Genomic DNA, 116,228 nt, shown 5'->3' on the forward strand with positions numbered 1-116,228 from the left:
ATAAGTGAATAAAATAATCTATAAACATATAGAACATAAAAAGCTCAGTCTTGTCTGTGATTTAGCCATCATTCACTATAAACTTTGCTTTTTGCCGCCAGATTGAAGCTGACCTATGATTCGCGCGCACAGCTCCTGGTAGCGTTGCTGGGGAGAACTTTATAAAACAACCAATCACAGCTTACCAAGTGCTGTTTCCGGCCAATCCTATTTATTGACTTTTTAGCCAATCAGAACGCGCCATTTCTGAGGGGGACTTTTTCGCGCGTGCAGTAAAGTTGCTGAACGCTGACAGACTGTTAGCTTTATATGAAAGAGTAGTAGTGTACAGCCAGGAACGTCTCAAAAATTAAAGTGCCGGTAAGATAAATCACCATCATACGCTGTTAGCAACATTAACTAAGAACAAGAAACCAAAAGTTGTAGCATTACTTCACCAGAACCTCGATACCTAGCCGTTAGCTAGCTGGAATTATTATCAGCCGTCATTTTTCTTGACAGTGTCCGTTGGCGGTATTAATTTATGCGCTTTTAATAAATACAAAACTGTTCTTAAAATGTAAAAATAAATGTTTGAAATTTGACAAGCGTTAATTGAAAACGTTGGTTAACTTCTCCACAGGTAGCTTGGTAGCTAGTTGAGCAAACGCTAACAGTCCTGATTAGCATGTGCTAACGTTTGCCAGATTGTGCGAATTTTTCGTCAGAAATTGTCTATAGTAATATTAATATTAATTTAACACACTACAGGTGAATAGGTTATTTAAAAAAAAATAGAAATTACAAGCAATTTGTCAGTTATTTTTTTTTCCCTGTCAGAATATAAAATGTGTTTAACTGAAGGCGCTCTCCAGAGAAAGACTTGTACAAAAAAGTTTGTTGCAGTATAATTTCTTTATTGTTGAAAAATCCTATGTAGGGTTATTAAAAATATATATATTTCATTCCATTTTTAGTATAACATTCAACAATAATCAACATTTTTGGAAAATTCCTCTGTAACCTCCTGTTGGGAATAGGAATTAATACATTTTCATGAATGCAGGTCATCTAGAAACAAATGTTGGGTTCTTACTATAGAAAAAAAGATTTAAAAAATACAATGTGCTTTAATGTGGTTTCATTTTAGTTAGTGGGGTTTATATAGCTTACAAAGGAAATTGATGTACATATTGCAGTAACACAATTGACATACGCACTGGCCATTTTAATAGGAAAACTTATGTAAAACCATTTCTGGTTTGAGAAACTGCAGATCTCCAGGGATTTTCACACACAACAGTTTCTAATATTTACAAGAATGGTGCGGAAAACAGAAAAGCTCCTGCTGGTGGAAATGCCTTGTTGGTGAGAGAAGTGCCAGGTTCAAAATGGCAGGAAGAAAAACAGGAAGATTGCCTGGACTTTTTCTTATCTTCCACTGTCCAGTTCTGATGTTATGATATGAACATTAACTGAAGCTCTTGACCTGTATCTGCATGATTTTATGCATCGTGCTTCTGCCACATGATTGGCTGATCGGATAATTGCATGAATGAGCAGGTTTTCCTATTAAAGTGGCCGGTGAGTGTATATCAGGAAACAAGCCTATCAGGGATGTGATTGAGCTGACTGGACAGGGCTTAAAGTCTTCTTCAAAGTTGCTAAGTTCAGATAATCGATCGAGAGTGGACAAAAACAGTGAGATTTAAACTATTTTTGGTGCATTTTAATATTTTTAATACTGTGGTTTAAGAGAGGACATGATAAATTGCAGTTATAACCAGAAAGTGAAAAATGATTGATGTAATTTCCTGACCAATGATTTGTTGTTAAGACCGTTAAAAGCTTAATATTTGGCCTTTTTGGGCTTAGCCCATTTGTATACTTGTCATTTCTGCTGCAGTGTCTTATCTTAAATTGAATGGACTGGATTCCTAGATTTCATAGACTGCTTTAAGTTAGTTTGTTCTTAATTATGCAGGATTTTAAATTCTTTTTTCACTGGTTGGAACAAGTGACTCCAGTTACTTAGGCAGATAGCTGTGGAACATTTTTAAACAGTTTCACTGAAACAGTTAAGTTAAGGAAAATGATAATGGCTCAGATTGTTTTGTCATTTAGAGAAGGTGGTGCAAGCTATCTTTATTTGGATAAAGCGCCGCCATCGTCTCCTCAGCGGGACATGAAAAAACCGAACAACATGGTGCTGGCAGAATCTGACCTGGACAGGTGAGTGATGTATATTATTCAGACTTTGCTCATATAACCATGCCATACATGTTCTATTAAAGATTTTTTGAATGTGTAGAACTTGGGATATTTATACAGCTGTATTGCACATTAAAAATGAAAACCCTGGTGTCAGTATAACAGCTGATTTGTTTTTGTGCGTGTGTGTGTGTGTGGATAGTTTGAGTCCTGAGGAGCCAGATGATGTTTCAGGATCTGATGAAAATTTTGAACCTGTCATGAAAAATACAAAGAGGAAACAGGGACCGGCTCTGGAAGCAACAGTGAGTATAAGTGCTTCTTCACTAAACGATTGTGAACCCTGGGCTATTCGTATCCTGTGTGTGTGTGGGTGGGTGACTTTCCCATAATAAAACTCTACCTCCAAAAGTATGAGGAGTTTCACTGGTGGTTATGGTAGTGACTTGATAGGCATGAGTAGTAAAATACCTGAAATTCAAATAAACAATTTTGAAATGAAACAGGCATATCTCTTGTGATTTTAAAATGTGTGTGCTATTGCCATATTTTTCTCTCTTGGAGTGAGAGAAAACATGATACACATCAATTTTGTTTTAACAGCAGTGTGTGAATATAGCAGTTTAATCTTTAGGGAAAATAAAGAGGACCAAACTTTTACTTAATGGCTGTCCACACTCTCAAACAGAGCCAAGTGTGCCAGTTAACCTTCAGCTGAAAATGTAGAGGTGTTTTAGTCCAAACCTTACCATACAATGTAAAAACACACAAACAAAAGAAGTTGTGTGTTTCCTGGGGCTGAATCTCAAATGGTTTTCTAAACTAGAAAAGCACTAGAAGGCAACTGTGATTTTGAACTTGAAGATAGCAGATTTTGTTTCAATCACAGGGAAGAAATGTAAGATTAATCTACCTAGAGATAAGAAAACATTACTGTGGGCAAATAAATAAAAATGATCTGAAACATTAAAGTGCTTTTTAAAACTGTTTAAATTGCTGGCCTCTTAAATCTGCCAGAAACTGAGCTTTTGAGAAGAGCAAGAAACTTCACTGGCCACTACACTAGCCTACTACTGACGGTTTTTGTGCTGATAGAGAAGTAATTCCAGACAGAGATATTAATGAGGACGTCTGTGCAACTGATCAATCGATGGTCTGCACTATTTTTAGCTTCACCCATTTGTGCCAGCTCAGCACTCATGGTGTCTGGACAAAAACGGTTCAATTCAACATGTGTACTTGCTTTGAGGTGGAAGTAGTGAAAAACATGGACGATTATAGGTATTTTGCTGAGTGATGCCGTGCCGCACTATCCACTGGAAAAGCACCAAACCTTTCTTTGTATTGCAAAGAGGGACTGGTGTGACTAAGCAGTCTGGTCATCTCTTCCTCAGCCTTCTAAACGGAGTAGACGGAGAGCAGACAGCAGCACCTCCAGTTCCCCACTCACACACACACCTGGAGCTTCTCGCACACCAAAACACACACTCGCCCCACAGCCTGAGACGGATGGAACAGAAAGGAGAAAGAGGGGGAGCATGTTTGAGGCTGTGAGATCAGGACGCTCTGCACTGGTGGTGAGAGAAAGGAGAAAGTGATTTATAACAGTCTCATGTCATTTCCACACAGAATTACACAGATAAATTACATGTACAGGTGAGAGCATTCTCCGTGAGGTCAAGTGTTTTGGATGATTGACATTGAAATATGTTAAATGAAAGTGTTAAATGTGTGTAATAAAAAATATGATTCACATTCACATCATTTAAGGAAAGACAACATACTGTTTACCAAAGAACAGCCTAAATTCTCTAAGCTTTAACTTAGGGCTACAGCTCTCTTACTCACAATCATTAGGCCACATTTATCAAGCATGATATGGAAAAATTTATTTGAAAATTGTTTGTAGCAGCAGTTCCACATGAAATTTGGTATTTATGAAAATCCTCTTACTTGTTCAGTAAAATGTTTTTATCCTCAGAGCTCATGAGTTTGTTTACATGTAAGGAGACTGTGAACTTCTAATCATATAATTGGCGATGAGTTATTGTAAAAGTATATAGTACACAATAGTGTACATTTTCAATTAAATCTTTTCTCCAATTGCTTGTCTAATGTCCCTTGTGAAACCAGGAATATGTTTCTGACTGTTCCAGGAGAGCAAAGCAAACAAACAGCGTTTTAAGTGGCACTCCACGTATAATTACCATTAGAATTATTTGTACAGTGTTAGATTTGTTAGATTTGCCTTTGCTGTAGGCCTATTTAAATAAATAAATAAATAAATAAGTGAAAAATCTCTAGTCAAAATTATCAGCCTTTTTTCTTATTTGGCCGAAAACCAAAATTGCTGTTTTGACTGTTTTCGCCCGAAATATTTTAACTGATGTTAATTATATACTTATTTAATGATAGTTAAGTCAGACATACATTGATGGTTTTTTATTTCACATTAATGAACTAAAAATCACAGTGATTAACTATTTACAGTGACAAAGCGAGGGCACTGCGTCAGCACATCTATGAAGCTGTGAGCTCATAACACCTTCGCAACTGTCACTCATTCCGGATTCATATGTTGATTGGCTCTTCTGCCGTTTTTATTAGGGAACAAAGAAGACGTATTTTTGCATTCTGTTGATAATATACAGAGCTCCTACACAAAATATGTAAAGGTTGGCAGGTCATTTAAATAATAATAATTAATATTATTATTTTCGGTATTTTCTGTCTCACCTGTGCCCTACGTGAAATTCCTTTGTCCATCCCACTGCTTAGAGCCAGGGCTGAGTGACCAATAAGGGACTGATCTGGTATGTCTCAAACTGCAATGAGCCCCCTACTCCCTATTATGCTGCGTGCAGTCATTGGGCACCTCAAATACATCAGGTTTCCCTAATTCCTTTCTGCTTTCCAGCACAGCACTGTGTGCGTTGGTGCGAGAGAGACACCTACAGTCACTGAGACGCTTAAAAAAAAAATTTAAACGTACCCGTTTCATTGTGGGATGTGCTTGGTGTCTATGATTTTTATTGGTGTAGATATCAGAATAACTTCCACTTCTGCCTCTGAGAAATTCATGTTTTCGGTTCTTTGTGAGCTTTACCTTGTATGGAGTTTGTGTGCATCACTAAATGCAGATGAGCCATGTTGGTAATGTGCTTTGCACTTTATGGGTGATTGCATGCATACATTGATGAATGTCAAGTACAAAGAAAATCAGCATTACAGAAACTTTTGTAAGTCTGGCAGGAATTATTCGTTTGTTTTGGCTTACGCAAACTTTCTAACTGGTTGCTGCAGACGGTGGTTGATGATTGGCTGGATGACTATAAACAGAATCGGGAGGAGGGTTTTCTAGAGCTCATTAATTTTGTTGTTGAGTGCTGCGGCTGTAAAGGTAAGTCTTATTCTGTTATCTGACTAGACACCAGCATACAGAAAACAGGCAGTACAACACAGCAGCACTAGATTTAGTATTAGCATTATGCTTGCCATCATCATCAGATGTATGTTAAAGTGTAAGTTGATGGAGTCTCTGAAACCTCTAAAACTTGTACATGTGATTATACTGTTGGGCTTTAGGAATCGTAACAAGGGAGATGTTTGACGTCATGCAGAATGCTGATATCATCAGTCACCTGACCAAAGAGTTTAATGAGGTGAGCAGAGTGGGGAGCAGGGGTCAGTGTGAAGGTCATGGTAAACAAAGGAAAGGAAACACAGATTACACAGATTTTAATCAGAACTTACAGTGTTTCCACGTTTTTACTGTGCTCTCTGTGCTCCAGGACTCAGTAAGTTACCCCCTGGCAGCAGGGGGGTCTCAGGGCCGACGTTTTCGCGATGGACTGTGTGAGTTTGTGTATCAGCTGGTGCAGCGCTGCAGAAACAGTCTGCTCTATGATGAGTTTGTGTTCTCAGCACTGATTGCCTTCCTCACGGGGCTCGCTGATTCGCAGGTCCGAGCCTTCAGACACACCAGCACGCTCACTGGTGAGGTATTTCTGATTGTGGTCTGTGGTGAACCAATGATGTGTTGAGGTTAAATATGTTAACAGTTTAATCAGTGCATGCACAGAAAACTCCTCTGTGTCAAGTTTTGCTTATTCTTAGCTCTAGCGTGTGTGAATGTGTGCACGTGAATGTGGTGCACTTTGATAAACTGCCATTTTGTGCTTGACCTAAACAAATAGCTATAGGAGCTAACTCTATAGTGTGTGTGTGTGTGTAGCCATGCGTCTGATGTCTGCTATAGTGGCAGTGTCTGCTGTGGTGTCTGCTCAGGCTGACACAACACAAAGACGCTATCAGCTGGAGAAAAACAAGAGTGCTGCACACAGAGCAACTGAGAGACTGGAAGAGCTCCAGAACTCCTACAATGAGGTCTCTCTCTCTCTCTCTCTCTCTCTCACACTCACACACACACACACACACACACACACACACACACAGAGGTCTGTCTCAGATTGCACACTACTGTACTAGATATCTATGCAAATATGTAAAAAATGTACTATTTATTAATAATTTAGCAAGCAGCATTATCTACATCTGGTAACTATGGTAACCTGTCATTGTATATTTTGGCACGTTGTATAAAAGTTTATGTAAGGGTTTATTAGCCACTGTAAAGCTTATCTGGTTTAAAATGAGAGCCCCTTGTGACGCCATCCTCAAACCTTACAGTATGCCACATATGGTTACTACAGTATCATTTGAAGTGATAGTATTTTGGACATCCTGCTCAGGGCCAGTGAAGTGTGGTTTATGATGCATACCATGATGGTCTACTAAATAATGTGTGAAAGCAGTATGCTATCTGTAGTACAGTTTTTAAGTCAATACAACTGACTTTCTTTGCTAAAGAAAATGGATCTGAGTGGATATTTACTGCTGGCAGATCCATATGTGCCAGCTCAGAGGGTCCTCTGGAGCCCGAGCACCCATAATGTCACTTGATGGAGTGTAATATCAACTATATTACATGTTGTAGTGTCCATTTCAATCTTGTATACTGTCTGTTCAGTGTGAATGCAAGGTGTTCATTTTCAGCAGCAACTGCTTATTTAATTGCTAGATCCCATACTGCATGCTGCTGTACTAAATAATATGGTAAAGTATTAAGCCCTTTGTGGTAACGGGCAGCCTATGGCAGTGTACAATATGCATTTATCAGATTTTTAAAATTTTTTATCTTATTTGTTGTCAAAAGGAGCAAGGCATCTCATTTTTTTGCATCTAATTTTTTTTGTCAGATAACTGCGTTTTGTATATGCACTGTAACATAGCTATGTAGTTGTAAATTTTATGACATCACAAATTTGTTGCCCGTTATGAGTGCCCCGAGTCTTTTACTTGACCAATAACAAAAAGAAATTATAACGTGTTATAAATAAATAAAGTATGCTTATATGTCCCCATTTTGTGTCCCGGTGAGCTTTAATGTGAATTTGCGAAAATTGGATTAAATGTTATGTTTCTCAATTAGCAAAAAAAATTACAGATAAATTAATTCTAAAAATGATTGCTTCATCCTTTTTATAATTATAATTTGTTAATAAATTAATAAATCTCTGGTCTCCAATATTGTTTATATTGAGTAAATAATTGTTTTGACAACCCTGTGTGTGTGTGTGTGTGTGTGTGTGTGTGTGTGTGTGTGTTTAGCTGTTGGAGCAGCAGGAGGAGTTGCGCTCTCTGATGAACGGGATCTTTAAAGGAGTGTTTGTTCATCGGTATAGGGACAAAGTTTCGGAGATCCGTGCTGTGTGTATGGAGGAGTTGGGGGTGTGGCTTAGAGAAAACCCTGCCTCCTTCCTTAATGATGGACACCTCAAATACCTGGGCTGGATGCTGCATGACAAGGTACACACACGCAGGAATGGGAGTATTAGATCAGAACAGAGTGTAAGTGACTTCTAAGTGTTATTATCTGTGTGTGTGTCTCCACAGCAAGCTAGTGTTCGCTTGCGGTGTGTGTTGTCCCTTCAGAAACTGTATGAGGAGAAAAGTTTCATCGGCCGCCTGGAACTCTTTACCAGCCGCTTTAAGGTGTGGGTGTGTGTGTGTGTTAATGTTTTTTTTTTTGACTGTGTGTTAACCTTTGCTGTGTGTGTGTTTAAAGGAGAGGTTGTTGAACATGGTGCTGGACAAAGACCCTGATGTTGCTGTGGAGGCGGTCAGACTGCTGCTGATCATTAAGCAGTGAGTGTGTGTTTGTCTGAGTTTGCATGAACTACAATTCATCCGAGTCATAATCCATGAACAAGTCTTTAACAGCATTAAAAATTTCTAGAATGATAGCACTAAGCATGTGGCTCAGCCTGGCTTCAGTGTAATTCAACTGTAAAATTTCTTATGGTAAATAAATAAACCAGTGATGTATATTTACACGTAATTTTCTTGGGACACAGTGAACTTTAGAATAGTTTTTAAAAAAGAGACAGTTGATAGTTAATTCACCACAGATAGAAAGAGGCTCATCATGAGAGGCTTTGAAGTTTCTTTTTATCACAGTAACTGTCTAACCTTTTTATCATGGCTTCACAATATTATATTTTAACCGTTAGAACCTGATGAACATACTTTTTTTCTCATTATTTTCAGTTTCATGACTCAAGAGCCTCTCATCATTCAGAAATAAGCTGCACTTTGTTCAACAGATGGACATACAGATGGACATGTGTTTTTTTTTCTCTTCTCCCCCAAAGTTATGTGATAAAATGTCAATGAGTAATCGAGTTTAAGAAAATACTTAAATGTTTAGCATTGTGTTCAAAACACACTCACTGCATTTGATATTATGTCTAAGGTTTTATTCACAGTAGAGAGAAAATAATTGGTTGTTCACAGCTTTGGTTTTATCTATCAGTTAGCTAGTGTGTTGACAACATTGATCAGTGTCATAGATATACCAAAATATCCTGAAAAGGGTTTTGTTCGTTTACCTCTAAAAACCTTACCGCTTGCTGTTTCACACTAATCATATTTAATAATCATGTTTGTGTATGTGCAGGAAGACGGAGGATGGTCTGTCTGAGGAGGAGTGTATGCGTGTGTATCCACTAGTGTTTGCTGCACATAGAGGACTCGCTTCTGCAGCTGGAGAGTTTTTGTACTATGTGTGAGTTCATCACCATCCTCATCCTCATCATACCTATACACCACAGGTACAATCAGCTGTGTGTATGTGTGTGTGTGTATGTGTGTGTGTATGTGTGTGTGTATGTGTGTGTGTATGTGTGTGTGTGTGTGTGTGTGTGTGTGTGTGTGTGTGTGCAGGCTGTGTACTGAGGTGGATCGTCTACTAGAAGAAGGGGAGATAGAGAGGCGCAATGTCACGTTCCTCAACCTGCTCACATGCTTCTTTATTCAGAGCAAGGTATCATCAGTATTACATCACATAGCACATAGAGGTTAGAAATTTCATTGCAAATTCACCAGTCTTTTATTTTTATTTTTAATCCCTGAATGACAATTTAATCATCTAAAAGGTAAAATCTGAGGTTCTCAAACCCAGAGCAACCTTTACCAACATTGGCTTCTGTTTGCATGGGACTTAACAGTAACAGTTACTTGGATTGTTTTGCTTATTCTTTCTTTAGATTAAGTGTTCTTTGACAGGCAAACGAGCATTTTCACCATCTGTGCTGGCTTTTTTTTTTTTTGTTGAATAGCATAAAAGAGATGGAAGTTTTTCCTGATGGAGCATAGTATTTGCACTCATGACAGTGTGGCAGAACATTTCAGCCGTGAGCTGTGGTATTTTGTCTTGTCACATGCAAAGCTGTTATCTGAGTCAGATAAAGGTCTATATTTTCGCTCAGTGAAGTGTTTAAAATGTGAGGTGACTGCACATTTTTGACTGCAGTTACAGTCAGGTCTGTTATAATTTGGACAATGACAAAATTATTGTTATTTCACCTGTCTACCACAGTATATTGGAGTTGAACTAAAATAATGAATATGAGCTGAAAGTGCATTATTTATAGTATTAAGTGCATTATTAGTGCAGTATTTACATCTAAATTTTAGTCCGCAGCAGGCTCTGATGGCTTCTCTTCTTTCACTGTATAGTGCAGTTTTCAGCCACTAAATGCAGTTCTAGCACATCTGGCTATTAATAATTAATAATTATTAATAAAAGCAGCGATTTTAATCAACTTAAAAAGAACATCTTTATCTTCAGTGAAAACTAAAAATTTTAGTCTTTTATCACCCTCAGATTTCCCCTGTTGCTTTTTAAATGAACAAAATGAACACATTGCTTACACAGGTTTTAATTCCCTCGTAAATGGAACACCAGATACAAATGCACATTGCCATAACAGGCTTGCTAAAGTGTTTCTCTCTCTCTTTTTTTTTTTTTTTTTTTTTTTTTTTTCTTTTCATAAAATACTTTTATTATGCTGAGCCCTTTGTGCTCCTAAATTGCTTTATTAAATTAATTCAGTGGTGGGGTGTCTTTCTGCATCCTAGTTACTGCTTGCTAGTATTACTGTATATTAGCTTTTTTTGTTCTCAGGAATAAATAACTTTTAATCACGAAACAAGTTAAGAGTATCATAGGATCTTTCTGTAACCATGAAGCATCAAGGTTAACATAGCACAGATCAGCAAAGCCAGATCTGGAGTTTATTTAGTGGTATGTGTGACTGAGCTGTGTCCTGTACCTGAGCCACTTGCCCAGCACATAATTACTCAATTCCTTTGTCTAATCACTCTTGCAAAATGAGCATGCAAAGATGGGAGGGAAAAAGGGATTTCACCATTGTATGGTCTACTAGTTCTGACATGTATCATTTAGTTATCACTGAGGTTTTTTCATAGAAAATGTTTTTTTTTATTTTATTTTTTTTAACAAACATTTTTGTCTTTGTTTTTGTTAATGAAATTAACACGGTACCCTTCCAGATATAATTAAAAATTCGACCCTCACTCCTTGCCCGAGTTTTAATCTCTGGAGTATCAGAGAGCCAGAGCATCTAATGTGCCATGTTGTTAACTATTAGTATTGTTAATGTGTGCATCTGTGTGTGTCAGTATCATGAACATGCTTCGTACCTGGTGGACAGCCTCTGGGGTGTGGCGGTGTCGGAACTTAGAGATTGGGAGACAATGACATCACTGCTGCTTCAGGAGAATGGGGAGGAGAAAGGTGTGTCTTTGCAAATGTTTTACTTATATATGCGTCTGCTGTGGAGTCTACTTACTAAATAAGCGTGTGTGTTAGGGCTGAATGATGATGAAGAGGCCGCTCTGATTGAGCTGATGATGTGTGCAGTCAGACAGGCAACAGAGGGAACTCCACCTACAGCTCGGCTCCTCGGGAAGAAGGTAGAGGGAGGGAGGGAACATGAGACTGGCTGATACACTGACTGATGAATCAATGTGCATATGTCTGTGTTTTAGAATTTGAAAAGCAGAAAGCAACAAACTCTGGAGAGGAAACGCATCACCAATCACTTCATACCACTGCTGCCTCAGTTACTCACTAAGGTAAACACACGCCATGTAAGCAGATACTTGAAATCAGTTTCATTAAAATTCAGGAAATTCTTTATACAAATGCTTTAAAAGCTAATCAGATGGGTGCTAATGGTTAACATAATAACAGCTAGCTAAACCAACAGCTCATAGCTAAATAAATAAATAAATAACAGGAGCAAATTGGAAAACAATAACGTTAGATTGATTGCAAAAAAAAAAATGCAAATAATCTCATACTGCCCAATATTGTCCGTGCCAAAAGTAGAAGCCAGACTTTACTACTCTTAATGTTTCAACTTGATATGATAATACAGAAGAGATGCAGTTTACTGTTTAAGTATTTATGAAAATAGAGCAGGTTACACATAAGCTTCCTATTCTATGACATATCGTCTGTTTAGAGGCTGCACTCTGGCTGATATGATAGCTAATCCATCTTTAACTGTAGCTTACACCCAGAGCTAGACATACAGTATATAGGTGAACTGTAATGGAAATGCTACAATTAGCTGGTATCCAATCCTGGAGCCGTGTGTTCCTGGGATGCAGATTCACTATAACCCTGACCAAGATGAAGCAGTTACTGAAGATTAATGAAAAAGAAATGAAACATTTCTTTGTTAATATTCATTTACGAATGAAGATGCACCCAGAATTCTCTCACTGTCTCTCTTAGTTTTCTGCAGATGTGGATAAAGTGGTGTGTTTGCTCAAAGCTCCTCTGCATTTTGATCTTGAGGCTTATGGCAGCACAGGCCGTCTGGAGAAGGTGAGAACAAAATTACATAATTTACATTACAACAAGTTTTTAATGTACTGAAATAGGATGTGAAAAACACTGTTGCTGTTTGACTTTGGGTAACTCAAACACTTTAAGCCCATCTCTAAGCACAGTGAGTATCACCAATCCAATATGTGAAAACAAAAACATGAATGTTTTCCAATCAGGGTTTTAAAAAAAAAAAGAAAAGAAAAACAGTACTGGCCAATTTTCACGATTAATTCAGTTAATCAGGTTAATGATGTAACATGATTTTCAAAATGTTCTAATCGAGATTGATGTATGTTTGTGTGTGTGTGTGTGTGTGTGTGCATATATGCATATTTAAATTATTAATTAAAACATCCACAAATGTCTTCTTTACCTGATAAATGCCTCCTACAGCCGGCGCTACTCACAAACACTATGATCTTAAAAAAAACAAAAAAAAACACCAAGAGAAACAGGCAGCAGCAGCACTTCGCTGAGGACTGAGCTCATAGCAAAGAAATATATCACTTCAGAGATATGGAATTGGTACAGGTTTGAAAAATCAGATGAACAAGTTTATGTAAAATATAAAGCTTCATTACATCCACAGCGGTAATTTGCTGGTCGGAATTACGTGATTTTAAACAGATGAAGCGGGAAATTGACACCCCTATGTTCATATTTTGTTAGCAACAAGCTAGGCAAATAACTCGAATGAGCGATGTATATTTTTCTTCTCAAACAGCGAACTGTATAGTCAAACGAATATTGAATGATTAATCTTAAGCTAGTACTTGTATATACAGTGTAACTCATTTAAAGATAAGAAGTTTTACTTTGTTTATTTCTGATGCTGTGTGCAGCCATGTTGATTTGATGTCACTTCGTAGACGGGGAAGGAACTTGGATTTGAGAAGAATACCCTAAGTTTATGTCACAAAAGACATGGTCCCCATTTACTTTGTCGAGAAAGAAGGGTTCACCAAGTTGTGCAAAAATAGTAACAGCGCCATCTATAGCAAATAGTGCAATGTTTATTATTATTATTTTTTAAGTATCCTTTCTTTAAATATTCTTTATTTAAAAGAACCATTGTTTGCTGTTACCATTTTTGCACATCTACATTTTCCATGTAAGAACAACAACAAAAAAAATGAAAACATAATCGAGAATCATAAAGTTGAAAAAATCTTTTTGGCAATATCGCGCAGCCCTAATACCACCATCCTGCACTCTTACTGGTAGTTGCCAATCACTTTGCTTCTCATCTGCATAAAGTTAAACTTTGCTCAACATGGTTGTATCACTCATCCCACCTACTTCAGTGGAAATCACTAAAGCTCTCACTGAAAAAGAAAGAATTTCTCTTGCTTTGTTGTCCTATCTCTGCCAGTGGGAACATGGTAAAACAAAATGATCTCTCTTTCTCTTTTTCTCTTTGACTGGTTGTCTCAGTATTTGGAGCTGTTGTTATCTCAGGTGTGTGAGATTGTGGAGAAGCATCATGAAGAGTGTGTGCTGGAGGCGTGTGTGCGTGTGTTGTGTGTGTTGTGCTGTGATCAATACACGTTCTCTGTGCGTGCTGAAAGAGTTGTCAGTCAGCTACTTGACTCAATGCTGGAGAGATTTAACACACACCTCGCCGATGTACTGCAGGTAATGACGCACACCTCTTGCTTGCTGAAGTGTGCACACACCTCATCAGTATAAGAATTTGATTGTAAGAATTTACGATCATTCATGTAAAGAATACAAGCGTAGACCAAACATACATTTCAGAAACCAGTTTGGTGACAAAGGTTTCAAAATCAGCACTCTAAATTTATAATTTTGATGATGATGATGCCCTTTGTTTAAAGCTGTCAGGTACTAGAACATGCCTGTGCATCCTTGAAGCATAACTATCAGCTCTAGCTGTTAATCAACCCAACCCATACCTGTCAATCAGCTGATCAGCCATACCCTAAAAATAAATACCCTACATACCACTCATTATCCTGTTGTCTATCAGTTATTTTCAATAAGTTTGTACATTTATATTTCCATTGTTATATTTTGTATATTAATGCCTACCTTTCTTCTACTTACTTATTAAACTTGTGTGTGTTTTACTTGTGTGTTTCTCGCCTGTCACGAATGAGTTCTGCAAACTATCAATGAGTTCACTTAATCTGATCTAAAGCAATTATCCTTCAGATATCTGGAAAAAAAAAATTACTATTTCTTATTAAGATGAGCCAACCATCAAGTCCTATCTCATTCTGAGATTATTTTGTCCATTGCACTGGTACCACCATTCAGTAGAATAATTATTAATTTTTAAATAATTTCTAATACGTCAGTTAATAGTAAATTTTCCCACCTGGCATACCCTACACCTTCTATACGTCCCCAAGCTGTCAACACTAATAATTTTTTTTAACTAATAATTAATGATACCATACTTTATCTGTTTGTACATGTTTTGAAGTTTGTCAAAACAAAAATGCAGCTTGCTATATTACCACAATGCCCTCTTTTCTGAAGGTGTGTTTATAATTACAGACACACTCATCTAACATCATCTAACTGTGTGTGTGATTCAGGGCACAGCTGATGAGGACGATGTGTACAGTGCTGTGACTTCCCTGAAGAGATTGGCCGTTTTCAGCAGGTGTGTTCGTGTTTAGGGTTTTTTTTTTTTTTTTTTTTTTATGCACAATGTGTGTTAAAATAATTAGGATGGCCAACAAAGTTACAGCAAAACAGCAATGCCACATGTTAACTGTGTTATTTGGGACAATAACCACCGCATATTTACAGTATTGAAATATTTTCAGTATTGACTGATAGATATGGAGGTACTATTTTTCGGTACATTAGCGCACATTGGAATTTGTGTGTGTGTCTGTCAGTGCAAGAGATCTGACTGTGCTGAAGCTATTTGAGCCATGCTTCCTTCTGTTGAAGACTGGAGTGGAGTCCAGAGAGGTGGACAAGGAGGTAATGTGCCAAGTTTAGATTTATGACTGGGTGATTAAAATGGACAGTTCTTTATTTGAGTACACCAGATACTAGACACTAGAGTAGGACACCAGAGAGGTCCTGTGTAATGGTGTAATATATTTGCTGAGTTGTGTTGATTGTGTTTGAATGTGTTGAGCTGTGTATCTAATGTTGTGTAGTAAATAATTGCTTATGTAGGTTATGTAGTTGATGGTGTACAGTACCGTACGTGTTGTATATTAGATGATAGAGGTTGCATTATGTATGTTGGGTAGTTGAGTTGTGTACTAATTTTTGTTTTTATTATTGTTAATTGCAGTTGATGTTGTGTGCAATGAAGTGCGCTGCTTTCCACTTGCTGTGGGCGAGAGTGAAGATCTCACAGACACCTCAACCTGAGAAGGTACATTATCTTTAAATGTTTGTCTGCCCTCACACTGGTACAGGGGAGAACAAATCATAAATTAGTATTAGTATGGTGTTCTTAACAAAGTGGCCAGTGAATGTACATATCAATTTTTTTCTGAATCTGAAAGTCAGTAGAGAGCACAGTTTTTTTCCTTTTTCTGGTTCGATATGAGAAATGCTTTTTAACTGCAGCAGCTGTCAACAGACATCTGAACCAATATGTTCATCAGACAACTACCAATGAAAACCCAATAGCCTGGCCCACATAATCTGCTTGTTCAAGACTCTCAGACTAGTGATTTGTCCACTCCTGTGATATGACTTATCTTACACGTTTAGGAGAGTGTGTATTATGCCAAACATGTAAGAGCATAACTGCACATGCTGATCAAATTAATGCATTTGTGTTTATTGGTTTTCTCTCTCTCAGGCAGAGGTGAAAAATTTGTTGAAGCAGGTTCGTTCGTTTTATGTGGTGTGCCAGAGCTGTCTTTCTATGAGCAACAGTCTTATCAGGAACCAGGTTCTTCACAGCCCCACACACACACACACACACAATTTGCACATTAATTTCTTTCTGTTGGGATGAAAGTAGGAGTAGAATATCTCAATATTAGGGTGGTACATGTCCTTCGAGGCTCTCTTTTTAATAAGTCTGCATATTGAACAATACATTCAACAAACTATTTAATAAAGTAGGCTATTATTAGCCTACCACCTACATTACATAAGGTGTAATAAACATTAAACTTAATCAACCCACACTCCCTCCACTGAAAAAGTAGCTTCCTCTTTATCTTGAACTAGGAGAGGCTATAGGGGTTTTAAAAAACATACTTTAAGTAATCACACTGCTTTTCACAGGCCATTATGCTGATACATGCTAGCACTAATAACACACATGCGTACACATTCGAAAATGTCTCCCTTTTCCAATGCCTGTATTTTTTTTATTTTATTTTTTTTTGGGCTAGTTTCATGTGTTTTTGTGCAGTGCTTTAAGCTGTAGTTAAAATTTTGCTGAGACCCAGCAACCCTAAGGAAAACAAGCAAAATGAAATGCAGGTTGTGCTGGAATGATAGTGGACATAATGATTCTGCTATAAATGTGTGTTGTTAATATGATGTGTGTATATTATTCCATGGTCTATGCTGGGGCAGAATTTGATGCTTCTCTTTCTCTCTATCACACTCCCTGTTTTTCTGTTTGTTTGTCTCTCTTAGGCCTTTGAATGTGTGTGTGATGTGTTGGTGGTGTTAGGACAGGGCAAAAGCAGAAATGCTGATGCTCAGAGTGTGTTCGTTTCTCCTGATGACACACTCAGGGCTGAGATGGCCTCGTTCCTAATTGATTACGTATTCTCTGACGCTGAGGATGAGGACACAGGTACACAAATGTAGTTACTAAGCGTTGATTATTAAACTATAATTATGTGGCTACAATGTTTTAGTGGGCAGATGCAGAAATTATTAACCTACTTAGTATTAATTAATCAGGGACATCACATAGCATTTTATTTAGCTCTTTTCATGTTTCCCTGGTTTAAATAGTGACTTTAAATAGTTGATTTTAAATGAAGTGCATTAGCTACCTACATTTGTTAGCATGGTTTGAGTAGGGTTGCAGTGGAGAACAGGTTTAAGAGTTTTATTTGCACCAGTATCTCTTGCTGACATATAGCTTTTACCCAGTATGTTCTTATTGTCAGCTAGTGTTGTCTGTAGATATTTAATTGCCTGAATTTAATTTTCATATTTTCTCACTGATTTCTTGTAGACGTTATTCATAATGAATAGCCAAATTGTGATGTCTGTTTATATATTATACATATTACACACACACACACACATGCATACATACATAAATACATACATACATAGATCAGCCATAACATTTAAAACCACCTGCCTAATATTGTGTGGGTCTCCCATGTGCCACCAAAACAGCTCTGACGCATCGAGGCACAGACTCCACAAGACCTCTGAAGGTGTGCTGTGGTATCTGGCACCAAGACATAAGCAGCAGATCCTTTAAGTCCTGTAAGTTGTGAGGTGGGGCCTCCATGGATCGGACTTGTTTGTCCAGCACATCCCACAGATGCTCGATCGGATTGAGATCTGGGGAATTTGGAGGCCAAGTCAACACCTTCAACTCTTTGTCATGTTCCTCAAACCATTCCTGAATAATTTATGCAGTCTGGGAGTGCTCATTGTCCTGCTGATAAGGCCACTGCCATTAGGGAATACCGTTGCCATGAAGGGGTGTACTTGGTCTGCAACAATGTTTAGGTAGGTGGTATGTGCCAGTGTAACATCCACATGAATGCCAGGCTCCAAGGTTTCCCAGCAGAACATTGCATAGAGCATCACACTGCCTCCGCCGGCTTGCCTTCTTCCCATAGTTCATCCTGGTGCCATCTCTTCCCCAGGTAAGCGACGCACATGCACCTGGTTGTCCACATGATGTAAAAGAATATGTGATTCATCAGACCAGGCCATCTTCTTCCACTGCTCCATGGTCCAGTTCTGATGCTCACATGCCCATTGTAGTCGCTTTCGACAGGGGTCACCATGAGCATTCTGACCAGTCTGCAGCTACGCAGCCCCATATGCAGCAAACTAAGATGCCCTGTGTGCTCAGACACCTTTCTATTATAGCCAGCATTAACTGCAATTTGTGCTACAGTAGCTCTTCTGTGGGATCACACCAGACGGGCTAGCCTTCGCTCCCCACGTGCATCAGTGAGCCTTGGACGCCCATGAGACTTTCACCAGTTCACCGGTTGTCCTTTCTTGGATCACTTTTGGTAGGTACTAACCACTGCATACCGAGAACACCCCACAAGACCTGCCATTATGGAAATGCTCTGACCCAGTCGTTTAGCCATCACAATTTGGCCCTTGTTGCTCAGATCCTTACACTTGTCCATTTTTCCTGCTTCCAACACATCAACTTTGAGAACTGACTGTTCACTTGCTGCTTAATATATCCCACCCCTTGACAGCTGCCATTGTAACAAGATAATCAGTTCTATCAATTATTTACTTCACCTGTCAGTGGTTTTAATGTTATGGCTGATTGGTGTATATACACACACATAATATAATACAATACTTGTTCATAGGTGTGGATGAGGAAGAGGAGCTGAAAATCATTGCTCTCCAGCGCAGAAGGAATCAGCTGGCAGGTTACTGCAAACTTATCATTTATGGAGTGTTGGAGCTCAGAGCAGCAGCTGATGTCTTCAAACACTACAGCAAGGTGTGTGTGTGTGACATATGACACCTAGATTTTTTTTTTTTTTTTTAAACTATTAAAAAAAGTTACTTTTTTTTTTTTTGTTTTGAAAAATGCTATTATTTTGATAACTACAGCAACAGAAGTTTCCCTGAATGAAACAGAGATGCGTTGTAATAAAGTGGATAGATATCATTTATTTTCAGTGTGAGTTACAGCGTCAGTAGCTGAAGTGAAATGGGTGTGTTCAGGCATCATGACAAAATTAAGTTTAACTGGTGACCATCGGTGGGAGTGAGACATGGTAGGACGTATGATGCTTCATTTTCTCCACTATAAAATAGAGAGAGAGAGAGAGAGAGAGAGATAGATATATCAAGTGTCTTCAAATATCTTGTAATGTTATATATGAAGCTTGAAGACGTATCTCTAAAAGTAGGTATCCTGGGTGAGTGCAGTGTTTCAGGTTGTTAATGCACCACCAATCAAAGTTAAGCAAACTAGTAAGCCTGAAACACCAGCACACATATCAGGTAGCCTATTAATTACCATTTTCAAAATTTTATTTTTATTTATTTATTTATTTTTAACTGTTTTGACCATATTAGGATTAAAACTTGTTTAGTGACTGGTGATAAATACATGGACATGCCAATTAGCCATCAATAGAATGTGATTCAGTTGACTTAAGGTAAAACATTGATCATACTTAGAAAGTGACTAGAATAGCTAATGCTAACAGTGTAAATAACCTTGTCAGTTATAAGAACAGCAATCCGTCAAGTTTCAAGCTGTGACACATTATTTACCAGCGTGAGCAAGTGTGAGAACATCAATATTAGATTTTTGGATTATGATTATTGCTTAATAATAATATTGTTACAGTACTGTATTTTTAACCGTAATAAAAGGTAAATAATAACAATAAAAATAAAAAAAAAACATGACACTGATAACTCTGAATGATGCTGAACAACCATTTCATACATACATTTATACATATCTCTACAGTTCTATAATTTCTTTGTAAAATTGTATAGTAGTTTAATTTGTTTTAAAACAAAACCCTTCTGCTACATTGTCTATATTATCTCATCTCATCTCATTTTATGTCATATCATTCATTTGTAAAGGATGAGCCAATCCAGAGTGTCTCAGTTAGGGGTGTGTGTGTGTGTGTGTGTGTGTGTGTGTGTGTGTGTGTGTGTGTGTGTGTGTGTGTGTGTGTGTGTGTGTGTGTAGTTCTACAGAGATTTTGGTGATATAATTAAGGAGACTCTGAGTAAGTCTAAGATTATGAGCCCAGTGGAGAGTGCAAGGACAATCTGCCTCAGCCTGCAGCAGGTTTGTTCAGCAGGCTCAGACCTGGTTTATACTTCTGCATCCATGTATTTGTGAATTCATGAGAGCATCGTGAAAATGAAAAGCTAAAGGGGGAAGAAGTGAAGTAGTGGATGTGATAATGCTGAGGATCCCTACTTTCTAAATCACAGATACCGTGCTATTAGGTATTAAGGTCAAGGGGGATTTGGGGATTTTTTTGTGAAGTCAAAGACAAGTGTGGATATAGCATATTAAAAGAGAATATATAATAAGCCCTTACCTAATGCAATCTCTAAAATACACCCAGAATAAAAAAAAAATTAAAAATTAAATTTTTTTTGGTCAATTACATTTCAAAAAGCCAGTTCCCTGGTGGACTGGTGGCTAGCATGCGGCACTTTCATTGTCACAGCCAAGGTTCAATTCAGGGAGCCAGTCCCAGCCACTGGAGGGTTGCACGAGCCAGTGACTCTCAGTGCCGGTTTCAAGCTCGGAAAATGGGGAGAGTTTCGTCAGGAAGGGCATCCGGCGTAGAAACTTGTGTCAGAATCAAAAATAGGAGGATGGGTGATCCTCTGTGGTGACCCTGAATGGGAGCAGCTGAAAGAGGGGAGAAAACATTTCAAAAAAAGCCACAGACTATTTATTTATTTATACCTATATGCTTATTCATGTGCATTCACAACTCTCTCTAAAATAGCTTAGCTTGCTGATTCTGGAGTTCACAAACTTCAAGTTTAACACTGATGGCTAAAATGAATGTGTAGAAAATTTATAAAATGTGTATGTCACCATATAATGTAAAATGTTAATGTCACTACAAAAATATCACTGTTAATGTTTAAACAATGTGAATAGAAGGTAGTATATCAAATCTAATATTGAACTGAAAAATTATCAAGTCTGAAACTGATTTATGAAAATGTGTAGTGTGGACTACTTATATTATTATACATTATATACATTATGATTATACACTAATATATACATGGGGGGGGGGGGGGGGGGTTCAAGAGGATCAGTCAGAATATACTATGGTATGAATATACTATGGTATGGTATAGTTATTAGTTGTGCTTAGAACAAAGAAAAAAGATACTACTGTTAATATTACAGTGACTTTGGCTCTAGAGGTCACTAGAAGTCATTCCTAGTTAGTATAATAAAAAGCCTATTAGCTAGCCTATTAGCTAGCAGGCCTCAGTGTTTAAAATTTGTACTGTTCTCCCCTTTAGCAACTCTTATATGTAACGCATTATTTGTGTACACTGTCCAAAACCATGTTTCTTTACTGTGTGTTTGTGTGTGTAGCTGTATTCTTCATTAGGTGATGAGGCTCATGATGAAGAGATGAGGGACATCAGAGATGTGGCTAAGAAACTGGCTATGAGCTTTGGCATTAATCTACAGCACATCCGCAAACCACTCATCGCCCTGCACCAGTCAGTACGCACGCGCACACACACACACACACACACACACACACACACACACACACACACACACACACACGATTGTGTCTTGATCTGCACATGCATATCTGATTTTCATATAAACCACCACATACAAACAAATAAATAAAAATTAACATAATTTATGCAAATGTGTTCAAAAATATCCCATTTAAAATAAAAAAATAAAAAAATACCAGTATTAAGATTCATGCCAAAAATAATGCAATCAATATCTAAACAAGTGTTTACAAGAAAAAACCCTTAACAGTAGAAAACTAAAGCAAATGTTCCTTTACTACTTAAAATCTTATTGAATGTATGTGTGTTATTGTGTTCACTATTTGTGTGTGTGTGTGTAGGGATGGTATCCGGTTTGCGCTGAGAGAAGATGATGAAAGTGATCATCCCAATCTAAGCTTTCTGGAGATCCTCAGTGAATTCAGCCACAAACTCATTAAGCAGGACAGGACACAGCTGTGTGTCTCATGCATACACTCACTCAGTATTAAATGTGAAAAGTGATTACATTTTATTTAATTATTCTCTTTAATAAAATCTGTCCCATCTCTCCCTGTCTGTCTCTTGCTGCAGATTGGATTATCTGCACAGTGTGAGTGAGAGTGCGAGTGTGAGTGTAAACACTGCGTGTGTGAGCATGTATGAGCGCTCACTGCGTTCTGGATCCAGAGAGACTCCTGCTGTCTCTCCCCCACACACACCAGCCAAGAGACGCAGAACCACTGAGAGTCAGTATACACACACACACACAAACGGAGTGATGGGATTGGATTTTCATCTTGCTTGCACCTTAAGAGTGGTTGTGTGTGTTTGTATGTGTGTGTGAGCAGGGTCAGTCAGTAGCGGTTTGGACACTCCTGCTCTCACCTCCACGGTTATACAGAGCCGAGTAGCGCACGCACATCAACAACCTCGATCACCATCAACAGAATTCAGCTCAGATCAGCCATCAGAGGATGACTTTGTAGAGGGGTAACATCTGACTGTCTGTCGTATCTATCTACAGCATTTATCTGCCAGGCTGTCTATTTCTACCCATCTGTTGGTTTATCAGTCTTTTGGTCTGTCTGTTTAAAGCACACATGTTCAGACTTTATTTTTGGTAGCCAGTATGAGAGAAATAAGAAATAAAGAGATAAATAATAAGCCTGCCAGATGTGATATGCTGGAATAGTGCTGTGTAGATATTTTACTGACTGATTATATGTCTTCATTACAGCAGCTGAGCCCTGAGAAATTAAACAGACATTTGTCCTGAACTTATTAAAATATTTATTTTACCAACATGGCTGGATTTACTATTTATTTCATTTGTGGTGCTCTGTGACATTGTTGGCCTGTAGAATTAACTTCAGAAGCGCTCATTCTCACTCTGTGTGTGTGTGTGTGTGTGTGTGTGTGTGTGTGTGTGTGTGTGTGTAGGAGTATACAGAGGAAGCTGATGCCTAGCAGGAGGGAGCAGGAGAGTTCTGAACACAGTGATGTACAATCTCAGCTCCATATGTGAGCATGTGAACAATGCTACATTTGTAATAAAGTGTAGCAACATTGTACAATCACAGCATTAATGGCATGATCTGTATATTTGTCACAGCAGTCTGTGTGTAACATTTATTTGTGTTTAGCTGGATCCTGATTAGATTTTAGCCAAATGCAACTGTGGTAATCTGGATCGCAGTCCGATCCTCACCCTGTTCCAAAAAGGGGCCATCTGCGAGCCAGTTCCAAAGAGCATGTTCCCTACAAATGCCTTGCAAATGCCATGTTTTGCCCATTGTCTCTCATCCTCTTTGAGGGATCCAGAATGATCATTCAGATACAGTGTGTGAATGGTGGTACACATCAGGTTCAGTTCCATTTATCTGTTCCTACGATTTCATTATTCCTATAAGAACTGCTAGGCAAGGGTAAGGCCTCTACTATTAAAGTATGCTTGGCTGCTGTTTTGGCTTGCCATGCAGGTTTTGGGAACGCAACATAGGTGTAACACCCCCTTATTTTTTTGGTTTATCAAATGGCCAGAGGGATTTGGCTGTGGTGCTGGGTGCATTATCTCTCCTTTTATTTCACCCTCTGGATCTGGTAGACGTCAGGGTCTTTGGCTTGCATTGGCGTCAGCAATGCGTGTTAGTGACCTCCATGTTTTGACAGTAAATTCCCCACTGTATGTAGTATGTGCAGGGCGATGCTCAGGTTTTACAAGAATCTAACCTTGCATTTATCCTTAAAGTTATTCATACCTTACTGATGTCACACTATTGAATTATTCATGCTATATTCTCTTGTCTTCAACTCTGAAGAGCAAGGGTGACTGAACAGCTGTTTGTTTCATGGGCTGTACCTCACTTGCGTAAACCGGTCACAAAACAGTGCCATTCGCACTGGTTTTTGGAAATTATTGCTTTAACTTGGCTGTAGCATCTTGTGGGCTTGTGTGGTCAATCCCCAAATCCTGGGCCTTGTTTCAGGAAATATAAACTGAGAATGTTTGCACTGTAGCAAGCTGATCATTGCTGCACACATTTGTGAGGTTTTCTAAACTTGATGTGACTAATTCCACATTGGTGCACTTACTGTGAGCTCACAAACACATCATTTTGATTGACTACATTTGGAATCCGACTGGCATAAGATAAGCTTGCCAAGCTATTAGGGAGACACAGAAGTGAATGCTAAGAGTTCTTTAGGTTAAATGAATCAAGAATCTGGCTAAAATGTGTCTGAGAGCTCTAAGTGGTATGAGTTATAACAGAATTTATTATTGTGTCTTGAGTACATTTATACTTGCATCTTAATGATGTAAACCACCTGATGTGAGTGGTTTATCTAATATCTAACTGTCAGTTAGATGTTTGATAATTGTTATATTTGTGTAATTGTGTGTGTGTGTTCGTTCAGGCTCTCTCTGATTGAGGAGGATTTTGAGGAGGAGGAGGAACCTGACATAGAGGACTATGATGAAGACTCAGACGGGGTTGGTGCTGTATCTCTGGTGAGAAGAAAACAAATCTATGATTGTGTTTGCGTGTCTGTGTTCGTTTTTTTTTTTTTTTTTTTTGTCTGTTTGTTCAGGTGAGTACTACATGGATTTGTACTGTGTAGTAACAACAGTTTTAATTCCCTGATACTTTCCTCCTGACACACAGATCAAGCAATGTCTGAAGCAGCCTGCTAAGAAATCAAACTAAATTACAAATGATAAGCAGTCTATTTCTCTCTCTCTCTCTCTGCCCCCCACCCTCTGTGTCCTGCAGCCATCAACACGCCACTCCACCAGTTTCCTAGAAGACCTGTTTGAGTGAGAAATGCACACACACACTGCTTAACTTTGTGACCACAGGTGTTTGTTGATGTTAATTCTGTTTGAGTGTTAATGTTTATGAAAGTTGTTCAAAGCAGATATGTACAGATGTACAAGTTTATTCATTGTACACTATAATAACTGTATGGTCATTTGGTTAATAAATTGCATTACAACTAAAATAAAGACTGAAAAATAAAGTCTAATCAGTGGCACAGATCCTGAAGTCCAGTCTTCACAATGGACACAAAGCACCACCTCTTCTTGCATGTCGAAAAACCACTTCAGAAACATGTCCGGTGTGGACTGGCCTTGAGAAGAACAGTACATTGGCTCTGTGTCAGTATGGAGTTCTTCTGGGTTCAGGTCCAGGATAAACCTGTTGAAAAGGTGACCGTAGTAATTAAATACTGAAGCATCCTGATCGGGTGCTCAACAGTGTCTATGTCAGTGCTGGAATTTGTTTTGATTTCTTGCTGGTATTAAAAAGATAATGTCATCACTTCTACTTTTCATCACTTGTACCCTTCGTTATTTGTGAAAATGAAGTGATGAGAAATGAGGAGACACCCTAAACTCTTCTCCTTGAAGGTAGGGGACAGTCAGTGTTTTTAGTGCAACTGCAGCTCAGCTCACAAGCAGCAATGTTTTACTGTGGCTTCAGCTGGTGAAATGAAATTCTGTACACATGTACAGGGCAACATATAGAAGTGTATGTGTATATTTACATTTAAGGCATTTGGCAGACGCCCTTATCCAGAGTGACTGAAATTTCTCATTTATACAACTCTGATTATATATAAAATACACACACACACACACACACCAATCAGCCATAACATTAAAACCACTGACAAGTGATGTGAATAACATTGATTATTTTGTTACAATGGCAGCTGTCAAGGGGTGGGATATATTAAGCAGCAAGTGAACAGTCAGTTCTCAAAGTCGATGTGTTGGAAGCAGGAAAAATGGTCAAGTGTAAGGATTTGAGAGAATTTGACAAGGGCCAAACTGTGATGGCTAAACAATTGGGTCAGAGTACCTCCAGGCCTTGTGTGGTGTTCTCAGTATGCAGTGGTTTGTACCTACCAAAAGTGATCCAAGAAAGGACAACCGGTGAACTGGTGACAGGGCCATGGGTGTCCAAGGCTCACTGATGCACGTGGGGAGCGAAGGCTAGCCCGTCTGGTGTGATCCCACAGAAGAGCTACTGTAGCACAGATTGCAGAAAAAGTTTATGCTGGCTATAATAGAAAGGTGTCTGAACACACAGGGCATCTTAGCTTGCTGCATATGGGGCTGCGTAGCCGCAGACTGGTCAGAATGCTCATGGTGACCCCTGTCGAAAGCGCCTGCAATGGGCATGTGAGCATCAGAACTGGACCATGGAGCAGTGGAAGATGATGGCCTGGTCTGATGAATCACATATTCTTTTACATCATGTGGACAACCAGGTGCACGTGCGTCGCTTACGTGAGGAAGAGATGGCACCAGGATGAACTATGGGAAAAAGGCAAGCTGACCGAGGCAGTGTGATGCTCTATGCAATGTTCTGCTGGGAAACCTTGGAGCCTGGCATTCATTTGGATGTTACATTGGCACATACCACCTACCTAAACATTGTTGCAGACCAAGTACACCCCTTCATGGCAACGGTATTCCCTAATGGCAGTGGCCTTTTCAGCAGGACAATGAGCACTCCCAGACTGCATAAATTATTCAGGAATGGTTTGAGGAACATGACAAAGAGTTGAAGGTGTTGACTTGGCCTCCAAATTCCCCAGATCTCAATCCGATCGAGCATCTGTGGAATTTGCTGGACAAACAAGTCCAATCCATGGAGGCCCCACCTCACAACTTACAGGACTTAAAGGATCTGCTGCTAACGTCTTGGTGCTAGATACCACAGCACACCTTCAGAGGTCTTGTGGAGTCTGTGCCTCGATGGGCCTCCATGTTTGACAGATGATGATGTATGCGTTGGATCATTAGCCCTTCCTTTCCTTCTTCATACTGTTCTCTTTCTATAATTCTGGTACAAGTTAATCTTGGTTTCATATGTCCAAAGAATCTTGATCCAGAACTGGGCAGGCTTTTTTAGATGTTTTCTAACAGTTTAATCTGGCCTTTTTGTTTGTGGAGTTTTTATTCACCAAGGAAAGAATTCTGTTACCATCCACTTAAGTTATCTTCCATGGTCTTCCAGGCCTTTTGGTGTTGCTGAGCTTGCCAGTGCCAGTGCTAGTGCTGTCCATTAAAGTACTTATCAGTCAAGTGTCCAATTACTTTTGAGTAATGATTAAAAAAAAGAGAGAAAAAAATGGCAGTAATTCCTAAACTGCTAAGGCAATAGTTTTGTTAAACCCCGTGAATTAAAGCTGAAAGTCTACACTTCAATCACATCTTCACTGCTTCATTTCAAATCCAGTGTGGTGGCAAAATTATGAAAATTGTGTTACTGTTAAAATACTTATGGACCTGACCAGATATGGAAGGCCTGTAACCCTATATGTACACTAACAAATGTTCATAAAGAAAAATTGTCAGTTAGCATTAATAATTACATACCAATAGTTAAAGTGTATAACATTGGATTTGTTTTTTTAGGGACTTTTTTTAAGGCATTTTTTAAATAAACGACATTTAAATACTCTGGTAAGTTGTTAAGCTTATTGTATTATATTTAATATGTACAAGCTATTTAAACTGTTTTCCGTTTTTTTTAATGTCATCCAGAGCACTGATAACTGAGAATGAGCGCCGCCATTTTATTGTCAGCTTTACAGCTCCAGACTCGCGCGCTCCGACCCTTTTGTTCCGGCAGCCATTTTGGCGCGCTTCTGTCACGCAATGCAATTGGGCCCTGATGTCACGTGACGCATTGCGTTTCTCTCGGTTTTCGCGCCACGAAGAAATCCCGCCCTCTGTAACAGAGACTGGCGCAGCTTGATTGGTTTAGATCGCGGCTAACCGGGCGTTTTCATTGGTCTAGGGCTCAGAGCGTCCTGTGTTCTCATTGGCGGAGAGTGAGAGAAGACTCGCGCCAGTTTTCGCAGTAGTTCTTGATTGTGGGCAGCGTGTATATCTAACGCAAGGAATAAGATATATATAGTTTTAAAGAAGTTAAAACATCTCGCGGTAATTTGTGCCACATTCTGTGTGGATTTTAAAGGCTTGGGTGTCGGAATCTTTTTTTGGCTGAAAAATGGCACCGAAGGACTACGCGGCGGAGAAAGGTGAGCGAGTGCACGAGCTCTGAAGTTCATTCTCCATCCTTGACCAAGAATGAACTAATGCACACTTTGTACTCTGCGAGTTCGGCTAAACATTTGCTTAAATGCGATTAGATGTAACGTTATTTGCGGGTTGGAGTAGATCTGCTAACGCAAGCAGCCGGTGATGAACATTTCACCCTTTAGTGCTCTCACTGCACCGGGCAGCTGTGAAGCAGCGCACTCACTGAATGGCCTTTGTTAGCCTTCCTGCTAATAACCACTGTGGGTTACACGACTTTAACTAGCAGGCTGTCGATTTTGTGGCCTTGGATTTTTGGTTTTAAGTTTTTGGTTTTAGAATTACACGTCGTAAATCAGACTTTGAAAATGCACATACAGCATAACTTTAAAACCGAACGTCCAAAGTTTAGTATCTCCTGTCCCGTGCGCTGTGAGTCCCCTGAAAGAACCCGGATGGAGGGGCTGGACTAAAGTTACCCGGATGGACCTCCTAAAACAAAGAGCGCGGAGAGCGCGTGCTCAGCCATGTAAACACTGAGCACTAGCAACGCGTTTACATCCACCTTCATGCATAATACATATTTAACTATCAGTCTGACTTTAAATAAAATATTTTATCAAACACTATTCTATAAACTCGTCCCCGTGGCGAGATAAATCTCCGTGTTGAAGTGAGTGTGGGTTTCGCTTTAATCGCGCACCGCATTGTGGAGGAAACGGTAACGCTATGGCTCCGTCCCGAACGCCTTTATTATTAGTACACTTAGTAGGGAGCGTGTAGCAGTGTCTCTTCTTACTATTTTAACACACTGTGTTGCGATAGTGCGCTGTTTTTAGGATGAAGTAGTTTTTCTCTGGAAGTAAACGGCAGTTAGCTCCGTTGGGGGATGAGCTGTGACGCAGCTGGAGCTTCATCCGCGCGCGCGGAACACAGCCCCCCCTCCCCTCTCTCCCCCCTCCCCTCTCTGAGTGTTCAGAGTCCCCGCGTGCTGCTTTTATTACATTTTATTACACTCCTGTCCTTCACATGAAGCAGTAAATTCTGACGTTTTTGTGTGGGATGGCGTGTTTTTTTGTTTGTTTGTATATTTTTTAAATGATTTATTTATTTTTGCGGCTGTGACGATAAGGAGGCACTATTTGAAGCAGCGCTCAGAGCGCGTGCGCGCGGCGGAAGTGGACGCCTCCGTTACGGGGCTCGCCAGCCATGTGCTCCTTTGTTTACAAAAACAGCGAAGTTGTGTGTATGTTGACAATGCGTCGAGTAACGGGCTACGGACCTAAAGCTAACCGAGACGCCGACATTGTCTGCTCTTTCTTCATCATCGTGTCGCGCGCTGGAGGCTGGTTCGTATATAACAAAGCCAGAAATCTGGGCTGTGTATTTTTTTAGCTTTTAAAAGATGGCTGAGAGTAAGAGGGAGCTCAGGAGCCATCCAGCAGCTCCTCGGGATAAGTGTGTGTGTGTGAGAGAGAATAACTGAAAAGATAAAAAAGATTTGCCCTTTTTTTAAAAAAAATATATATATATGTCCGTCTGATATTTATATCTTATCAAATTCTATTGGTTTAATCTTCTTGTTAATTAACTATTATTTGTTTATCTCGTGTGTGAGTGTGATATTTTATTGGAAACGGCTGAAGGATCGGTGTGTACTACACTTTGTTGTTACTTCCTCTGCGGGGGGAGGGAGGGGGGGGAATGTGTGGTGCGGGGTCACGTGACTTGATGTTTGTCAACGGACGTGCTCGCGCAGTGCAGGTTTCTGTCGCGCGCCTATGCAAGGCCCCGCCCACTCCTGCAGGTTTACCTCAGAGGTTAATTGTGTGTGTGTGTGTGTGTGTGTGTGTGTGTGTAGAGAAATGTAAGCGCTTCCTGCAGGAGTTCTACACTGAAGATGACTCTGGGAAGAAGGTCTTCAAATATGGCGCTCAGCTGGTGAGAACTTTGCTGATTCCTTGCTTATAGTTCATTTTATTTTCATCAGTTGTGTTATATGAAACATCACTACAGTGTTTAAAGACAAAATATTGTGCCTTGTATCCAATAAAATAATTTAAAAAGTATCAAAATAAGAAATTAGACAGTGTCTAAAAAAAGAATAAACTAAGTAAGGTAAATAATGAGTGGAAGGTATTCCATCACACTACACTTTCTTGTAGTCTTTGTAACTCCAAACTTTTATTATATCGTCTTAATTCAAATATAGGCGTCTTAGGTTTCAGGTTACTCGTGTCAAACACACAGGATATACAGCTGCTTGTACAAATCGTGGGTGTGAGACTAACACTAGCTACCTGGTATTAGGCATGAGATATGATAAATATGAACAAAAGTGGCTAGATAACACAATGATGTCTGGAATGGTCATTTGTCCAAACACATTAAATCAACTTTTGATGAAGTGATTTCTGCAGCTCTTCATAATTTTTTTTTCCCCCCAAGAAAATGATAGATTTAAAAAAAAAGAGAGAGCGTGGCGAGGAAACGAGTGTCTAAAGCTGTTTTTAGTGTAAGAAATAACAGGAATAAGTATGTTTCACAGCATTAAGCATAACTATATGAAGTGGATAGTGGATAATAATATAAGTGTGTTCTTTAATTAAAAAAAAAACACACACACACACATTGAAATTGCTGTGGGAGAGGAAAAATAAAAAGCTTTGGAATGCCGTTATTGGAAAGTACAAGAAAGTATCAACTTTCAGGTGGAAGTGACAACACAGCACCCCATTGTTGATTATTTTCCTGTAATTTTATTAATGTATGATATCAAGAATTAGCGCATGCCTCTATAGTGCACGCTGCTGAGAGCTGAAACGTATTAGCGGTTCTGGTTTTCCTCAGTGTCCCGTTCTCCTGTTTGTTTGTAGGTGTCTTTGGCTCACAGAGAGCAGGTGGCGTTGGTGGTGGATCTGGACGACGTAGCAGAGGAGGACCCGGAGCTGGTGGAGAGCATTTGTGAGAACACCAAGCGATACATCGCACTGTTCTCTGATTCTGTGCACGAGCTACTGCCCGAGTACCGAGAGCGCGAGGTACACACACACACACACACACACTACTGCCGAAGTGCCTGAAATCACCTGAGTGGCTGTGTCTGCGGTTGTACATTTTGTTTTTGTGTTTCATTTCAGGTGGTGGCTAAAGATGCTCTTGATGTTTACATCGAGCACCGTCTGATGATGGAGGGAAGAGGTCGCGACCCTAACGACACGCGTGATCCCAGGAACCAGTACCCCGCTGAGCTCATGAGAAGATTGTGAGTGTGTGAAAGTGGTCTAGGGTTACAGTGCAGTGCTGAAGAACACCAGCCTGGGGCTTTGTAAATTTAACCCTGCGATGGTTAATTTCAGTGTCTTTGGTTGTATTCGGATTCACGTCACAGATATGATTGGGGCAAAGCATGATGTCTGTTAACAAAGTAATAAGTTATGAATTAGCTGGGTTTATCATTTTAGAGCGATTGTCGTAATATTTAATTAGATTTTATTAACTAGGTTATGTTAGTAAGCCAGCTAGCTAAGCATTGAAATGTGCAGGAAAGGGGGTACTCTGAGATCAGGGTTGGGAACCTGTGTGCTAGGATAAGACTGGTGAGACTAATGAAGCCATCATCCTTTTTGATATTTCTTACAATTCTACCATCAGTGACGGATACGTGTTCCGGTATGACTTTTTCATACTGTGATAATTGCCGGACATTTTAGTGCTTTTTTAAAAAAATATTACTGATATGTTTTTGAAAATTACTCCATTGTTTGGACAGCTTTTTAAATCTTTATTCTGATCAAATTTCAAAGTGCATGTTATTGTAGACAAGTGTTGCTGTTGCTCCAGCTCTGAGTGCTCCAGACTTTTTTGTTATAAATATTATCAATTAAAGTAACTATCCACATCCCATTATCACATTCTCGTTTCTCATGCACCTCGTATCTGTCTGTCTTTCTCTCAGCGAGCTGTATTTCCGTCCTCCTTCCTCCGCTAAGCTAAAGGTCATCAGGGATGTTAAAGCAGACTCCATCGGAAAGCTGGTGACAGTCCGAGGCATCGTTACCAGGGCATCTGAGGTCAAACCCATGATGGCAGTCGCCACCTATACATGTGACCAGTGTGGTGCAGAGACTTACCAACCGGTATGATGACCGAAAGAGAGCATCGTATTCACCAGCTATTTCATAAATATATTGTGAAAAATATGGTGACATAATTGGCCTGCTAGCTAATTGGCTAATTAGTAATTTGAAATGTTTTGTCTGTGACAGATTGCATCGCCGAGCTTCACGCCGCTGATCATGTGTCCGAGTCAGGAGTGTGTGACCAACAGGTCGGGAGGCCGTCTGTACTTACAGACACGCGGTTCGAAGTTCGTAAAGTTCCAGGAGCTGCGCATCCAGGAGCATGTTAGTGTGTAACGTGTTACAAAAACGCATATGCTTAATTTTAATCTGTTTAACAGTGCTTAAGTGACAATGCATGTTCTCTCTTCCTACGATGTGTATGTGCAGAGTGAGCAGGTGCCGGTCGGTAATATCCCACGCAGTATGACCGTGTCAGTGCGTGGAGAGAACACGCGTGCAGCTCAGCCTGGAGACCATGTGACCATTTCTGGCGTTTTCCTTCCTCTACTACGAACTGGATTCAGACAGGCTGTACAGGTATGCACACACTCCTCTTTTATTCAGACAAACACACGCCATATACATCATAAGACTACATCACACTGTTCATTCCCTGAGTTTAAGCACTATATTTTTTTAAGTGGAATATTTGTTATAAGTGTGCCTCTTGGTCTATGTCCACCTGCCTGTGCAGACCGTTTCAGCATGCCTCTGTCTCTCTGTGTCTCAGGGTCTGTTATCAGAGACGTATCTGGAGGCGCACTGTATCACACTGATGAATAAGACTGAGGATGATGAACTTGGGTTGGAGGAGCTTACTGATGATGAGCTCAGACAGATCACAGGTGTGTTGAATGGGGCTTTGTGAATCTCTTCAGTCGGTCTGTATCGATGCATTAAATAAGTCAGAAGGAATAAACACATCTAATGTTTCTGATTGAAAAATATACAAAAAATCCACGCAAACTGACAGGTTGTTTAAAAATTAGTTAAACATGTAATTATACATCGGTTAAACTGCTATTCAACTGTAATTAAACATACAGTATACATAGATGTCTCTGATAGACAAAATGCCTTTAACTGTTAACTGTGTATGTACATTTCATAGTGTATAATGTAGTGGCTAAAGTGAAATATATATATATATATATATCTCAGAATACTTTAAGTATTGACTCATTTAAATAGCAGATCTCAACAGTTGTGCTAATGTGTTTCTTGTTTGAAATTTTGTGTGTTTTGTGTAGAGGAAGATTTCTATGAGAAACTGGCAGGTTCAATTGCGCCGGAGATCTACGGTCATGAGGACGTGAAGAAGGCTCTACTGTTGCTGCTGGTGGGTGGGGTTGAGCAGAATCCACGCGGCATGAAGATCAGGGGTGTGTACTCTCTTCGCTCTCCAGATAAGCTGTGTTTAGTGACTCTGAATTACATGGGTTTGAGTGTTTAATTTCGTGTCTGTTTGGGTGTAGGTAACATTAATATCTGTCTGATGGGAGATCCCGGTGTGGCCAAATCTCAGCTGCTGTCTTACATCGATCGCCTGGCGCCACGCAGTAAGTTTGACACGCTCATATTCCAGCGCTAGGTTTGAGATGTATTGCAAAGGGATTCGAACAAAATGGCGCTTATGCTCACTCACTTTCTCTGTAGGTCAGTACACGACTGGGCGTGGCTCGTCAGGTGTGGGCTTGACAGCAGCAGTGATGCGTGATCCTGTCACTGGGGAGATGACGTTAGAGGGTGGGGCTCTGGTTCTGGCTGATCTGGGCGTGTGCTGCATCGATGAGTTTGATAAGATGGCTGATGCGGATCGAACCGCTATCCACGAGGTCATGGAGCAGCAGACCATCTCCATTGCCAAGGTAACGTTGGGTTTACGTTTAACTTACAGAAGCTGTTGTCAGTGAGGGGTCAGTAGTTGATGATGCTAAGTAACCACAGGTTTGTCTGTCAGATTTTAACACACAATGACACCATGAGTTCTTTCTCATTGGTGAGTTACCAATCAATGGTAGTATGGTGATTTGAGAGGCAGTCAAATGCTGGACTAGTTGTCACGGAAACAATGGTTTCATTGTCACTGCTGAACTTTGCCCTGAGATGATAAATATTTGTATACTATTTTTGACACAGCCTTCCGCGTGGTACCGTAGTATGCAGTTTAATACAGTGTGTAACGGTCATTGCGTGGATAAAGAGGATGTCGTGAAGGCGGATGGAAACATTGCTTTTGATTTAATGACGTTTTCCCTGGCACAGTGTATAGTGTTGTGTGTGGTCTGTGATGTAGCCATTTGAATGGAAATTAATCAAAAGAATTTACAAAAACATGCCAGTGTGTTTCTCTTGTTCTGTTTCCATAACTACTAACAATTGTGTGTGTGTGTCACAGGCAGGGATAATGACGTCTCTGAACGCACGCTGCTCTATTTTGGCGGCTGCAAACCCTGCATTTGGCCGCTACAACCCAAGGAAGAGCATCGAGCAAAACATCCAGCTTCCGGCAGCGCTGCTGTCACGTTTTGACCTGCTTTGGCTCATCCAGGACAAACCGGACACCCAGAAAGACCTGCAACTCGCACAGCACATCACACACGTCCACCAGCACTGCAAACAGCCGCCCACACACTACACACCTATCGACATGAAACTCATGAGGTACACACACACACTCTTTACAGAACGTCCCAAAGTGTTTTACTTCTTAAATATCACAGCAAAATGTCATACTTGCATCTATTTGTCGTTAGATTTAATGTTATGAAATGTCCCTGAAATGAGTGTCCCTTGCATTTTAACAGCTATAAACTGTTGTCCCCCCCCTTTTTTTTTTAATGCAGTTTGTCACTTTTTTCAAGTTTGAAACTGTATGTCCACTATACTATTTCCTGTGCAAGTTATTATTATAGAAATAATAGAATATGAGAATGAGCATATTAATATAAACCTTGCCAGCTCTGTTGTCTGACCTTCTGTTATAGTATGCTTATAGCATCTCAGTTCTGATTAATTCTTAATTACTTTTCTATTAGTGTACTTAACACACAGGCTATAACATAATAACATTATAGAACGTACAGTATGTACAGCAGTACGTGCCGTGCTCGGTAACTAAGCCTGTGAGGTACACAAAAACTGGCATGCATGAAAATGTTATCTTGGAGGATTTTTTTTTGTATTGTAGTAGTATCTTGATCAATTTATATACCACTGTAATGAAGAGGATAGAGTCAAAAAGGGTGTATGTGATCAGTCCACACTAATATAGGAAATTAAATTCACACTACTGAAGCAATGCATTGACCAATTTTTAATGTCTCTGTCTGTATTTTGTCTCTGGTTTAGGCGATATATCAGTAAGTGTAAGAAGAAGCAGCCTGTCATCCCCGAGGGCCTGACTGATTACATCACAGCTGCGTATGTGGAGATGAGGAAGGAGGCACGAGTCAGCAAGGATACCACCTTTACCTCCGCTCGTACCCTACTGTCCATCCTGCGCCTGTCCACAGCTTTGGTATGTACGCATGCACACGCACACACACACACGTCCCCTACTATATATATTGTCTGTTTGCTGTCCTGTTACACACACCCTTGCCATCACTGGTATGAGATAACGGTTTGTGTGTGATAAAGTGCTTACAGTGCAGGTAGTGTGCCTGTGTTCTACTGCATTGTGGGCACTTCTGTCTTACGCCCGCCACGTCACTGTAACACTTCCACCAATCGGAGATGAAACGTCATTGTGCGACATGGCTGCCAGCTGTGATCAGCCCTCCTCCTTGTAGCCAAACACACTGGAAAAGTATGAGTGTTTGGAACGAGGTTGACGGTACGATTTGTAAAGTAATGCTTGCACATGTCAAATTATTGCTCTGTCTTAAATGTCTACCTATTCCCTACACTCTGTAGTATGTTAATGCCAAACACTTTAGATTACCAATTGTGTGCCAGTTCCAACCTATAAGTGTAATACTTAGTGAATTGTACAGAACACTATGTAGGGAACAAAATAATGTGCACCATGTAGTACAGTAATAAAAGCACAGACTGATGGTCAGTAATGGATTTGGTGCAGTACCTTATTTGTCCATCAAGCCACCTTGGACGTGTCCTAAACCACACCTACTGATTTATAGACTGCACTTCACCCTCTGACACAGCAGTGCCTGATGGGTACATTATTGGGTATTAACCAATTGGAGTGCATTGTTGAATTTCATGTGTGCTCAGAAGTGTCCATTGTGCTTTATAAAATAGCATCATTTGATGCAGGATTAGGGGTCATGACGTCTCGATCTGAGCGGCTGAGTGTTAAAAGTGCTGTTTGTGCAGGTAGCTGACCACAAGACCTACTGCAGAGCCAGCACTTCACACACACAGCTGCACAGCACACACTTGTCAAAGCAATAATGTTTGCCTGCTTGTCATCCAGTGTTGTGAGTGAGCTGCAGTTAGCGCCTCTGACCAGCAGAAGGAGCCATTTGTGTTCACACGGGTGTCTTCTCCACGCTCTGGTTGTCGTGGCAGCGGTCAGCTTTGCGGGGTCGGCATTCAGCCTTCATCACTCACCGCTGTGCAAACCCATGCAAAACTGACTACACCTCGAACTGTCACAAGCTCGTGTGCTCAGAGCTTGGGGGTGGAGCTTCGAAGCAGCACAAGACCAGTAGAGAGAGTAGCTGGTGTTGAGAGGCGGAGACTTGGGCAATTGCTGGATTTTCCATAAGGCATTGCACTTGTCTCGGTCTGACAGTGCCGGCACAACTCGCTGTGGAGCATCTGAGCATATAATCTCTGTGTAATGGATGTCGTATGAATGTTACTGATGCTTATTGTTTGCATGTGTGTGGGTTGCAGGCGCGTCTCCGTATGGTGGACATGGTAGAGAAGGAGGATGTAAATGAAGCGATGAGGCTGATGGAGATGAGCAAAGACTCACTGCAGCCTGACAAGACAACTACCACCAGGTAAACACACACATGCAAGATGATAATGCACATTAGGGTTGTGAAGAGACACACTGTATCTTAACCCTTCACAGTCTCTCTCTCTTTTTTTTTTTTTTTTTTTTTTTTTTTTTAAAGGGGTAAATGTTTTGTCAGATTTATTTATTTATTTATTTATTTTCTCTTCTCTGTATTAAACCACCTTTGTTTCTAACTCAAGTGTTTGGTATAATTTTTTTCAGCACTTCAGCTTTAAGCATATTTTATTGTTTTTAATACAAGAGACTGTATTGATGTGTTTCCGCAGCCCACAAATAAGAGAAAATGCTTTAAAAAATTCACATTTTATTGAATAAATAAAAAAAACAGCTAAAAGAAATATAATATTTAAATATTTTGCATGTAAATGCAAAATATAAACTTTAGACGTGAAAAACAAAAGACCTAATGAACTATTTACAAGTAAAATAGATCAGTCGCAGGCAATTTTTTCAGTCTGGTCAGGTCTCTAATGTGAGTGTCTTTTTAGCTGTGCCATTTTTCAAAGTAGTTCTGTCCACAGTGAGGCACAGTGCAACATCACAGACCTTGCACTTCCATGGTGTCCACATTTTCTACCATTCGGCAGCTTTCACAGGTCCCGCGTCCTTGTGTGGCTTTCATAATTGTGTCTGTGGGGTTGGCGATGGCCACGGGTAGGTCCTGCACTGTTTGCCTGACCGTTCTGCTGGGACGCCCATTAATCTCTGTCCCGCACAGCTGGGCAGTGAGCTGTTCCGTAAACACATTGTTTGTATATACAAAGAAATTGTGTAGCCATTAGAGGAGTCAGCTAACACAAAAAACTTGAACCCCGGTTTTGTAGGCTTGTCCTTCATACAGTGGGTCATGCCAGTTTTAGCTTTTGCTGCCATCATTTTCTAATCTACTGCAAGCTAATGGCATGATCCACTATATGAAGAACAAGCCTACAAAATGGGGATTCAAGCTTTTTGTATTAGCTGACTCCTCTAATGGCCAAACAAATCATTTCTTTGTATATACTGGGAAAACAAGGGAAGCAAGTGGGAATCTTATGACAGCATTATGGCTCTCATAAGTCCAACTTACCAGGGAACTGGATACCACATCTCTGTGGACAACTTTTATACAAGTCCCAAGCTTTTCAAAGACTTGGCACAGGTACACTTTGGAGTTTGTGGGACATATAGAGACAACCACAACTTCCCCCAAAACAGAGTGCTCTGGACAAAAAATCCCCCAGAGGATCCATCAGATGGATCAGAGAGGACCCTCTTCTGTTTTGTGAAGTGGATGGACACACGGGAGGTGTCTGAATGCTCTACAATTCACCAGGTCTTCTTAGGGAATTCTGTCCAAAGGACAGTCAAAACCAGAGGCGAGAACTGAACTGTGGAAAATGTTCCATGCCCTGATCCGATTCTAGCATATAACAGAGAAATGGGTGGAGTTGACTTGTATGACCAACTGTTGCAGTATTATACTATGTGATAAGACATTTCATTGGTACCAGACACTGTGCCTCATTGTAGACAGAGCTGCTTTGAAAAATGGCACAGCTAAAAGGACACTGACGTTGGAGACCTGACAAGACTGAAAAAATGCCTGTGACTGATCTGTTGTACTCGCAAATAGTTTTTTCGTTTTCACTTTATATTTTACATTTATGGTATTAAAAAATACGAAAACATTTCCTTGAACTTGTTTTTCTTCATTTATTCAATAAAAATGTGAAGTTTTTTTTTTTTTTGGGTCCCCCTCCCCCTTTTTTCCCTATATTTGTGGGCTGTGGAAGCACTTATCAGTACAATAATACAGTATCTTTTATTGAATAAATGAAGAAAACAGGCTGAACGGGTCCCCCTCCAGTGATTTTTTTTTTTCTTCCTCCCCCCAACACCATAAATGCAAAATATATACTTTAGAATAGAAAAACAAAGAACTCTAGTGAACTATTTATAAGTAAAAGAGATCAGTTGAAGGCATTTTTTTTTCAGTCTGGTCAGGTCTCCAGTGTCACTGTTCTTTTAGTTGTGCCATTTTTCAAAGCAGTTCCTGTCCACAATGAGGCACAGTGCCACATCACAGGCCTTGCAATAGCTGAGAGAATGGTGGCAACAAAAGCTAAATCTGGCATGACCCACTATATGAAAAACAAGCCTACAAAATGGGAGTTCAAGCTTTCACTTTCACTTTTTATTTTGCATTTATGGTGTTAAATACTGAAGGAAAAAAAAGACCCACATTTCATTTAGTTTGTTTTCTTAAACCTCACATTTTTATTGAATACATTTTTATAGGTTTTTTTTTTTTCTTATTTGTGGGCTGTGGAAGTTCCTATCAATACAGCATCTTATGTTTAAAAAAAAAAATAAAATAAAATATTCATTGGTTAAAGTTGTGCTGAAAAAAATTATACCAAACAGCAAATCAAAATCTTTGGCAAAATATTTCCTGGGGTTGTGTGTTTAAAACCAGTTACTGTAAGTCTGACTTTTTACACTTCCATACAAGAGCCACCTAGTGTCCTTCACCTCCATCATTAACCACTTACATAATGCAGGAACATGCTACACAAGACTTGTGAAGTGCAAATACAGCAGTGTGAGATGAGTGCAAAATGTACAATACCTGACATTACAGTCTACAAGTAGTAGACTCTACATTTATTGTGCAGTTTGAATAGAAAACCAGATGGAGAAGTGTAGCAGCAAGAACGGTAATAAGTCTCATAGCAGCACAATAGCAGTAATGGTCTTCTAGTTTAGGTTTTTGGGAGGTTCTTGATTAGTCTTACCTGTATGTCTGTCTTTGTGTGTGTGTGTAGGTCCCAGCGCCCTGCCGACGTGATCTTTTCTCTGGTGCGCGAGTTGGTGTCTGAAGGCGGGAAGGTGCGGGCGGTGCGCATGGCTGATGCAGAACACCGGTGTGTGTCGCGCGGTTTCACTCCGGCTCAGTTTAATTCTGCGCTTCAGGAGTATGAAGAGCTCAATGTGTGGCAGATCAACAACACGCGCACACGCATCACCTTCGTCTGATACACACACACACATGCACACGCTTCTGCAAAGCCTTCTTTTAACACACCTCTGTCTGTGTGTTTGCTGGTTAATCGGCTGTGGCTTATTAGCATATTGCTATCGGACTTTTGTTATGGCCTTCCTGTTCAAGATGAATAATATTGAGAGTTTGTTTTATTCTGTACATATTACTCCCTTAATAAAGCTCTGCACGTACATATCTAGTTTGATGCCAGCCCACGTGTTCGTTTGTCTCCTTTACTGCCAGTCGTCATTTTCAGTCCATCAGGCTTTTTATCTGTTAATCAAAAATACAAAATTCTATTAATTATTTTATTGAAGAAAATATTTAGAAAGTTTCTGTGTAGGGGAATGCACATCTGTGTCAACCTTGCCAGTTTTACAGAAATAATGCACTTATGTATTGCCCTTTTTTGGTAGTAGGACTGGCATGCAAATATCTACTGGCAAATATTATTATGCACATCTATGAATGACCAGCGCTCTCTCCCACCCTCAATACCACGACTGAGGTGAGACCCTTGAGCAAGGCACCGAACCCCCAACTGCTCCCCAGGCGCCATAGCAAAAAAGGCTGCCCACTGCTCCAGGTGTGTGTTCACGGTGTGTGTGTGTGTGTGTTCACTACTGTGTGTGTGCACTTGGATGGGTTAAATGCAGAGCACAAATTCCGAGTAAGGGTCACCATACTTGGCTACACGTCACTTCACTTGTTATCACTGTATATGATCAAATTATTATTATTTTTTAATTCAGTGAGACTAGTAAACAGATTACTGCTATTATTATAAGTAGTACCTTCACAGTGGTGCTACTGCTGGATCTGTTTCTATGCAGCTCTTTGTGCTATAGTACCAATAGCTCCCCCTTGTGGAAAATCTTCAACTTGGTAAATGTAAGAATACAGCGTGTTACAAGCCTGTTCAGTGAGGTACTTCACATCTAATATGCTGATGCCTCTGACATTGAGGTCTAGGCTTTCTTGTTATAATTTTATCTCATATATCCCTAAAATATACATAAAACAGGAAGGAAGCTATTGAAGAAAAACTATTTCAGACATTTTACCTTGCTGTGATTTTGACCGTGTTTGGATCAATTCCAAAATCTAATCAGTTCATCTGCTGGTTACAATGATAATGTTCAACCACTTGTTCTGGAGATATTGCACTAAGGAGAGTCTTGGCCAGATGGATGGATGGCTCGACGGACGGACAGACGGACAAACATTAAAAATCCTACTCACTTATAATAGGAATTATCCAGCCAAAAAATGTAGTGAAAGCAAGACAGTTGCTATATTTAAATGTAAATAAATTTTAAAAAATCAAATAAAAAGTAAATGTTTTGAACTGATGAAATTGTAAGTGTCATGTTTTCATATGAAAACTAACTTTTCTTACTTATCTAAAACCGTTAGAAGCAACTATGCTGATTTTCAACAATCCTGAAAACATCATTCAGTCTCTGGAAATCTGCTTGTCATAAGCATAATTAACACTGTGTAGTTTGTTAATGAATTAATCTGAAGTAAAATCTCTTATCTTAATCTTATATGTAGATGTGTTACGCAACATACAACTTAGCACATTTTGTATCAGACCACCCAATTTGTAGGTGAGCAAAAATATTGGAACATGTGACTGGCAAGTGTTTCTTGTTAGCCAGGTATATCATGTTAGATTGTTTAAAACAATATATAATTCTGAATATCTACTACTGGTTTTATTTGTTGCATTTGTATTTTAAAAAAGCATAAGCCAACAATGAAGATCAGAGAGCTGTTTATAGGAGAAAATTAAGCCATTTTAAGCTGAGAAAAGAGAAAAATCAACCAGAGCCACTGCACAAACATTGGGCATTGCCAATACAACAATTTGGAGTTTCCTGAAAAAGAAAGAAACCACTTGTTTACTGAGCAGCAGACACCGAATGGGTCGGCCAAGGAAAACAACAACAGCTGATGACAGAAACGTTGTGAGAGCTGTGAAGGAAAACCAAAAACAACAGTCAGTGACATCAACAACCTCCACAGGGCAGGGGTGAAGGTATCACAATCCACCGTTCGAAGAAGAGAGCAGAAATATAGAAGCCGCAAGATGCAAACCACTCATCAGCAGTAAGAATTGGAAAGCCAGATTGCAATTTGCAAAAAAGTACAGAGATGAGCTACAAAACTTCTGGAACCAAGATTAACCTCTACCAGTGTGATGGAAAGGTCAAAGTCTGGGGAAAGAAAGTATCTGCTCATGATCCAAAACATAAAAGCTCATTGGTCAAGCATGGTGGAGGTAGTGTCATGGCTTGGACTTGCATGGCTGGTTCTGGAACAGGCTCACTAAACTTTATTGATGATGAAACTCATAAGTGGTAGAAGCAGAATGAATTCAGAAGTTTACAGGAACATTTTGTCTGCCAATTTACAGAGAAATGCATCCAAATTAATCGGGAGGAACTTTGTCATGCAGCAAGACAATGATCCAAAACACATTGTGGAAGGTTTTAGACTGGCCAAGTCAATCACCAAACCCTAACCCAGTTGAGCATGCATTTCACCTCCTGAAGAGGAGACTGAAGGGACAAACCCCCTGAAAAAAAAAAAAAAAACAACCACTGAAAGAGGCTGTGGTAAAATCCTGGAAAAGCATCACAAACAAAGAAACCAACAATTTGGTGATGTCAGAGAGTTGCAGGCTTGATGTAGTTATTGCACACAAGGGATATGCAACCAAATATTAAGTGTTATTTACTTTAATTTTCTTCAAGACTTATCTGTTCCTATATTTTTGCTCCCCTAAAAAATTGGGTGATCTGATAGGTTCACTGGTAATACTTAAGAACAGAAAGACCAGATAAGACTTTGCTAGAAAACATCTAAAAAAAAGCCTGCCCGGCTCTGGATCAAGATTCTCTGGACAGATGAAACCAAGGATAACTTGTACCAGAATGATGGGAAGAGAAGAGTATGGAGAAGGAAAGCAACGGCTCATGATCCAAAGCATACCACATCATCCGTCAAACATGGTGGAGGCAGTGTTATGGCATGGGCATGTATGGGCATGTATGGCTGCCAGTGGAACTGGGTCACTGGTGTTTATTGATGATGTGACTGCTGATAGAAGGAGCAGGATGAATTCTGAAGTGTATAGAACTATACTTTCTGCTCAGATTCAGTCAAATGCTGCAAAACTGATACGATGGCGTTGGTGCTTCACAGTGCAGATGGATAAGGACCCAAAACATACCGCAAAAGCGAAAGAAAAGGAATGTTCTTAAATGGCCAAGTCGGTCACCATTACCTCAACCCAACTGAGCATACGTTTTAGTTAATGAAGACAAAACTGAAGGCAGAAAAACCCACAAACTAGCAGCTACAGAAGGTGGCTGCAGTAAAGGCCTGGCAAAGCATCTCAAGGGAGGAAACTCAGAATTTGGTGATGTCCATGGATTCCAGACTTCAGGCAGTCAATGACTGCAATCTCATTGATTTGCATCCAAGTATTAAAAATAATCCTAATATTTATAATTGTTAGTTTGCCCAATTACTTTCGAGCCTGTGAAAATGGACTCTATAAAAATGGCTATAATTCCTAATGCAATATTTTTGTTATACCCTTGAAGCTGAAAGTCTACACCTTAATCATATCTTTTTTTTTTTTTCATTTCAAACCCATTGTGGTGCTGTACAGAGTCAGAATTACGAAAATTGTCACTGTCTAAATACCCGACTGTATAATTGCACTATCCGGTGTCACTGAGAAGAGGATGGGTTCCTTTTTGAGCTTGGTTCCTCTCAAGGTTTCTTCCTTGCCACTGTCTCCTCCGGATTTATAGGGATCAAAATATAATGTATATCCACGTTTCTGTAAAGCTAGAATGTCTACTGTTAAAAGCACTACACACATAAATTAGGGTGTGAATAGTGTAAATGTGATGAACAGATATTGTTTTAAATGTGCTTTAGAAATAACATTTTCTTTCTTACCTTTCATATTAGTCGTGATTTGATAAAAATCTTAAATCTCTCTAAGTTATCTCAGCTCTTATAAATTTGGAGGATAAAATGTAAGCCTCTGTCTCTGTACATGTGTTGCCTAAAGTACACACCTTAAATCTTAACATCACTGGTAAGTGCTGCCTGCTTTGTCGTGATTTAAGGTGAAACAATCTTGTTTTACACACACACACACACACACACACACACACACACACACCTGCATATGGTTTCTGTGTGTTGCACGTGGCAGGGCATGGGTTGTATCCCAAACTGCACCATACTGTACTGCAGAATGTGCACCATAGGGGAAGATTTGGGTCTGAAATTATAATAATACATCATCAGTGTAAACAAACACTGTAGGTACTGTAGTGAATATAGTGCAATTTGGGACACAGCCACCAACTCCTCCTTTGTGCAAGATTGTGTTTCTTCTCACATTCATGAACATTAGGCACTTCTTGTCATCAACTATTTTATTACACCTGATTAAAGGCAAATTACCTAGGCGTGCACACACACACACACACACACACACACATCTGTATATGGTATTTCTGTGCTAGTCAGACTTTTTAGGTGCCGCCTTTTCTATCATGTACATTTAAACATTGTGGCTTTAGTTCTTAAAGTCCAACATTTGAAGTTACTGACCACTGACCTGACCTCATCACACTCTCCCATCTGCAGTTCATTTGTGTGTGTGTGTGTGTGTGTGTGTGTGTGTGTGTGTGTGTGTAGTATATGTGTGGACATGTTTTTATATCTTGGTGAGGACCAAAATGTCCCCACATGGAGCTTGTAAGGACATTTGGCTGGTCCCCACTAGGAAAACTGCTTTTTTACAAAAAAGGCCAAAATCTTTCCTTCTGGTCACCCTGTGTGTGTGTGTGTGTGTGTGTGTGTGTGTGTGTGTTTGTTTGATCTCACTACACCCTGCTCTGCGGAGCATAAATCATCAGTACTGATAGTTACGATCCTGTTAAAGTTTGTTCGGCACTTTTTAACACATCCGGAATGTGGAGCGGTTTTATAACGTCGCCTTCAAACATCTGGAATCGGCACAACGCTTCATTTTGTGTGTGTATGTCAGGGCTGTGTTCAAAACACTCTGTCAGTTTTACAGGGCTGGACAGACACACTAATCACTACACACAAGTTGAAATTATGGCACTGGCCATCATTTTTCATTTTTTGGGGTGTATGCAGTAGCCGGGTGCTCTAATGAGTGTGTGTGTGTGTGTGTGTGTGTGCGCGTGTACATGTACCCTGCAGCTAGCCTGTTTTACTGCCTCTGTGCCGAAAGTGCTGAGTGCAGGTTTTCCTTCACACTTTTATTAGAGTGCCGCAGGGGAGGAAAGAGGCGGAGCAGTGGTTGGGGTGGGGCAGTGGTGGGCGGGGTTCTGTAGAACAAACTAACCAATCATTCATCTGTCCTGCATGAGTGACAGGCAGGGCTGTATTTAACACACCTGAGCATGATGTTGGGCAGGAAAAGTGGACTCGTGTGCAAGGTGAGTTTATACTACATGTACACATGTAAATAATATACGAATAAGAATGTATATGATTATATATAGTGGTATGCACAGGGGCAGAGGTTCAATTGTTATACATTATTAATGTTTTAAAATCACAGAAACAATTGTTCAGATGCGATATTAGTGATTTTTAAGTGTAACTTTTTTGTTGCAAGCATCAACGACCTATTTTTAATAACTACAGGCCGTCTGTGACTCCTTAAAAGAAAGATCTTACAAATGGAAATATCTTAACCACGAATGTGTCTTAAATTATTGTTATGATGTTGCTCACTATGCTGGAACTTTTGTTTTTTAAACACTTTAATGGTGTCTTCTATGAAATATTTAGCTATTCTGAAATTTTTCTTGCTGCAATAAACACAAAGTGGTTTTCTACTGGTATGCCATCATTGCAAATGAAATCTTAAATTACATTGAAACTTAGCTAACTTTAATTTGAGGACACCTCACCTCACATCTCACATTTCTCCATCCTCTGTAATCTGTTTCTCCTCTCTCACCCGTGCCCTCTCTTTCTCACCTCGTTCCTTCTTCACCATTTCACCCTCTTTACCTCAGCTCTCTTCCTGAATTCCACATTTAAATAAAGAAAAGTTCTTTTCAATAGAGATTTACTTCTTCATAATGGAGTTTTTTTTTTTCAATTTCTTTTTCACTATTTCTTTTTTTTTCAGCGCCCTTATAGGGTGTGCTTTGGAAACTTCTAACATAATACTTATTATTATTATTATTATTATTATTATTATTATTATTAGTTTAAGAATAGCAATTTTTTTTTTTTGTTTACAAAAGAAATTTTCTTCCTTTCTGCTTTTCAGGAAAATACTGTGTAATAATGCCAAAATAGGAAATCTACATCTAAAAATGAATTACTCCCAAATCAGAAATTAAACGCTGTGTATGGAAACAGCAGTTAGCTAGCCAGAAATATTAAACATCTGGCCAAAACCTTGGCATAAAATTCTTAGATTTTAACACGCCTAGGCATTTACATTGTCTTGATATTTGTCCAAAAACTACTGTTCTTGATTAAGTTTCATAACAAATGATAACAGCGTACCAAGCTCTGCCACGTTCCAAAATATATACAGGTTCATATTTTGTTGTATGCTGTAGATTGGAAACATCAGGCCAAAATAAAAGTTTGTTCTTGACAGAGAAAAAAAAAAAAAAAACAGCACTGGAAGTCTGTATCGTTTCATTTTTTATAGCCCTTTTGTAAATTTACAGAACCGTTCCTGCCCTCCAGCGATAGCTGTAGGTTTTACGCACAGTCTAAATAGGTTCCTCTTCCTCTTCCCAGAACCTTTAAGGGTTCTTAAAGCTTCTGTGGTGAGACGAATCAAAGAACCAGTTAAAAGTACGCTTTTTGCTTTCGGTTTGTGTGCCGCTTCTGCACAGCAGCTTTTTACATTTATGTTTATACAATTTGGTAGATGCCCTTATAGAGCATGACTAAGCTCCATCAAAAAGCATATCCTCATGCTAATGATGAATGAGCATGCTAATAATGCTTTAATGCTTTAATATTTATCCTATTAAAAGAAAGGAGTACTATTATTTTTGGTATATTATTTAAGGCCCAGGGGCTCAGACGCGCATGCACGTCCATTTGCATGCATACCAATGAATAACGCAATAATTATAGCATTATATGACCAAGTTGGTGGGGACCAAATATCCTCACAAGGAAACGAATATGTGACAGTTTTGGCCTTGTAGATGGGTTTTTAAATTAAAAAAATAAAGGGCAAAAGGTTTTTTTTTGTTTAAGGAAGTTAAGGTTGTGGTTAGTTTTAGGAATAGACATAGCATCAATTAGCTGCATTAATAATTATATCAATAGAAGGTCCTTACAATGACAATCATGTGTGTATGTGTCCACACAGCCAACATGGTCCTGAGGCTCCTGTGTGTGTTGTGTTGCATCGTGCTGCTGCCACGTGAGTATCAATTACACTTTTCTAATAACTAATAACTGTAAGGATGCAAAAATAAAATATTCAATTTGTTAATAGTTGGTTGTGATTCACCCAATTTAACAAAATAAAAGGTTTACAGATGTTCTAGCTTTACTTCATGGAGCACTGGAGGTCCCTGGACCCTATTTTGTGAACCACTGGTGTAAAGAGATTGTATTTTGGGAAAATAAATAAATAAAAAATTGTGTAGTGTAGTGTTTTTACATTATTTGCAGTCAGAGTACGCAATTTGCGACTCAGCCGTAATTCACGGCCGAATATGGTCAACATGTTTGCACATTTTTACTTGATGTATTACTGTAATATGTTTTGTTTGTTACTGTAGGTAATAATGCATATTATTGTTATGTAATTTGTGTGTTACTGTAATCTAATTGCTGTGCTATGCAGGATGGTCAGAGGCAAAGTCGCTGCTCAATGCCATCAAACCGGAAGGTAAACATCTTTCATATCAAAGATTCGCATGCAAACACTACAGTGTTTTTATCCACTCTTCTCTCACTGAAGTGGCATTCATTCATGTTTCCTTCTCCATGATTATCTCTCTTTCAGAATTGGTTGCACTGAGTATAGATGCGAATCAGGCTAATGGTTTTCTTTCACGCTCTCGGCGGAACGTGGACTCGCGCTGGCACCGGCACTATCCTGACTTCCAGTCCTACTATCGCTACTACAGCAGCATCGGCCACACCGAGGGGGTAAGCATTGAACACATCCAACGTGCACAACCCTGCAGAAAACTACACAAAACTACATGTCCTATAAACACATTGCATACCAATTCCAGTTCTACAGCTAGCTAGCATATAGCATGGCCAAGCGGTATGTTGGAATCCCATGTTGTTGCAACAGATGGGAAGATCACAAAAACAGACTACAGTGAGAACTTCAACTCAGAAACATTAAAACGTTTCATGCAAGTATCCCATCAGCTCCACTCACAAAATGAATCCACACACAAACAGTGGTAGTTTACCTCAACTGTGGTGGTGGCTCAATGGTAAGACTCTAGGATACTGATCAGAAGGTTGGGGTTCAAGCTGCCACTGTTGGCCCTTGAGCAAGGCCTTAACCCTCTCTGCTCCAGGGGTGCTGTATCATGGCTAACCCCGTGCTCTAACCCCCACCTTCCTAACAAGCTGGGATATATGAAGAAAAGAATTCACTGTGCTGTAATGTATATATGACAAATAAAGGCTTCTTCTTCTGTGGAGACCAAGTGGCTACCCCAGTGTTATAATTACTGTATCATTGGCAGAAATCCTCATCACGTAAACAAACTGTTTAATATGCTTAAGTTACGGGGCGCTAAAACTAGCTTGTTCTAGCTACTAAATATACTTTAAAAAGTTACAAGGAAGGGCTGTTATTGGAGCAGCTAAGCACAAACATATAGCTAGGTAATAGAGCCATAAAATAACACAGCTAGCTGCCTAGCCTTACACCAAGAGGTTCCACTGAAGCAGCCAAATAGCTAGCTAGTTTTATCTAGCTAGAGAGGCTACCAATGAATTAGCCAAACATTACCTAGTTTGTTTTAGAGCAACTCTGTAACTTAGATGGGATCACAGCATTCTGAATTTGTTAATGGACCAATCAATCAGAGGTATTAGGATATTAGGACATTAGGACCCAGGATATGAGGATATATAAGATATTAGGACCCATAATGATCTTTGTTTCCTGTATTTTCCCTGCATAGCTGTATGAGATCGACCGGATCCGAATGCTGTATCAGCAGATGAGACAACTGGAACAGGTGTATGGTCCTGACGCTGCCAACTTCCAGAACAAGCTCGGTGTTCCGGTGCTGCCCAGATGTGACCCGTCCAAAGACAAAAACTGCAAACTGCCCCCTCCTCCCGCCTCTGTAAAAGGCCCTGCTCCTCCTCCTGTCCCTAAGCAAACCCCTGCCCCACCCCCTGCTCTTGTAAAAGGCCCCTCCCCCTTGGTTCCCTCCCAGGCTGATGTTATTTACCTGTGTAATGCCAAAGATCCTCTGTGTAAGCCTCATATTGTATACCTGCCCTCTGGGGCAGTGCCTGTGCTCTGTGACCCCCGATACCATCCCAGCTGTAAGCTACAAGGCCCACCTCCTCCTCCACCTGCCTCGGTCAAAGGCCCTGCCCCTGCACCACCTCCCGCACCTGTAGTCCATAAAGGAATGGAGTATGATTGTGACCCCTACTGGGACCCCGACTGTCTCATCGACAAACCTCCCCGCCCCATGAAGGGTAAAGCCCTGCCCCCTGCACCTGAGTCTGAGCTGGAAGAGGAAGAAGAGGAGGAGGAGGAGGCACCAGCGCCACCTGCTCCCATTGCTAAGAAACCCGTCTACCCATACTACGCTTCTCCGTATCCATATGACCACCACTCAGAGCTGTACAATCCCGCTCGCTTTTCTTACCCTCCCTCCAACTCCAAATAAATAAACATGTAATCAGGAAGTAGTTATGCCAGGGTTGTACTTGCTTTTAACTATGTGTACACAAGAAGGATGCTGCATGTATCCCGTGGTCATTCAGTGCATCGATAGTGCACATCCAAAAAAAAAAAAAAAAAAAAAAAATCACATAAACGACAAGGGCAGTATGTGAAGCAACATCATGAACATTGAGAAATATACTCTCCAGTGTCTCGCCAACTTTTAATAAACTGATATTCCGTCTACGCTGGAGACGGTGCCGCTGTTTCAGCCATTTTCTCAAGATAGACTTTAATAGACGGGGTCTCCTCAACTCCTGCCATCTTCACTGTTTACATTGTGCAAAATCTGGTCGAAGAAGGTGTTGGTGTCGTACATATGTTTCGGCTTTGACCTGCCCCCTAGTGGACAGACCATTTAATCCTCCAGTCTGCGTAGCTGCCACATAGTCACATGTCAAGTATAACCCCGGCCTTCGACCTTCACAATGCAAACACAGTACTAAGAGCTCCTAAATCGACACACATACATCATTTGCCATCATTTTTCATTTCCACTAATTCTGACTCAACATGTTTGTTTAGTGTGTATGTCACACATCCACGTGAAAATAAACCTAATTAAAATACACTCCTTGTTTCTTGTGTTGTGTTCTTTAACAGCGTGTGTATACTCTCTGTGTGAGAGACGTGGCGGTGTCCTGCAGTGTGTGTGTGTATCGCTGCAGTTTGTCCTGCTCGTTAGTGTGTGTATGTAAAGGTTGGGTTAATAGAGGTAGTGTCCTGCAGGGTGTGTTTATTGTGTGTGTTAAAGCAGCTGCTTCTTGTTAACAAACTTTTTCCACTTGATCCCTCATTCCATTACACACGCACTGCAGGACACTCGGGGTATAAAGGTAGAAGTCACTGCCACGTCTCTGCTGCGCTCTCACAAAAAAGCGCTCACACTCAGACACTAATGAGCACCATACCTGCTGTGATAGACACACAACTTTTTTTTCCACAGAGTCAGTGCTCTTTAGGGAACCAGCGACCATAGAGAATGGTAGAAGTTGAACTTCATGGCTTTGAGACCATTTCACAGCATCTGTACTTGTCAGAGATATCGCCATGTACAGTCGCTGCCATTAAATGCCATTAACAAATAAGCATGTAAATTAAGGATAAATGACATTTTAAAGATAGCTAAATTTTCCTTCACAACAACCTATTTGCACAGGTTTCAGAAAAATAACCAAAACCGTTAATAAAACTACAGCAGTACAGCATTTTGTAATGAAATGATAATGAAAGTGTAACTTTTAAGAGTGAAAAGAGCTAAAAAGCACCGTAACTGTGGAATAATCTGTTTATTCTGAATGTGGTAAGTCTTGTTAGCATTAGCATCATGACAATAAGTGGAGTTGTTCGAGCGTGTTTTATTTTAGTACTTAAAAATACATATTGCCAGCTCATACCACAGAACAATTCAGAATTAAGGAGTTACAAAAAAATCTGAGAAAATCTGGTTGCAATGTGTTAGTTCAGTGTCTCCAGCTCAGACCAGAAGGGCATGAATCTTTGAATATATTCTGCATGTGTGTGTTTGGATCATAATGCTTGCTAGGTGCAGGTTCTTAAGACTGTATGAATGGATGGGAGTTAACGAGCATCCACCTCATCTAACACAATGACAGAGTTTAGGTAGAATTCTTCATCTCTCGTATCATGTCCATCCATCCATCCATTTTCTGTACCACTTATCCTACACAGGGTCATGGGGTAACCTGGAGCCTGCCCCAGGGGACTCAGGGCACAAGTCAGGGGACACCCTGGACGGGGTGCCAACCCATCGCATGGCACAATTGCACACTACGGACAATTTGGAGATGCCAGTCAGCCTACAACGCATGTCTTTGGACTGAGGAAGGAAACCCGAGTACCCGGAGGAAACCCCCCGAGGCACAGCCAGAACACCCAAACTCCATGCGCACAGGGCAGATGCAGGAATCGAACCCCCAACCCCAGAGGTGCGAGGCAAACCACTAAGCCACCGTGCTATTGCTATTATATATACTTTATATTATATTTGGAGATATATTTTTTTGCCAAGACTGATAGTTAACACTCTTATTAATAAAAATATTAATGTAATTAATCTGTGTGTGCATTATCTACTTGTTGCACTCACAAGACACTAACATTGACACTAATACCTGTGTAAACAGATATTCTACACAGTGTGGAATGTAAATAGTTCAATCACAATCTACAAACAGAATGTTTTAACTTTGCTGAAAATCTTTAACTGTGCTTTAAATGTGATAAATCGTGTGCACTCAGCATCAAGAAAACACAATATTTCTCAAAAATCAGAATCACATTTATTAACAGAACACACACTATAGAGCAGAATACATCAGTGTGTGAGTTGATGGTGGTGGCGTTCAGGTTGTATTAATATATAACAGAACAGAAATAACTTTACACAATCCCCTATATGAAACCTGTGTGTATGTGTGTGTGTGTGTGTGTGTGTGTTAGAAGAAGAGCCCCCTCATGCGCCGGCCGATCCCCTGTCTGTCGTACAGCACGTTGAACTTGTTGATGAACTGATTCATGCTGTTGCAGGTTTTAGTGATGGTGCCGAGATACGCCATCAGACCCACGTCGTTACATTGCTGCACACACACACACACATTGTGTGAACAGTTGTGTCATTCCATCTACTAGTTTACTGTTGGGGAGCAATTTGATTATTAAAGAGAACCACAGAATCTAAGACAAATTAAAAACCTGTTATTTAACAAAGAAAAACATCTAAGTATGGTAAAGGGTCTCCAGTGTAGGACAACAATCAACTTCTGGATGGTAACAGCAACTTCACTTTGTGTTGTTGATTACTTTCCTATAACAGCACGCCCCCAAGTGTTTTCCTCCTCACATCACAACAGTATTGTGTGGACTGGGGCGGTCCCATAACAGTGAATAAGAACACACACCCACTACATCAACACCAATATACACTCTTATGTCAGTAGGTGTGGCTCTGGATGGCAGATGCATGTGTGTGTGTGTGTGTGTGAGACTCACGTCGTAGAAGTCGGTCTTGAACTTAAGTGTGCTCAGTACAGGTAGCCGGTGACACAGAGCGTTCGCCTCCCGCAGGATCTCGTGGTTAAACGGAACTTCACCTACACACCCACACCCACAGAATGCAAGTTCAGTCTGAGAAATGCAGTAATGAGACTGTACAGCAGTGTGTTATGTGTTGGTGTCTCACCAGCCTCCACTGCTTTCACATACTCCAGTATCAGTTTCACTCGACTGTGCAGCATCTTAATGGCACTGTGCTGAGCTATGAGGTGTTCAGCAACTGAGAGAAAGAGAAAAAGAGAGAGAGAGAGGTTTAGTACTAATAATAAACAATTATATTTTACATGTATTTATAGAACACCATTTACAGTCTAAGCTTGAAGAAAAGTATCTGAACCCTTGTATTTAATAACTGGTAGAACCTCCTTTAGCAGCAATCAGTGTTTCCTGTAAGTACTGGTCAGACTTGCACAAAGTTTTCCAACATTTCTAAGTCTTGCCACAGCATCTTCACATCATCACATCAGGTTAAGGTCTGGACTCTGAGTCTGTTATTGAAAGACACAAATTCTCTGAAACCATTCTTTTGTTCATCTACGTGTATGTTTTGGATCATTAGCTTCCCCAACGTCTATTACACTTCAGACGGCATCACATTCTCCTGTAAAAATTCCCCAGATACAATGTAAGTCATTGATCCCTCAATGATTGAAGCTATACAGGCTCTGAGGCAGCAAAGCAGCCCCATACCTTGATGCACCCACCACCATGCTTCACTGTTAGAATGAGATACTGATGTTTGTGTGCAGTACTTTTCTTCCTATAAACATAGCATTGTGCACTTAGGTCTCATTTGTCCTCTGAACATCGTCTTGCAAGCACTATGAACCGTCCATTTGGTCTTTTATAAATTTCAGATACGCAACAATATATGATCTTTTTTTTTCTTTGGAAGATACTGATCTCTTTGGTAGTGTCCTTTCATTACCAACACCAAACCTCATCCCAAATGGTTTGCCGTTTATCATCTATGGGCAGCCTAACGCTTTCTGGCTATGAGAGAATCATAGTCATTTTCAAAAGTCTTTTTTGAACATAGAATATTTTCCCCTTACTTTAGAGCACTATCAGAATAGAAATGCTAGCCTATAAAAAGAACACAGAAAATTGAACGAACTCTCACAGACCTGTATGACATAGCAATCTGGCCAAGACTCACGCACCTATCTGACATCCCAGATGTCAGAAATTAACAGCTATAAACAGCTTGAAGTATGCTAGCGTATTAGCTCATGAAATGCAGTGTGCTTAGAAGAAGCATGTTTTTTTTTTTTTTTAAAACACCGGCAGCCTCTCCTGATTGTATATAAAGAGGTTACTTTTTCAGTGGTGGAAGTTTGAGCTTGATTAACTTCAAAATGTTTATTAAACCCCATGTAACATAAGCGTGATTTTGTGGAAAAAAAGAAGAAGCCTACTTTATTATTCACTCTGTTGAATGTATTATTTGATACGCAAATGTATCAAGAGGCTCGTGTTGATCTATACGATACGGTACACTATATCGTTGCACCCCTAAGTGTTACCTGTGGAATTCTCTCCCGTTCCTGTCGACGTCATGCGTGCTACGTGATCCACTCCGATTCGCTCAGCCTCCTCTGTCGCCAAAGTGTATGGTAGCTCTGCAAACAACATGGTCGCCTAGCAACAACACAACACCACAATTAGAGTCAGCACAAAACAACAACAACAACACAGCCATCATCAACAACACGTCCACCATCCTCACCTCTCCGTTAATGATATCGATCACGGACTCGTACACACTCACGGGCAACTGGACAGAAGGACAGAGTGAATTTGTGTGTGTGCGTGTGTGTGCGCACATTAGGTAGTGTACAGTAACACACTGTCTTTAGCGAGTGTGTGTTTATGTGTATGTGATTGCGTGTCTTACGTCTGTGTGTTTAGTCATTGGGTTGAGCTTCAGGAAGAGCGGACTCTCAATGATCTCACACACCTGCAACACACACACACACGGACACACATTAAGCTTTCTTCATTGGAACATAGCAGCTATTATAATGATTTACATATTCATAAAGGCACACTCCTCGGCTCCGCCCACCTGCTTATGAATGTGGATATCTGATTGATCAGGAAGGCCACCGGTCGTGTACCAGCCAAGGAACTCCATGTCCTTAAACACCTGCTTGACTAACACACACACACACACACACACACACACGATAAGAACACCTTACTAAATCTTACTTTTTGTTAGAGTTGTGTAGCAGCGTAATGTCGATTTCACCTGCTAGGTTCTCTTACGCACACTGGGCCAGCTCTTTCTAATTTAGCTTATAATAGATGTTAGCCTTCACTCACTATATGTAGCCTCACCAGCTTTAGACTGAAATTGGAGAAATTCTATTGAAATAATTGGAAATTGGTATTGGTTTCATCTTTATCTTAGGTTATTGTCTGTGTAGAGCCCCCCATGTCTTCAGTGTCCATGTGGGATTCCTTCAGGTTCTCCGATTTCCTCCATCCTCCCAAAAACATGCCAGTAGGTGTACTGGTGACTCAGTGTCAATGAGTGTGTGAATGTGTGTGCCTATGTATGTGCATGGCGTCCCAAGATGGACTAGCATCTTGTTCAGAGTCTATCCGGCCCCCATGCCCAGTTCCCAGGATAAGTGGCTTACTGAAGATGAATGAATGAATGAATAATTTTAAAGTCACGATTATTCAAAAAAAAAAATTTTTTTTTACATACTTAGGCATATTTCACAAAGCAATCAGGAATTTTTGTTCTCTGCTGCTTAGAAATGATATCAGAAATATTGCATCATTATGATATTTTTTCAGGGCCAATCAATTACCGAATGAGCACTGCTAGGAATAAGTGCTCTCTCGCTCTCACTCTTGGACTCATCCTCTTCATTTCGTACTGCCAAATCCACACTAAAGTGTGTGTGTGTGTGTGTGTGTGTGTGTGTGTATACTTACACTGCTCCTCCTTTGTGTAGTAATACTCCTTGTCAATGTGAATTCGGTCCTCCACTGTGTGGAACAGCAACTCAAACGAGTTCATCACCTCGATGTTGCGGCCCTCCTGCTTCCCAATCAAAGCGCCGATCACTGACACACACAAACACACACACACACACACATACACATACACACATTATACAACTTCCAACGCATTATTACATCTCTGAACATCAAATCTCTGTCTCTCCGTCTAACCTTGTATTACTCGTCCCTCTTGTGATCGTAGTCTGATCCAGTGGTCTGAGATGTTCAGGATCACGAGAGGATGAAGTGCCACGGACACACTGCCGGTGACACCAGACGCCATCACGCTGGGGCTCGCTGTGCACCCCACACACACACACACACATATTACATACACAAGAACACACAACTGTTCTTAGCTGCATCCACAGCTCATATTAGATTATATGACATAATATACAACTACAGAACATCAGATGTATAAAATATATAAACAATATATATAAACAATATATTAATAAATGTTGGTTTGATCTCTGGCACGTGAAGGTGATAAGCTGTGCTGCACGGAAGTGTCTGACATTCTGATGTTTTGTTTATTAAAGGATATGACGTTAAAGCTTCTACACTCAAAAGGAAGTGGGACGTTAATAAGAGCCATGTTTAGCTCATAAACCCAGCCTTTATTACTTTTCTATGCAGACAGCAACATTATATCTAGAAATGTCTCTGGTAAATTCTTCTCATTCTGCTTCGAAATACATCAGCTCAATTAGAAATATAAACTCCTAAATAAAACTAAAACGACTTTATTTTTCATTTGAGTAAATTTCATACATTTAAAGCCTTTCAAACGATTACTCCTGTTATTATTATTATTAACATTTCCTCTTAGCTGTTGTCAAAAACACAAAATTCATCTTACACGCTACGAACCAATCACCACATAGCTTTTCACACACAGGCGGGACAACAACGACAACCATCCAATCAAAAACAAGCAGATGTCTATTCTAGCCAATCACCACTAAGCACAGCGTTTCTCCAGAGGCTATGGCTCCTCAGTCAGCTATTTTATTGTGCAGACAGCTCCGATTTTAACACTTCACTGTGTTTCTTACTTACACACGTGATTACAGAGTTAAAACAGTACGAACTGTGATGCAGTATTGTTATGAAACGCGCGTCTGAACGCAACTTTGGGACAGAAACACTCACCGGCCGCGTCCACTTCCATCCCTCCACCATTACTCGCCGCCATCTTCGCTGGGTAGCTACTACGCATGCGCAGTATTTAGCGGGCGATTACAGTGCGTTGGGATAATGCGCATGCGCAGAGGTTGCGTTGCACCTTCACTTTCGCGTCGCAAGATGGCGGTGTAGCTTATGGTTTCTGGAGATGAACGAATTTTCTGGAACCCTTAAAATGTGTGCGTGAAGGCGACTAATAAACATAAACACAAGTAAGTCGAATAAAATACCCTGTCTAATACAAAATAGATTTTATTAGCCTAAAAATTGTATTATAAATTGCATTACAGTCTAGAAAAATCTCAAACCAGTGACCAGTGCAGGTGCAATAACACCACTGTGAGCTAGTTAATATAGAGCAAATGGAAGAGTTATTATTAGGGGGCCAAGCACCGAAGGTACGTAGGCACCCTGTTGTTATTCTACCTTTTCGTTTTCTTCTTCCCCTTCTTCTGGCTAGGGTGTCCATGGCAGCCCATAGAACCGTTTGGTACAAAGTTGTGAAATTTGTCACATTGATTGGGGAGGGTCTAAAGAACATTCTCACCAAATTTGAGCCAAGTGCTGCCAATGCTCTAGGGCCACCATTGGGTCAAGTTTGGGCCTAATTTGGAAGTATGTTTATAGTCATAGCTTTTGAACTGTGTATCCAAAATTTAAAAGCCAGGTATCCCTGGATTCCCTGGGTCAAGATGCACCCCATGACATCAATTTCCACATAATTAGATTTTCTGTCATCTTGGATTTTGTCAAAAACTGTTTTTTTCGCTATTCCTCCAAAAAATCTTCTGATCATCACCACACATCATCTTCAGAGTAAGCCTCACAAAAGTTATCAGAAGAATTTTGCATACTCCAAAAACAACAGTTTGTCCTTAATGAGCCAAGAAACAGCGAAGTCACCAAACAGGAAATGAGGCTGTATTTCAGCAATGACTTTGCTCAATGACACAAAACTTGGACCATGACCTGAGGCTATGCAACAAATTTCGTGCCAGCACCATGCTTACATCTAACTGCCATTTTTGCTCCTCCTCCAAATTTTATCCAATCTTCACCATCTTCAGATGGCTGACATCATCTTGAGACATGTCTAAACAAATGTCTAATGCCATTCTAGCCGTTCAATGTGCTATTATACCGACAACACATGACTGACGGGGTTTAATATCAAATAGCATTTTTATTGAGCAATTTTCAATAATAATTAAAAAAAAACACTATAAGATAGATATAAGTTTGGTGCAGATAGTTGCACAAAGTGGGAAAAAAGGCCCAGACTGATGAGAAAAAAACAGACAACAGCAAAGGTCACAGCAGTAGCAGCAGTAGCAATGCCACCCTGCTGCCCATTTGTTCATCTAGACCTTTCCTCCTACAGGCAGAGAATTCCACCACTGCCTGTGGTCAAAATATACACATCAGGAGTGAAACTACTAATCACTCTTGAATCCCTGCTTTCCTGCTTAAGCAGGATTGCTTAGGCAACAATTGTAGCACATCTGTGAATGTGCAGCTCACCAAGTCTGGGTGCTTGGCCCCCGAAAATGCTGCTTGCAGCTTTTTAATTAATTTTTAATATCAGAATCACATCAGTTTAAACATTTTTAAAAATATCAAAAGGACTTTGCATTTAAATTTAAATTTGGCAGCTGTCGTACATTGCTGTGGACAAAAATGCAAATGCAAATACATATTTTGCAAATGAATTTGAATTACATACACTCAAATTATGCATGCTCATAAGGCAAATGCAACTGCAAATACACATTTGAATGAGCTTTTTCTAATTAGCATTTGAATTTGAATGAAGTCCAAAAAATAATAATAATAATGCCACATACAATCCATAAAAATGGTGGAATTTATGTGCATGTTCTATCTGTGTCTGTATGGGTTTCCTCTGGGTTCTCTGGTTTCCTCCCACCTCCCAAACTCATGCTGCTAGGAGAGTTGGCTAAAATAAATTGCCCTTAGGTGTGAATGAGTGTGTGAAAGTGTGTGTAGGTGATCTGTAATGGAATGTCCTGCCATTCATGATGTATTTCCACCTCACTCCCTCTGTTCCCATGGTAGGCTCTGGATCCACTGTGACCCTGATCAGTATTAAGTGGTTACTGAAGATGAATGAAGGAATTATTCAAGATATCAGTCACACAGTAGAACATGAAAATAGCGACTGTCTCTTAAAAGTAAGCTTATTTCAACTTCTGCAAAACAAATTAGTTCCTGTTTTCATTTACATGATAACAGCTATAAACTGTGGTTCCCTCAGTAGCTTCTTTTTTCCTTTGTCTTGAATAAGACAGACAAATACAGCTTGTTACTGAGAAGACTGTGCTGGAAAACAAGTTATCAACTCTCTCTGCATTGTTTATGATAACCACTAGCGGCACTGTTGTGCATTCTTCATGTTGCGAGAGAAGAGACAAGCGAAGACTTTCCTCTTTTGGGAAACACAGTTACACAGTGCTGACACTGGAGACTCTTTACAAGAATGCTAATTAAACATCTCATAGAAACCTCACCATATCAACATTTACACTCATTTTAATCATTTGACTGGTGCCCATTAAAAGCATCATAGTTTTTTGTTAATGTCTATGGAACATACAGCTAGTTTAGTGTCTGTGTGTGTATGTGTATGATATAAGAGACAAAAGGTGTTTTTCAAAAAAACTTTATTAAAAAAAAAAACACAGGTCAAGACTGCAGTCTCTCGTCAGGCCGTACTGCTTATCAGTCTGCTGAGAGATAGAGAGAGAATGATAGGGAGAAAGTGTTAGAAAGTGAGACAGACTGCTGTAGCAAAAATGAATGACAGAGAGAGACAAATGTAGGCGAGCATGAACGTGTGTGTGTGTGTGTGTGTGTGTGTGGTAGGGGAAAGGGTGGATCACCTGCAGTGGGCAGTGTGGAATACAGATGGTTCTCTCTGCACTTCAGTGGCACTACACTCTGCTCTGCACCTATACACATACACACAAAGTAATATAACACCCTTCATGAACAAACACCACACAGCTTGGCGCATGTGTGTGTGTGTGTGTGTGTGTGTGTGTGTGTCTGACCTGCATGTCTATTTGTTTGTGTGTTTGTCGTAGGAACTCTTGTTAGAGCTGCCAGTCGAGACAGGAAACTCTCCTCTTCTTTCTAAACACACAGCATCCTTTTTACATTAGCATGGTGTATCAGTTCTCTGCATTGTTTTTGCGGATGTTGAACATTCTGCTGATCTGATAAAGAATCTTTTTTAAGTCAGTATGCTGTGTGTGTGGCTGTAACACATAGCATACTGTGGGTGTGAGCTCACCTGAAGCTCCTGACTGATGGTTTGTGTCTGGTGCTGCAGGTCTACCCTGTCACACACACACTCCTCCTCACAGTGAGAGAGAAAACGTTGCTTCTGCTGCTCGACTCTGAACACACACACACACAAACACACACACACACACACACACGCAAACACACACACACTGACTCTCCCTTTCCTCCATTTCAATCGTAGCCAACTAAAAGCAATCAAAACACTTATATCAAGTGAAAACACTCAGTTGTGTGGAGTAGATCTGATTTAGGAAGACAATCTCCAGATATGCCCCCCTCCCTGTACCCCCTTCAAATCTGTGTGTGTGTGTGTGTGTGTGTGTGTGTGTGTGTGTGTGTGTGTGTGTGTATACCTCCTGTAGAACTCGGCTGAGTGCGGTTTTCTAGCCCAGTGGTTGAGCTCCCTCTGTAGAGATCTCACACACTCCGCTGTCTTCTGCCATCTCTCTCTCAACTCTGTGAATGCGCACACACACACACACACACACACACACACACACACACACACACGTGCACGCACACACACACACACACACTACATAAATCCTTCTGAAACACAGTTAGGGTTTGTAGAGATTGTGTATAATGCATATGAATGATGCATACGTGAGTGTTGTTGTGGTGGGCGGAGCTGCGTTGCCGTGACGACCGTTTGAAGGTGAGAGCAGTAGTTCTTTATGAGAGTGTTAAGAGAGTCATGCGAAACGCACATACTGTCACACAGCGCCTTCATCAGCTGCACCTGTAATGACAGAAAGAAAAGAGATAGAGACCGGAATATATACAGAGAGACAGAAAGAGAAACAGATTCAGAGCGAGGCAGATTGTTTAGTAAGGAATAAAAAAACAATGAGATGTGCTGTTATAGGAAAACAATTAACAGGGTGGTGGAGTTACTGGTGCCACCCGAAGTTGATCATTTTCCAACAACACTTCCTGAAATGATTTATTCCTTTTATACCCTAGCAATTTGCCAATGATTGCAATAGGTCATACCTTTATACAACATTTAATGTAACTATACACTGTTAATGTCCACGAGATAAGTTAGTTCCTGTTATCACTTACATTATAACAGCTATAAACAGTCATTCCCTCATCCCTCGGCCTCTTTTGAAGTTAATAAGGAAAAAATTGCAGCTTGTTACCAAGAAACCAGAAAGCATAAACACCTGCCCTGAACACTTGCGGAAAAGAGTGTTACTAAATAAATCTCTCCTTACAGAAAACTTAACGATATCAATGATTATACGATTATACGTTTTACATCAATAAATAACATGTTTTTTTGAATATTCATTATTAGCCTTAGATTATAGTGGCGATTTGAATTACAGCCTGTCAGAGTTGTTGTTAGAGAAAATACATCAACACTTTCTGACCAATCCGATTAGAGAATTCAGCAGCACTGTGGAATAAAGTTGTTTATGATACAGCAGGTTGAACCAAATCCATCCATCCATCCATCCATCCATCCATTCTCTGTACCTCTTATCCTACACAGGGTCATGGGGTAACCTGGAGCCTATCTCAGGGGACTCGGGGCACAAGGTGGGGGACACTCTGGACGGGGTGCACAATTGCGCACACACACACTTACACACAAATGCATGTCTTTGGACTGGGGAAGGAAACCGGAGTACCCCGAGGAAACCCCCGAAGCACGGGGAGAACATGCAAACTCCATGCACACAGGGATACAAACCCCCAACTCCCAATATTCATTATTATTATAATGATGCTTTCATTTATCTTATTGTTGCCTCACCTTCTGTCCATCATCAGCTGGTGTCTTGTCAGAGGGTACTGAAGCGACCAATCGCAGTCGAACATTGTGGGCGAGGGCGTGGCCAATCAGAAACTGGGCGTGGCTTCGGAGGAGCTCAGAGGCTGTTTCGAGGTCTGAGAGGAGCTCCTGCTGGAGGCTCTGACCGATCACAGAGCAGCGCAAATAAGTATGTATATTAAGTGTGTATGTGAATGTTCCTGTCTATCCGTGTTAGTGTGTGTATGTACCTGTGTGTCTGTGTCTGAGAGCTGTGTAGCCGTCATCTCTCTCAGTGTTGTGTTATAGAAGTGTTGAGTTGTTAAGTGGTGCTGGAGGTCTGACAGCAGGAGGCGCTGTTTTCCCTCAATCACTGCAACACTGATGGAAACAAACAGCAGCTCAGTCTTTTGATGTTTTAATCAAAAGCATAACTAAAAAGCAAAAAAAATGAAAAAAACGTTCACAAGGACTTTTTGGTTTTGGTCAAAAACATGCCGGCACCGTTCATTTATGTGAGAACCGGACAGCTCTCCCAGTGCTTGCCGAGTCTGATTTTTGGTGCATCAACCAATAGAAGCTGTGAGGTTTCAGTCGTTCACGTTGGTTTTAAGAAAATTGACATGGACACTAATCGCAGGTGTCAGATCCCGCATTCAAAAGTTCATGTGAACACGTCATATCAATAGAAGGCAGATTGTGGAGTGATGGCTATATAGAGGAAAGGTGAGGCAGGAAAATTGACAGGGTAATGATGGAATGGTGGCGCTAGGGATGAAAGGTGTGGCTAAAGGTCACAGTTTTTTTTTTTTTACCCCCCATATTCTTCCCAATTTGGTCTTGCCACTTCCTTTTCCACCTGCTGCTCATACTAAGTCACAGGGCAGTGTAACACACTCGAAGGAAAGTGCTGTCCATCCTGAGAGCCTGGCCAATTTTGCTCCCTTGGCTCTCAACCACAGACTTTGGCATTGTCAAGAGATCATGAGTTCAAATCCGGATGATGCTACAGCCATCTTTGGCCAGGAGTAAAAGGAGCAGGAACTGGCTCAACTTCAAAACTTGCAACTGCCCCACTCAGGAGCCAATGATGACAGAGTATTCAACATGTAAGGAAAGATGGACAGAGCGTGGACAGATGAGGTGAGGTTTAAAGACTATGAAAGAAGGTGCCTAACTAAATGATAATGTAGAAAAAGAGTTAGGGCTAAAGGATAACATATGGAAAGAGGGGTGGAGCTAAATGTCAGATTATTAAACAAGAGGAGGAGCTGAAGGACAGATGCATGTATGGGTGTGGTTAAAGGAATATGTCTCCTCTCACCTGTCCCTTAGGTCTTTCTGCCTGGTAATCACTGCTACAGTAACCTTCATGTTCTGGTTGCCTAGATGATTAACTGCAGCAGTAGCTAATGCTTCCTGTTCAGCCCAAATCTGCAAAGATAAAGAGATATATCCATTAACATTGAGATATACGCCACACACACACACACACACACACACACACACACACACACACAAACCTCAACACACCTGTTTGCTTTGCGCCAGCTGCTCTCTGAGCATCTGCAGCTGTTGGTGGGCGTGGCTCTCCTTCTGCTGCATTTGATTGGTCAAATTAAGCTCCATGTTGTTAAGAAGTGTGCAGCTGTGTTCCTCAGAAAGGGCGGAGCTTGTAGTAAGCATGCTCACAACACATTCTCGCCACAACATCCTGATTCTTTCCGAAAAATTACAGAACAATTTCTGAAAGACACACACACACACACTTTAAATTTTATTTAGCTCTTTTAAGACTAGCGGATTAAGTCAGACATTTTCATACCCACCTTCCACAGGTCACACACAGCATCGGACACGCTCCTGTCTTGCTGTAGCTCAAACTCTTGTCTCTGCGTCCAGTGTTTTAACCTCAGCTCTGCCATCAGCTGAGAGACAGATAGCACTATCATCAGTAAGAGGGGTTTGTCATCTTCAGATATATCTTCAGTGGGAGGGGCTTGTCATGTCCAATGGCGACCTCACACATGTTTAATTACATCATATGCAGAAAGTCATACTTGACTACATAGTGAGTAGGAGGAGCTAGTCATGTCCAGTTACAGATATACAATTACAGTTGCAGATGAATATGCAAATTAGGCACCAATGGTACACAAGTGTGTTACCTTGGCAACCTGCTGAGCATCTTGATGATCATGTGATTGGATCATGTGACTCTCTCTGCTCTGAGCCTTTATCATCTTCCTCATCCTCACATCGGTCTTCCTACAGTGATCACTGACCAGCTGCAGAGTGTGATCTGTGACTTCTACACACACACACACACACACACACACACACACACACACACAGAGCACTGATGTAGAGTTCACGACATAGATGTGTTACAGCATTGTATTACAGTTTGACTATAAGTGTGTTGAATGCAGTGTGTGTGTGCGTTGCAGTTTGATGAGTGTGTAATGCATACTTTCAGTGTAGCGCTGCAGCTCATTGCTTGTCACACTCTGCAGCTCACTGATCAGCTTCTCCATGTTATCAAACTCCAGCTGTCCATCAGCCGTCAGCTCCTCCACTGATTGGCTGGTGAGCTGTATTATAAGCTCCGCCTCCTGCCTCATTATAGCAGTCCTAATTCTTAGCCAACCAGATAACTCCTCCCACCACTGCTGCCTGTCCCACAGCGTCTGGAGGGAGAGAGCGAGAGAGACAGTTAAAGGGAAGTCTACTCTCGATGTTGTCTGTCTGTCTATGTGTCTGTCTGTTTAGAATATCTGTGTCTCTATCTGTCTATCTGTCTGTCTTTTAGGTGCTGTAATTAACACAGTCTATTTAGAATATCTGCATATCTATCTTTTAGTTGCTTTAACTAACACCATCTATTTTTTTAAATTGCTATCTATCTATTTCTCTGTCTGTCTGTCTCTGTCTGTCTATCATTTACATGCTTTAATTAACACCATTTATTTAAAATATGGGCCTCACTGTACATCTCTCTGTCTCTTTATGTATTAGGTGCTTAAATTAACACAATGTATTTAAAATATCTGCCTCGCTGTTTATGCGTCTATCTGTCTGTCTGTCTGTCTATCTATCTATTTCCCTGTCTGTCTGTCTATTTGTGTGTCTGTCTGTCTCTCTGTCTGTAAGTATGCCTGCCTATGTATTAGCTACATTAATTAACACCACCTATTTAAAACATGTGCATTTCTGTTCATCTGTTAGGGTTATATGGTGTTAATTAAAGCATATTTGCTCTGTGTGTGTGTGTGTGTGTGTGTGTGTGTGTCTCATCCTCCAAACCTGAATGATATTGGAATGAATGTCTTTCAGCTGCTTTTCCACCAGCAGCAGGCAGTTGACTAGTGTATGTGTCACTTCCTGTGTGACATCATTTGGCTTGCTGCTATGGAAATGTTGACAAAGCCGCTCCAACTGTTTAGCAAAACTCAGAGCCTACACACACACACACACACACACACACACACACACACACACAGTATAACGCATTGTTATCTGTAAACAATAAAAGTGATTGCTTTAGCAGTCAAATTTGAATTGTACAGTTAGCATGATGTTAATCTGCGGTGCCTTAACTGGATAGCGATGCTAGTCGAGTAGCTCCAGCCTAAAGATTAAATATGATAGTGTGGACATAAGTGTGTGTGTGTGTGTCCAGTTACCATATGCAGTGTGTGTTCCAGTTTCTCTCTTCCTGCCGTTTCCACTTCTTCTATGGAACAGATTGGCTCCGCCCCCATCTTGGATCTGTCCAGTCCAGAAGATGATTCCTTTTTCAACTTCTCTAATTCCTGCCCAGAATGATCATGGGTAAACAAGTCTTTCTCTTATTCTTTCACACACACACACACACACACACACACACAAAACAACAACAGCAACACACTATGCTTTGTGTGTGTACATTTTGAATGGAAAGACAAATCTTGAATGGTTACAGTTTTCACACATGAACACACACACACAGGGCTCACTGTGTTCGTAACTTTGTATGGAATTTTGCTGAGGACAAGAACGATAATGGAACAAATTGCATGAACAATTAGAATCCAAACCATTTCGCACTGAAAACTGAGTCTGACGTGTTTTTACTCATCTGTATAAAGCAGTTCATGCATTAAAGCAGTTCATGCATTGAAGCACTTCACTTAAAAGCACCAGCATTTTAAACTCTGCAGCAATCACAATATTGTAGATGCTTTAGCACTGTTTTAAAACTGAGCTGCTACAATGTAGTGTATTCACAGGGAATCTGTTAGAAGAGAAAACGAATTAAAACAGAATGATCCCACAGGCTGATAAATTAGCCATTATAATGATAGCTACAGCCAGTATAAAGCCTCACACTTTGTAAAGACATATGCCGCAATATCACGATTGTAGTTTTCTGTAATAAATTTAAGAAACATAATCTGATCGTATTGCCGTGTGTGATGCAAACATGAGATCGATTAAAAACTTGCTCGTGTTGTTCATTTAACTGTCTGTATGAAAAGTTTTTTCAATCATAGAGCAGGTAAATTATTACCAATGCCACTACTCAAGAAACTAAGAGTGTAGACTGTTATTTTTAGAAAATTATATTTTTACAAAGTGTTTTTTTTCAGTTTCTGCTGTAAACAAGTACACATACTATATGACCAAATGTCTGTGGACACCTGACCATCACACTCGTATGTAGTTCTTCCCTAAACTGTTGCCACAAAATTGGAAGCACACAATTGTATAGGACGTCTTTGTATGCTGTACAATTACAATTTTCCTTCACTGGAACTAAGAGGCTCAAACCTGTTCCAGCATGACAATGCCCCTGTGCACAAAGTGAGGACTATGAAGACATGGTTTTGCAAAGGTATTCGAGTGGTCTGCACAGAGCCCTGACCTCAACCCCACTGAACACTTTTGGGATGAACTGGAACGCAGACAGCACCCCCGGCCTCCTCACCTGACATCAGTGCCTGACCTCACTAAAGTAGCTGAATGAGCACAAATCCCCACAGCCACTCTCCAAAATCTAATAGAAAGCCTTCCCAGAAGGTTATTATAACAGTGAAGAGGGACTAAATCTGGAATGGGATGTTCAAAAAGCACATATGGGAGTGATGGTCCGGTGTCCACACACTTTTGGCCATACAGTGTATACAAGTTAACGGACTACAAAATGTGATGGGGGACATGTCCTCAGTGTCCCTGGCGTAAGATACACAAACAGATACACACCTTCTCTTGCTGCTGTATGAGTCGATCCTCTGTGCTGAGCAGAGCTTGTACAATCTGGAGGAAAATCTGAAATAATAATAATAATAATAATAATAATAATATAATAGTAATAACAGCAGTAATGATACTACTACTACTACTACTAAGAGATTAGTTTATAATGAATGTTTGCAGAGACTTAATCTATATACTCTGCAGGTGTGTGTGTGTGTGTGTGTGTGTTTGTGTAAAACCTACCCCCCACTGTTCCTTCTGTAACTGAGCCATATGTTGATGAAGGTTCTGTAGCGTCACACACAGCAGACTGAGTCTCCTCTCATCACTAATACACACACATACATAATTAGACACCTTCAGAAACAGCTCCATCCACACTATGTGGTATATTTTGTTATTGTGTGTATTAGGGTTGGGCGATGAGGCATTTCTACGATACACAATGTGTATCACGATGTATAGGTTTGTGAAGAAACTTCCATGAAAACAGTAGTGGTCCATTTTTTTTAAATCTATTTGATGACTGTTTATTTAATATCTAAAAAATTTATTTCTTTTTATTTCTTATATTTAAAGTATAACATTTTATTTATAAAAAAATTAATAAAAAAGTAATGTTGAAAATAATCTTTAAAAAGCACGATATCTCGGAAAAAGTGCAGTGTAACATAATTTATCACAGTATCGACATTATATCGTTATATTGTCCACCCTTAGCGTGTACTCACTCAGGGAAGGAAAGTGTGTGTGCATAGTGTTGCGCTCTCCTGAACGTGAGGTTCGCATGTGTATTGTGGGCGGGACCAGACGAAACGCTCTCATCCTCATCTCCGCTCTCATCCGGCCAATCAGAAGATGAGGAGGTGGAGTCATGGGGTGAGGGATCCGAGGCTCCATCTGCTAATGGCTAACAATCAGATAATGCAAATGAGACACTCACAGGATCTCTCTCTCTCTCACTCTCTCTCTCTCTCACACACACACACACACACACACACAAAGCAGGTTTACACTAACACACTAACACGAGTAAAATCGTGCTTTTGGAGATGTATCCATAGCAACAGCATTACTTATCGTGTTGATGTGCGGATTCTCTACGAGGGCCCTGTTCTTCGTATGTTATTAATAAATCAAATGACCGGATTTACTAAATGTGATCATTCCAGACAGGGTGTTTTGGTTCTTCACAAGCACCTGAGATCGAGTTGTTTGAGATAACTGTGCATATTCACATTTTGTCTGAAAACATTTGATCATTGGGTCAACAATTGAGTAACACAAGTGGTACGGAAGCTTGCAGATGCCATTTCAATTTTTAAAATTTTTTTATGAAATCATTATGCTCAGTTTTCTGTTTTCACTTCGCAAATGTATAAATTTCTGCCCACGTTTAGCTTTCTCTTGGGTCATTTAGATCACTAAATCATGTATATGATTTAATTAATGCAGGAGGAATCCTGTTTTTGGCTCATTTTTATGAAGGGTGAGAATAATTCTGGAGGGCATATATAAGTAACAAGCCCAACTACAGCTTCTGGACAAATCCATCATCATATCAAATTGAAAACATAATACTGCCAACCCAGCTAACTCAGTAATCCTCTTCACTGCTTCTTAATGAGCCAGTGAGTAAAAGCCTCAGAGGATTAACACATAAACCTAAAAATATTTCAGTGATCTTACTCTGTATCTCTGATTGATGGGATAGACCACCCTCGCCTTCAGCGCAAACGCACTGACGTCATTGATCACAGGGCTGTCTGTGTGGCTCACCTGAGAGACAGGCAGAAAGAGAAATGATTAATGAAATGATTAAATGTAGTAATTGTCTATTCATCCAGAAGCTTGTGTGTGAGTGTGTGAATGTGTGTGTACAAACTGTTTCAGCAGGCTCTATGTTCCTTCCCACGCCATCCTGCTCCTTTTCATCGTCTCTCTCATCCACATCCATAAGGCTCCACGGGTCACCTTTAGACTACACAGCACACTAACTTCAACTCACAGGAACATTTAAACACACTTTTTTTTTTTTTTAAACACAACTCTAATGTGGGAGAATTATAGGTGTGTTAGTGTGATGGTTTAAATCTGAGGTAAATCTTCTATTGCTAACGTTACACTATTAAGATGCAGATTTTCACCGTGCAAATTTCTTCAGCATGGTGGAGCTAAATCGGGCGATTATGGGACGGCCTAGTGTGATGCGTTTCTGCCATTACACTGACTGATGATCACAAAAATCTCGTCATAGTGAAAAAGTAACAATAAGCCCGTTCTTCCAGAAATACATCACCCCCAGCACCACCCTCTTGTTCCCTATGAGCCACACTTCCAAGATTATTGGATTTCCTGGGTTAAAGTTAATCTACATGAACTCTGTGTGATGCAAAATCGGAAGAGGCCGATGCGAAATTAATCACTACCAGAAGTAGTTCCATTTTTGTGTGCCGCATCCTCTTCGATTTGTAATATGCCTCCCTGTCTTGAGCAAGTGGTTTACTGTCATTGATGCTTCTTAATCTAGCAACACTTGAACAGAAATGCCACACACAGAGTAGTCAGCATGCCACCCATTTATAATAATAGCCTGATATTAATAATAAACGGTATTTTTACACTCATAGAACAGAAAACAGAAATTATAAGACGACACAAAAACACAAAGTATAAGCTTCATGTCAAAATAGTGATGGATATTATTCAGTGATCATCAACATTCCTATTAACGTTAACTTTTGTAAAACATTTGATTTAATAAACGAGGTTTCATAAAATCATAAACTTAAATTGACTCCTTTAGTGTGTGTAAGCCAGTTAATATTAGCTTAATTTCAACATTTTGTTTCTACACAGAGTACAGGATTGCAGAGCTAATATCTGTGGTGCCTCGTTCGCAAAGCATTCTGAAACACATCACGACAACGCCATGATATCCTTCCGCCATGAATTAGTCCTAGCTCAGTAATGATGGTAAATTACAGCTTAAGCGCTTGAATTGACAAGAAATGCTATCAAATTAATGTGTGTATGTGTGTGTGTTTGTGTGCGTGTGAGACCTTTGCAAACAGACAGTAGGGTTTAAAGAGGAGTGTGTGTATAAGTACGGCAGCGATCATTCCCAGCAGCAGTCCTGAACACACACCTCCCAACAACACACCCGAGTGGAGAGACACACACTCTGCTTGCTGCAGAAGCACATCGCCCGAGCACTCCATCCTACACACACACACACACACAAACACATTTCACTCCAACACTGATTTCAAGTTTCTGTAGAAGAGGATTCAAATGATACCATTAAACAGTAAAGGTACTTTTGAATCATTTTATTAACTGCAAACTGAAATGAACAGACAATGAGATCCATGATCTACAGCAACACCAGATTTCTAAAAGTGAACCAGCACGGCTTCTGTAGCACCTTATCCAATCACATGCGTTCATGTAAATTATTTAGCTAAAGGCAGCTCGTCAGACCAGAGATGAGCTACAGGGCTAGAGAGATTAAGTCAGAAAGGGAAGAATTTTCCCAGCTTTCACAGCTGGTCTGATTAATGAAGTGACAACATGAAAAAAACTGACAACAAAAACAATTTTTACAGACAAATGGACAGAGAATTAAGTGTGTGTTCTCTCCACTTGAAGTCAAAACTGATGTGAAACCTCGTCTGTTCAGAGTCTGTGGTGCTAGTCGAAAGTAACATGAAGCACCAGTACAAAACAAAACGTACAAAACACTTTAAATTATCATATTTATAGCCATTAATTAATCAGAGATAATTAAGTATCAGAAGCTTACTGATGTCACTATTCAGTCATATTAGTTGCTTATTCAGACCATTATAAGGAAGGAGTTTTATTAAACTGGACCTTCACAAATTTTAGTTGAATGGTCCAAGATTTACAGCAAGGGGATCTGGGATTTCCTGTATTCCTGCCTCATACTCAAACTGTTATCACTTATGTCTGAGACGGTTTACATTTTTTTCTCCTATTTAAATACCATTGTAACCAATGCTGCCAACTTAGAGACCTTTGTTGCTGGATTTGGCAAATTTTTAGACCCCTTAAGTGACTTTAATTCAAAAAAGAGCCTTGACCTACTATTTCCTAATGACCAATCACTGATCACCGTTGTTCCAAATGACCTACTATATGACCTACTAACGACATACTATATACCTACATCCCAATGACCAATCATTACTCGCCATTGCTCCAAATCACCTACTATTTCCCAATGACCAATCACTGATCACCGTTGCTCCCAATGACCAGTCACTGATCACCGTTGTTCCAAATGTGTACCCTAATTTGTAACTTGATGATGCATGAATAAATATGCAAATAAGTCAGTGACGTCAACTGGCGACTTGTTGCGTGTGCTTCAGCTACTTTCCTCTGAAAAGAGTTAGCAACACTCATTGTAACTGCGCTCACAAGGCCCCACTGTGACGTCACAACCTCAAACTTTTCACAGGAAAGTTTTCTTTAACACCACCAACCAAAATATTACAATATGAACACATTTGATGTGTTTCTGGGTGGACTTTTCCTTTACCAAATTCTTCACCATGCGCGTGCAAAGCAAATGTTAAAAACAAAAGTGACTCTTTTCGTTGCTATGGTAACTTTGCAACGGGTTCACTACAAGAGTGTAATCGCTGTGAGGGTTAAAATGGCGCTCTGCACATGCGCAGAAAGTTCGGTCTGGAGCCTACACTTTAACCGGATGTTTTTAGAAATAAAAATCCATATAAACACTACACCTGAACATGTAACCATGTGTTATCTTTGCATCATACCTAATGCGTGTGTATTTAATCCAGCCTCATTAAACCAACAGCATCGCGCGCACAGAGATTTTAGGATGTCTCCTCTTCTTCGCCGCACAAAAACAGAATCCACTTTTGACCAATAGCATTTGCGTTCCTTCTCACAGAACAGCCAATTGGATTCAGGGGGCGGAGCCTCAATTCAGAATTCCTAAAGTTTGGAGTTTTGGGAAAGCTGAAAGTGTCAGGCTCCACCTCTTTTTTTTCCAAAACTAAACAACATGGAGCAGAAAAAGCGGAAATGCGTTTCAACTCTGCTGGATTCCTATGTTTAGAGTGTTTTATTATTATTATTTTTTTTTTTTTAATGTCCATATAGCGAAATATGAGAGAATTCAGTGTGATATAGGAGTTTATGGCGCTTTATGATTTGTCCTGGATGCTAAATGCGTTGGTCTCGTGCGACCTTCTCTTTCTACTTCGCGTGCATCCTATTGTGTTCGGCGCGAGCCGTTCACCGCCGCCACAATGCGCGCGTGCTTACTCTGAAACCGGAGGATAACGGCACAGTACCTCTACCGGAGGAGTGCAGCACCATGGCTCAGGTAGCGCATGCACTTAGGGACGTTATTACAAATGCATGCATCTTCATTTGATGTGACAGTGTTGTGGTGTTTACATGATAATTACTCATATTAATGAAAGTGTTGTTATTATCATCACTGAGGTAAACTATCTTTCTCTCTGTGTGTATGCTGTTTTGTGAGAATGTCTGTGGTTAAAGGAAAAGTCCACCCTGAAACACATCATACACATCACATCAATTGATAGAACTGATTATCTTGTTACAGTGGCAGCTGTCAAGGGGTGGGATATATTAGGCAGCAAGTGAGCAGTCAGTTATTGAAGTTGATGTGTTAGAAGCAGGAAAAATGGGCAAGTGTAAGGATCTGAGCGACTTTGACAAGGGCCAAATTGTGATGGCTAGATGATTGGGTCAGAGCATTTCCATAATGGCAGGTCTTGTGTGGTGTTCCCGGTATGCAGTGGTTAAAAGTGGTCCAAGGAAGGACAACTGGTGAACCGGAGACAGGGTCATGGGCGCCCAAGGCTCACTGATGTGTGTGGGGAGCAAAGGCTAGCCCGCCTGGTCCGATCCCACAGAAGAGCTACTGTACAAATGACTGAAAAAGTTAATGCTGGACTATGACAGAAAGGTGTCTGAACACATAGCTTGCTGCATATGGGGCTGCGTAGACGTAGACTGGTCAGAGTGCCCATGCTGACCTCTGTCCAGCGCTGAAAGCACCTACAATGGGCACGTGAGCATCAGAACTGGACCATGGAGCAATGGAAGAAGGTGGTCTGGTCTGTCATGTGGACAGCTGGGTGCGTGTGCATCGCTTACCTGGGGAAGAGATGGCACCAGGATGCACTATGGGAAGAAGGCAAGCCGACGGAGGCAGTGTGATGCTCTGGACAATGTTCTCCTGGGAAACCTTGGGTCCTGGCATTCATGTAGATGTTACTTTGACATGCACCACCTACCTAAATATTGTTGCAGACCAAGTACATCCCTTCATGGCACTGGTATTCCCTAATGGCAGTGGCCTTTTCAGCAGGATAATGCGCCCTGCCACACAGCAAAAATTGTTCAGGAATGGTTTGAGGAACATGACAAAGAGTTGAAGGTGTTGACTTGGCCTCCAGATTCCCCAGATCTCAATCCAATCGAGCATCTGTGGGATGTGCTGGACAAACAAGTCCAATCCATGGAGGCCCCACCTCGCAACTTACAGGACTTAAAGGATCTGCTGGTAACGTCTTGGTGTCAGACACCACAGCACACCTACAGAGGTCTTGTGGAGTCCATGCCTCAACGGGTCAGAGCTGCTTTGGCGGCGCAAGGGGGACCTACGCAATATTAGGCAGGTGGTTTTAATGTCATGGCTGGCAGGTGTATATGTTTATAGAGAAATATGTATGATGTGCTTAGTGATAATGGTGCTAATATGTTGGTTGGTGCTGTATTTTCGTTATTCCTCTCAGAAGTTAGTGGCTGTGTCGTGCTGACATCACAGGGGCAATGCTAGCACAGTTACAATGGCATTCAATAGGAGAAAAAGGTGCAATGTTTGGGATGATTTGTATGATTTCACTTAGACAGCCTAATGATTGCACTTGCGAAAAACTATGCTCAAGTCTCATTCATTATACAGTGGATAACTTAATCTGGATATTAAAGCTCAAACTGTGCTAAAATCAACAATGACACTGATGCTTATACTGAGGATCTTTCCAACACACAGCACTGTTTTACACTATAGTATATAATTAGAAGAGTAATGATTTATAGTCTCACTATTCGGTGTCACCCCAAAGTGGGGTGTCACTATTCGGTGTCACTCCTTTTTGAGTCTGGTTCCTATCAAGGTTTCGTCCTCATGATGTCTCAGGGAGTTTTCCCTTGCCTGTGTTGCCTCTGGCTTGCTCATTAGGGATCAGTCTTAATCTATATCTATATAAGGATATCTATAAAGCTGCTTTGCGACAATGTCTTTTGTTAAAAACACTATATATATAAACTTGAATGGAATTGAATTGATAACGGTCACGTTTAACGGTCACGACCTTCTTTTCTCACTCACCATTTTCCAGAGATATTTAATGTCGTATTTTTGCTGCATTTGACTAGATGCTCTAACTTCCTGACCTCTGACCAGGAAAAATAAAAGAAAACACTCCCTCAATTTGGATTTCCTATTCAGGAACTCGGGGATAGTCTTTTCAACTCGGAGTTTAACAAGTGATGTCACATCAACATGACTATACACAGCATCATTAGTAAACAAACTAGCATTTTTTTTATCTTTAAATGAGCTGTGCTGTATATACAAGTATTTGCTTTAGTATTTGCATCACTCATTACAGTTAGCTGGCTAGGTTGTTGCTAGCAAAAGGCAAACATGGAGGCGTCCATGTGTTTTTTGCACTTTGTAGTTCGAACTAGGTTGAAAATGACATCTGAGCGCCGATGTCCCACTTCAGAGGTAGGACGATTGCAGCCTAATGCTGAAACCAACACAGAATCAGTGGAGACAGCAAACATTGGAGTCAAAGTCCAGAATACAACGCAGCTATACAACGCCGTTGCTCTGGATTAAGGCAGAGACCTGGGTTGGCTGATTAGCAGTCTCTGAGAAGCACATTAGTGCTGACAGCGGTATTTGGAAGCCTTTGTGTGTGAGGCAGAGTGTATAGACGAGGACGTAAGAGAGCTGGACAGACTAAAGGACTAAAGCGCTGCTGCATCACTCTCTTTAGGTAGAGATGAATTATCACTGGCACCACTATAAGCAGGTAGTCAAATGATACTGTAGATAATGTAGGAAACTGTTAGCCAAAGTGAAAATGACCAACAGGTTGATTAAACCAAATTTCAGAATTTAATCATAAAATAAACCTCTTGCATAATTGAGGACTACATGTTAATTATAAAGATGAATCTACATGTCATTCAGGGTGTTTTTTTTCTTTATAAGCACTATACAAATAAAATTGAATTGTATTTATGCACTCTGTGTATTACTGTTTTGTGCAGTGCTCAAGTTCGATTGGATTCGATCAGAGGAATCAGTGTGAGCATTTGGACCTTAATGCAGGTAAAACACCCTGTTAAACTTCAACGCTGAAAAGAGTACATTTCCGTTAACGCTGAGACAGAGCCAGCGTTTGGTAGCTGACATGCTGCAATGGCTGAGCTGCGTTATTGGAAGGTGTATTTCACATTGTTTTCAGCTCTCTGTGACCTGTCAGCATTACCAAAATGTTTTTAAATTAAGCTAGAAGCTTTACTATAGTTTGGCCTATGAAAAGGTTTACACACAACTTTATTAAATGATTAGTAAATGAGACCCCATTGACTCTAGTGGTGGTGTCTGCTTGAGTTAGGTTTGATATTTGATGAAATTTAAACATCTTACTATACTTTATAGTGTACTTGAGACTTTAAGTAAGAGAGAAATTCTATTTGTCCTGAAAAACAGGAAGCACTTTCCTCTTAAGTCAGTGGAACGAGGAAGTCACTGTCTGCTCAGCGGCCCCTGAGGGACCCTGGGGACACAGCCTGTACGCTCTGATTGACCAGCTGAGAGAGACAGTGCTTTGGCGAAACCATCAGAGAGGGCCACGACACACACTGCCTCAGGTGAGACCTGTCTACCTGTCTCCTGTCTCACAGCAGCACAACAGAGTGCTGATTTGAAATATATCTGTCTCTATATGATTTATATCTACTTCCTGTTGCAGATAGGGTCTGCTGTAAAGTCATCAGAATTTGGTGTCCAGTTCCAGAAATGTGCTCAGGTACTACCATATCTCTCTCTCTTTCCCTCTCTCTCTCTCTCTCTCTCTCTCTCTCTTCCTTTCTTTCCTTGTGGTTCATAGTGTTCTCTTTTGTATCTCTTTCTCTCTCTCTCTCTCTCTGGTCTTTGTTGTTGTGTTCTCCCATGTCTCTCATAATATTCTGTCATTTGCTGTGTTCTTTCTTGGTGTTTTTTTTTTCTCTCTTGGTTCTCCGTCTCTTTCCGTCTCACCATCACCTCTCTACCTTGGTATTCTCTTTCACTGTGTTCTCTCTCTTAGCAGTCTCACTGCTGTTCTTTGTGAGATCCTGTTAAAAAGCTGCACTATTTAAGTCCATTATGTTTAACTGACTGACTACATCACCTGTTGAGTGCTTCCATGTTCCATGAGACATCAATGGATATAAAGCTTCTCAGCATGTGCTTTCATTGGATATTATTTATTTTCTGTGTGTGTGTGTGTGTGTGTGTGTGTCAGGTGGAAACAGGAAGTGAGTTTCCCCAGGTAAGTGTCTACCTGGTGGTTAAAAACCTTGAGGGCGGAACAGACCTATCACAACTCAGTATACGTGACACCATCTCTGACATCGTCAGCCTGCAGACCAATGGGAAAGTGCAGGACAGAGAGTACCAAACCTTCAGCATGGACACACTGCCCGGTATACACACACATAGACACGCACACACACACACCCCAAACCTTCAGCATTGGACACACTGCCCGGTACATGTGCACACAGTCAGCATGGACCCACTAGCTACACAACCCAGGCCATATTATTCCTATAAAATTTTTAAACATTTTATTTTATGTTTTGTGTGTATGTGTGTGTGTTTAGCTGGCTCCAGTTATGCTGTATCATACACAGCAAGTGTGAAAGGTAGCACAAATGAAGATCTGTTTCTACCAGCGTTCCTCACCTTCTCCAGCACATCTCAGGTATACACACACATGCACACACACACACTCACGCGTACACACACACGCAGGGATCCCTGCTGAAGTCATGTTCATATTAAACCCACTAACAATTTGTCTATATATTGTTTCATAAACTCACTGAGTGACTGACTCATTGACTCACTGATCCACTCACTTGCTGACTGACTCACTCACTGTCTCTCTCTCACTCACTGACTGACTCACTGATCCACTCACTCACTCACTCACTCACTCACTCACTCACTGACTGACTCACTCACTCACTCACTCACTCACTCACTCACTCACTGTCTCTCTCTCACTCACTGACTGACTCACTCACTCACTCACTGTCTCTCTCTCTCTCTCACTCACTGACTGACTCACTGATCCACTCACTCACTCACTCACTCACTCACTGACTGACTCACTCACTCACTCACTCACTCACTCAGTCACTTACTCACTGACTGACTCACTGTCTCTCTCTCTCACTCACTGACTGACTCACTGACTGACTCACTCACTCGCTCACTGACTGACTCACTGTCTCTCTCTCACTCACTGACTGACTCACTCACTCACTCACTTACTCACTCACTGTCTCTCTCTCTCTCTCTCACTCACTGACTGACTCACTGATCCACTCACTCACTGTCTCTCTCTCACTCACTGACTGACTCACTGACTGACTCACTCACTCGCTCACTGACTGACTCACTGTCTCTCTCTCACTCACTGACTGACTCACTGATCCACTCACTCACTGTCTCTCTCTCACTCACTGACTGACTCACTGATCCACTCACTCACTTGCTCACTGACTGACTCACTGTCTCTCTCTCTCTCTCACTGACTGACTGACTCACTCACTCACTCACTCACTCACTGTCTCTCTCTCTCTCTCTCACTCACTGACTGACTCACTGATCCACTCACTCACTCGCTCACTGACTGACTCACTGTCTCTCTCTCTCTCTCACTCACTGACTGACTCACTTACTCACTCACTCACTTACTCACTCACTGTCTCTCTCTCACTCACTGACTGACTCACTGATCCACTCACTCACTCACTCACTGTCTCTCTCTCTCTCGCTCACCAATTGACTCACTGATCCACTCACTTACTCACTCACTGTCTCTCTCTCTCACTCACTGACTCACTGATCCACTGATCCACTCACTCACTGTCTCTCTCTCTCTCTCTCTCTCGCTCACCAATTGACTCACTGATCCACTCACTTACTCATTCACTGTCTCTCTCTCTCTCGCTCACTGACTGACTCACTGATCCACTCACTTACTCATTCACTGTCTCTCTCTCTCTCGCTCACTGACTGACTCACTGATCCACTCACTTACTCATTCACTGTCTCTCTCTCTCTCGCTCACTGACTGACTCACTGATCCACTCACTTACTCACTCACTGTCTGTCTCTCTCTCTCGCTCACTGACTGACTCACTGATCCACTCACTTACTCATTCACTGTCTCTCTCTCTCTCGCTCACTGACTGACTCACTGATCCACTCACTTACTCACTCACTGTCTGTCTCTCTCTCTCGCTCACTGACTGACTCACTGATCCACTCACTTACTCACTCACTGTCTCTCTCACTCTCTCACTCACTGACTGACTCACTGATCCACTCACTTACTCACTCACTGTCTCTCTCTCTCACTCACTCACTGAATCACTGATCCACTCACTTACTCACTCACTGTCTCTCTCTCTCTCTCTCTCTCTCTCTCTCTCTCTCTCTCACCAATTGACTCACTGATCCACTCACTTACTCATTCACTGTCTCTCTCTCTCGCTCACTGACTGACTCACTGATCCACTCACTCACTTACTCACTCACTGTCTCTCTCTCTCGCTCACTGACTGCCTCACTGATCCGCTCACTCACTCACTCACTCACTGTCTCGCTCTCTTGCTCACTGACTGACTCACTGATCCACTCACTTACTCACTCATTGTCTCTCTCTCTCACTGACTGACTCACTGATCCACTCACTTACTCACTGTCTCTCTCTCTCACTCACTAACTGACTCACTGATCCACTCACTTGCTGACTGACTCACCATTTCTCTCACTGACTGACTCACTGACTCACTAACCCACACAACTGATTGACTCAGTGACTCACTGATCCACTCACTTGCTGACTCACTCTCTCTCTATTTCTCTTTTTCTCTCTTGCCTGCTCACTGACTGACTCACTGATCCACTCACTAATGACACTCACTCACAGTCTCTCTCAATGACTCACTGACTCACTGCCTGATTCACAGATTGTTTAAGTGATGGATTGTGTTTTTGTTTATACAGAATGATATAAATTTAATTGGGCCTGTGGTGGTGAATTTCACTCTGAGGATAAATACTACTGAAAAGGTGAAAATACACATACAAGAAAATGTGATTCTGCTGTTTAACATGGATGCTAAATAAAAATGATTCATTTCTGATTGATTGTGTGTGTGTGTTTGTGTTTTCCGCAGGTGTGTGTGAATCATGCCTTACACTTTGCAGGATTCTGCGTAGCTTTTCTGATCTCCACACTTCTGCTGTCTTTCACACTACTCACCGCCAGCTGCTTCTACAAGAAGTGCTTAATGCGCACACCTCAGCATAGGGTAAATCACACACACGCACACACACACACACACACACACACACACACGTACACACAGAGCACAGAGCACAGTGCTGCGCTTAACTAATGATGGTGCTGATTTGCACTTATGCTTTTTAGAAGAGGTGGAGCTTTAGTGTAGAGGCGGAGCCAGAGGAGGCTGTTTCTAACACCAGTGACACAGCCAATGAGGACGCTGCGTTTGAGGATAGAATTGTTGACATCATGGCACTGGAGGATCCACAGGACATGTCACATGCTCTGGACAAGTAAGAATGAGACCTTAATAACCTCTAACCCCTGACCCTTACTCCATTACGTCTAACACTAACTCCTGAACTCGAAATCTCTAATGTTACAGCTTAACACTAAAGATTAAGTATCTAACCCCATAGCGTCTAAATCCTAACCTCTAACACTAATCCATAAAACTAATTCTTAGGCCAGAGTTATACTTACCCTTGTTCATATACCCTTGTTCATGTACTTACCTGCGTACCTTTTGCACTGAGGGATTAATATTTCTGTCCACTAGAGGGCAGAGCAGAGCGGAAACATACATTGGCAATCTCAGAATACCTTCTTTGACCACTTTATCTGCTCTTTCAGCAATTTCTTTTCAGCGATACGCTAAGAATTAAGCTATTTATGTAAATATAGATCAAATTAATGACACTCTTTATTAGCTCACACTATTATTTTCCACCTTTCCCATTTATCATATCTCCCTGTCTTTCAGTTTCGAGATGTCCTCTCTGTTGCGGGGTGCCGTGATGGTGGAGTGTGTGCGTGTACAGATGCTGAAAGGTGTGTTTAGGGTATTAACAGCCAGATTAACCGGGTCCAGTAATGAAGTCAGCATGGTGGACCTGCTCAGTCATGTGACCGACATGCAGGAGGATCAAAAGTCACAACTTAACACACACTCTACCACTGAAGCACACACAGAGCGACAGGTGACACAGACACACATTATAAGGAATCATTAGACCAGCGTTAGTCTGTTTAAACCAGCTTTGGTCACATGATGTGTCTGGGTATGTGTGTATGCGTGCACATAGCACGTGGAGCAGCGGCGTTTGGAGGCGTTACGCAGGAGAGAAGAGCTCCACATCATCATCAGTGAGGAAATAGAGGAGGCGGCAATGACGGGGGGAACACACATGGCCAATCAGCTGCTGCACAGATACTATACCTGTCAGGTATCCCAGAAGGTCTACATCAACGTAGCAGTGACACTCAACATATAAACCAGGAAGTCTAAAATAAATGAACACTATGCCTAAAAGTCCACCCTGAACTATTTGCTTATTAACCAACAAATTAGCAGACAGAAGAATCTCTAAACACATCACAAATATTTCAGTATAAACAATTTGAATGTGTTTCAGGGTGGAGTATTAGTAATAAGTAATTCACTTATACCCGTGTGAGTGATTGAGATGCTCCGCCCACAGGATCAGCTGGAGTCAGTGCTTGATCTGTTCATAGCCAATCAGAGAGCAGCGCTCAGTGAGCAACAGGCACAGCGGCGCTTTCTGTTGCAGGGTTTGCAAGATCTACAGCGTTCCATGTGTGACATGTTCAGTGCTTTCTCTCGCCACATCGACAGCTGGTTCACCCACATCCGCAGGTACACAGCTCTCTCTCTCCATGTCTCTGTCTGTCTCTTTCTTTGAGAGATAGACACTCTCTCTATCTGTCTTCTATTTTAATTGAATTGGATGGATCACGTGCACTGACAGAGCATGAACAGTCAGGTCCAGAATAATTGGCAATCTTCATGGAAGAAAATGAGAATGGATAATATGAACATAAAATATTTGTTTTGTAATTATTATTTCATGAACAGCACTGAGCCTCCTCCTGTAACGTCTAACAAGTTGGAGAAAAATGAAGGATAAAGGGATCCCACATGGACCACATTGCAAAACACTCATTTTGTATTGATTTGTATGTATGTTTGGAGTCATTATCTAAGGTTAAGTCACTCATCTAAGGTTAAGTCATAACCTTCTGGCAGAAGCATCCATGTTGGTGGGGACTAAATTTCCCTCAGAATTCAGCAAATCACAGTGAAAGCTGTATTAATAATTAGAAGGTTCTCAGAAGTGTGTGTGTTTGTGTGTAGGGAGGGTGTTCTCTCTGATCAACACTGTGTGCAGCAGTTGGAGCGTGCTCAGTCGGAGCTCCAGCGTGTCCAAAAAGGTTTTGAGGAAACGCTGGGCCGAGAGCGTAGGTCAGCCCATTGTGACATCATCAAATCGAGACGAGCACGCATCGCTGAGACGGTACACATTACAGCACATGCACATTAGCTTTCATAGAGTCATGACTTTACATTAGTTTAACCTCATGCTGTGTGTGTGTGTGTGTGTGTGTAGCTATTTGAGCAGAAGCATGAGCAGCAGGATTTGGTGTGTGGGAGTGTGTGTGACGGACCGCTGGAGGACTACTTGATGCGCTGGCAGACGCTCCTCTGTGCTCATAACACACACCTCTCAGAACTTATTACACACCTGGACCAGGAGGCAGCAGCGCACATACGGCGGGTACACACATACACACACACACAGACACACACATTATACACTTATGCTCTCAGTCATTTTACACATATACTCTTATTCCCTGTCCTCCCTTTCACTGTGTGTGTGTGTGTGTGTGTGTGTGTGTGCAGGTGCTGGTGTGTGTGCTGCGAGATGCTGTAGCCGACCTGAAGCAGGTGGAGTGTGAGACAAGTGAGTCGCTGCAGGAGGCAGGCGTCCCACGTTGGCTCCTCCTCCAGATGAGGGCGGGGTCAGTGGTAGGCGGATGCCTGGCCGACACAGAGGCGGAGCTTGGTGTTCGGAAGAGGGAGGCGGCTAAAACGCTACGACTGACACGCAGCAGAATTCAGCAAATCAGAGAAGAGGAGCTGCAGCAGCAGAGAGAAAGGAGAGAGAGAATGCACACATACTGCAGGTGTGTGTGTGTGTGTGTGTGTGTGTGTGTGTGTGTGTGTGTAGCCCTGTGTAACACTGTCAGGGACATGACACAACACGGCCAGAGCTCTTTCGTTTTCAATATGAGTTGGAGATTTTGCAGAGATAGAAAGCGAGCTGGAAAAAAGAATGAAGACTTGAAAGTTGAATTAAGTTTAACTTTATGCAAATGATAAGAGAAGCGATGTGGTGAACAATTGTTGCTTGTGGGCGTGGCTTGTCGCTTGCTAGTGTGAACATATGGTAATGTGTGTGTGTGTGTTATGTATGCACCTCTCTCTATCAGGAGTGTGTGGGAGAGTCAGTGTTCTCTGTCGGAGAGTGATCTGCTGCGTATGCAGTTGGAGTATGTGAAGAGTGTGTGTCATCTGGATCGCTGCCTGGTGCTGCCACACTTGCTACAACGAGAGAAGGGATGCAACATTCCGACCAATCAGAGCACAAAACACACTCTTGATCATGCCTCTGGTGATCCCTGCCCGATCCTCACACATGCGCAGGTGAGATTTCAGAATTGTGTTTGTGTGTGTATATATTTTTTAAAAATTCACTCTCTCCTTTCCTCTTTCTTGCAGGTTTGCGTGTGCAAGGATGAGGTGTGTGTGTGCGAGGACGAGATGACTTCGTGCGAGGAGAGAGTGACGATGCAGGTTGCGGCTGTGCAGTGGGACAAAGTGGAGAGGAAGAACCGAGTTCTGGAAACACACTCCGCTCTTCTGATGCTACAAAAACTGCTGATGCAGACAGTGTCACATGCACTTGTGGGGGAAGAGCTCTCACACGCCATACACACACACAGTCTGGTGAGATGCTTTTCTACTCACTGTAGATGTAAAGAGTGGTTATTTGAGTTACCACAGCCTTCCTGTCACCACAGCTCAAACCAGTCTGGCCCTTCTCCTCTGACTTCTGTCATGAACAAGGTGTTTGTGCTCACAGACCTGCCATTCACTGGATGTTTTTTGTTTTTCGCACCATTCTCTTTAAACTTTAGAGACTGCTGTGTGTGAAAATCCTAGTAGATCAGCAGTTTCTGAAATACTCAGACCAGCTTGTCTGGCTCCAACAACAAGCAGGGGGGTTGGGTTGGAACCGTGGCACACACACACATAAAACTCTCAATTCTTAGCAGTTTCTCTGTGTTCAGGCATTAGAGGAGGCGGAGCTACTATTGCAGAAGGAGGAGTCTGAGTGGGAGCGGTCCATGGATGGGCTTGGTCTCAATAAACTCTTGACTCCTGATGAGGAAGAATTGTTCCGAGTAAACGCAGAGTGCACGATCACTGAGTGCCTGCAGGAGGCACTGTACAAGAGACAGCAGCTCACACACACCCTCGCTGAGAGGTAAGACCACACATGGGAGGAGTTCATGTAAGGAGTTAAGGTGTGTGTGGAAAATACTTTCTAGAAAAAGAAGTCCCCAAGAGTGTGTGTGTGTGTGTGTGTGTGTAGGTTGAGGATGGAGATCAGGAGGCAACAGGTGATGGAGGATCTGAGGGAACAGCAGGAGCTAAAGAGGCTTTACACACATTTTGACCAGGTAATGGTGTGTATGTATTTGTGTGTTTGTGTGTGGAGGATTTCCATTCCTCGGTGTTAAATTCATTAGTGTGTGTGTGTGTGTAGGATCTCCTCCTTGTTGCCTTGCTCGTCAAACTCAGTGGTGTTTCAGAACCAGTTCTCCAGCAGCTCCTGTGCCTCCTGCTGCCTACACAGCCTGAAAGAGAACTACAATCACTCATACACACACTTGCACCTAAAGAAGGGTAACAAACACACACACACACACACACACAAATAAATTCCCTGTCTGTTACACTCACAGTTATGCGTGTTGTGTATTTGTGTATTGCGTGCAGACGGATATTAGGACCCTGCTGCCATCTGGTGGAAAAACTGAGGAATGATGTAATCAGCAAACACGTGTCACCTGGCTCTCACACACACACTCACAGGTGAGTAAAGAGGCTACTGCACTATACGTTCCCTAGTCTTGTAGTGTTCCTGTGTAGTCTTGTTGATGCATCATTATAAGTGAAAAATATTAAGCACTGTAACCTTTCTAATCATCCATCATAATGCATTCTGAGTATGTTCTGCTCGACAAGGAGAGGACAAGGCCTTTAAAAGCCTGTTTAGGGATGTAGTGTGTGTCGAACATACACTACATTCTAACTTTGAGCCGTAGTCAGTGAGTATTTAATACTGAAATTGGACATACAATAGCTATTCAGACCTAAGATGTAACTCCAGACTATTTAGAAGTTATATGAGAGTTATGCACACACATTATAATTTCAGGACCTCGAATTAGTATCTTGTGTAGACAGTTGCTGTCTTTGCACAATATAAAAAAATAAAATGCAAACTTCGAAGATGTGCTGGATCATGTGCTATTTTATCAGCTGCTGTATAATGAGTGTAGAATCCATATTGTTAAATTAAACTAGATTTGTTTACATATATATATATATATATATATCTCGGCAAAATACTAGAGTTGTATTAGATTTTATTTCAATGCTGCTATCTTCTCAATTATGCTAAATCATTGCATTTGTTTTTTGTTTTTTTTTCTCATTTTTAAATTGTCTGCTTTTGCATTACATATATTACATTTGACCGAAAAGAAAAAAATCTATTTCCTTCTCAACCTCGGAGGCATGAACTGCACTCAGGTAATTTGCATAATGTGAGTGAGGCATCCAGAAGATCGACTTGAGTATCTGCGTAACCCGACTCTGAATACGCATAACTTTCCCTGCTTAAATATCGATAAATCTCCAACTCTGAAGACAGCTCTTCGTTGTTAATTAGTGGCAGTCTATTCTTTAGAATTGAGTGTGTGTGAGAGTGAGAGGCTGTGAACCTTTAGCGAGTTAAACTCCCCGGATTCCCATGATGCACTGTACTCCTCAGAATGCTGAAGAAGAAGAAGCAGAAGCTTGTAGAAAAGCTCTTCTCCAGATCTCATGCAGACAATTTAGGGCAAAACCCACTGCCAGCAAGCAGCCAGCCAATCACTGCGCCCGCTACACAAAAGGAAGACGCTTCTACTGTGGTGGGAGAGACCACGCTGGAGGGGGTGGAGTGTACAAGCCATGCTGGTGAAGTGGAAAAGGCTGCAGGCAGTGAAATGGCAGAAGAAAGACTGTTTACTGTCCGCTGTGCACCAGGAGGAAACCTGGAAAACACACACGTGGGACATACTACACACACTACACATACACCACACACTGCAGACGCATCACACGTGTCACACAGTCACAGGAAGAGGAGGAAGTTTAAGTTTAAAAAGGGAGCAGTGGCTCCTCAAGAGCAGACATGATGAAAGGAGAAACCTAGATAAATGTGAGACAACAGAGAGAAAGAAATGGCGATTATGGAGACATAGAAGGTGAGGTAGGGAGACAAAGGTGGAGAGGGGAAGGGAGAGAGACGGAGAGTTTGGTCCATTGAGCATTTACAAGGAATGTTATTTCCGAATCCTCCCGCAGATGTCTCCTGTCTCTCATATCATTCCACAGACATTCACTTTCACTCAGCAACTTAATAACGCTGCACAAGCAGTTCTATTCATCTAATCTCACGTTACAATTAAATAAAATGTAAGTGTTTAGTTGGAAATGGCTATAATCACAGACAAGCGACACTAAGCACAATTAAAGGCTTGAGAGCTGTGATTTGATTCCGCACGTTAACGTATTTCCTTTTGAAACAAGAGGACGGAGTGTTCCTTGACTCAAAGGCTTGACACATTTCCCACACAGAGAACGTTATTCGAGATAAGCCACGCCTCCTGCTGAATCTAACCAGACTCGAGAGTGGCTTAGCAAACTGGCTAAATAGGAGACCTACACATTTTTAGCTGCGTAGGATTTCTCACTGCCAACTTGCCCATTGTGACTGTCATGTTCCATGTACACATACCGGCTCTAATCACAAGGTATTGCTTGAAAGGAGAATAACATACAGGAAGCTGCACAACCACAACTGCATGAATGACCCATGTTTGCAATTTGTTGTGCCTAGTTTATTTACAGGAGCATGACAAATGTGTTCTAGAGAGCATTTGATTAGAAACCAATTGAACAAGTGCACGATAAAGCACCAAAAAAAAAAACAAACTTGCTGACAAAACATTTTTATATACTGTCTTATTTACCGTATGCACCAAGAGACTCGTACAAAAAGCTCTAAAACATCCAGTTTTGAGTTGATGGCGCTTTTAAGCAGACAGGTGTTACTATGCTGCTGTGTGATTTCTTAAAGGACTACCTTTTGTAGCTGTAATAAAATCATTTCCTATCTGTATTGTGTGTAAGTAATTATAGATTTAGTGAGTAATAAGCATGTAACAAGCATGTAATTACGTGGGTTACAGTAGCTCAAGCTCCAGCTGGTCGTTTTCACTGATCACATAGACCTGATCATCTGTTAGGGTTTATTTTAGTGATGATCTGTTTACTGTCAGTAGAGATCCCCATTATGAGTGCATTATGGCCAAATTTTGACTCAGCCTGTTTATCTCATTAAAAAAAAAAAACTTATTCGCTGCATTTATAGCCTACAATGAGTATCAACATTCTGTTACGACTTTCACTAGTCCACTCTGTAGGTCACGTTCTGCACTACAATAATTTTACACTGGCATCTCCACTATGCTATTGAATAAAACTGATTTGTAATAAATACATTTACTCTGTTTCTAAATATATTGGGACCTCATTTATCAGTCTTTCAGTAAAGCTGTGTGTAAATGTTTGCGTAATGTGAACTGAACTAAAAATTTCCACTGGATTTACAAATGTTTTGATTTTCTTAGTACTCGTGTGACTATGTTAATGAATACCAATCGCCTAAAAATGACCAGGACAGCTGATTTGTATGTGCTGATGCCCACAAAACTCTGTAAAAGGCAATGCTCACAAAGCTGAATGGCAAAAAAGACTTCCTCAGAGGTAGAAGTGAAAGTTATTTTGAAACACGTCTAAGCCAATAGAAATAGATATTAAAATTAGCAGTGTGACACCTGAAAATGCCAAAATCTAGATGCAAATTACAGAAAAAATGAATTAGATATGAATTAAATGAGGAGATACAAGAATGGTTTGACATGAAAATGGAGGAAAAAAAATTATATATACGTCTATGTACCCAGGTGATCGTGGACACCAAGCACATCACACGGAAACTTTTTTCATTCGTAGCAAAGGGTCTTGGTAACAGTCGGCCAGAAATCTCTTGTAAACCAAAGCACCCTCTCTGATGCTGCGTTGGAAAAGCAAGTGAGGAGAATACAGCACATTTTCAGCTTGAGTCGTACCAGATCGGTCACTTATCGGTCACGTAGTGCTGGCTCTAATAATGTGTTGTAGTATTAAAAGAAGATGCAGTGGCCAATGGAACCAAACTTGTACACCATCTGAGCCATTGCAGCATGTCCTTCTTTTATAGGGCGGCATTTCCTCTTAATTGAATGTCTTAATTTATGGATTTTTTTATTGGCCCGCATTCTTTAATTAATGGCGTTAATGAATCGACTGGGTTTCACAAAATTTTCATCAATTTTTTTTTTTTATGTATACTTGAAATAAATAAGCCATTTAATTTCCACAGCATAATCTGTATACAAAAGCGCAGTAATTCATCACAGCTTGTATGATTTGAAGCTGATCAGTCAAGGATTAAATTGGTTAGTCTTCTTATGTGTAAATTTACACACTCAGACGCACAAGTAGGACATGAACGTTTTTCTGAACTTACGGGATTTTCATGAATACCAAATTTATTGTGTAAATGCTTCTAGGAATGATTTACGAGTTAATCCGCTCATATCAGTTTGATAAATGAGTCCCTTTGTGTGCAGTTTGTGCCGTACGTGACATACAGTGGATATACAACCTTGTTAAAATTGCAGGTTTTTGTGACCAAGATTAAATCTTGTCAGATCTTTTTTCTAACTTTTATATATGTTTGGTCCCTACTGTTTGCTTTTTAGTTTTTCACTGGACCTCTGAGACTACTGTAGCTAAAAATAAAACAAAACAAACAAACAAAAAAGAAGATTTAGAAATAACAATAAGATTGCAGAGATTAACTATATCATTTGAAGTGTGTATATGAAGATCTGGGCATGAAGTGACAGAAAAGATTTAGCTACTGTACCAAACTATAAACAAAACAAAAAAATTAGTGAAAATATTTGGGGTACCAAGAAAACGGTGTAGATTTTATTTATTCTTTCTTTTACTGGCACAACTGGCTGCAGCAACTGAACCACTTGAAAACGTCTTTTCTGTGAAAGCAGATTTATTATAAAAGACTGTAATATGAGGTGTAGAAAAAAAAAAACCCTCTAAAGCAGGTGAGAAATGTTTTGTCGACTCACACACACACACACACACACACTGCATTCATTACTCAGTAATTAACATTAGGGGTTGACGATAAATAAAACATAAAAAGCTGGAGATCCTTTTACTTCGGGCCAAATCGCAATCTGAGAGCTGCAACAAGAGCCATAAAAGAAACAAAACCACTACAAGCATTGTTTCTGTCCTAGCAGGGCCTGGATAAAGCGTCTGTATATGGAGATGTTCGATTACAACGAAAGAAGAAAATGTTCTGATATGCATCAGATTACCATTAACTCTCTTTAAGTCTTAAACTAAATCCCATTATAAACTGAATCTAATCCCCTAAAAAAAAATCCTGTCTAATCCTGTCTCAAAGCGAATCTATCTAACAGATATAAGTTTTATATTTTGCTAGATAATGGCAAAAGTAATAAATCACGTTTAAAAAAACATCTTCAAGGGGCATTCTGGGATTTTACCTGCAGAGAAAGAAGAACCACAATCCTAGCTATGAGAATCCATTTTAAACACAAAGGCAAATATCATTTCAGTTAATGTTTTATTTATTATTGCTCAGTATAGTAATTATTTTGATACTTAGAAAATTATGCACGAGACAGAACAAGGAGAGTCAACAACAACGTTTCCAAAATGAATCATTCTGAATCATTGTCTGAACTGAAACTCATCCTAAATTGAATTTTGTCCCAAATCAAATCTTACCGCAAACTGAAACTTGGTCCAAATGAAGTCCCAGACCGCCACAAGTTAAAACCGTGCACAGCTGAATATTGTCCCAAACAGAAACCCAGGCCAAACTAAATCTTGTCTAATAAAATTGGAATATTAAATACAAAGAAATGTAAAACCAAATCTTAAGGACTATGTAACTTTCGCTAACTGTAAAGCAAAACCTAAATGATTATAAACAAAGCACTGGTGCTTTTTTTTTTGTGTACTGTTGAAACATGCTCTGACAAGTTTGCAGAAACACTCATGGAAATCAAATAACACCTTAAAGCTTCATACATTAAACAAAAAAAAATTCAATATAGTGCTGCGTGCATGGCTGTGGTCTCTCAGAGAAATTCAAGTCTTCAGCATCACTGGCACCGAGACGCACAAGAGAACATGATCCAACACACTGCGTACGATTCACGAAGAAGTCATAACAGTGTTTTTTCTTTTTCTATTACAGAAAGACATTACCTGGGCTCTGAAATAGAAAATCTAACGAGAGAGTCTCTGTTTTTCACATCAGATATGAACTTGTTTTTGTTCTTCAGGACAAAAAAAAAAATTCCAACTTGGAGTGCAGTTATGACAGAGCACCCTCTACTGGAAAGAGAGAGAGAAAGAGAGAGAGAGAGAGCACAGCTAATAAAGGATAGCTGTGATCTGGTGAGAAACGCAGCCAATAAATTGTACAGTTGGCATCGTAACTTTTTGCTTGGTGTCAATAAAATACAAGTAAAGTTTCTTCCAGGTACAAGTAATGAGAACAATTGCAGAAATCATTCAAGTGATTCAAGTGATTTCTAAAAGGCCCCCCAAAAAAACAACCAAAAAACCCCAAAATAAAAAAAAAAGAAACTCCAGAATGGAGTGCTGAGAAATTAAACAGCACCAGAAATTGGGAAGAAATTAACCCATTACGCTCCCTGAAAGGCCCAGACTAATCCTACTACATTTCCTTCCTAATAGTTTCTCTACAGTGACTGAATAATTAATTGTATTTAATGAATAATATGCTTTAATATGAATAACTCACTGATGAGCCGGGAGTTTAAAGGGTTAACCAATATCTATATATTAATCATACAATCAGATCAGTTCATCCCAGGTAAGATTATCGTTAGACCTGATGTGTCATCATTCAAAATATCGAAACACAGTAGATACTCCTTCAGCTCTGCTCTGCTCACTCTGGCGCTCATTAATAAACTCATTCTTTTATATCTTTTTTTTTTTTTGTGCACAGTCATGTCTGCTGTCCTTCGCTGGTCGTTGCTAACCTGAAGCCGGCGTTTTGCGTGTTAGAGTTAGCACCAACAAACACGCTCTGAGAGAAAATAAGAGCACCTGTGGAGCTGAGAAGTGTTTGAGGAGTGTGTTACGGAGTGTGTCCGAGTCTCTGAAAGTGCTGAATATGTGAAACATCAGCTCACGGAGAGTGTGACTGTCCCTGTAGCCAGCTCATCCATCTGAGAAATTCAGAATTCTTCTCACTGTCCATTCAGAGCGAGGAGGAAAACCACATGCTCTTCATTCTGTCTAAACACAGTGGGATAAAAGCAGAAAGCCTTTCTTTCCATCCAGTCAAAGTAGGGAAAGCGATTAAAAAAGAAGGTTTGTCATCCATCTGATTACATTAGGGAGAAGGTCAAAGGCTTGTCTTCTGTCCAATAGACGTAAAGGTCAAGATCTCATCTTTCAGTTCAATCACAATGGGCAGAAGATGGAACAAATGGCTTTCTGACCAATCACAATGCAGTGAAGAGAAATAATAATAAAAAAAAAATCTTCTTTTGGTATAACTACTATAGAGAGAAAGCAAGCGTTTGCTTTTATCTAATCATAATGAAAAGAAATCCAATAGCAGTTCTTTTTTTTGTCCATTCACGAGGGGAAGGTGAAAATGACATTCTGTTTAATCACAGTAAAGTGAAATCATATTACAGTGGCGAGAAAGCCAATAGTTATGCTTTTCTTCCAGTCATGGATAGAATATTAAACAATTTCAGCCAATCATAGGAGAGAGAAGCCAAGAGCTGTGCTTCCCATCCAAACACAGAAGACAGTTGGGGTTGCATAGTTGACTAGTTGACTTATCCTTTCGCACATTGTGGAAGACTATTTTTTTAAAAAAAAAAATCTTTTCTTTGAATTTATTGGGACGTTATTACTTTCAATTCACTTTTATGGTTAAACGCAGAGCAGTGTGCAGGACTGTTTTTTAAATCCCGCCCACTCCCGAAGGAATTCTGACCACTCCCTCCCGATCCTGCAGTTATTTTTATTTGTACGTACCCACATTAGATATTTTCTAACGAACTTCATATTTCCAAAAATATAATGTAAAAGGTAAACGAATAAATGAATGAGTAAAACCCAGTTTAGAGGTGTATGTGGGACTTGTTTTTTTTAAAAATTCCATTCCTGCCTGTTCTCGAAGGAATGCTGACCAATTCCGCCCACTTCTGCAAATATTATTGTCAAACTAAACAAAAGTTGGTTCTATTAGGCTACTTGTCAAAATATAAATATTTTATTTTATAGGATAAAGCAGTTACTGAAGATGAAGGATGAAGCCCTTTCTTTGTCTCACAAGGTTCATATCTGTCCGCCCACTTCCCACTTGCAAGAAAGTAGAAACCGCCCACTCCTGCGACTTTTTTTTAGCTGGGTCTGGTAGGATCCCAGTCCCGATGCACAACTCTGCTCCAGTTTACACCAGCCATGGTTAACACATAGCTCAGCACTGCACAAGCACCGCGCCACGACTACACACCTCAATCAACGTGTCTTTTCTATATTCCACGAACTTCTTTTCTGACCCCTGCTCGCGTGTCACGAATTCACGATGCACACCTCTAGTTCTATGTGTTCTATGTTGAAGTCTCTAACGGTTGTAAAATATTGTAATATGATACACAGATTTATTATTTGGCACATTTATTGCACTGATTTGTTTACTTTTTTAGTTAACAGCATAGCCTAAATAAACATTGAAGCTATAAATGTAATATTTAGCCTGTACATGGCTGTTAAATGAAGTGCAGTTTAATGGTGCTTGGCTATTTTTTTTTAATCAGCATTTAAGTTCACTAATGAAGTAGCGATGATCTGAATCAGTTGCTGCTTTAACTAGGGAAAAGACGACTAGTCGACTAGTTTTTTTTGAATTCCTGGTTGATTAGTAAAAATGAAGAGTTGTGCAACCTCTAGTGGAGAGAAATCTCTTGCAACCCCTAGTGGCTGAAATCTCTTGCTTTTGTCTAATCACAGAGGAGGAAAGGCAAAAGACCACTTATTTCTGTCTTGTAGCAATAAACTCCAATCGCTCTTTCTTTTGTGCAATCAAAATGAAAGAGATAAAGGCATTTTTTCTCCTTTTTGAGGAAACAAAAAATGTTAAAAAGAAGGTAACCCTGGTTCAGAGAACTCAATGGAGGGAATCATCATTACTGCGTGCAAAAGAAACACCACACAGGTACGGAAGTGGGGCCTAAATTTTCCGGAAAACTTCGAAGAGAACGGCAACAGAGTGCATGCGGTAGAAGAGGCTCATGGGAAGGGCGAAATTCAGCACCGTGCTCCAGATGGGGAATCCGAATGATGCTTCCTCCAAACCGTTATCAAACTGTGGCCGGCATCCAAATGCAGGCAGGATCCAGAGCTATATACCACACACACACACAAACAGAAACACAGCACAGAAAATTAAGATCTTATTTCAAAGGCTAAACAATTCCGGGTAGTGAACTGGCATTAATGAAGAGCCTTACCGAAATGTTGCACATGAACAGGAAGATGGCGATATTTTTCAGGACCTGTCGCTTTCTGTTGGGAGTCTCTGAAATTCCTTGTCCACGAGAATGCGAAACATTCCCGTTGTTCCTGCCGTAAGTTTGCTTTTCGTTCTCACAGTGTTTATCTGGTGACTCGTACGCATGGTTAATGATACCATCATACACGGCAAAGATTTTCTCATTTCCTTGACTTGGGCTTAGGATGGAGTTATGGTTGGCGCAAAGGGCGGGCCGCTCTTCAGGCTCACGTCGTCTCCTGTAAAGCGACTCGACAACGAACAGATTTTGCACGCACTTCTCCAAAACTAAAAGTATGGCGTATCCTAAATTGGCCCATCGGTAGATGGGTGAATTTGTGGCCCCACCCACTGCGATGACACTGCACCAGCAGACAAGCCAGGAGCCAATGGAAGAGCCGAGCAGCAGCTTAGAATCGAGTGTCCTGGCTGGATTTGGCGCAGTGTCCATGGGCCAATCCTCGAGGCGATAGATGACCAATCCGACAGCACCGGCGACACTCATGCATGCCAAAATGACGATTCCAAACCAGTAGAACATGGAGATGGCTGCATGGCGTGCCTCCAGTGACTCCTCCACGTGGATGATGTAGATAACGAGCACCGTGATGGCACTGGCAAGTGCCAAGAGCCCGAGGGCCGGGCCGAGCAGCAGGAAAGGTCCGTCTCCTGAGCTTTTTAGCAATGGTGAAGATGATGCAGGCTTCTGATTGGTGCGTTGGTCGAGAGTGCGGCCAACATTTTTCCACATGACGAAGAGCAGCACAGAGACTAAGATGTGGTACTCGATGTTGAAAGGACAGAGATAGTACAGACTGCTGCTGAACATCGAACACGCACTGGTTGTACAGTTACAGTCAGGCTGAGTGGCCTCTGGGAGAGAGAGAGAGAGAGAGAGAGAGAAAGAGAAAGAAAGAGAGACAGAAAGATAAAACACTTTACTGAACCATTACTCGGCATGAAATTACAGATAGACAGAATCAGGGAAAGATAGACAAAGAGACAGAGACAGAGGAAAAGATAGAACTACAAAGATACAAGTAGGTATGTGTAGTACCAGCTACTGTAACAGCAGGATAAAATGGGGAGGAGGGGTTGGCGTTCGGTCTGTGTGCGTGTGTGTTAACTTTACCCCCGACAGTAAAGTTGAAGTATCCGACTGCTGATAATCGTCTCTTGTGGTCATTGAGAGCATGTTCGGCTTCAGTCATCACTCCATTACTCCAAACCAGCAGGTTAGTGAATACAGCATGAATCACGCCAAACCTAACACACATTTACATTTACCTCATTTGGCTGACGCTTGTATCCAAAAGCGACTTACAGTTGAGACAGGATACAACTGAGCAGTTGAGGTTTAAGAGTCCCAACAGGACCCAAAAGTGGTAGCTTGGTGATGCTGGGATTTGAACTCATAGCTATTGTACTAGTAACTATAGCATGAATTGCATCAATTATACTGTGAAAATACATGCACGCACATAAATTTACCTCTCAAACGTTTCATAACGCTTGATGACATCTTTAACGTGAAACCAGAGAAAATGAACCTGCAAAATGAGAAGGAAAAACATCACAATCATCAGATCACCCACATCATACATACACAAAGCTATCTTTTCAACATCATCATCATCATCATCATCATCTGGAGCTGATTTGCTACCATGAACACATTTATTATTTATTATTATTTTTCAATTTTGTGAAGTGCCGTGTTACCTCAAAGGATCTGCATTTCCTAAGGTTAAAGGAGCACTAGTTGATTTAAAAAAATGTACAAATAACTTAGAAAATATGTAGAATCTGATTTTTAAAAAAGTGTACAAGCAATGGCATCAGCACAAATGTATCATGTGGCTGAGAAAAACAGGATAGAGAGGCAGCAAATCAAAAAGAGCTCTTATCAGCATTATTGATGTTATCTAGTTAGCGTTGTTAGTTGCCTGGGAGTTAGCTAACATCATTAATGACGGTCAGCTGAAAAACTCATGAGAGCTCATTACAAAGAAAAACTAGACATTAAACACACTTGGCTCATAAACTTGAAAACTATGAGCCAAGTGTGTTTGATGTCTAGCTTTTCTTTGTAATGAGCTCTCATGAGTTTTTCAGCTGACTGTCATTAATGATGTATGAGCCAAATTTCATGCGTTTTATAGTGTTATATAACTTGAATCAAGCAGTTGAATGGCTGATCAGGCAGCACCACAGGTCATGCTAAAATACTAAAACCAGAAGACATGGAAGTTTGATGCCTGTTCTGGCAAAAACACTGCTGTACCAAGAGCACTCGGGTAACGTTATTAGACGATAATTCACTCTGTACATGTCAAATATAATTTCATGTTATTAATTGCTTTGCAGGAATGGGAGGCAGGTTCAAGGAGTGGAAAAACATTCCACTGTTGCTTTACGTACGTAACCGCTAGAGACCTCATTTTGACTATTGGTCCTTTTAATGCGCTGTTTTTAGACTTCTCTTCTTAAACATTTTATAGTTTTAAATTTGAACTGATTCAAATGTGGCATTTGGGTTATAAAGTTTCTCCACAGGATGAATGGGTATGAGGTGAAATACAGATAGGAGACTAGACGTGTGCATCGAGACTGGGATTCTGTGGGACGCAACAAAAAGAGGTTTTTACTTCCATGCAGATGATCACGTAAATATGAAACTCATGTTCATTAACGTGAACTTCAATGATGGATTTACAGCATTTATCCTTATTATCTGCCTGGTCATGGTGGTGATGGTTTAAATTAGGCTTTTAGTTTGTTTATATTTTGGGAAATATTTGAGGAAATTTCTTAGAAAATGTCACAAGCAGGTACAAACAAAAATAATACCTGCGTGGGTAAAATAAATTAAACAGTCCCATGAACACCTCTATTAAAAAAAAAGTTCTGATTTTGGCTACGCCCACTTCAGGTTTAAATCCGAATACAGACACAGTTATAGATAGTGGCATTGTGTTAGACTCCTAACACACTCATTCACTCCTAGAGGCAATTTTTTTTGTTCTTGGGAGGTAGGAGGAAACCGGAGAACCAGGAGCACCCCACACAAACTCAGGCTCAACCCAGGGACTCCAGTGCTATTAGGTGGCAGTGCTACCCGCTGCACCACCACACCACGCTAGACAAGAACGTAATTCTTATCATTTTCCTACATGCATTACATGACAACTCAACATTTATCAAAACTTGCATAGTTTCAAATCCAATCAAAACTCCAGGATTTTTTTGATTCCCTCAAACAGGGCTTTGCAAGAATCAATTTTAGTAGAATGAGTCATAATGAAGTTTAACAGGATCAGCAGTGACAGAGAGCCTTTTATTTAAGCACAAAGCACTCATTTATTCCCGGCAGACCCCTCGCGATATAAGACCCTCTGATTCAGAGATCAATTACAGCACTGAGCACCGAGTCAATTCCAACTCCATATTTCAGCTCAAACTTTAGACATGTGATCCTGCAGAGAGCTTTGAGGCTAAATGCACACAGAGATAAGAAAAGATACACACTCACTGTCAAATTCATTTCCATAGCCTACATGTAACTTACAAACATTAATGCATGTGTTCAGGATGGTAAAGCTTCGGTTTACCTGAATAATTCGCTGTAGCATCAGTAATAACCAATGATAGCCACTTTAGTGCTTAGTAAGATTTTTTAAGTCTATGATGCAGATGTTTTCATTTTCATATTCAGTCTAACATTTGTGTGCCAATAACTAATCACGCCAATATTTGCAGTGAAATAAAACCTGCATTAATCACTTTGCAGGAATGTAGAAAGAAAGAAAGAAAGAAAGAAAGAATAACTATACATTAAAGTCGATTGTTTCAAATGCACCTCAGGTTTAGCCTTAATATTACTAGAACATTCCACAGAAACAGTGTGCTCTTGTAGTACTCATGACATTGAAAGCTTTTCTTTTTTTTTTTTTTTAGCTTTGAGTCGTGATGTGAAAATGACATTTCTCAGTATGCCAAAGCCAATAGAAATTGGGTTAGCAGTTGATGGAATCCTTTCCTTGTAGTTTATCAGTGCAGCAGTGCAATATTGTGTGCCTGAAAATTCTGTTTCGTTTCCAGTCACAGTGGATTTGAATTTAATGGCTATGTTCTAGCTACTTCAATCATTACCCTCCTTTCTAGTCATATATGAGCCATCTGAATGCACCATGAGACCCTGCCCCCTGGCCTCTCACCACACACTCTCACCTGCGACACTGTGTGAAGTGCGTGTACAACCGGGTAGACGCCAAGCACCGGAGACACACACTCCTGATAACCGACAAAGTTCCCGACACGGAAGGCATCTGTGATGAGTGAGAGCAGAGCGAGCAGAGTCAGACCACCTGTAGTCCAAAAAAAAAAATCATAAATATCAACTTAAACGTATGCATATTTACATGATTGCACAACATAAACCATAAACATAAACCAAATGAGCACTTTCTACAAAGTCTTACAGTGCTGAATTAACACTTGGGCAGCTGAATTAACACTTTAGCGCTTAATTAGCTAATTCATTTTTACATTCTTATTTATTTAAATAATGTATTAATGCTATAAGTTTGTAACTGTGTCCTAAAGTCACATGTTATTGCTATCATTTTCATCCTCATCAAACCATTCAGTGAGACCTCGTACCCTGTAGATGGGGCGGAGTCATCCTAGAAGAGACCACTCCCATCAGGATAAAGCTGATCAGTCAGAAGAACTTTGTATTGATTTGCACTGATCATTCCCTTGAACGCTTTTCCACCATAAGGTGTGTCACGGCTTGGCTTGGCTCGGCAAATTACCCACAATCCACACTATTTCCACTGCCAAGCAAACCATGCCATGACTAATGTACCTGTGCTGAATTTGGTTACCCTTCTTACCCTGGTATCATGCCTGCCAAGCTGGGAGCCAAGCACAGGCCACATGTGTATTTACATGTTTTAAACAGCAATTTCATGTTTCAGATTCATTTTCATATATCCACAGTAACGATTTCTCATCACCATGTAGCTTAATCAAGCACAATGTACACACTCTCAGAAATAAAGGTAGCAAACTATACTATTCCTTGGTGGTACTATCAAGGGTACTATCAAATCTTTTGTACATCTTTAGTATGTAATATGTTTCACCTGGAACTATGAATATATACCTTTAAAAATAATTTAAGATATGTAATTGGACTTTAAGGACCACTGATACACACTAAAATCTAAAAGGTACAACACGTGCACAGGTACATACCACAGGTAGACCCCTGAGAGGACCATCCAAGAGACAAGGAAAAATTCAGTTTGGTGTGTTTATTTTTGAGAGTGCATAGTCCTGGGTAATGGGTTAGACTTCACATAGTCATATCTATCTGTCTGTCTGTCTGTCTGTCTGTCTTTGGCTTTTATTCATTTCTATTCATAATTATTTCTGTCACGAATGCGCATAAAGCGCAGCTGGGTACCTCTGATCCAGCTGGTGGCGGCGTTCGCGTCTCTCTCCGGCGGCGCATCGCGCTTGCGCTCCAGTCGCGCCACGTAGCAGATCATCCACAGCAGCTGCATGAGCATGAGCGTGGAGAGGAAAGCCAGCACCGTCTCCTCGGTCACGGTCGGTCCCTGGTACGCGAGCGCCAGCATGAGCGCGAGGCCCACGAGCAACAGGTTGATGCCGTACTGCGCGCTCAGCACCTCGCCGTTCTTCTGCGGGTACTTCCGGCTCAGGCTGCCGCGCAGCGTGGCCAAAACCTTCATCTCGCGCGCAGAGGAAGAGGAGGAAGAAGTGGAGGAGGAGGTGGAAGACGAAGAGGACGAACTGGGACAGTACTTGTTCACAAACTTCACATCGGGCCCGCTGTGCTCCACCATTTTGCTCTGCAATCCAACAGCACTAATTCAAATGGTATGAGACGTCTGGTCAGGTGTTCGGGAGAGCGCGTTTCCAGCATCCGGTTCGTGTTCGCTGTAATCTACCTATATACCCCTGTGTAAATCTGCAGATTAGGAGCTGGAGGTCGAGTTTCAGTCCTCTTCAGCGGCTCGGAGGAACCGGTGATGCCAGATATTCATCCAACACCATCCTTCCATCACTCCATCCTTCTTTGGCTTGAACAAGCTGAGAAGGGACAAGCTGCTTAAAATGCGCTGAAATCCGATTTAAAGCGCGTTACGCAGAGGATGGAGCACGTGCCAAAAAAAAAAAGAAAACAGATCATTCACCGACAGACATTATGAGGCCTAGCGGCCGCGCGTATTTTAACTTTCCACCTGGCCCAGAGCGTGAGATTCTCTTGCAAAAATGTAAGAATATAGGCGCTTTTTTGGCAGTGCTCGCTTGCACTCTTCACCTCTGTGCAGCTCCGTGTGGGTCCAGTGGAAATGAACTGAGGCTTATTTAGCTTTTCTTTCTTCGTTGGGTCTGATGGGAAAGAAAGGGGGAAGCGGGGTTTCGCGTTTCACTGGTCAATGGTCAGTCCGACAATGGCCCTTTATGGAATCGCCTTTGTGTGACACGCAATGCCGACATGGCTCAGGTAACCTTCCAAAAAAACGCAAAAATACAAAAAAAAATCCTTTCTCCAAGTCCAATAGCGTGTTTATTTCATTAAACAAATGCAGAAAGAAACAGAGCCAAATACCAAACAAACACAAAACACCATAAACCCAGTGGGCTGTTAGGTTAGCTTTATTTGATACCAAAGAAAAATGTGATTTAACTGTGCGCGACATTACAGGGCCCGTGCTAATTAATGTGAAACGGATACAGGTGAGCACTTTAACAAAAGGCCCCATTATGACAACGATGATCGGAGAACTTTCCGACCCTTGAGACACAGACACACACACACACACACACACACACACAATGAATCAAAGGTGGGCACCCAAGTCTACCATAAATCCTCCATAAATGCAATAAACACTGCCAATTAGCAGCGCATGGGATACAGGTATTAAAGCGCGTGTGCAAACACACACACACACACACACACACTCAAGAACCTGACTCAAATACCTGCACCTGACAATCTCATCAATCCCAGCATGTCTGATAAGATGGCAATTTGTTGACATATGCATATACTTTAATAGAGTACTTTAACAGAGTCACCTGTACATTAATAGATACCCTGCTCATTCATGCAATTATACAATCAGTCTGCCATGTGGATGTGGCAGCATAGGAATACATAAAATCATACAGATACAGTTCATTCAAAACATGTCAAACCTTGAGGCAGATGGGCGACATGAGCAGAAGACCACATCAGGTTCCACTCCGGTCAACCAAGAACAGGAATCTGAGGCTATGGTGGGCACAGGGTCACTGACAATGGACAGATTGGAAACACAGCGCCTGGTATGCTTCCAGTCTTCAGCTGTCCAGTTTCGTTGAGCCTGTGCCCAGTGTAGCCTCATATTCCAGTTCTTGGCTGACAGGAGTGGAACCTGATTTGGTCTTCTGCTATTGTAGCACATTCACCTCAAGGTTCGACATGTTGTGCATTTTGAGATGCTTTCTGCTCTCCATGGTTGTAAACAGAGTGGTTATTTGAGTTATCATAATTGTCAAAGTGACCAAGATCAAATTTTTCCCCATTCTGTTGTTTGATGTGAACATTAACTGAAGTTCTTGACCTGTACCTACATGATTATAATGCAGTGCACAGCTGCCACATGATTGCCTCTTGGGATAATTGCAGGTACAGCTGTTTCTATTAAAGTGGCCAGTGCATGTAGATATATAAGCAGAACATTAACACATTTAGAGCTACACACACCCTATAAACATTTAATGTAATTTTATCACTTCTAGGTGCAGACACCATTCTCCCATGTGTATGCTGCATCATTGTACAATCCTGTCATGTGAGTTGATCTCAGTAAGGCTAACTATGGGAGGGTTTGCTTGAGGGGTTTTTGTGCAAGATGAAGAGTTCCATCCAAACTTGTGCCTTCATGGTTAATGATGTATCTGACCATCACATGTACATGCTGTGTCTCAGAACTGGTAAAAAGATAGACTGCTCTCTGTGGTGACATGGTGGCTAACATTCTCCATGAATCTAGCTTCAGGCCAATGAATTGTGTTGCTTGCTTCAGTACTAGGAAGCTTTTACTGAGTTTACCATGAGACCAAACTCTAATGTATGCACAGATTTGAGTAGTAACAAATTACATTTACTTCGTTACATTTACTTGAGTACATTTTTGGGGTAACTTGTACTTTTAAGAGTATATTTAAAGATGTGTACTTTTACTCAAGTACATTTTTAATGAAAAAAATTTACTTTTACTTCGCTACATTTGGCTGCGTTCCTCCGTTACTGTCAAATGGTAATAAATATGAGATTTTTTAAAATAATTAGTTTGTATGACTTGTTCGCAAGTCTCGCGAGACGTTGGAGAGGCTGCTTCGCGAGACTTCCGTTTAGCGCGCGTTTAGCTGAAGCAGAGGAAGGCGTGCGCGAGAGCCGTGGCCTCAAGTTCAGTCTATGTTTTCACTCCAAGATTTCAAAAAGAATAGTTTCATAATGCGATGCATGTTGTGCACACGTAGCGGGTAAGTGTCAAAATTCTGCCTATTTGAACCCTATTCATGGTAATTTGGTAACTATGGGCACTACTGAAGTTCAAAAGTAAAATTCTGTGAAAACAGATTATTCAAGAAAGAACATATGACCAAATAAACATCCACATACTGAAGCACAAACACAAGTTCATACACAAACATAATAACAAACACACTCTGCACACACACCTTCTCTTGTTCTCTGTTAGCTTGTTTAAATGTAGAAGTTGACAAGTTAGTGTTGTGAATGTGAAAATAAAGACAGAGTTAACTGTTAGATAAACATGAGGGTGTGTTTGAGATTTTATTGCAAATGACAGGTTATGTGATGTTAAAGTGCCCATCACAGGACTGAGCTAGGCTACTTTACTTCAACCTAGGTTTTATATAAGTAGAACAAAGAGACTTTCAAGGAGAGGTGTGTGAAAGCTCTTCAAGTAGTTTGAAATTCAGGGTTTCCGCTTCGTATCAATCAGATCAGAAGTAACTAGTATCTAGCTACTTGAGTAGTTTTTTCATCGGATACTTTTTTACTCTTACTCACGTAACTATTAAGATTATTACTTTTACTTGAGTAAATATTTGCATAAGTTCTTGTACTTTTACTTGAGGACAGATTTTGGATACTCTACCCACCTCTGTGTATGCATGGATAGTGGATGTATCCCAGATGGCCTGCTCCTTGGTGGAGGCACGTAGGTCCACGCATTTACATTTGGCAGACGCCCTTATCCAGAGTGACTTACAGAAGTGCTTTAAAGTCTCTATCAATCGATACATTCTGATATTGGTTCACTATTTCTCAGACTAAGAGTACTATCAGTCTAAAAAACTCTGTTGGGGAGATAATATACTATAAAAAAAAAACAGACAGCACAAGATTTTTAAGAGCTAGGTATTTAGTTGTCGTTTGAAGACAGCCAGTGACTCAGCTGTTCGGATATCTAGGGGAGATTAATTCCAGCACCTAGGTGCCAGAACAGAGAAAAGCCTTGCTGCATCCCTTCTTTGTACAATGCATCTTGAGGAAACCTGCGGTTCTAGAGTGAGGCTGAAGTATAGCACTTTGACTTGCAATGCCTGTCCTTGAAAGGCAAAATTCAAAAAGCATCTGTGCTCTGGAGCAGTGGAAACATGACAATATGCACCGTTGCATGGCATGAATAAGATCTGATAACCCTAACTTATAGAAACCACCATTCATCTCCTGAGCAAGAAGGGCTGTTTAGGTTTGTTCTGAACTATGGGGTTCATCTTTCAAATGAGCCTCTGTCCAAGAGGGAATTAACATTGACCAGAGAGGCAAACTTGATGTCTGAAACTGAGGCCCTGGACCCTGAAAAGTTTGGGGGCTGGCATTGGAACTGAAGTTTGTTGACCTGCGACATCAGGACCCCCTGATTTGATGCATTCACTGCCCAATGGGCTATGTTTTCACCTCCATAGGATGCTTTAGTTGTGGGGGAGCTGTTTGGTGCCTGAACTACGAGGTAAATGATGCTGACAGAACATACATATGTGGGCATTGAGCCAAGCTGTGGCAATTTGAGGGTAGCATATGGCCAGGTTAGTTGGCAGTCCTGGTTTCTAGTTTCTGAGACCTGCGCTCTACTCTGGGCTTCGATGGCCACAGGCCAAAGACCTGACCCTGGCACAAAGACTATGTTTCATAGGGTTGATTTCCACGTCTCTTGGCATGTGCAGTGATAGATGGTGAAATATACAGTATGTGCCAAAACTAATGACACCAATATGGAATGTTTTAAATAATTGCAAATTGTCATGCTTGAAATATCTTATTTCCCATTTGCTTACCAGGAACTCTGCTCTTGCTTTTAACATCTGGGTGCCTCTGCCAGAAGGTTCAAACTTGTTCAGAGATAGAGCTTTCAACAGAATAACCAAATATACATTCAAATCAACATAGAAATGGATTTGAACCCTAGTTAAAACCTGTGGTCTGAATTATTGAGGGAAGACCACAGGCACCAACCTGAGAATATAAAGGAGTAGGAAATGTTCTGCATGGAGGAGTGGACTAAGAGCCCTCCCTCTACAACTCTCTATGACCTTGTTAGACATTACAGGAAGAGGTTTAGTACTGTTATTCTTCTTCAGGGCATTTCCTGTGGTATGCCACTCTTCCTTAAAGCCCAGCTTTGTGGAGTATCCAGGCTGTCCTGTGAACAGCTTTTTCCATCTGAGCTTTGGATCTCTCCGGCTCCATCAGAGTTACCCTTGGTTGCTTCTCTTACTAATGCCCTCCTTACTCGGTCACAGACTTTTAGTGGATTGCCTCCTCTATGCAGAGTCGTGGTCATGTCACATTATTACAATTTGTTTAGGTATGTTCTCTAACAAACTCTGGGGTCTTCCAGGAACAGATTTATTTAAATTCAACATCATGTGACACTTTAATTGTACCCAGGTGAACTAACTCCATTCAACTATTTATGTGACTTCTGATGGCAACTAATTTAGGGGTTTCATAACAATGGGGTGAATACAGTAAATGTTGAAATAGTTCAAGGGGGATGAACGCACTCTCTCTCTCTCTCTCTCTCTCTCTCTCTCTCTCTCTCTCTTTCAAATCATTTTAGGGTTATAACCTAAATTCAGCAGAAGTACACAAATTCTTTACTCAAGTAAAAGTGAGAATATTAGCTGAAACAACACTTGAGTTTGGGTTACAGTCCGTGCAGAGTTTCACATGTTCTCCCCATGTCTGAGTGGGTGTCCTCCTACCTCCCAAAAACATGCTGGTTGGTAGAATGGCTGCTCTAAATTACCCCAAGATGTGTGTATATTGCCCAGGACTGTGCTGACGTCCCATTCAATGTGTATTCGTGCTTTGCTCCCGGGGTTCCTGGGATCCACTACAACCGTGACCAGGATAAAGTATGGCTTCATATAAAGTACACACATTGTAATTACACACTTTTCTTCTTTTGTTTCTTTTTTCCAAAAGTATAATGTACAGTTTTAAAATGGATATAGTGTAATGTTAATCCCAATACAAGTACAAATTAATAAAGACTCATTAAGTATCAAATATATATGGAAGCAAAAAAAAATCTATAGTATATACATACAGGTGATAAAGAAAAAAAAACATGTCTTAGTAAGGTAACAGTAACAGCTTCAATGCACCTTGGCATAGATTGTATACATCTCTGGAATTGTACTGGAGTGATGAACACCATTCTACCAAAAGATTTACTCATTTGGTGTTTTGATGACGGTAGTTGTGAGCGCTATGTAACAAGTCAGTCCAAAATATCCAACAGATGTTCAACTGGGTTGAGATCTGGTGACTGTGAAGGCTGTAGCATACGACTTGTATCGTTTTCACAGTCATCAAACCAATGGATGAGGTGAGCCTTTGTGCCCTGTGGTTGGAGACACAGTACTGAAAGAGAGCAGAATCACTCCCATCAGACTAAAAATGTTGCATTATAGGTTAAAGGTGATCAGTCAGAAGAACTTTGCCTTGATTTGCAGTCTTCCATCTAAGGGGACAAATGGTGCCAAATCATGCCAGCAAAATGGCTAAAGCATAACACAGTCACTTTATCACCTTTCTGTATGAAAGGGAATTCACAAAATTACAATTAAACAATTTAACCCACTGATAAGAACAATAAAGGGATTATCTTTCATTTTGCAAAGACTGTTTGCATAGGAGAAGTGATCAGCACTGTACTTTTTGTTCCACGTACTCATCCATTTCTTGGAAATTTCTTCCATTACACCTAAATGATTGACAGCTAAAATGCTTGAATAGCAAGCGACGTGAACTGCAACTGCCTCCTTCACTGGAACACTCCTCTGAAATGAACTTCCTGGGTAAAATAATGTTCTAGTGCTTTTCTGTGGCAGCATGGGCAACCAGGTCACTGTGGTATGGTCTTATTTCACATTTGCAGAATTTACAAAATACTTTTGCCTCCTCAGCTGGGAATTTTTAAAAATGAAAAAAACTAAACTAGCCAAATTTCACAGGAATAAATTACAATTCACGGCAAAAAAAAAAAGAACAAAAGTATGCAAAATAATTAAATCATTCAAAAAATTAAATGTATAAAAATTATAACTGAAATTTTTGGCAATCTGTGACAATATATCAATATATGAACATTTAATTGGAAAGAATTATACAGAACCCAAAGATGATTGAAATGGATTTTTAATGTGAAAAGTCAGTAAATTAATGTGTCTTTTTTTTTTTTTTTTTTTTGACACTGAGATATTTATGGGGAGATGTACATATAAAATAAGTTACATACAATCTAAAACATAAAAAAAAATGGAATATAAAAGAGGAAACGTCACTGCAGTGGGATCTGCGTCACGATGTGTCTGAAAATGTCTTCTCAGTTCATACAGCACAATGACAATAACATCTGATATGCGGACACACAAAGACGTCACTGCGAAAGCCAAATGGTCTACAAAAACACTGCTGTTTCACAAGATTGGGAATAGAATTGTGTGTGTGCATATTCTCGCCTTTATCCGAGTAGTGAGATTATCATCACTACTCCCATAAACTGAGTGAAGAGAATCACAGGAGTGAAGAAGGACCACACAGGCCACAGTGCAATGTTAAAACTGTGAACACACACACACAAAAAAGGAATGGTTAGATCAGTCTTGGCTCAGTGTACAAGAAATCCATACAGTAAATGTACAAAGTATCCAGGTCTTTCAATATCCACTGATATCTTCTCATATTCAAATGTTCAGGACGACATTAAACACCATTTGTACCACAGTGCTACTGAATTCTCCATTCCGATTGGCCAGATGGGGTTGATTAATTTTCTGTAACAGCAGCTCTATCTGCAGTTCTAACTACAAGACATGTCAAGTTTATCCTGATGCTCTCATTCTAATATGTTTAATCGTTAGGCATTCTCCGAAGGACTCCAGCTGTTACGTTTTCCAACACTGGAAAGTCTTCAGGAGGGAGGGCTTTTCTGGCATGCCCCACTCAATCTAAACCTAATAATACAATGGGTTAAAAACATGCTGTTATTAAACAAAGAAAAACAACACTTTCTGGAAAGAGACATTTTCCCCACCCACAATTATGGAAGGAATCCTCTGTGTCTATGTTTTGCCAGTTCAGTTTTCCTCCAGGGAAACTTCAGGATAATTTTGCGCTTTCAGGTTTCTCTGTAATATGACTAGCTTCATTAACTTCAAGACACTTTGGGGAGTGTAGTTACGGGAGGAAAAAATCAACTTTGGGGTGGTTAAATGCCGTCACATTGCATCAGACCATTCCGTTGCTTTTGTTGTTTTCCTGTAACAGCACTCCCCAATATGATAATGTTAAAACTGTGATGCTAATGGCTGAGGTAAACTGCTACAATGTCGGTTAAAGCCTGTCAAATGCTTACATCACCATTATTGCCTAACCTTTTATCATGGTTTACAATATTACCAAAAGAAACATTTACGTAATCACCTGTAGCTGTTCTCATTGGAAAGCAATTTAACAATAAGCTGGACCAATAGTTCTAATCTGCTGAGGAGATCTTATTTGGTGAACAGAATAGCTGAACTTACAAAATGCCTGAAAAATGGACCCATATGGACACCCTAAAGATTTCCTAAAAAGAGTTTAAGCCCAAGTCCCACTCTTGCTTAAGTGGATAATCTCAACTGGATGCTGTGGATTTGTTCTGTCTCAGAACTGCTGCTGTAATCATAAAAGCTCATGTGCTCACTCTTATTCACAATACATCCAAGGATGCAACTGAATACGAATATATTATTTGGAATGAACAGATAATACGTCCCAAACGAATACAAACACAGATACGAATAGTAGGCAGACTATTCCTTTTTTCAAGAACGTGTCCCAGAAAGCTTCCATACTAGGTGTGTATCACAGTCAGGACTGGGATTCTGCAGGACGAAATAAACAGTCACCCCAGCACAAGGTTTTACTTTAATGTAGAGCTTGAAAGGACAGCTCATGGGAATTTGTTCTCTGCCGAGTCCGGTTCATTAAGGTTTGTACAACTATAGCAACACTGTGCATGCTGAACACCACAAACGTATCGTTTATCTGATTAGCTGAATGTGATTTGTCCAAGTGAAGTGGTGTGAAGTGTAACTGCACACACTGACCTGAAGGAGGCTGCGATGAACGCGGCGGTGGTGATTGGTGGAATCGCGGGGTATTCCTGATCATAATGCTGAATTCCTTTGAACCACTCCAGATACACAATGCAGAATGTGGCGAGGCTCAGACACACACCCAGCAGCACCAGGCCCACATTAAACCACCAACTGCAACACACACACAAACAATGAAAAATATGAAGTGCTGTTCCTTCACTTCATCAGCTCATGTAAAATTTGTTACAGGAATGATAGCTGAGGGATTAAGCTGACATTGTAGACTATTTGTGTTTATTTTGTTTCACCATGTTGCTGTAAAATGAGTATCATAGCATACAAACACTTTTTTATGCAGCTGTATGTGGCACAATCACGACATCTTTGTTTGCATAACGTGATTTTGTGATTTCTGAGAAGTTCTATGTTAGTTTAAGTTACACATCGCTCACAAAAAAAAAAAAAAGGGCATATAACAAGGCAGCGTCACACCCGAGCTAGAATCTGATGTGATGCTAATGTGCTTGGTGTGGACTGAAATGATTTGTAAAATGGACCTGAATGAAATCTTGACCCGACACGTGACGTGACGCTGTTCATGGTGTGAATAGGCCTTTAGATATGACCAGTGATGGCCATGACCTGTTTAACAATCTAGGCTAAGATATAAACAACAGTAGCTTTACTAGCAGTGGGGAATAGTTATAGTATTCGTAATAACACTTCTCGTAAGCTAGATAGGTGTGCCGTTAGTCCATGATTATTTCCATTAATCATAATAGTAACATTAACAGTAATAATAATTTTAAGGTTTAATCATTAATCAGTCATTCATTAGTGCCTTATAGTTTCTGCTCACAGGTTTTAATTTTAAAAAAGAAAAAAAAAAAAAACAACACAAAACGGTGAAACTTAATCACTGAAACTGTACTGCAATGAGCTACACTGATCACAGTGGGTAATAAAGATGCTCAGCAGAGTGAAACCGTGCTGGATATCAGCCAGCTAAAAAGCAGTAGAACACACACACACACACACACGTTTGTCTTACTATCCATGTGAGGAGCTCGCATTGCCACAATTATTAATGCATCTAATTAATGCTATGCTACACTTTAACCAGCAAACAAAACAAACCTTTTTTTGCTCTTATCGTTTTAAAATACACTGGTTTGTTTACACACACACACACACACACACACACACACACAAAGTTTTCCTCATGAGGACCAGCCAAATGTCCCCATGAGGTCAAAACTGTCATTTGATGCCCACACACACAGAGACACACAGATATGTTCGTGCAGTCCTGCCCACTTTACAGAAAGTCTTTATTCAGCCCTGAAGCACAGTCCCTGGTTTTCAGCATTCATCTTGACTACAAAGTCCAACGTGTGTGTCACTGTGCGTCATTTGTGAGGACAAAGTGCACACTGAAATAAGGAAAAAAAAAAAAAAAAAAAACCTTTTCCTCCTTAGGCCATTCTCTTTTAAAGATGTTTATGTCAAAATTTTTGCCCTTTAATTGGTAAAAGTTCAGATGAGAAGTATCATGAAGTACAGCATATCTGCATGGAGAGAGAAAAAAACCACAATGCCACCTTGAGACATCTGTTGGAAGATGAACCTCCTCTCTCAAATCTCTTGCAGACTGGAACAGGTTTTCCCAGTCAGTGATAATAAACTGCCATGATGCTACCACCACCATGCTTCACTGTGGGAATGGTGTTCTCAGGGAAATGAGCAGTGTTGGGTTTCTGCCAAATGGACTGCTATTTCCTAAGACCAAAAAGTTCAATTTCAGTCTCACCAGAACATCTTTTCACATGTTTGTGAGTCTCGTATATGCAAATTCCAAATGGGATTTCATATGCCTTTTTTTTTTTTTTTTTTCCCCAGTAATGGCTTTCTTCTCCCCAGGTTTGTGAAGTGTCTAGGCTATGGTTGTCCTGCAACCAGCTTCTACCACCTGAGCTGTGGATCTCTCCATCTCCTTCCAAGTCATCCTTGGCCTCTTGGTTGTTCCTCTGACCTCTGAGGGCCTCCTCTAAGCAGAATCGTGTTTGCCATATTCTTTTCATTTTAATGGATTTAATGGTGCCCCATGAGATATTCGAAGGTTTTTTTTTTAATAACCAAACAAATCTCTTTTTAATGCCATTTAATGCTTGAATGTTTCAGAAAATTGACTTCACTCAGTTTTCATATGGTTTTAATGATCCACAGATATCCCTGAATACTGTGTATTAGATTTACTGAGCATGTTCACTAGCATGTAAAGCTTTTTATATTTTAACCCTTTCATGCATAAATTATTTTTATGCATATCCAGATTCTTTAGATTTTCCTTTCTTCTTTAACTTAAAATGGCATGATTCTGTCTAAATATAAAATATTAAAAAGTAAATGAACTGACTCTTGACTTGAACTCTTATGGCTGTCGCATCACTGGGACTTGAACTCACAATCTCTGGATGGTGGGCGACAAATATTGTTTGTGTATTGCATTTCATGGGATTTTATTCCCACTGGTGTGATTGCTTTTCACTGTGGCACAGAATCTTTTTTTTTTTTTTTTTTTACTATCATGTAGTGCTAAATTTAAGAACAAAGTAAAGCAAGAGAACATAAACTAATATCTGGATGTACAAAGGATAATTTTGCAACAGTACCAGAGAAACAAAATGCCTAAAAATAAAGTAATGTTTTGGTCAAAATACACTGTATGGCCAAAAGTATGTGGACACCTGACCATCACACCCATATGTGGATCTTCCTCAGTCTGTTGCCACAAAGTTGGAAACACACAATCGTATATGATGGCTTTGTATGCTGTAGCTTTACAATTTCCCTGCACTGGAACTAAGAGGCCCAAACATGCTCCAGCATGACAATGCCCCTGAGCATAGTTACAGAATTGGCTGTTAAAGAAGGTTTTCATGAAACACTCCCACACCAAGCTTGTACCTAATGTACGCCCTTCATACTAATTTGTTTTTCAACCTTTTTGATTAAAAAAAATAAAAATACAAGAATGATCAAAAATTAACAAAATATCCAACAGCATAAACTAAAGATCATGCTGGCTTTTGTAAGTAGCATGCACCTCTTTTCAATATTATGATTGGAAATTTTATAAACATAACCCACATTTTATTTTATGCAAAACTGTTTTTCAGTGGTACTAACAACTTACACAGGGACTTGTATGGCCAACAAATCACATAAAGGGATTACAGAAACGTGATTGTTGATACAATATTTCCATCATGGGAAAGTCTACAGGACTGAAGGCTTTGTGGTTTCTCATTTTATTAACTTTAAAAGAGAACAAAAGAGAGACTGAGAGGAGACCGACGATTTAAAGCTGTTGTAATGTAAGTGATAAAAGGAACATATGTTTCAAGGACTTTCAACAACAATAAACTATAAATGGTTAAAAAGAAACTGTGTGTCATTCTGTAATGAATGAAAAACTCAGTGTTGGCAAGTTGATGTGGTATAAGAGGAATAAAACACTTTGGGACACGCTTTTATTGGAAATCAACTTCAGGGTGGGAACAGGATATCACACCACACTATTATTGATTATTATATTCCTTACACAGGTTACCTTTGATGCAACATAATTACCTTTTGATATCTTCATTTTCCAGGATGACTCTGAAAAAATCAATGTAGTAGGTCAAACCGATGGAAGCCAAAATCCAGAAGACGGAGTGTCGATTAAAGCGAGGGAGTGGTTTGGAGTCTGCTTTCTCTTTACCTGCATTACAGCCCAGAAAAAAAATGAGACACAGCCAAGCCAACATGGCGTCCTAGCTAAATGTGTGAAAAATTAAACACTCTAATCTTAATTAAAGCTCTATCTTGGGGTAAAGCTGTCTAGGTTTATTATGAACTACATCCACAAACTGCAGTGTGTGCAGAGTGTTATGGCATTTCCTTTTTTTTTTTTTTTAAACTTTGATTCCTGGTCCCAATCCATTAAGTGTTTTAAATTTCTCCCTTTGGAAAAAACATCTCTAGTAGAACTGTACAATCATTAAAATCCTAAAACTCACACACATTAATTTAATAATTAATCACACACTTTCCTTTAATACCTCCAGTCCTTGCATGCTGAGGATTTCTTTCAGGAAGTGCACATCTGATTCCTGAAAGAACTTTAATACTGTATTCATGTGCTTTCTATATATATGCTGCTCATCAGCCTGTTTCTTATGTTATTAAAGTTATGGGATTTGTGCAGTTATCACTGATTATTATTCAGCTTTTGTTTGTTTGTTTGTTTGTTTGTTTTCAGGATTCACTGCATATGAAATGGGTGATGACCACCAGTGGCTCCTCTATCAAGGCTACAGATAAACACTGCTGGTATCTCTTTAGTTACAGAAAAAAAAGGTAAACAAACAGTATTTAAACACGAGCTTCATTCAGGTGTGTGTTTTACAGGAAGACAACACGAACCACCTTCATGGTCCGGTAAAGACATTTTTTTTTGGAGGCATTAAAAGTTTTCTTAGCACTTACTCTTTTCTTCCTCTTCCGAAACTGGCTGTAAAAGAAGCTCTGCATCTCTTTTAAATCTGTTTCGAAGTTTAGCTAACTCAGTGTCGGTTAATCCGCCTGCCATGGTTTTTTTTTGTTTGTCGTCATTTATTGTCATCCGGAAAATGTGACGTAAAATAAAAGCGACGGATGATTGTGGGAAGTGTAGTCAATATTAGTCGCGTGCCATTAGTCGCAGTAAGCAAGGTGGTCAAAAAATAATCAATTTTATTATTTAATATGAACGGTTTATTATTTATTATTATTTTATTAGTTATTATCAAAGAAAAAAAAATAGTTTCAATCTGGTTTTTGCAAAAATAAGACATTTTAAAGTGTAAAATGGTAAAGACATAAAATGTTCAAATAATAGCAGCAGCGGTACAACAACAACAGGCTTTGTGGTCATTGTAAGTGTCTGCTGTTGTGGGATGTTGTGAATACATGGTCTACCGAAGTGATGGAAAGGCTAAAATGTGGAGAAAGAAGAGGATCTGCTCATGATCCAATACATACCAGCTGATCGGGCAAACATGGTGGAGGTAGTGTCATGGCTTGGGCTTGCATGGCTGCTTCTGAAACAGACTCACTAATCATTATTGATGATGTAAGTCAAGTGGGTTTTTATTGTCATTCCATTATATAGCTTGTATACATTGGAACGAAATGTCGTTTCTCCAGGAACATGGTGCAACATATAACAGTATGCAAGACTACATAAAGTGCAATACACATGATGAGTGCAGGACAATAACAGAACAAAACAATAAATACACAGCTTTGTAAAGTGCAGTGCACAGTGGTATTGGTAATTCAGGATGGTAGCAGCAGAATGAATTCAGAAGTCTGCGGAAACATTCTGTCTGCCAATATACAGAGAAATGCATCCATTCTAATTGGAAGAAACCTCATCATGCAGTAAGACAATGACCAAAAACACACTGCCAACACAACAGAGGACTTCATCAGGGGAAAAAAGTGGAAGGTTTTAGACTGGCCAAGTCAATCACCACACCTTAACCCAATTGAGCATGCATTTTGCCTCCTGAAGACGAGACTGAAGGGAGAAGCCACCCAAAACAAACAACTGAAAGAAGCTGCTCTACAAGCCTGGAAAAGCATCACAAAAGATGAATGCAACAGTTTTGTGATGCTCGTGGGTCGCCAGCTTGATGCAGTTATTGCAAGCAATGCATATGTAACCAAATAGTAAGTGTTAATTACTTTAAGACTATCTGTTCCTATAATTTTGCTCACCTAAGAATTGGGTGGTCTGCCATCAAATGTGCCATGTTCTAAGCTGTTGAACACATCTAGATGTAAATATTAGGAAATGAAAACTGAAATTCTGATTTATCATCTCATATTCATGTTTTGAACTAAATCCTAAATGTTTTCAGTATATAGCAAAAATAAAAGGGTTGGCCTTACCGTTCCAATACTTTCGGAGGGGACTATAAATGATGTACATGAAAAATGTACATCAAATACACAGGAAAGTAAATACTAGGAAACTGCACGCTGACTAGACAAGACAATGATGCTGTAATTTCAAAGTGCAGATGTTCAGTGATGGTCAAACAATCGAGTAGTCTGACTGCCTCAGGGAAGATGGTGGTGGTGGTGGTAGCACGGATGCTCTGGTACCTTCTGCTAGATGGCACGAGGGAGAAGACTCCATGAGAGGGGTGGGAGATTGATCCACAATGCTTGCGGTAGGGGGTCGTCAATGGAGGCAGAGAGACTCTGATGATCTTCTCAGCTGTTCTCACAATCCGCTCTAGGGTCATGTGATCTGAGACCAGGTTGAGAGAGTACAGTAGTAACAGAACAGCAGCCAGGCAGCAGAAATGAAACACTTCCTATCTCAGTTTGCCTGAGGAAGCTGATGGGAGGCTGCCAGCGCACCTGTTACACCAACACACACAGCTGTTAGAGGAACAGACACACCTGCTCGGGTTCAGAAGGTCAGGTGTTGGACCAGAAGCCAGGTGAGTGGTGGATTTCTGTAGCTCACCTGAACACAAGAAGTATTAGTGTCTGAGAGTCCAGCCTGCCAAGATCAGAGAAGAACTCAATCTCCTCAGAGAGAGCGAGAGAGACAGAGAGAGAGGCACAGGGAATGAGATGATGTTACAAAGAAAATGAGCATTAAAGAATAAAATGTGAAATATTTCTGAATCCATGAAGATGAATGTTTA

The 116,228-nt window shown here is 40.5% G+C and overlaps 8 protein-coding genes across 14 annotated transcripts; 4 read left to right on the forward strand and 4 right to left on the reverse strand.

The window, feature by feature from the left end:
- The first annotated feature begins 227 nt into the window (after positions 1–227).
- LOC113527852 (cohesin subunit SA-1) lies at positions 228–25,659 on the forward strand. Of its 4 annotated transcripts, none has more exons than XM_026915985.3 (32): positions 228–360; positions 2,104–2,211; positions 2,393–2,495; positions 3,585–3,767; positions 5,494–5,590; positions 5,776–5,852; positions 5,982–6,186; positions 6,425–6,576; positions 7,861–8,058; positions 8,146–8,244; positions 8,318–8,397; positions 9,209–9,316; positions 9,475–9,574; positions 11,236–11,350; positions 11,426–11,529; positions 11,605–11,691; positions 12,359–12,451; positions 13,889–14,089; positions 15,019–15,086; positions 15,328–15,415; positions 15,738–15,821; positions 16,257–16,349; positions 17,051–17,213; positions 18,952–19,088; positions 20,307–20,408; positions 21,699–21,829; positions 22,201–22,317; positions 22,433–22,587; positions 22,690–22,831; positions 23,282–23,362; positions 24,758–24,851; positions 25,114–25,659. In XM_026915985.3, exons 2-32 carry the CDS (start codon positions 2,165–2,167, stop codon positions 25,159–25,161), a joined length of 3,552 nt encoding a protein of 1,183 aa, XP_026771786.3. In that variant the 5' UTR covers positions 228–360; positions 2,104–2,164; the 3' UTR covers positions 25,162–25,659. The 4 variants fall into 4 exon arrangements, with proteins under 4 accessions (XP_026771786.3, XP_034166209.2, XP_026771788.3 ...); XM_026915986.3 differs by having other exon boundaries at positions 231–360; positions 2,109–2,211; XM_034310318.2 differs by lacking the exon at positions 20,307–20,408.
- Positions 25,660–28,165: 2,506 nt separating this feature from the next.
- mcm7 (minichromosome maintenance complex component 7) lies at positions 28,166–40,752 on the forward strand. 2 transcript variants are annotated; one of them, XM_026916954.3, is made up of 15 exons: positions 28,166–28,399; positions 30,259–30,338; positions 31,274–31,438; positions 31,538–31,662; positions 32,356–32,536; positions 32,666–32,803; positions 32,909–33,058; positions 33,252–33,366; positions 33,772–33,903; positions 33,997–34,080; positions 34,178–34,389; positions 34,920–35,185; positions 35,873–36,041; positions 37,388–37,497; positions 40,325–40,752. In XM_026916954.3, the coding sequence occupies exons 1-15, from the start codon at positions 28,369–28,371 to the stop codon at positions 40,533–40,535; spliced, it is 2,169 nt and encodes a 722-aa protein (XP_026772755.1). In that variant the 5' UTR covers positions 28,166–28,368; the 3' UTR covers positions 40,536–40,752. The 2 variants fall into 2 exon arrangements, with proteins under 2 accessions (XP_026772755.1, XP_053095304.1); XM_053239329.1 differs by lacking the exon at positions 28,166–28,399 and adding an exon at positions 29,508–29,746.
- A 5,239-nt stretch (positions 40,753–45,991) lies between these two features.
- LOC113528458 (uncharacterized) lies at positions 45,992–51,116 on the forward strand. Its single transcript, XM_026917018.3, has 5 exons — positions 45,992–46,049; positions 47,969–48,022; positions 48,452–48,496; positions 48,614–48,759; positions 49,764–51,116. The coding sequence occupies exons 2-5, from the start codon at positions 47,974–47,976 to the stop codon at positions 50,487–50,489; spliced, it is 966 nt and encodes a 321-aa protein (XP_026772819.3). The 5' UTR covers positions 45,992–46,049; positions 47,969–47,973; the 3' UTR covers positions 50,490–51,116.
- Positions 51,117–52,825: 1,709 nt separating this feature from the next.
- cops6 (COP9 signalosome subunit 6) lies at positions 52,826–57,904 on the reverse strand. Its single transcript, XM_026916161.3, has 10 exons — positions 57,800–57,904; positions 56,813–56,938; positions 56,573–56,704; positions 55,689–55,777; positions 55,518–55,580; positions 55,350–55,397; positions 55,147–55,261; positions 53,748–53,840; positions 53,558–53,658; positions 52,826–53,145 (listed from the first exon to the last, which is right to left on the reverse strand). Exons 1-10 carry the CDS (start codon positions 57,864–57,866, stop codon positions 53,005–53,007), a joined length of 975 nt encoding a protein of 324 aa, XP_026771962.2. The 5' UTR covers positions 57,867–57,904; the 3' UTR covers positions 52,826–53,004.
- Positions 57,905–60,500: 2,596 nt separating this feature from the next.
- On the reverse strand, positions 60,501–73,087 carry LOC113528305 (evC complex member EVC). 3 transcript variants are annotated; one of them, XM_053239242.1, is made up of 22 exons: positions 72,974–73,080; positions 71,225–71,384; positions 70,048–70,143; positions 69,852–69,941; positions 68,894–69,072; positions 68,406–68,490; positions 68,169–68,234; positions 66,611–66,739; positions 66,231–66,383; positions 65,398–65,614; positions 65,093–65,235; positions 64,754–64,852; positions 64,458–64,670; positions 64,249–64,358; positions 63,176–63,305; positions 62,928–63,086; positions 61,766–61,901; positions 61,513–61,615; positions 61,146–61,251; positions 60,904–60,985; positions 60,733–60,801; positions 60,501–60,576 (listed from the first exon to the last, which is right to left on the reverse strand). In XM_053239242.1, the coding sequence occupies exons 2-22, from the start codon at positions 71,381–71,383 to the stop codon at positions 60,572–60,574; spliced, it is 2,529 nt and encodes an 842-aa protein (XP_053095217.1). In that variant the 5' UTR covers position 71,384; positions 72,974–73,080; the 3' UTR covers positions 60,501–60,571. The 3 variants fall into 3 exon arrangements, with proteins under 3 accessions (XP_053095217.1, XP_053095216.1, XP_053095218.1); XM_053239241.1 differs by having other exon boundaries at positions 60,502–60,579; XM_053239243.1 differs by lacking the exon at positions 71,225–71,384 and having other exon boundaries at positions 60,502–60,579; positions 72,974–73,087.
- An 85-nt stretch (positions 73,088–73,172) lies between these two features.
- LOC113528304 (limbin) lies at positions 73,173–88,569 on the forward strand. The gene is made up of 22 exons (XM_026916788.3): positions 73,173–73,548; positions 76,545–76,605; positions 76,990–77,150; positions 77,252–77,308; positions 77,786–77,966; positions 78,147–78,247; positions 80,566–80,631; positions 80,739–80,873; positions 80,993–81,141; positions 81,612–81,828; positions 81,934–82,074; positions 82,330–82,505; positions 83,004–83,163; positions 83,257–83,424; positions 83,553–83,836; positions 84,143–84,356; positions 84,432–84,659; positions 85,004–85,200; positions 85,309–85,396; positions 85,483–85,622; positions 85,716–85,811; positions 86,776–88,569. The coding sequence occupies exons 1-22, from the start codon at positions 73,390–73,392 to the stop codon at positions 87,182–87,184; spliced, it is 3,588 nt and encodes a 1,195-aa protein (XP_026772589.3). The 5' UTR covers positions 73,173–73,389; the 3' UTR covers positions 87,185–88,569.
- A 3,637-nt stretch (positions 88,570–92,206) lies between these two features.
- Positions 92,207–101,359, reverse strand: otop1 (otopetrin 1). Its single transcript, XM_026917068.3, has 6 exons — positions 100,238–101,359; positions 98,995–99,131; positions 96,256–96,314; positions 95,897–96,030; positions 94,724–95,637; positions 92,207–94,614 (listed from the first exon to the last, which is right to left on the reverse strand). The coding sequence occupies exons 1-6, from the start codon at positions 100,638–100,640 to the stop codon at positions 94,444–94,446; spliced, it is 1,818 nt and encodes a 605-aa protein (XP_026772869.1). The 5' UTR covers positions 100,641–101,359; the 3' UTR covers positions 92,207–94,443.
- A 6,151-nt stretch (positions 101,360–107,510) lies between these two features.
- On the reverse strand, positions 107,511–114,162 carry tmem128 (transmembrane protein 128). Its single transcript, XM_026917156.3, has 4 exons — positions 114,010–114,162; positions 113,110–113,242; positions 109,486–109,647; positions 107,511–107,955 (listed from the first exon to the last, which is right to left on the reverse strand). Exons 1-4 carry the CDS (start codon positions 114,143–114,145, stop codon positions 107,856–107,858), a joined length of 531 nt encoding a protein of 176 aa, XP_026772957.2. The 5' UTR covers positions 114,146–114,162; the 3' UTR covers positions 107,511–107,855.
- Positions 114,163–116,228: the final 2,066 nt, after the last annotated feature.

The sequence above is a fragment of the Pangasianodon hypophthalmus genome, chromosome 13 (genome assembly GCF_027358585.1).
Source record: "Pangasianodon hypophthalmus isolate fPanHyp1 chromosome 13, fPanHyp1.pri, whole genome shotgun sequence".
NCBI lineage: Eukaryota > Metazoa > Chordata > Actinopteri > Siluriformes > Pangasiidae > Pangasianodon > Pangasianodon hypophthalmus.

Bases quoted from the DNA above. Each gene is read 5' to 3' on its own strand.
- LOC113527852 (XM_026915985.3), top strand. From the start codon at position 2,165: ATGAAAAAACCGAACAACATGGTGCTGGCAGAATCTGACCTGGACAG. The intron at 11,530-11,604 runs GTAGAGGGAGGG...TCTGTGTTTTAG, and splicing joins CTCGGCTCCTCGGGAAGAAG to AATTTGAAAAGCAGAAAGCA. The intron at 20,409-21,698 runs GTTTGTTCAGCA...TTGTGTGTGTAG, and splicing joins TCTGCCTCAGCCTGCAGCAG to CTGTATTCTTCATTAGGTGA.
- mcm7 (XM_026916954.3), top strand. From the start codon at position 28,369: ATGGCACCGAAGGACTACGCGGCGGAGAAAG. The intron at 30,339-31,273 runs GTGAGAACTTTG...GTTTGTTTGTAG, and splicing joins TCAAATATGGCGCTCAGCTG to GTGTCTTTGGCTCACAGAGA. The intron at 34,390-34,919 runs GTAACGTTGGGT...TGTGTGTCACAG, and splicing joins AGACCATCTCCATTGCCAAG to GCAGGGATAATGACGTCTCT.
- LOC113528458 (XM_026917018.3), top strand. From the start codon at position 47,974: ATGGTCCTGAGGCTCCTGTGTGTGTTGTGTTGCATCGTGCTGCTGCCA. The intron at 48,023-48,451 runs GTGAGTATCAAT...TGTGCTATGCAG, and splicing joins TTGCATCGTGCTGCTGCCAC to GATGGTCAGAGGCAAAGTCG. The intron at 48,760-49,763 runs GTAAGCATTGAA...TTCCCTGCATAG, and splicing joins GCATCGGCCACACCGAGGGG to CTGTATGAGATCGACCGGAT.
- cops6 (XM_026916161.3), bottom strand. From the start codon at position 57,866: ATGCGTAGTAGCTACCCAGCGAAGATGGCGGCGAGTAATGGTGGAGGG. The intron at 55,398-55,517 runs GTAAGACACGCA...CCTTCTGTCCAG, and splicing joins CAATGACTAAACACACAGAC to TTGCCCGTGAGTGTGTACGA. The intron at 53,659-53,747 runs GTGAGACACCAA...GTGGGTGTGTAG, and splicing joins TGTGAAAGCAGTGGAGGCTG to GTGAAGTTCCGTTTAACCAC.
- LOC113528305 (XM_053239241.1), bottom strand. From the start codon at position 71,383: ATGGAGTGCTCGGGCGATGTGCTTCTGCAGCAAGCAGAGTGTGTGTCT. The intron at 69,073-69,851 runs GTAAGATCACTG...TCTGATTGTTAG, and splicing joins CCATCAATCAGAGATACAGA to CCATTAGCAGATGGAGCCTC. The intron at 61,616-61,765 runs GTATGCATCATT...GCGCATTCACAG, and splicing joins CCCACCACAACAACACTCAC to AGTTGAGAGAGAGATGGCAG.
- LOC113528304 (XM_026916788.3), top strand. From the start codon at position 73,390: ATGCGTTGGTCTCGTGCGACCTTCTCTTTCTACTTCGCGTGCATCCTA. The intron at 81,142-81,611 runs GTAAGAATGAGA...CCTGTCTTTCAG, and splicing joins ATGTCACATGCTCTGGACAA to TTTCGAGATGTCCTCTCTGT. The intron at 81,829-81,933 runs GTGACACAGACA...GCGTGCACATAG, and splicing joins AAGCACACACAGAGCGACAG to CACGTGGAGCAGCGGCGTTT.
- otop1 (XM_026917068.3), bottom strand. From the start codon at position 100,640: ATGGTGGAGCACAGCGGGCCCGATGTGAAGTTTGTGAACAAGTACTGT. The intron at 99,132-100,237 runs GTACCCAGCTGC...TTTGGACTACAG, and splicing joins CGCCACCAGCTGGATCAGAG to GTGGTCTGACTCTGCTCGCT. The intron at 95,638-95,896 runs GTAAAGTTAACA...TCTCTCTCCCAG, and splicing joins CTTCAACTTTACTGTCGGGG to AGGCCACTCAGCCTGACTGT.
- tmem128 (XM_026917156.3), bottom strand. From the start codon at position 114,145: ATGACAATAAATGACGACAAACAAAAAAAAACCATGGCAGGCGGATTA. The intron at 109,648-113,109 runs GTAATTATGTTG...TGTGTGTTGCAG, and splicing joins GAAAATGAAGATATCAAAAG to TTGGTGGTTTAATGTGGGCC. The intron at 107,956-109,485 runs GTCAGTGTGTGC...GTGTGTTCACAG, and splicing joins TTCATCGCAGCCTCCTTCAG to TTTTAACATTGCACTGTGGC.